At 39.1% G+C, this 112,792-nt stretch overlaps 3 protein-coding genes across 7 annotated transcripts; 2 read left to right on the top strand and 1 right to left on the bottom strand.

Annotated features, from left to right (window-relative positions):
- The first annotated feature begins 9,488 nt into the window (after positions 1-9,488).
- ZBED4 (zinc finger BED-type containing 4) lies at positions 9,489-35,450 on the top strand. Of its 2 annotated transcripts, XM_082759379.1 has the most exons (3): positions 9,489-9,667; positions 15,299-15,368; positions 30,105-35,450. In XM_082759379.1, the coding sequence occupies exon 3, from the start codon at positions 30,510-30,512 to the stop codon at positions 34,026-34,028; it is 3,519 nt and encodes a 1,172-aa protein (XP_082615505.1). In that variant the 5' UTR covers positions 9,489-9,667; positions 15,299-15,368; positions 30,105-30,509; the 3' UTR covers positions 34,029-35,450. The 2 variants fall into 2 exon arrangements, with proteins under 2 accessions (XP_082615505.1, XP_082615504.1); XM_082759378.1 differs by lacking the exon at positions 15,299-15,368.
- A 4,806-nt stretch (positions 35,451-40,256) lies between these two features.
- On the bottom strand, positions 40,257-57,317 carry ALG12 (ALG12 alpha-1,6-mannosyltransferase). Of its 4 annotated transcripts, XR_014317418.1 has the most exons (12): positions 56,879-56,996; positions 56,486-56,602; positions 52,843-53,032; positions 52,559-52,691; positions 51,866-52,039; positions 50,100-50,294; positions 48,730-48,833; positions 48,008-48,231; positions 47,112-47,281; positions 46,848-46,923; positions 42,235-42,568; positions 40,257-41,164 (listed from the first exon to the last, which is right to left on the bottom strand). XR_014317418.1 is itself a non-coding variant. In XM_082759395.1 (11 exons), the coding sequence occupies exons 3-11, from the start codon at positions 53,005-53,007 to the stop codon at positions 42,337-42,339; spliced, it is 1,473 nt and encodes a 490-aa protein (XP_082615521.1). In that variant the 5' UTR covers positions 53,008-53,032; positions 56,486-56,602; positions 57,205-57,317; the 3' UTR covers positions 40,257-42,336. The 4 variants fall into 4 exon arrangements, 3 of the variants coding, with proteins under 3 accessions (XP_082615521.1, XP_082615522.1, XP_082615520.1); XM_082759395.1 differs by lacking the exon at positions 56,879-56,996 and adding an exon at positions 57,205-57,317 and having other exon boundaries at positions 40,257-42,568; XM_082759396.1 differs by lacking the exon at positions 56,879-56,996 and adding an exon at positions 57,103-57,184 and having other exon boundaries at positions 40,257-42,568.
- A 60-nt stretch (positions 57,318-57,377) lies between these two features.
- CRELD2 (cysteine rich with EGF like domains 2) lies at positions 57,378-73,153 on the top strand. The gene is made up of 10 exons (XM_082759431.1): positions 57,378-57,668; positions 58,805-58,887; positions 59,788-59,898; positions 61,936-62,027; positions 63,048-63,224; positions 64,424-64,522; positions 65,840-65,917; positions 66,175-66,270; positions 67,139-67,279; positions 68,698-73,153. The coding sequence occupies exons 1-10, from the start codon at positions 57,525-57,527 to the stop codon at positions 68,754-68,756; spliced, it is 1,080 nt and encodes a 359-aa protein (XP_082615557.1). The 5' UTR covers positions 57,378-57,524; the 3' UTR covers positions 68,757-73,153.
- The last annotated feature ends 39,639 nt before the right edge of the window (positions 73,154-112,792 follow it).

The following is a 112,792-nucleotide window of genomic DNA, read 5'->3' as shown; positions in this document are numbered from 1 at the left end:
AAAGCAGATCTGTAGGATCACATCAGCACAGTAACTTCAACTTCTGACTTCAAAAAAAAAAGCATGTTAACTATACAGGTCATCTGTGTACTGCTTATAAGGAATTACTCTCTGGTTAGATGGTCATACCATCAGTCTCAGAAGCCTTACAAGATGTTGATTTAAATTAATATAGAATTCAGCTTGTGACGGATACCAAAGAGGAAGCAGCGTACTAAATCATATGTTAGTGTACAGTCAAGCAGTAAAAATGACTAGAAATTACAAATATTGTCAAGAAACTAATAATGAATATAATAAAATCCCTTTTATGATAAAAACCATGTTGTTTCATCTTTTAACTGATAATCCACATATGTATCTGTCCTGCAGCTGTGCAAGCACTTTATAACTGGAGACAAGTTTTCCACAGAGCTTGATGGTGTTCATACTCCCCTGTGTCTGATGCGCAAGTAAGTCTGGCACTTTTCCTTTTTTTTTTTTCCTGCCAGGTGGACTGCAGCACATGCCTTCAATAATGCAGCATTCCATACATGTATTTGTACCATTTAACCATCTTTTTGCAGTTTAATCTCATGTTTCATTCTCTGGTAAGCTCTACTTACGTGACTTTGTTGAGATTCATCTTCCAGCTCTGCCTGCCCTGTGCACAAGGCACATTTGGTAAAAACACCCCATCCGTAAAGTGTAATGTCTTAAACTTCACGCTGATAAAAAGAGGAAGTGGTAGTTCAAAAGTCATTTCATTATAAAGACAGTGGCAGCATCATTGATTCCCACGACCTGTTGACCAAGGACTCATAGCACAGCCTGAATCAATCATGACAATGTGTTACAGTGCCAGGATCTGATCTCCCAACTGATTTGAAATGAGAGGCTTCTGATCTATTTTAGCGTAACACAGAAAGGCCTCTGTGCTCCTCAGATTCTCTGCAGAGTTTCAAAGAACTGCTAAGCTTCATTTCCTAGTGCCCATACTAAAGATGGTAAATCCACTTCAAATTACTAACTTAGAGGCAGGGTTCATCAGGGCTCTGGATCCTTGCAATTAACCTCAGGAAGAAGGTATGATTTTTTACTACGGACTGCCCAGGCTCTGGCACAAAATGCATGCAATTCCTTGATACAGTGTTTCACAGCAATGGCACAAAGATCAGAGCAGGCCTGACACACAGTCCAGTAATAGGAGCCTTACACTTTCAAACCTCTTCTCATTGACCTTATGAAAGGCTTCTAGATCAGGATCTTCAATCCTCAATGTTAAATATCTGTAATGTTAGCTCGCATTATTTCAAAATGCAATAATGTATGGTATTACCTGGTATATTTGACCAGACCTGAGCACATGCTTCTATAATCTCAAAGATTTGTTTCCTTGCCTGCTCCATCTCACAACTGAGACCTAGTACCTCAAAATAGTTTTCTTTCCATTTTTGGAAGAGGCGGAAACAATTTTAATGGGATGCCGTTCAGTTTCAAGCAAAAAGATAACTGGCCCTCTGCATGATAGTTTGATGGCAACAGGACTCTCATCACCTTTTTTGGCACTAACTCAATGTGGGGGGGGGGGGGGGTTGGTCCCGCTCCATCACAATCTTCACACTCCTGCTTAGCAGCATAAGGTTTTGATTCAAGTTGCCACTGCTGACTCACTCTCCAAGAAAGATTTTCACAGATGGAATATCTTCTGCTTACCAGCTTTCACCTGCAGTAGTTATCAAATTCTTAAGACAAACATTTCAAGAGGAAAGAATCATGTAAACAAACTCAAATGCTATCCATCTGCTCATTTTCCCTTTCATAATCAACCTTTGAGACATTACTACATTGCTTAAGTATATCACCTGCACAGCAAAACCTTTGTTCCAGATTAATAGAGATCAATTTGGACTTGCTGCAGCCCTTAATTTTTGGCAGTGGTACTGATCTTCTTTGGACAGAACTCTGTATCCCTTTCCTTCTTTGAACAGACAGCTGCTAAAGGGACAAGCAAGAGCCAGATCCCATGCCACATGTTCTTTATAAGTCATAAGAACCTTTCAGTTTCCAGATAGATTTTGAACTGCATGCATGAGTCTTCACGCCAGCATGGTGACAACTCTGCCTAACTTTGCTAAGACATTGAACACCACTACATGATTCCGCAAACCAAACTGTCCCCATAAAATTTCCTAAGTCTCACTTCCCCACTATATGGTTTGCTTCTTCACACTCAATACATAATTATATTCCCCCAAAATATGTCTGATAACATATGTTACTGTGGTTTCTCACATCCTGTAAGGCGGATGCTTTTCCATTTCACTTACCTCATCAGTTGTGGTGCTGGCAATTTACTCAGGGGACCTGACTGTGCAAGGCCAGCTGTTCTTAAAAAAAGGTTGTTCCCAAATATTGCGGAAGCCCGGACAGCATACACTGTGATTAAGATGCTGCAACTCTATCACAAGACATGTTACAGCAACATGCTGACAAAAACACAACTGTTCATTCTCAGTCTGTATGGTGGTGTAGCGTCCCTGCACCTCTTTTGGCTGATCTCCATGAACTGCTATATTTAAGTACAAATCCACGTATCACTGATCCATCTCCTATATAACATCAATACTTTGGCAGAAAGACAACATCTTCATATGAGACTGAAGAGGATATATGGTCCAAAGTCCTAGATGGCAATTCCAGAACCTTTTAGCTTCAAATACAGAAGAAAAGCATTGAGTCTTTTCACGACAAGATTACTGCACATCTTCGTTGTTCTCTGGTTAGTAAGAATCATGCATTTCCTTTTTAATTTCATTCAGTCCTGAAGATTTTGACCACACTGTGACAAAGGCTTAGGTAAGATGAAATAATATAGGTGTTCACCCCTGTTCACTAACTGCTATGGAATCAAAGTATTTTGGTTCTTTTGGCCTCACTAACTCTTACTTTCTGTATGCTCCATCTTTATCATCCTCAGAATGAAAGAGGTTCTCTATAAAATTGATAAGGAGACCCTTTAGATCTCCAGAATAGTTCATGGTGATCCAAAAGAACAGCCTTCTCTGAAACATGTTTTAAAACAGACTGCAGTCTCTCTCAGTGCCTCCTATGGTACTGATAAAGACAGAGTCCTTTTATCATCAGAGCTCCACCAGAATTCAAGCTACATCACTGCGCTTGCTAAGAAATACCTCTGTGACTTGCATCTGCTGAGCAGTCCTGTGGAATGTTATCTATAGATAATACTTACGGACCATTTGAGAGTGGTCATTAGGCTGTACAGCTGCTATGCAAAGGTCCTTACCCTATTTCCATTTAAGCATTTGTATGAACTACTGCTTGGAGTCACCTATTTCAAGAAAAGTTATGTAGCCTTTGTAGTTAAACAGCTCTTTGAGAGGCAGAATTGACAAAGAAACCTACTTCCTGCGTTCCTTACTCTTCCACTGTTCCAAATCCTTTAGCATCACATACCTTTGGGATTTCGCAGTTATAAGGCTCTCTTTGCGGATTGTGCATATAACCTTTGCATAATGGAAGGTGGGGCTTGCAATTACCCCCACAGGCACTGCAAATATTAAAAAAAAAAAAAAAAAAAAAAAAAACCATACAAACAAAAAATATACAGTATTAGAATATATGTTAAAGCATATGTGTTACACTTCACAAAAGAATCATCCCAAATTAACTTCTATTTTTTTAAAACGCTGCACCAAAACCACAGAGATTACCCATCTACTCACCTGTAGGTCTTTTAAACAGCAAAACAGAACTACGCTTAATGAAAAGGATAATACAATGAATGTATCCTTGGTGATTCAATATATATAGCCATAGAACTTATGTCAACCACATTGCTGAAATTTCAGGATTGTTGTGAGGTAAGAAGATTCAAAAGCTCAGAAGCAGGTCAGAAATAAAGCTATATGTCTTAGTATTTCTTCTTAAGCTGATTAAAAAACAAAACAAAAAAAACATTTGAGCAGTTATTTGGACTCATATCTAATGATGTTGTTTACAAAAGAGCAGACAGAGCCTTAAACAAGGAAGTATTATTCCCCTTCTCTCCCGTCATTGCCTCTTTGGCATTAATTATTCAATTCCTAGTGCTTACAGATTGGCACCTTTAATATGTTCTGTATGGTAACTCCACCTGCAGAAGCCTTTATGGGAAGCTATCCCTGCCAAATGGTAATTGCCATTATAATAACCCTTCACTGTTTAGCCTGTTGATTTTCTGTTTAGTCCTCTGAACTGCCTCACTGCACAATCAGACAAACATGATTGCCAGGGCAAGGAAGGCAGCAGGAAAGTAAACCCAGGGTCTGAGTGCCCCTTTAGTGTTCCTAATTATTAGGCATCATTAGCTTAAGCTGACAAAAGAAGCTGCATGTTTAGAATGGGAATGTCTGTGTCAATTCACATAGAATAAGTAACTGAGCCAAGTTATGGGCAAAGAGAAAATGTCAGCGGTAATGGGTGGGAATCAAAGAGCAAAACAATAATTGCTATGTGAAAAGTTCTAAATATATCGTACTTACAGAGCAAAGAACTACAGCCACTGTGGCTAAACAATTTACATTGTATTTTGACTTTCTTTTTTCCCCCCAAGATGTCCTGAGGAACTCAGCAGATGAAGACTATTTATAGAAGGTTAATGAAACAAATTAAATTATTTGAACTGAAAATCTGTGTCAAAAAGCAGCCACAAAGGGGGGGGGAGGAAGAGAGAGGGGGATTGCTCTCCACAAAAGTACTTGTCACACAATGGATTTTTCAAATCAAACATCATTTTCAGTAGTTTATATCTTCTTCCTGTAGTTGTTCTCCTCATCAGGTTTGGGTTTCAGAAGATTTTTCTTTCAACTTGAATTCAGGCAACTGCTTAAGCTGGCATGTAAACAATATTACTAGAAACACATTTTTATTTTCTCTGATAAACTTTATGGAAGGGATCAGGAAAAGGTTAATAACTTATGCACTTTATGTATTAAATCACTTAGGAGACTTCCAAGGAATTTCCAATTTCTTGCTGTCAGTATCAGAACTTGTAACTCTTAATATCTAATAAAACACAAATTTCGAGTTTTTTTTTTTTCCTAGTTAGATCACTCACAAAGGTGCATCTCTGAGAAAGAATCCAGTGTTTACACCTAGTTAATACTTCAGCTCTGGTATAATTAAAATTCAATCAGCGATGAAACAAATCCAGCCTTAATTACTTTACTACCTCTTCCTCATTCATTCTCAAGGACAGACCTGGTCTGCAGATGATTAAGATGGTATATAGCAGAGGAAGCCTTACTGTTGGAATCCCCAGTCATTTACTGCAGAAGTAATCCCAGAATAGATGGGCTCATTTAGAATTAAAACCTTGTCTCCTCATTTACATGAGGAAAGACAACAAAGCAAGGTGACATCACCTTGTGGAAGTGAAAAAATAAATCAGGAGCAAGATTCTGAATGCATGATATCCACCAAAAAAATAAACAAACAGGAAAAACAGATATAGCTCATACCTTCAGAAAGAGTCCAGAGAAAAGATGTCCCCTGATCACAGAAACCCTACTTGTATGTATCAGATAACAAGCAAGCAGTAATGAGCCCTGTGTAGGTTTTCTTTGCCTTATCTCAGACCTGGCGACCTTGGCCAGTGCCTGGTGCTGGATGATAGAGATCTTCCAAAATCACATATATATAAATCAGTTCTAATATATAATATGGCCTCATAAAGCAAAATGAATCTTTAAAAAAAAAAAAGTAGGATCTTCAATGTGATCACTCCTCATAGGACTCCAGATATTCCAGCATCATCCTCATTCCACACAAAGATTAAATATGAATAAATCCTCTGAACTTCCTGTCATATGCACAACTCCACACCAAAATTACCAACATACACTCCTAATGTGCTATAAATCCAGGACAAAAAAACAGAGATTAGACAGTTGTTTGTGACAAATGAGGTAATTAATATAAAAGCACAAAGGCATCATGGCTTTGGCAGCAAACGCTGTTTAAACTTGCTCAGAACCACTGCATAATTGTTCATTCTTTCTTTTCTGAGCATCAAGCTTGACACCTTGGATATGATGAGCAGAGCCAAGTGCCTGCTGAAGTTAATGGGGTATGTATGCTAAATATATAAATACTCTCCTATGTTAAGTGTTCTTAGAAACCATACCCTTGTGATACTAAATTGGACATCCAAATTTAGTACTTCTGACCTTTATTTTAAGGTTTTGATTTTAAGTTGGCACTGTCTACACAGGGTCCTGGAAGAGGCTGGAGTCTATACAAGAAAAATAAATCATTTTATTTAATAAGTTATCGCAGTGCATACAAGAGGCACCGAATCTTTATGCTTGATTTAAGAAGTATTATTTAAGACAGTTTTTGTCTTAACGATTTCATACGGAAAATGCACTAGCAATACACGAGGCATTTGAGGTGAAGCTAAAGGTTTGAGTGATAAGTTTGTTTCTGTTACTGAGTAAGAAGAGGTTTGCTGTTAAATTCTGCTAAAACCAAGTAATAGCAGCAAAATGGTTATTGCTCCCACCACTGGTATTACCAGTATACCATTATAACATTAACTATCTCCAGTAGCATACACATTCAGGAAGACAGAACTACATTAACTTATCATTGCACCATCACTGTTACCATTACTACCAAGAAAAAAATATAAACAGATAAGAAAAATAAATTCAAATTAAGATGAGAAGCTTAGTGGCTGGAGAGGCTCTGAGACCACAGAACACAAAGCTCTATCTGCAGCAACTGCACCTCTGCAATCTTCTCATAGCTTGTAACAGCATATTGACAGAGAAACAGATACATTTAAGGAATATATATGTTCTGTCTGTCACAGTAGGAATGGACACCAGGTTTTCACCTAGTTGCCTGCTGATTTTAGGCTTTTATTATAGCCTGCCCTTGTATTGAGGATGACAGAGAGCTATTGACTTACGGTTAGTGCAGTGATATTTCCTTCTTCTCCAAGTCCATAACACCTGTTCTCCAGAGAATCTGAACAGTTTCTTTGGGACCATGCTCTCTTAGCCTTCTGATACTCCACAAAACACAACAGGGAGCTAGGTACTTTGCAGTTTACTCCAGGGACTGAGAAATGAATTTTTGACATTCATTTAGTATCAGATCACTTTTAATTCATGACAGGTTAAATTAAAAGTACAAATAAAAGTGTTTATTCGCTATACCTGAAACAGACAACAAGTTCATAAAAATATATAAACCGGGGGGGGGGGGGGGGGGGGGAAAGATACTCTTTGAGGTTAAATAAGAAAATTTTTGGTTACTTACTGTCAAGATGCCTTGTGTAAGCTTTCCTAATATCCATCTTTCCAAAGGCTTATGTTCTTTCACATACTTACACCTCAGATTGCATGCTTTATGCAGAATCTATATCTTTAGACTATCACTACACCCAAAACTGTGACATCCACCACAAGCTGGCAGTCTGGAGCCTTCCCCAGGTATTAGTTACTTTCTTTCCTCTGCAGTCACCTTACCAGATCACCCCCATCTCTTTGTTTTATTCTTCATATTAACTGATTGCTTGAGAGAAGTCTTTTTGAGCTGTTGTGTTCAGATTTTTGAGACTGGCTTTCTTACATTTCTGGTGTGTTTTTGTAGAACAGAAGGAAGTTACAGCTATATCACACTCTATGTGTGATATACATCTATACACTGACTGGTTTTCATGTAACTGAGATGATTTAATCAAAGTAGATAATTTCTTTAACCATAGCTGAAATTTTCATACTAGAACATGTGAAAAAAAAAAAGACATTCAGAAAAATGTGTAGAGAATCAGGAATGTGCAGTGGGAGAGTACAAAATGAATTTTCTTTTTCTTTTTTTTTTTTTTTTTTTAAAAAACTTACTGTACAGTTTTCAACTATAAATTGAAAACTCTTGAAAGTCATAACTACTACAAAAAAAAAAAGTTGTCACATATTCTTATGTTGTCATGCCTTTCATTGTGCAGTGAGAGTAACCATATAATTCCAAGTAACATTCAACACATTGTTACAATTTCATAGTTCTCTAAGACATGCTTTTTGAGATGATACATTTCTGTTTGTTATTATTGCATGTTAAATAATCACCATGATTGCTTGATCGCTAGTCAAGAGACTGGTGACAGTGCCTTAGCTAAGCTCCCACATTTGTTACAGAGTCTGAGAGACCTGGCCAAGACCAAACTTTGTTTTTAGGCAGCTGTATCCATATAAATGCATTTTTGTAACAGTGGAAACTGGGCAAGCCGGAGTAACGTTGTCTCAAATTACTCTGGCCTGGAAGTTAGTTGGCCTCAATTTTCTATAGTAGCAGCTCAACTGCAAAAACATAAGTTAAATAGTTACACTGTGGAACCAAGAAGGACTGTCAGCACACACTCTAATACCTACTTTATTTCAAGTCTGAGCAGCATATGAACTTTGCAAGAGATTTCCCAAGGAAGCACTAACTATAACAGACCATTTACTTTATGCTGACCGGCAACATCCACTTGGAAGGCTGAGCAAACAGTACAGAAGTACAGCCATAAAAAACAGTGTAGAAAAATGATTAAGAGCTCCACTATTTCATATTGGAGAAGGGTCAGCTGTTCCCCTTCTCCCCCCCCCCATATGCACACATACATCCACCAAGACATTATGGCCTCAATTTGTTCATTAAAATAAATAAATAAATAAAATCAGTTAACTGATGAAGACGACTCACATCAAGAAGCAGGTACTTGCTTAAATATGATGGTTGAAGAAAATGAACTTCTCTCTCTAAACACTGACTCAATTTAAAACATAGCACTGCTTTAAAAAACAGAACAACAAAAAATGGATTTCACCATCAGTATTGCGACTGCTTTTCTCCTGCCGAAGGCAAGGTGCGAGTTACCGTCACTGATGACACTGAAGTCAAAGTAACGGGTGCCTATGACCGCCACCAGGAATCTGACAACAAACGTCAAAGCCTCACCAGACCATGTTTCCACTCGGCTCTCCATACATTAGAAACCATCACCTACCCCACTTCATCCCCTTCCCCGAACGAAAAGCGTGGGTCAGTCGGTCCACCTGGGGACCCTGACCGATCCTTCCCAAGCACGGAAGGCAGCGAGCCAGCAACAGCCGGACACCAGAACCGGAGAGCGCTGGGATCCCAAGCCAGCAGGAACCGGCACCACGGACACCACCGACCCTGAACGCCTCTCCTTGCGGCGCCCACACAGGAGCTCAGATCCAGGCGCAGGCAGGAGACGCAGCAGCGGCCCCGTCCCCACCGCCTCCACAGCCGCTCCGCCGCCGCCGCCACCGGCGCGGGGGCGGCCATTTTGCGGCGCGGTGACATGTTGTGCGTCGTGCGTGCCGCCGCCGCTGCTGCTGCTGCCCGCCCGCCGAGCGCCGGCGGCTGCTGCTGGTGCGGTGCCGCCCCTCGGAGCCCGGCGCCTGCGCAGCGCGCCCTGTGGCGGCCGAGCCGGGGCAGGCTGCTGAGCGCCGCGGCGGCGGCGGCGGTCGGCGGCGGCTGGAGACAAAGCGCCCGGCTAATGAATGGGACGGGCCCGCCCGGCCCTTCCTTTTAACCCCTTCGGGCCCGGCCGGGCGGCGGCGGCAGCGGCGACCTCCGGCTTCCCCTGCGGCGGCCGCCCGGGGAGGTGAGTGGCCCCGTTCCGGCACCGGGAGGGGGCCGGGCTGGGCCGGCCGGGGCGGGCCGGTTCTCCCCGCCCCGCTCCGCTCCCCGCCGCCGCCCGGTGCCGGTGCCTGCGCGCCGCAGCCCCTCTCCCCGGGCCCGGCGGCGGTGGTGGTGCCGGTGCCCCCCCCTCCCCCGTCCCGTTCCGGCCGGGACAGCGCCGCCAGGCCGGGCAGGGGGCGTGTGGCGGCGGCGGGGCGGCGCAGGAAGCCGGGGACTAGGCCCGCGGTGCGGGCTCCATTGTCTGCGAGGCCCTGGGAGGGGGCTCCGCCGGGCGGGGGCTGCGCCGGGGGGCGCCGCTCCCCGGGGGCTCGGCGGCTGGGGGGGGGGCCGGGGGCGGCCGGCTTTGTGTGCGGGCCGGGCCGGGCCGGTGGGGCTCGGTGCCCGCTCGCACCGGGCCGGGGCCCCGCCATGTGGCCACCGTCCCCATCTCGGAGGGCCCGGGGCGTGTGGGCTGCAGGAGGGCTCCTCCGCCAGGGCTTCGCCCGCGGGGCTGCGGGGCCGAAAGGGCCGGGCAGCCCCAGGAGATGTCCCCCCCCCACACCCCACCCCGGGACCGGGGAGGCGTCCGCCGCTGGTTTCGGTGGCAGTGTAAACAGCGCATCTCTTCCTGCGTGTCCTGTGAAGTTTGCAGCACCGTCCTTCCCCGGCAGAGCCCGGTGTGGGCTCCGGGAAGGTGTGTGTGGAGGGGCTGCAGGGCTGAACTGCTCCGCTCCCCGCTTCCTTTTACTTCGGGGGCCGTGGTTTTGCTTAAAAATGTCTCCTGTAACTCCTAGGGCTGCCCCGAGACAGCTGCTGACAGCAGGCAGTGTTACGGTGCTCACCGGGTGCTGGAGGGTGCTGCACGCGTTAGAGCTGCCTGCTGCACACGCAGTCTGCTCAAAGTGTAAAAACACTTATTAATCCCAGGGAAGTTAAAACAGTCAAAGTCCTGCCTTGCTTTAATGACGATTCCGTACATTATCGTGAAGTTTAAGTGTTTGGCTTTGCAGCGTAGAAGAAAGTCTGCTCTCCCCCATCCTTCTCCCTGGCGCTTCTGTGTGAGAAGCAGCCATGTGCTGTTTCTGGGGTGTATCTTTGAGAGGTTTCAGGAATTCAGCATGAGCTGTCATGCTGCAACTGTAAGCCAAGCAGAGAAAGTCTTTCAAGCCCCTGTAACATAAACATGCTTCTCAGGCTTTCCTTGTGCGCTGTCTTCCGCGTGGCCCATGGTGTATGTGCATGTTTTGCTTTTAAAGAGTTGTTTCCTTCTGAAGGTTACCTTCAGGAATGCAACATTTCCCTTCAAACACAGACAGGCACCCTTTGGGGGGACATTTGTGGAGTATGTGCTGGGGGTAGTGAAGCCTGGAAGACTTTATCAAGCATCCCCAAGATACCAAGCTGCTTTTAAAAGTCCTATGCAAATACTGGGCAGGGGCTTTCTAGTTATTATTTGCTATGGAGGTTGGTTTGGGGGAGGAAAAAAATCTGTCACTTTATTGTCTGTTAAAAGCAGAATAACTCCTTTTGTGGACTCTTAGAAATGTGAGTGCTGCCTGCTACAGACCGACAGTCAAGGATCTGCAAGTTCCTGTATATTTGGATATCTCAGTCCTTTGGGATTTACAGTGTTGCTGGTGTCTTCCTACTTTAACAGATGTCAAGGAATTTATGCTGTAAAAGTTCTCTGGATTAAGAATTGATTGAGAATATGTGAAATGAAGTAACAGAGCATCTCAGAGGAAAGTGTTTCCTAAACATTTGTACTTTCTAACACCTGTCATCATTTACTGGTACTCTGTATCAAGCAAAATTCTTGCGGATGCAGCATCCCCAATGGTAAGGTCAAAGTCCAAGCCTGCAGTGGTGGAAGGCTGGAAGGTGGTGAGCTTAACTACCGGTACCTGGCGTGCTACAGCCTCTGTTTCTGTTTGGCTGTTCTGGCACACCTTAAACCTAGACTGCAAATATCCTGTGTGAGAACTGTGTTTGCAGAACAGCCGGTATCATGGGGTCACGGCTGGTTAGGGAAGGGGGGAGCTACTTTAGTGCACACAGTACATCACTAAAACTTATCATTTGGCAATGTAAGAGGGCAGCTGAATTCCACAGATGTTTATTTAAAATGATCTATGTCTTAACATCTTATACGTAATGTAGAATAAATTATATCATTCTATCCATCAATTCTTAAGAACTAGGTAATTCTGAAGGAAGTTCTGGCAAACTCTTGGGCTGTAAAAAATAGTTGCTATTTTATGTGGTCTTTGAGCCTGCTGTATCTTTTTACCCCTTCCCTTTTTCTTGGAAGTTGATTCTAATTTTCTACAACCCCAACCATAGTGACTTTGTTGAGATTTCTCTGTGTCTCTGAGAAATTTTAAATTAAGGAATGCAAAGGTTTTGGGTCATATCTCTGAACACTTAGCAGCATTTTACCACTATTTACCGTAGAGTCTCTATAAGGGAGCATTTTGTAAATCCTATCTTTTGAGGCTTGCTTTTCATTTACAGGAGTTCTCATCTCCGAAAGGAGTGTATCGTGTTATGAGCTTGCCATTGTAATGTACAATTAAAATTTGCTTTATGCAAATAAATATGATTATACATGTATATTAGCTTACTTTTAGGTAGGAAGCACTATTATAGATAGTTTAGTTGCGGATTTTGCACACTGTAGGCCATAGTGTTTAATCCATCATTGTTTGACTTTCTCTTAAATAAGGAGAGTTTAGGTATTTTTACTAGTATCACCTGTAACAAATGTAATTTGCATAATGTTTGCTGTTCTGGTGCACACTTTCCAAATGGGCTTAACAGAAAGGTGTCCTGTTGCATGTGGCAAAAGGACATTGTTTTCTGTACAGCTTCAGCTGCTTATTTTGCATTTGCTACTGGCATCATCAATTTCTGTCAGCAATTCTCAACTGTGAGATTGTTTAATTTCATCCAATTGCTGAAAAAATGGTGTAGTTTCTGTAGCCTAAAGGTACCTTTTAAGTGAAATATGGATCTTTAAGCACACTGAAGAAGGACTAAGAACAATTAAAACTTTAACCTTTTTTTTTCCAAAGTGTAGGAATGGCTATCCTAAATTATATAGCGATAAATAGTTTAAACATGGTAACAGAGTTGTGTTTCTTTCTTTTGTAATGAGGCAGAGCATAATGTGATGGCCAGTTAAAATAAAAGCAGCGAAGGACCTTGGTTTTTAAGGTCCTAATTTCTGTTCAAGTGTAATCAGAACAAATTACCGAATTTTTGATGTTGAACAACATGTTGGAGAGTGCAACATCAGTCTTTCCTGTAACCTGTGTAATACTAATTTTCAGTGGATGTTGACATTAGTAAGTATTACCATTATCTTTATTTAAACTTGCAAGCTGTGTGCTCTTCAGCCACTACTGCACACTTACCTACTGTCTCTCTCCTCTTTCCCCTCCCACTTTGCTTTGTAATGACAAAGCAGCAAACAATCATCCGTTGAAGGTTTAGAGGTCTGCTATTTCATTTTTATAGCTTTCTGAAAGCTTGTTGAATATTTCATTTTTTCAAGTCATGCCTGGTAGTTCGCAGTCACTCTGTCTATATAACATACCTGCTGTACATGTATATTTTTCCCTCGGTGCGGTGCAGTCATTGTAGCTCCAAGTGCTCTGATTTTCTGTACATCTAATACAAAAGCCAGTTCTGGATTTCAGTAGTCAATAGCCTGAAATTTATTGCTGAAAATAGGCATGTTTTGGCCCATGTGATATATTCTAGCAATACTTCTTTGCAATTCTATACAAAATGTATGGAAAAGGTATTTGAAGTTAATAATATGCTAGTAATTGTCTTGTATGACAGTGATCAAAGAATTTGTACCGGTTTTGCTCCAACTGCTTTCATTTCATTAGCATTTCAATAATTATGCCATTTACCTGTTGCTGTGGTTCTGTATGTGGTTTTCCAAATTCGTGTTCTGTGCACAGAAAAGAAGACCAGAGCCAGCTAAAATGACTTTTTCTTTGTTATTCTTTTTGCTAGAAGAAACAATGAGGAGAACCCAAATATTAATTTGAAGTTAATGAAATGTTTGACCCAGCTTGAAACTGTTTTACAGGCATCTTTAACAAATGAGAGGGGAAAGGGGTGTTGTTTTTTTTTTTTTTTTTTTTTTTTAAAAAAAAAAAAAAAAAAGACGTGAGGAAGGATAAAGGCACGTTATTTGTACCCTTTCTTGCCTGTAGTATGATGGCAGTGGCACTTGTGAGGAATGCGGGAGAGCCAGGTTAGCTTCCCTTCTTTGCCCTGAGGAGCTGAATCCAGGTCTCCGGAGAGTTCCCTAACCCTGTCTGATGAGCCTTGGGAATGGGGTGGGTCCTGATCACCTTGGCTGTCACTTTCCACCTCGTGTACATTATTTAAATGTTTGCTATAGAAGGGACAGCCAAAGTGTCTCATCTTAACAGTCAAATTAGTCAGACACAGGGCTCTGGAGATGTTTTCACTTGCTTAATAGGGAGTATGGACGTATTTTTAAATGGAAAATGTCAGTAAGAGAGGTTACGTGTAATTCATCCACTACTGCACAGTAAGCAAGCAATCAGGACTTTCCTTCCTCTGAGAGGTGTTCTGCTTACCAAGAAATATAAATCTGTAGGCATGTGTTTCTGTCTAACAATCTGAACATGTGCAGTAAGCACTGACTGTTGGGGTTGAAAGTGCTTTGCTGGCTTAACCCCTGTTGATGCTTGGTCCATATGATGTTTAGAAGAAGAGGACAAAACATCTTCATGACCATTAAACTGTAGAATCCAGCTTCTTTTTTTGTGTGTGTGTGTGTGTGTTCAGATTTTGAGTAGAAGTTGCCATACCGGGTTTTTAAAGATAGCAAAAAGATGTCCTGGTGTTTTTTAATGCACTGGGGCAGTGAAACAGACGGGGATACTCTGGCACAAGGATGCTCAGGTCTGTATAGTCAGTGGGGCTAAAGAAGCAAAACTCCAAAAATATGTCCTGTGTTGGATTGTTTTGGTGGGTTTTGGTTGTAAGCCAAAATATCTGACTTAATGTGCTCCACTTTCAGTCATTCCTTTCTTATACATGGGGAATGAGTCTTGTGCTCACCCTGTGTTATTGCATGTTGGTTAATAGACATGCTGTGTGCAGTGTGTAAGCATGTTTCGCTCATTAAAGGAAGGCATAACGAGCTGCCAGATGAATCCTGTAGTGCATTACCAGGTGCCCATAAGCTCCCTTGAAATGTTGTATTGTAGCTCAGACCACTTCAGTGTGTAGTATGTTGCCTTAGTTTCTTTCATTCCCGAGAATGAAATGCCATACAGTCACCCCTAGGCAGGAAAAAAAAATCATGGATCAACACCAAGACATGTACAATAAATGACTTTTAATGTCATTATTTTTTGCTTTTGTGCTCTAGAGTTGAAGATGTCTAACTTTTCTTGACAATTATGAAGACTAGGGATCTTGAAGAAAGGGGAGAGCTATTTGTATAAGTGCGGCTCCTGGAGCTGTGACCTAAACTTGAAACATCCCATGACTTGCCACTGCAACAGTTAACATGACTAAAAAATTCTATTAAAAGGAATTACTTTCTTCTTCTCCTTAGATACAATCATCGTCTTTGAGTAACAGGTATTTAACCTGAAATGAATCCTCCTGCATGCAGTGGAACAGATGTAAGTTTTGTTTTGTTTTTTCCCTCAATGAATAATTGACAGTTTGTTTAGGGTCTTACATGATTGTTGTTATTAGTATTAATTTAGAGTAAGCCAATGGATAAAGCGTATGAATAATTATATATATATGAATTAGCTTGTATGGAATTTAGGAATTTAGCAGCCAGCTTGTGTTAGTGTCTGAGATTTAAAAAACAAGTTTGGAAGCCTGGCTATCTTTACAGTGTTACAATAATAGTAACCAGCTTATGATTTATGGTGTACCTTTTACTCTGTGGTAACAGCTGATACGTTTACATCCTTACCTTCTACACTACCCCTTAAAAAAGGGGGAAGTAACTTGTATGCCCTACATTCATCCTGTACCCCAGTTATACTTGCTTTTTTCATGTTTTTGCATCTTTGTAGATAGAATAAACTGTAGTATTTTCTTTACGGTTTTTGTCACAAATGTTTTTTTCTTTATATATTCAATTTGAGCTGTGAGTAAAGATTTTTGGAAGCATAAGGTTATTTTCATGCATGAAAAAATCGTTTATATGTAGATTAACATTTATATGAAACCTAAGAGTAAGTGTTATTCTTGTACAGTTTTTCATATAATGCTGTTCCCCCCATTTAAACTTTTTTTTTTTTTTTAAAAAAAAAAAAAAAAAAAACAAAACAAAACTTTGAGGCTGTCTGTATTATTGGTTAACATGCCTGTTAGCAACAGGTTGACAGAAGGTTTAAGACAGGTAGAAAGCTGAGCTACAAAGTCTTGTTGGGGTCATCTAAGAAAGGCCTCCATAGGAAGTGAAAAATAAAAGCATGACTCATTCATTTCTTAAAGGAAACTTTTCCTAGGTGACACATGTGGAAGATGTGGGGAATTTTGTTACATACTAAGTCTGCTTGTGGATCTTTCATTGTTGAAGTATAAGCAAAAATTAGTAGTGCTTTCCAAGCCTATAGCATAGCCAAATAACAGGAAAGTGTAGTCACCATTTGCAGCAGCCTCACAAGTCAGTTCTTGACCACTGTAAAGCCATCTGATAAAAGGGGCTATGTCACTTTTGCCAGGACACACAAAAGTTAACTCATGTATTTGATGTTTAGTTCTGGTATGCTCATCTAAGGGTCACTTTATACTCTGCACTGTTTCATTATATGATGTCAAACACTGTAGCTTCTTATAGTTCTACCTAAAGTGTCTTTCTAATGTGGCATTCAAGGTTAAAAGCCTCCACTGAAAATATCCCCTTTAGTACTACCTGTCAACTGAAAACTAGTATCTTGCCTTAGCATCTTCAAGCACTATTTTTTGAACTATAACGCAGTTGAAGTAAGCTGAATTGTTCTGGTAGATAATAAAATCTGTAAGTGGTTACTCTTAAAGAAGTTAAATGCCAACTTGAGCTCCAATAGAAAAGTATATACCTACTTATATACTTATATTACTTACTTTACTTATGGGTAATATACTTATATTACCTACTTATTATCATATTTGTGTAGTTCTTTGAAGTTCAGATTGTGTACACTGTGAAATAGAGTTGTGGTAGTTCTAGTCGGCTTAAAAGAGCATTCATACAGCATAATCTGAGTTCCTTGCAACAAAGCGTGTGTTTGTTTGTTTTTCTTTATTTTGTTAAGGTTTAGTAGAAGGCAGTAATTTTTACATGTTTATTTTGGGGATCATAAAATATGAGGAATATACCAAATATATAATGTGTTAAGTGGTCTCATACTATTTCTTGCTGGGGATTGCTTTTCTGCTTTATCAAATTAGCTTGCAGATAAAAAGATTTCTGCTTCCTGGCATGGTAGTCATAGGCTGACTTTGTTTTTCCTTTGCATTTCAGCATATCAATACGTGATATCTGATGTGATTTACCACTGCAGATTGCCCCATACAGCATATTGAGAATGAATTAGTTATTGCATACTAGTTCCTGGAGCTGAGCATGCATGGCCTGAAGAGCTAGCACTTCGCAAGTGTTCTTTTTGGTGATGTTTCTTCATTAGTGATTCATTAGGCACTCTTACTAGGATGGGTACTTACACAGAGCTGAAGAGTTTCCTGAGAACAAAGATGGAAATATTAATCTGTCCAAACGTTAACATTTTATTTCAGTAGGTTGTAAATATTACAGGTCTTCTGCATCCTTTAACATGCAGTATAAGAATTATAGCCTTTGAGCACATATTCAATGGAGTAGCTTTTATGTGCAGTTTAGATCATAGAAGAAGATCTAGTTCCTGATTAAAGGGATCTCATAGATCCCTTGATGTGTCATGAGAAGGTGGAGAGGAAAAGGGCAGTTCTGAAAACGCTGCCTGTTTAGAGCTCCCACCAAACTTTTGGCTCCTAGCTTCTGGCAGCATTTCTTATTTAAGAAATTTAATTATTGACTGCAAAGACATGCTGAAATAGGTGATGGCAATCATATTTTTTATTTACTGCTCTTATTCTCTTTTTTCTTCTGCATTAGAGGTAGGAATAAGATATGCTGATAACACTGTTGGAGCATATCCAGAGACAGAAAGAGAAAACAGAAGGCAGTGGGATAATCCTCATTACATGGGAGGTTTTCGCTTGTTGTGACTTGCATCAGTAGCCACATAAATGACGTGTGGGCCAACTTTCAGAGAGCCAAGCAGTGGGCAAACCATGCTGTTGGCAGTACGTTTGCATTTGATGCTGGGAAATTGGAGGAATTGAGGCTGCTTTTGTCTTTTCCCTTCCTAGTAACGTGGAGTTGTCCTCTGAGATTTCCTGCGCTGTGGGGAGACCGTAATCTGTTTATGGCAGGAAACACAGTGATGCTCATAAAGAACAAGGAGCTTCCCCATCCTTCTCCTTTCTCTAAATGTTTTTATTAATTTCCTTTTTGCATATCTTACAAAACATTGGGTTTATTGAAATTATTATTTTGGCTTTTGTGTAATGACAGGAATTAAACAAATGGAAACAGTGGGGGCTATCTTTTTCTTTACCTGTTCTTGTAGTAAAAATGTCTTAGACTGTGCTCTGAAAAAACTCACATATCTGTATTCTGTGAAATTTATTTAAATTACAGCTTCCATTACAGAAATTAAAGCTTTGCATTTGTTAGTGTAAGTTCTACAAAAAGCTTTATTTTTAATTAAAATTGCATTTCACATTAGCTCCCTGAGCAAAATCCTGTTTGCTCAAATTAAAATACAAGTCTACAGCAAGGGTATAGCTCTCCAATAAACCATTTCTTTTGGGGGAAGAAGACTAAGCTATTTATTTGCCAGGGACAGGAGTGTCTTTTTGGATTTCCTGCTAATGCTCAATGTGGTGCTAGTGGAAACAATACTGGCTTTCCTGGCTGGTTTGCCTGTGTCGGCTGTGCCTTTTCAGCAAAGTCTCACCTTGTCTGGAAGAAGGCAGAGAGAACTGCGAAGAGACAGAGTGGGAAAAGACCCTTTGTCATGGAGGTTAGGCACGGGCTGGTTGGCAAGTGAACGGGAGACCTCTGTGCATGCTTCTCTCCTTCTCCCCCATGTTATGAATTGGAACGCCTGCTTTAAGAGGGTCAGAGTTGAAGTTACTGGGTTTTTAAACCAGGATATCAGACTGATATGTCAGTTGCTAATGGTGTTCGTACAGTTTCCTTAGAAATACTGAATGACAAAAAATACTTAAAAGTAGCTTTAAAAAGTTCACCCCAATCATGGGTATGGTTGATTATGCCCACGTTACGGGATTTATTCCTGTTCTAGTGCTCATTGGCAAGATAAAACAGTCCTTCTACACTCATCCTGTAAAATTGTCTTGGGTGGTGTTGTGGTTATTATTTTCTGTTTATGCTTAATAAAGTAGATGGGCTTTTCCTTTCATCAAGTGAAAGCTAGATGTATTTCTTCAAATTGTCATTTGAGGAAGAGAAAAAGAGTTTGTACAGAGAATAAATGTTTCTTAGAGAAGCATATGCAATTTAGGGTAACCTGGTTTGAAATAATTTTTTGTAACAAAAGAATGATTAAACATAGCTGTAAAATTCCTTATAAGGTATTTAAAATACTGTTTATCCTCTTGAAAATATTTTCTGTCTTTTCAGGGACTGTGAATTGTGTTCTCTTAACTAACCTGCCTTGATGCGCAGAAGCTATCAGTTCTAGGATATGCCTGTATGTTAAAAAAAGTAGTACTGTGTCTTATTACATGTATACAAATAGGATGTAAGTAAATAATGGAAAACCTCTCCATGAAACTATCACACGTGAAACTATCTGAGGATGTGTAGCTAACTGGCATTAATATGAAGAGAAAGTTACATTAATGGGTAGTTATATATTCTGTTAAACATTGTGTTTACATTTTGTGAGGCTTTTTTTTCTATTAATACTTATAAAGATGTTTTCAGCAAGACTTCCAGGAAGTCTTACCCTACTCTAGGCATGGCATGCATCTCAAAACTCCTCTCTCATTCTCTGCCATTCTGCTTGTTCAGCTTCGTAACCCTCAGTTTTCTGCCTTTCAAATGTCTCATTTTTAACTCTTTGGAATAGTCCTTAAAGTTCTTAAGGTTTCACTCTTGATGGGCTTCAAGATAGACATCTTAAAATATATATATATACATATATATATAAAACAAAAGTATATGTACCTTGCAAAATATGAAGATAGATTCATCAGGAGAAAGGGGGGAAAAAATTAAAAATCCATTCCTAATCCTATCTCATATGTTTTCTCATCTGTACAATGCACAGGAGGAAGAAGAGTAGAGTCCTATGGGCTAGACAGAGGAACTGATCACCTGGGGGGAAAGAAGTGTTGGAGGAGCTTTGCTTTGAGTTTTCTGATGCTTTTCTGAAAGCAGATTGCTGTTCTCTAGCAACACGAATAAATGTTCTGTGTTTTGTCTTTAATTCTTTCGGAACTTATCTTTTATTCCTGTGTTTTTGGTTGTGCTTTGTTTCCTGTTCCACAATAATACTGCTGCATGTTCCCTACTTCTGTTCTTATTTTATCTTCTGCGTTTTAACCTCCAATTTTGTTATTGGAGCCTTCATTCGTTTTCCCTCCCCACAGCCTCAAATTGTACATGAGATACTGAAAGCAGCTTTGATGTCCTACACTACAAAAATACTATAGGCTAAACAGCACATACTTCAGCTGTTTAAAAAAAAACACACAAAACAAAACTTTTTTTTCTTAATAAAACTTTCTTCTAGCATTGTGTAAGAATTACCCCATTTTATTAGCATGTAATACTTTTTTTATCTAAAAATGCAAATGGTAATATCAAAATAAAAGCAAAATCTGTTGTTTTCACTTGAAGCAACATTGAACTGATACGTAAGACTTATGAAAATTCTGTTAAGAAACTATTGAAATCAGTGCTTAAAGCATCAGCACTTTAACAAGTGACAGGCAGATCTGCCATTTGGTAGGTGTGAACAATAGCATAGAAATGGATCCTGAAAACATTGCTTAAGTAGCATCACACCAGATAATGAGAAAGAAGGTTCTTCAACTCTTGAGAGACAGTTTGGATCATAGACAAATATCAACATAATTTACTTACCGTGACAAATCTGTCTCTTTTTTTTTAATGAGCAATCTCATAGTAAAAGCTGTGACAGAAATGATTACTGTATGTACATCCTACTTTTTTCTTATAGTGTGCAACTATGGAAAGTTAGCAAAGGACATGTGAAGGAAAATAGCCCCATTTGAGATCCATTGGTATTTTTAGTGCACTAAGAAAAAAAGATAGCAACAATTATAGGCGTATCAGGTGGATGTGGGTAGAAATACTGTGTGTGGTGATGTGCAATATTATGTATGATGGTAGATACAACATGGTGATGATATTTATTTTTTGTGTAACTTTGGAATGGGATTGAAATTTGATGGGTTTTGTTATTGTTAGTCTTAGTTGTGTGTTCTTATTTTGTTTTTGAAGTAAATGTTTTTTGAAATCGTGGAATATGGATTTCTGTGTTATGGATTATGGACTTTATAGTGTTTAAAACATAGTGTTGCTTAAATCTGGGTAATGAAGGCTGAGTATTCAAATAGATGAATATTTAATAAATTGACAAATACATGACAAAGTCTGATGTTTTCCAGAAGTCAGTTTGATTTTTGTCCTTTATCTGATGCTTGTTTTATCCTAAAACATGCTGAGCCTCATTTGCTGAGGTCAAATGAAATATTTGGGTACTGAGCATGTTTAACAAATCTGGCTGGGCACTTAACAGGGATGCAAGAACTAAACGTCAGATGGAAGTGAGTAATGTGCACGCTAACACAAACACCCTCATTTATATCAGACTTCAAAAACAATGAATAGCAAATATATAGTATTAGAAAAACACACTACCTTTACAAAAGTTAGGAATATCGATTAAGGATATGCTGATACAAAAAGATTAAAAGAAGAACGTTCTTTTAATTTTATTTTTGAGAATGAAACCTTACTTCACTTCTGCTTTATGTGTATTTTGAAATATTTTTAAAAATGGTTGTAACATTGGTCTGTTACCATACTCATACCGTTTGCTCTTTAGCTTTGCTGTTTTAATGAATTATTTTCACATCTTTATTGCATCAGTGTAGAGCAGGTATAGTTCTTTGCAGGGGAAGCTATGGCAGAAACAAAGTTACACTTCTTGAATCTTTCCCGAGGTTTCAGGGAATATCTGAAAATGATGGGTAAAGAGTTCCATGGACTTTCCTATGTTTACAGTAATAGGAGGAAAACACAGGTTTGTTTATTTTAAAGAAAGGAAGAAAAAAAAAACCTGGATTTTCAAAGAGAAGGAAGGTAAATCAGTTTGTGCTGATGAAATGTTACCTGCCTTCTGTGTGCTGGTTAGATTTTAACTTGACGCTGTCCCTTTAGCAAGAGCCTGAGACAAAAAGTGTCAATTCTGAGCTGTGCTGCTGATTATTATCTTCCTGCATTACTTTGCATTTAGTAGTGGCGGGGAAAATAAAGAGAGAGAAGTCTAGAAACTGCTAAACCGAAAAATGTGACTTGATGCTAGCTGGTCTGTCATACAGCTAAATATAAAACAATCCAGATTCCCAGTAAAATTACTTGATATTTTGTGGGGTGGGAGGCAAGGAAAGGGGCAGTATTTACATGTAGCTGATAGTCTCTCTTACTTTTCAGTCTCTGTGCTTTATGTGAATTCTTGCCTTTGTAATTAGGGTTGCATAGCCAGCTCTAATGATGATAGTTATGGCTATAATACTTGTCTCTCCACAACATGTTTTTTCTCTGACAGGGATGAATGACTGCTTTAGGCCTCAGCTTACATCAAGCACTGAGGATTTTATCAATGTGAAGAGTCATGAATGATCTTTATGCATTTAGAAATCAGAAGTCTCTGTTTTGTGTCAGGACAGGTAGCACAGAAGCACTGGAGCTCATGTTCCTTCCTTTGAGAGCTCGCATTCTTTCTGCCTCGTATCCCGAGCCTCTGAGCATGTACCTTTGTCCCATGACTTTCCAGAGCATATTTTCATCTCCCTCCTTGTGCGCTACTCTGGATATATTACTTTCTCTTTGTGAATTGTCCTGGCTTCTCTTCTCTTCAGGGAATGTGGGAGTTAAGGGCATCAGCTGCTTTGCCAGGATGTTACCCTGTTCTGTCCAGCAGGAGCTGCCTGGTTCCTGCCTGGTACAGCTCCTACGTGTGGCATCCTGCTTGGCCACCCACCCAGAAAATCCTCAGTCTTGGGAAGTAATTGGGAGTTAACTGCATTTTTTTTTCCCCAATACCAGCCCCAGTCCGAGAGCTGAAACAGTCTTTTCTTATTTACACAAACATATAAAACTGTTTGTCCCCTAGGATTTTTCTATACCAAAATGTTTGTCTCGATCCAAAATAGCATTTCAAAAATATTTACAAAATATTTTTTTATGTTGTCTTTTTTTTTTTTTAAGAATTGTATCAGGAGTACTTGAGTACTTAGAGGCCCTTAGTGAGAATGAGACTTTGATGGATGAGCCATGTGATGACTTTGTAAAAATTGAAAATCGTAGTGGAATAGAAGAAAAAAATGAAAGATGAAGTATTACAGGCATCCTAAGTAGATTAGGGTCATGTAGGGAAAAATTTAGACTTCTGCAAGACCAAGTAGCTTGTGATTAAACGAGCTAAACCTAGGTACTATTATTTCTCAGCAGGGCTGGAAGGCTGCCTGGTAGAAAGGGACACGGGGATATTGGTCAATAGCTGGCTGAACATGAGCCAGCAGTGTGCCCAGGTGGCCAAGAAGGCCAACGGCATCCTGGCTTGTATCAGGAATAGTGTAGCCAGCAGGACCAGGGAGGTGATGGTACCCCTGTACTCTGCTCTGGTGAGGCTGCTCCTCAGGTATTGTGTTCAGCTTTGGGCCCCTCACTACAAGAAGGACATCGAGGCCCTGGAGCATGTCCAGAGAAGGGCTACAGAGCTGGTGAAGGGCCTGGAGCACAAGTCCTGTGAGGAGCAGCTGAGGGAACTGAGGTTGTTTAGTCTGGGGAAGAGGAGGCTCAGGGCAGACCTTATTGCTCTCTACAACTACCTGAAAGGAAGTTGTGGGGAGCTGGGGGTCGGCCTCTTCTCACACATAACCAGTGATAGGATGAGAGGGAATGGCCTCAAGTTGCTCCAGGGGAGGTTCAGGTTGGAAATTAGGAGAAATTTCTTCACTGAAAGGGTTGTGAGGCATTGGAATAGGCTGCCCAAGGAGAGTAGCTGAGTCACCATCCCTGGAGGTACTCAGTGTGTAGACATAGAGCTTAGTGACACAGCTTAATGGTGGACTTGTCAGTGCTAGGTTAAAGGTCAGACTAGATAATCCTAGAGGTCTTTTCCAAACAAAGTGATTCTGTGATTCTAAGAATATTCAAAAAGGTTATATTTTTCACTACTTCCATATATCAATCTTAAAGATAAATGTAGAGAAAAAAGTATATGTTGCTAAAACTTTCAATAAAAATACTTTCAGTTTTGACCACAGGGTGGTTGTCTTTTCCTCCAGTAAGAGAGCACTTTTAAGGGTAATAGCTTCCGTTATTTTTTTTTTTCCTCTTTACAACTTTTTTTATTTTTTATTGACTTAGATACAATTTTGGTGATTGTTTCCCATTCCATTAACTGGATTTTTTTTTTACATAGTTGCTGTGAAGTACACAAATTTGAAGTACACTTCAAATCTTTGATATGAAGTTAAGAAAAATGTCTAATATTATTTGTCCTAATTGTTATATTCTGTTTCAATATTAGGTTAGGGTGAAGAATATTCCTGTCAACAAGGAACAATATGCAGTATTGATGGTGCTATTTCCACACTTTACTCTTTTGCGTCCAGACGGAGCATTTGGGGTTGCAGACATGAGGGTATTTTGCAAGCTGGAGAGAATACCTTCATAAAACCATAGAAGTTATGGGTTAATGTAATTTGGAGTGCAGCTCATTGACATTCTGGATTAAAGGAAGTAGCTGCAGCTCCAGATTTCAGGTGTCTAGAAAGGTAATGGAATAGTAAAGCTAGCTTTACTTCCTCTTTTTTTCTCTCCCAACAATCCTCTACAAATCATTAGGTCCAGAACAACTTGTTTCTTTCATTAAGTCTAACTTTCTCTACTTTGATCCCAATTATTCAGTTGCATCCACTAGTTCATGCTTGTATATCTGTGCAGGTGCCTGTGAACTTCATTGAGACCTGAGCATAGGACCCACCTCCGGGCAGAGTATAACTAACATGTTAATTTTGCAGTCTGTTCTAATAACACATCTTAATCACTCAGTATTTTGCAAACTGTACGTATGGGTGAGCTGTGACTGATTGTCAGAGTAAGTTGCTATAGAAAAAATCTCTTGCTGTTCTTGTTTTCCTATTCAGGGGGGTTGTAACATGGAAGGCAGTAAGGTTTCTCTAGGCTAGACATTTATAAGGATTTGTTTGCTTATTTTTTTTTTTTTAATCAAATATTCTCTAATTAGCATAGTACCTGGCATTGAAGTGTAAGCTAATAAAAATTTATTAAAATGTCTCCTCCTCATTGCTTTTGTACTTTTAAGGATTTTCTTTTTACTTGACACTCTTAATGATGTTGCCTGTACATTTTCAAAATAAACACAATCAGCACCATTTATTCCAAAACTGACATCAATTTCTTCAAATTGTTTTAAATACATTTTAACTACTTCTGACTCCCAAAATCTATTGCTGCTTTTAATCTTTGAAACGAGTAAATAGTTTTGCTTTCACTTTGTCTCCACTTTTTGCATCTTTCTTGAAACCGCTACCCTTGCATTTTACAGGTGCACACGTGTCTATATTTACATTATGCACTTACATAATAGTTTAAAACTACAAACTTCAAATTATTTTCTCTAGACAACTCCTTTCAGGTAGTTGCATTCTGTAATATAATCAAGTCCATGATTTAGCACCTGAGTACTCTGTCTAAAATTGTTTTAAACTTGCAGGGCATGGTCTGCTTTACAAATAATCTGCTCGTAGTTCAGTGTTCTTGTACGCTTTTCATGCTTCTCTGTATGGTAACATGTAAATATATTAACACAATCCCAAAACACTTTTTTTTTTGCCCCCCCTTCCTTCAGTAGTGATTTCTTCAGGTCACGGCAGTGTGATGTGGCACTCTTTGGATCAGTGACATTCTCCTGACATTTCTTGTCAACCACTGTACACTCAGTAATCCAATTTTGAATGGAAAATCCTATAAAATGTTTCTGCAGGCTTCTGACCACAGCAAGCCACTGACTGTCTACTGCTGTTTAGGAACTAATAGTCTGAGAGCAGATTTGAGTAGGTAATTGTTCTGTAGTTTTTCTTTCCATTTATTTTCTTTGAAGATTTTTGTTGCAAGGCGACACTTAATTTTTATTTTTATTTTTTTTTTTACATTGCTTGCCTATATCTAACTGAGGAGATTTTAAAGACATAAATCCATTCTAATTTTGAGCTGATTGCCTGTAGCCTTCTGTGCCTTTGAAGAAATTTCTGTCTCCTTGAATATCCTGTTTGTTTAACAGCAGTTCTTAATTTTGTGTAGTTTGTGTCCAATGATAATTAAGCTACTTAAGGTGATCATAAGCAAATTCATACTTTATTCTAGAGTACTATAAAATTTTAAAATAGAATGGAGTGTTGTTTGTTTTTAAAACAGATCTATTCTTTCAAGGAATTGGCATAGGAGGCAGAGACTCTTTCTACCCCAGCACATCTTGAGGACTATATTCTAAAGAAAATTTGGTTTGAAGTACCTTCAGGGGTGTCTGCGGGGAGGGAGTTTGGCTTAATTTTACAGTCTGATGTAGTAACACTCAAAGTAACAGAGATCAGACTTAGGTGTTTGAAAGAAGATAGAAGACTTTGCATGTATTTTTTCCAAGGGGCAACCAACTTTGAGGATTTCCTGAGAAGGGATATAGCAGCCCTAACTCATCTCATCTAATAATCTTAGCTCTTCTGCAGATGTGGAAGGCAGCAATCCTTCAGAGACCTGTAACACATACATGAATTAGACCGGATATAACTAATTTCTTTTTGCCTTAAATGTAGATATAACTACACATCAGTAGCATAACCAGCCACAGTACACAAGCACTTTGTAACAGTGCTGATAGCCTAGCCCTCCTAACATCATGAAAGCGTATTACATCACAGATAAGCATAAGTATAGAAATAATACATAGCTGCAAATGGAGAGCCATGTTTAATTGCACAAATGGGACAGAAGAACATGTAAATCAACAATTCAAGAAGTAAAATCTGCAGATAAAACCAAAGGGTACTGAATAAGCAGTAAGGATTTCTGGTGGAACCGGAACAGTTTCTGGTACTAAAGAAAATGAGGTAAGTCATGCCAGGAGCAGATGGGATTGCTTCCCACACCCTTTTTTTTGGTAAAGGAGACGACAAGCATTAGAAACCACGAGCAACAGGAAGGAACATTTGAGAAGAAAGATGTCTACCACCATGATTATGATTCCTGCTTTGAGTCTAAATAGCCGCCTTGCCTGTCCACCTCTGCTTCAGCAAACAATCAGGCCATCAGTGTTTAACTGCCTGGCATCATCTCAGTGGTGTTGTGTACTCAATGCTAATGTAGGATAAGATGATTAGGACCTAACTGTTTGAATGTGTAGTGATAATGATTGCTAGTGATTAAGAACCAACCATTGTCAATGTTTATTGTTAATGAATGTCAATCTAGTAAGGTATTGTTATGAACCTTGCAGTTGGTCTCCTTTATCAGTCTTCCAAATCTTCCCATTACAGTTACCTCATGTTTAGCTGTGTTAAGCAGTAAGTGGTTATCAGGACAAGTGAAGTATCTACATGGATTTATCTGTTAAAAGCCTAGAACTGTGCTTTGTGGTATTTTTTTTTCCTCATACAAAAGAAATTACAAGCTAGAGATACCAGTACCTGTTCTGAGGCAAAGAAATTGTGCTCTACTTCATCAGCATCAGCTTCTAGTGGATACATGTTTTCTGTGAATCTAGTTAAAGATTTGTAATGTGCTTGCTGTAGCTTGGTGCTTGATACATAATTTATGTTTTGTAAGCTCTGCACGGAGTGAATGGTTTGTGAGTATTTCTGTTCTGTGATCCCATGTCACAACAATTTCCTGTATATTCATGATTTTGCATCATTGCAGTACAAGTTCCATATTCAAAACATAGATCCAAATTCAGATGAAAAATATAAAAATCCCGTTTGATCGATTTCTATTCAAAATGTTGACTATTGTATGCTGTCTCCCTCATCCCAGATGCACCTGCTCCATATCATCAACATGTGTGATTTCTAGCTTCAGTTTCAGTCATTATTATATTGAGTGATGTCAATCTAATCTCTGCTGCTGGGACTGTTCTCAAGTGTAATTTTACAAACCTGCGGAGAGTACCAGGTAGTGTGATACTGAGATAGATCTTAGAAATGTAAGATGGTTCTTCTTTAGGTCTCTTCTTTACCTTTCCCAGAATTAGAGTTCCCTTTTGGTATCTGAATATATATTTGTGCTTTTTCTTTCCTCACCTTGAGAAAAGCAGAGCAGAAACACCAAAACTTTCACAGAAAGAAAAAGGCAGAGTGGCTGCTTTTCTCTTTTTCCAAAAGTTTTGATGGCTCCATCTCCCTTTTCTTAAGATAGCTGTAATAAGCTGATTGCTTCTCCTTTTCCCAGCTCCTTCTGCTGCACTGGAAAAGAGAATGTTATTACTACAATAGATTTTACAGAAGTCTGAAATCCATGGAAAAACAGAGTTCCTAGCTGTTCCTTTTGACCTCTCATGCAAACAGACCATAGAGAATTACAAAGCTGATATGACATTGGTCTTGACACAAAGGAAAAAACTGTGCGAGTACAACTTTGAACAACCTCGACCTATGTATCGTGTCTTGTAGTTGTGACTAATCTCATCTTTTGTCTGTTGAAATCCTCCTTGTGTTTGAGTAACACATGAAAATTGTGCAACTGTTTTAAAATATCAAATTTCAATTTGTGTGTTTGATCTTCAGTTTAGGTGAAAGTCCCATAAAATCCATTTTGTACAAACTGGACTGGATAGTGTAGCATCGGCTGTGTGGTGAAAAAAATATTTGCCATCATTAATAAAGATACCAATAACTAAGTTAATGATGCAAGAGAATAAGTGAGGGTTTGGCAAAATTTAGAACCCTGGTAAAACTGTAGTTAAAAAAAAAAAATCAAGAAAAGAAGGGTCTGACAACAGCAGACATCTCTGGGCTTGTGTGGGGCTGGTGGGGGTTGTTTGTTTTTTTGAGCCTCAGTGATTGATTATATACATATATAATATGCATCTTCCAGACCAGCTCTTTGTACTGGAATTGTTAGTGGGGAAAATCCTTGCCCATGAGAGAAATTAGCTGTCCTGGTGTAAATGGGATTTCTCCTATTAGATATGTAAGGAACTTGAGCTGGCAGTGCTGCACTGGACAGCAACATATGCACCTGTATATATCTTTGTGTCTGAGTGATGCTGTTGCTATTGGGTGACCTCAGTGTTTATATATAGCATGTGCATAGCCCAGTTGTCCTGAATTAAACATTTCAGTTTTTAATCCTGAAAGTCAAAAAGTAGCTTGTTTCTATGGTGTGGTGTTGTCTGGGAGCATTATGGCGTGAATATAACCATGAGGACCATGTCAGAGGAACAGAGATGAGTGTAACTAAATGCTGGACACCCTTACAAAGGTTTATTGCAAAAGGTTGTATTTTTTTAGACACAGCTGTCAATACTGAAGGGTTCACATGTACCAGAGAATACTTTTCCATTTGTTCTTAAGTGCATATGTTGCTAACATGACTAAATGCCTGCTTGTCTTTATATGTGTATCTATGGATATAGTTAGCTGTACGGATATATGTGTGTGTACATATGTATTACACAGTGGTTCAATTAGGATGTAGGGTGAGGTGTATGTATGTACAAGCAAACACAGAAGTGATGTTTGGAGTCTAGATTTTGACAAAGTTGGCCCAGTGCTGTGTGTATAGACGTGCATTTGCCCACCATAGATTCATTGAATAAATCGTTTTGTTTTAGAGGGGAGGGGAAGGTGAATAGCATTTTGCTGATTTTTTTTTTTTTTTTTTTTTTTTTTACCTTAAAGTGTGGGGAAAAAAAACACACAGAACATCTAGTGCATGTTTTCAGTTGATGTTTACAATAGTTGTTTAGAATGTGTTAGTCACCTTTGTCTTCTGATTGTTTTATTTCTAGATGGTGCAAAGGAATCACAGTTGTCCAAACAAGATGAACAGAATGGCTTCCTTGACCAAGAAAATAGAACATTCATTTTTTAGGATTATGTCTACAACATGAAGCATTTAACAGTAGCTGTCTTTGAGAACATTCATCTATGACCTGAAATGTCCTGATCCTGGGAAAAAAAATGAGATTCCATTAATTAAGTCTATAATTTCTTAATGCAATCTTATGACTAATCATATTTGCTTGTGTACAACACAGATGCAGAATTCATAAACCAGAGATTATTTTAACACGCACATTTGTGTCTGTGCACTCAGTATACAAAATACATCACTTTAATCAAAGTTTAAATAATCTTTTAAATTATCTATATTTATTAATAAATGAAGACTTGGCAAGAAGAATTTGTCAGCCATGGAAAACAGTAAATCAGGTTGCCCCCAAATAGATGGTAATTTTGTCTTGGGTAAAATCAACAACTTAAAAGTAGAGCAAGAGGAAGACACCATTAACTGTACTCTAGAACGAATGGATATAAAGACAGAACAAGATGATTTCAAACATGCAGACAGCAGTGATGAACAAGAAGACAAAGAAAAGAACTTTATTAGCAACAACCCTAGCAAATATTTATCCACAGAAAATGAAGATGATTATGGATCTCTTTTTTCTCAGTATAGTAGTACGCTGTATGATGTAGCAATGGAAGCTGTGACACAAAGCCTTCTTTCTAGCAGAAGCATAAGCTCCAGAAAAAAGTCACCTGCTTGGAACCATTTTTTTATATCTCCTAGAGATAGCACTAAAGCAATATGTATGTACTGTATGAAAGAATTTAGTCGGGGTAAAAATGAAAAGGACCTAAGTACAAGTTGTCTCATGAGGCACGTGAGGAGAGCCCATCCTACTGTACTAATCCAAGAAAATGGAAGTATGCCAGGTATATCCTCCTTTCCTTCACCCACGTTGTTACTGCCTCCTCAGTCCACAGATGTTGGAGATCTGACCTCTATGTTATCCCCTATAAAGCTGGTCAAGAAAATGGCTTCTAAAATACCATCTCCAGATCGAATAATTGAGGAATCTGTTTCTATTGTTTCTTCTGAAGAAATAGCAGATCTCTCAGTTTCTGAAAAATGCAACAAAGAAGAAGTCATGGTTGGGTCATCTCCACAGCTACCCAACAACCAGTATGATGAAACTGTGGAGAACGTAGCAGAAAAAACTGTTGTAATTCCAAAGAGCACATCGGGTTCTAGAAGGAGATCTGCTGTCTGGAAACACTTTTATTTATCACCTCTAGATAATTCTAAAGCTGTTTGCATCCACTGCATGAATGAATTCAGTAGAGGAAAAAATGGAAAAGACCTGGGAACAAGTTGTTTGATAAGACACATGTGGAGAGCCCATCGTTCCATTGTCCTGCAAGAGAACGGAGGTGGTACCAGCATACCACCTCTCTACACTGCACCTCCAACTCTGTTGCCTTCTTTACTACCCTCAGACAGTGATCTGAATTCTATGTCATCCTCTCCTGGAAAACTAATGAAAGAACCAACTTCTGTTTGTTCTTCTCCAGACACAATCTCTGAGGAGATCCATACTAATCTCTCTTCTGGAGATGCTCTAGTGGAAGATTCAATGCTGTCATCATCTGATGATATAGGTGAAGTCTCCTTTGTTTCCTCACCTGAGAAACAGTGTGAGGGATTAGGTCCGCTAATATTTGAACCTACTGCTGTATTTCAGCAAAATAAAAGGATAATGAAAAGGCTTAAATCAGAAGTCTGGCATCATTTTTCACTGTCACCTGCAGACAGTCTAAAAGCAGTATGTAGATACTGCAGTTGTATGATAAGTCGTGGTAAAAAAGGAGATGTGGGCACAAGCTGCTTGATGAGACATTTATATAGACGCCATCCCGATATAATTGGAAACCAAAAGAGCTGTCTTGATGTTAGTTTGGCAAATTCTCCTTATGCCACTCTGGCTTCTGCAGAATGTTCATCCTCAAAGTTGACTGACTTGCCCACGATGGTTACACATGATAATCAAATTATATTTCCTGTTACTAGCAAGAAGACCTCAAAACTGTGGAATCATTTTTCAATTTGTTCTGCAGATTCAACAAAAGTAATATGTATGCACTGTGGACGTACAATAAGTAGGGGGAAAAAGCCAACAAATCTAGGCACAAGTTGCCTTCTTAGACATTTGCAGCGGTTTCATAACAATGTATTAAAAACTGATGTCTCAGAGACTGTATTATCCTCATCTACGGATAATAACATGCCACTGAGCACAGAATTGTTAGCGTCTTCAACTTTTGATGAAACCAATGACAAATTTTGTGACTCTCACCCAGTTGCCAAAAAAATCACAAGTCTTGTAGCTGAAATGATTGCACTTGACCTTCAGCCATATTCTTTTGTAGACAACATTGGCTTTAACAGGCTGCTTGAATACTTGCAACCTCAGTATTCTTTACCTTCTCCATCTTACTTTTCTAGGACAGCAATTCCCAATATGTATGATAATGTAAAGCAAATAATTATTTCACATCTTAAAGAAGCTGAAAGTGGAGTGATCCATTTTACGTCTGGAATATGGATGAGCAACCAAACACGAGAATATCTAACCCTTACAGCTCATTGGGTAACGTTTGAGTCTTCATTTCGACCGCAGTGTGAGGATTACCATTGTTCAGCACTATTAAATGTATCACAGATTGATTGTGACTACAATGGAATCAGTATTCAAAAGCAGTTAGAGTATTGGTGGGAAACATGGATTACTTCCATTGGTCTTCAGATTGGGATTACTGTTACTGATAATCAGAGTATAGAAAAAACTTTAAATGAAGGTGATCATTCAAGTGTACAATGTTTTAGTCACACTGTTAATGTCATTGTAAATGAGGCTATTAAAAGCCAGAGAATGGTTCAGAATTTGCTTAGTATTGCAAGAAAGATCTGTGAACGTGTTCATCGGTCAGCAAAAGCAAAAGAGAAGTTAGCTGAGCTGCAAAAAGAGTACGAGTTGCCTCAGCATCAGCTTATACAAGATGTTCCATCCAAGTGGAATACATCATTTCATATGCTTGAACGTCTCATCGAACAGAAAAGAGCAATTGATGAAATGTCAATAGAGTGCAGCTTTCGGGAGCTAATAAGCTGTGACCAGTGGGAAGTTATGCAGTCAGTGTGTCATGCTCTTAAACCTTTCGAAGCTGCAAGCAGGGAGATGAGTACCCACATGTCTACTTTAAGCCAGGTGATTCCAATGATTCACATACTTAACAGGAAAATAGAAATGCTATTTGAGGAAACAATGGGCATAGATACCATGCTGAAATCTTTGAAAGAAGCTATGGTGAGTAGATTGTCCTCCACACTTCATGATCCAAGGTACATTTTTGCAACGCTTCTGGATCCCCGCTATAAAACATCCTTATTTACAGAAGAGGAGGCTGAACAATATAAACAAGACTTAATCAGGGAGCTGGAAATAATGAGTTCTACCTCAGAAGATGATAAACCTGTTTCCAATGGATGTGATATAGGTTCACCATCTACAAATTCATATGGGGAAGATAATCTTTGGTCACTCATGGGTGACATGAAGAAAACGAAAGACCTGAAAGAGAGAGCAAAGTTACCAGAAGAAATGGTGCTTTCTTACTTGGAGGAAGAAGTGCTTGAGCATAACTGTGATCCTCTAACTTACTGGAACTTTAAGAAGTCATCTTGGCCAGTACTGTCAAAATTGGCTGTCAGGTTCTTGGGTTGCCCACCAAGCATTGTTCCTTCAGAGAGATTGTTCAATACATCCAATGAAAGCAACAACTTTAGTCAGTCAAGATTAATGATTGAACATTTTGAAAAACTTATCTTTTTGAAAGTAAATCTTCCTTTAATATACTTCCAGTATTGAAAATAATGAACAAACTGATAGACTAAATCTATTGTTGCTCACTGGATATTAACTATCTGTAACTTGGATTGTTAAATTGCTCCAATAGGGGCCATGTATGACATCTAATCAGTGACTATAATTCCAAATTTTAGTTCCTTTTTTTTTTTCAGCTTTCAATATGTCTACATGTGCCTTATTCATAGTACTTCAGGCCAGATATTGTATATATGTTTTTTAAAAGTTCATACTAGAGATAGCCTGTCTTGTCAAATTATACAAAGTTATGTAGGTTTTAATCCATAATTGTAAATGAACTTTAAAAAAGCTCAGTCATTTGTTTTAATAGAATGGCAAAAAAAAAAAAAAAAGATGTAAACAGTTCTATTCTGTAGTTTTTTATTCAATTATTATGTAAACACCATAAACCAGGTACTGTATTTTAGTTGAACATTGCTTTAATTGCAACAAAACAGCTTTTGTAGTTGTCGAAAGAAAGCTGTAGATGAAAGATGGAGTTCGAGCCATCTTTTTATTATGTGATGTTCTTAACTGCAAGCCCGAAAGTACTTATAAGATAAAGAAGCGTTATGGACGAAGGTGTTTTTACAGGAGACTATTGACTTAGTATCTGAAAACAAATCTTAAATTTGAGATGATGTGGAACATCGGTTATCCAGCAGTCTGTAGTAAAGCTTCCCATCCCAGCTTCTCCTGTTCAGGTTTTACATTTTAAATGAACTAAAAAAAAAATATTCTGGTTATTTATAAAAGCTCTTTGGAAGGTTTATCAAAGTTTATGAATCAATGCTTGTTATTTAATGCTGTGTACAAAAAGAAAAAAAAAAGCAAGAAATCTATAATGAAGACTGTAATGTCATTCTAAAACCTTTTCTAATCTGTAGTGCATCGAAACTGTAAGGTTCCTGATTGTAAAAATTGAGCCCTTATTCCCAAAGCAATTTCAGTTGTGTAGAACAGCCCATCTTAAAGCTCCTAGTACAGAAATAACTTATCTTCTGATTTTCAGTAATAGCCTTATGGATATGGTGCACTGCTTAGAATTTTATGTAGTAGGGTTGGTTCTTAACTGTCACAGGCCATCAGGCAAATGGGACATAGAGCCCTCAAAACTTCAAATAAGGTGGGAAAAAGAATAGCCAGCATTTTAATTTGAAAGGAATGTTCTCCAATGTTTTTTTTTTTTTTTTTTTTTTTTTAACTCTAGAAAGATTAATCTCCTCATTTCAGTTTTCATTAAATACTTTTTGGGAAACAAGTCATCATTTGTCTATGACCTTTTAGAAATGTTGTAGCTTTGTTAAAATACTGTACCTATGCCTAATCTAATTTTGCATTTACTATGTTTTAGTGTATTTATAAATGGTGAACTCAGTTTCTGAAATTAAACGTTTTATTTGCAATTTTCTAGTGGTAGTCAACACTGCCTTTTTTTTTTTTTTTTTTTTAGATGGATTAAAGACAACCATTGAATAATTTAATTGTAATCATACATATGTAATCAGAACATGCTATGTGAAAAGACTGGTTTTCCATGTATCTCTTTGGACAGAGATACACATAGATTCAAGTTCTCTTAATTCCACTCAAGGTAATCAACAGATTTATTGAACTCTTTCCCAGGTGACCTTTGGGTTTCCGAGATCTTCCTCTAAGCATTCTGTCCTTTCAAGTATTTGAATTGTTACTCAGTCAGTTACACTTAGACCTGAACTATTTCAGTAAATTATATAGTGCACTTAGGAAGAACTAATACCTTTTAAAATACTGAAGACAAAATGCAGTAATTTGTAATACTATGAATAGCCAGCATTTCTCTGTTCTTGTAGGGTTACATGAGAACAGGTACACGTTTTTTCTGCAGTAATAAAACAACTTGTTCTAGTTCATGTATAGTTTGAACTAGGTGAGTTTGAAGCAGTTTATTGAGAAACACATTTAAATGGCTACTGGTTAATTATTATCTCAAATTTTTTCCCTCTACATTTTAACCGTGAATACAGCCTTGACCTTTGTAAGATGTTTAATCTCTCCAAACCAGGAGAGAGGTAGGTGGAGGGTGAAGGAACTTTTCTTGTTTTTAAACAAGGGATAATTTTCACTCAAGACTTGCATATGACTATGAATACAGCCTTAGGCTTAAAGCATTGTAGAGCCACGCCATACCAGCAGGACCTTACTTGAAAATCCGAGTTCTCTGGAAACAAGGATTGTGGCTCCCATGCTTTAAAGCAGACTATACTGTAGCTCCTGCTACTCTTGTGTGGAAAGCTGTAATGATGGCATTCTGAGATAGATAGCCCTCAATTTGTATCTTCTTAGGGATACTTAATTGTATAGTCATGGGTGTTGTCAAAAATTTTCCTGAGAGCATGAAAACTAGTGACTATTTTAAGAAGCAAAACTACTTCATAAAACTACATTTTAAGAAGCAGCCTACTTCATTTGCAAGTGCAATGTACTTTTTTGAAGGGTATTAGCTCTTAAAAATGTACTGTTGCAGTATCAGCTTGGTTATGAATGAATATTAAGCTTATATTAGAGCTTTTTAAGAGACAGTACACAGGTGTAAAAAAAAAATCAGACATGGAATCTCTTAAATAAAAACAGGAGAGACTGGAAGCACAAAGCCGCTATTTTTTGGATGTAAGTCTTGATTCTTCTATACAAGCTATTTCCATTTCCAGTTCAAGCATTGACTTTGAGAAATGAATGACTTCAAAAGCTGAAAGCTTTCATTGAGGTATTGAGGTAAGTTGTAGTATGCATGGGTTTTGTATTGATTTTTACTTTATAAAGATTATTTTTAATCTTAGTGAATGCTAAGCTTTCATATATTGCAACTTAATATATGTGATGAAATTACTTTATTTGAAAACTCTCTTATTTTTACATTATATTCTCCCAGACTATAAGGAAGTGCAAGCTCTGTTAAGTGGGAGCTTTCAAGTTGAGTTTTTTGCTGGACCAGTCCCTGCAGCAGCATAGTTCCCTAACATGTAATGACTTGGTGCATCCCCAACGGTGATACAAACTTTATTTAAACAGTTAATTTTAGTACATTAGCAACTTCAGAAATAAATTTGGAGCAGATGGTACTAGAGATGTCATAGTAAGGATCCAATAGCTTCTGTGTCTTCTAAGAGTAGGCAGGTGTAACCACTACACATACTGCAGCAAGAAATATTTTGCAGTACTGAATGTAGGAAGGAGAAGAAGTAGATATGTGTAATGGTCTTTTAAAAAAACTCAAGTCTTGCAAAGGTGTATAAGGTATTTATTGATATATATATATATACACATACATATATATATTCTGCAAAAGTAACCTGTGAATAATGCTCCTCCCATACTGCCATTCCCATTTGGCCTCTTTTCCTACCCAAGTAAAAATGAAGTCAACCTGCCTGACTGCAGAATTTGGCTGGTGACCATCTACTAGGAATGTTCATGGCTTCTCCCTACCATCCAAGAATACCTTCTCAATTTACAAAGGATACAAATCTCAATATAGAACAGTTTAATTGTGGCATAAGGATGTGATTAATAAAATGTAGATAGAAATGACAAGCTCAAAGCAGATATGTACAGTTGTTGAAATATCTGTCCATTAAAATAGTATTTATTTTCATAACTATACAGAGCTGACAGTAACAAACTGCATTTAGGTATTTCCAAACCCAGGAAAAATAAACCTGTAATTAGTGAATATCACTTTCTAATTACAGATTTACATTTTTTCTTAAAACCAAATATTATAGTCCTCCCACAAGTACATTCATCCTTTGCTTTATTCTTAGCAACAAGGAAGAGTGATTCTTTACCTTCCTGGCAAAACTGACCCCAAACTGCTTTGTTTCATAAAATGAACATACCAACCAGAAATGGCAACCACAGTGATGTCCCCAACTTAAGTATCAGCTTGGATTCCAAAGACTAGCTATGCCTAAACAGTCCTTACTCCCCACCCCCCGCCCTTTTTTTATTTTCCTCTGTGTGAACCAATACCTTCTTTTAGTCTTTGGATTTAAATTGGCAGTTTTAAAGGAAAAGATGGATTCCATTTCAGAAAGCATTTCTACCTTACACTTAACTTAAATGGACAGAAATCAAGCCTTGCTATGGAACGAAAAGCAATTGCAGCTGAAATAAAGCAGAATTTCTGAAAGACTGTCCATGACAGTAAGATACGGAATTTCAGGAGAAGAAAAAAAAAACACTGACTGTCCTTGCTATCTTAAACTAAGGTCTGAAACAGACAACCAGAAGTAGCTGTATTTGCTCATGGTAATCTAAAGAGTTGATTTAAGTTGCATATAAAATGTGTTATTTACTTAAGCATAAGAATCATATTTGATTTAAAGAAAATCTTTGCTGTGAGGTATTCTTTGTCACCAAACCAGCAACTTTTGCAAACACCATTGTAATCTTCTGTGTTGTATGTTAAGCAGATAGTGACAACTTTCATTTTAAGACATAGCTGAGACTAATTATGTAACCAGCTAACTGAGAAAGCTGTGGCTAAACAGTCTTGCTGACATTGGTGATAAACTCAGTCTGTGGTTTTGTTCTTTTCCTGCAAATAGAAAGTGAAGTCATTGGTAAAAGAAAGACTCTTTGAATACTAAATTACAAGGAAACTTCTCCAGGGGGGAATTTAAGAATGAACATAATAAAGTGAGGAAGGCAGCACTAGTCTTTTGTGTAGCTTCTCTTGTATCTGGAAAAGTGCTTAGATGCAAGGGAAACACATGCTCACTCACATTGAAATTGAGATACAGTAAAGGAGTCCATGAATTTTATTATCAATCAATCAGCTTTCAGGCTCCTTAGCATTACAGAAAGAAGTAGAAGTGCTTAGGAATAGTGGTATAGTCCTAGAGCAGTTAACTATGGCACATTCTCCATCTTGTAATGGAGAATTCTCCAACGTGTAATCTGTTTCACCAAGGGGATGTGTGACAGGACCATGGATGGAGTAGAAAAAGGAACACAATCAAACTGCTTCCAAACATGTTATGTGCCTATGTTGCACTGATGTATTCTAAGGGCTTGAATGACACGGATGGTAAAGGAAAGAACTTGAGTAAGGTTCCAACTGTTCTCAGAGAAATATTTCTCTCATTAACAGAGAAATATATTTTATGTCTGATCCAGGACAACCATTCTCCAGCTCTCCTCACCCCCACATTCTCTTGAGACCCACAGCACATACAGGTATAAGGTAAATGCAGTATGGATAAAAATATAGCTCTGAATGCTTTAACAGAATCTGTGAATTGGAAATTATTCCTTGATCCTTTTTAGTTTGTAATGGAAGAGTGAGCTGTTTAATCCTATTTTGAACTTGCTTTTACTTTCGTCATCCAAATATCTTCTACCAGTAAGTCCTGCAACTTTTTGCATGCAATATGCAACTGCTTTATTTAGTTTTACACAAGCTCTCCTAAGCCTTATGCTACAGGACAGTGGTTATCCACCATCTCTGGGCTACTCCTGGTGCCACAACATTTTGACATTTGTGCCCAAATCTTTTGTTAGCCCTACTATTTACAGGAACAAATGTTGCTTGTAAGAAATTAAGTCAAGCTTCAAATGTGATGTTACACAACCTTCTATGACCTTCAGGGAATTTCATAAGACATGCTAAAATTTTGTTCTATAGCAGCATTATACACGTTCAATGCATTTTATTTACAACTCCATTCTGTGTTTGACTGTCATAGACACAACATAATTTACAGGTGGACCATACCATTTTTTTTTTGCTTTGTTTATTTCAACCTTCAATTACTTGAATATGCTTGCTTCATTCCATTATGAAAAGCTGTAGCCTAAGCCAAGGCTATTTGTAATCAGTCAAGACAAAAGGAGTTTTATGAATGTTAATGACAAATTTATTATGTTGAAGTCCCTTTGTAAGTTCCTAGTAAGTTTTCAGACCATGTCTCTTTCCTGTACCACACCTGTAGTAACTCAAGGCTTCTTCCAACCCTAGCTCCTAAAAGCAAACTGGGTGCTTACGCAAGTTTGTAAAGGGAGTGGGAGATTTCCTTAATGTCCTCTTACAGCTGAGGGGGCTTAAACCCATGCTTTCTTCCATGAAAATATCCTGACATTAATGTATATTAAAAGAGAAAAACTCACTTGTGGAAGGTACTTGCTTTAAAGAAAGGCAACACAAGACATACAAGATGAGAGTATTATTTAAAAGAAAGGTGAGATTGGTTTTATTTTCTCTTCAAATGACTTTTTTATTGAAAGTGGCCTTTGGGGAAAAACTGCAGTGATCTTTGCTGCAGTTTGGCAGGTGCCCCTTTCTTATTCAGTGTGGGTTACAGTAACACTCCCAGCCTGTGTTGTAGGGGGCTATACTTACTGACTGTCATGTCAGCTACACAGCCCCTGGTGCTACAGTGTTGCATGGGTCATGATCTACAATCCCAGCCAGGTTTCAGATCGAAGAACTAAGCGCTTTCCAAGAACCACATATATAGCTCAAGATGTAACAGGACCTAAATAAACTTTAGAGACTGCCCAAAACTGCACTTCAGAATCTTTTCTGCCATTTACATATGCACTTTTATTTTCTTTTCTCTCTCCCCAGCATATAAAAGTTACATATATACACACACATTAAACAGGCCAAATTGAGCTCATAGCTTCTACCTTCAGCAGCACCAAGGCTGCAAGCAGTAGTACACACTGTTACCACCGCCAGATATTTGTCTACACCTTGGGCACGATAAATTTCGCTTCAGGTTCTCAAGTTACAGCTTACACTGTGGGGGAGTTATATAAAGTAAATGATTAGGCTTAACATACAAGGACTTACATCCTTACTCAAAAGTTTTCCTTCATAGTGTTCCAAGTTCTCAGCTATTTGCACATTTACTTCCTTCTGTATCATGTGAATTAGTTGATGTCCAAATTGGCTCTGAAGGAAGCTGAGTTTTCTTCCAAAGACAAGTCAAATAGATAATACTTCAATGATTGCAATTTCAAGAGGAGCCAGGGACTGGACTGACAAGTTCTGCAGGTCGCCTTTGCCAGATCTTGGTGTGAGGAAGCCTGCACAACAGCCACCCACAGTGGAGCAGGCTCCACCCCACCAGATCAGTTCCTTGATACATAATCTAGAGGATAAAAAGAAAACATGATCCTAAAAACTGAAACATAACGCAGGTAAATGTAGTTCCTGAATGAAATATGCTCAGAGTGGAAAAAAAAAAAGTTACTCAATAAGAATTTTTTACTCTTGAGTTCTCAGTCAGCAACAAATAGCTTTCTGCCCATTCTTACTTCACAAATAGTGATTTTTTACACTAGTGCAGTCCCTGTCATGTTACAAGTGGTTCTAACTGAAATGTTAAGTTTTCTTCCTTAGTTTACCCCTTAACTTCTTCCATTCTGCAGTCTAGGCAGACATCCCTAACAAAGACATCTAATAAAGAAGAGATTACAGAACATGCTATGTTACAGCATTTTAATTCCAAAAGGACTATTTAATAAAGAAACAAAACAACACCTATCATCTTCAAGTGTACTTGATTACATATTTTCATAGGTAAACTTTTGTACTGCAAATTAAGATACTGCAGTAGAGGGAAAATACTATTTAAAAAAAAAAAGTTTCCTGTGAAATCCAAGTTGTACTGCTTATTCATGAACTATTGGAATAAATATAACCAATGCTCAAGTCTGTTACAAGACAGTGCTTGCCAAGAGGTCCAACTGCTTTTTAGGTGAACCTTTCCCTTTAATTAGTTTGGTAGCCCACAGGGCACAATTAGGTATTGTGATGAAGCTACAATGAATATGGCTTTCCTATGCTGATAACATCATTCAAGTTTCACACAGGCAATCTGACAACTAAGGGGGTTACAATCCAGCAGATAAATCAAGTAATGCATCTGTGCACATGTAGATTACATATCAAATTATTGCCATAGCACAATCCTGTTCCATAATGTATCTTATATAGGACAATTAGGACATACCTGTGCTGCATTATGAAACAGACAGCTACCCAAACCAAGTAGACAAGTTTTAATTAATAGCACTAAACTTGGAGGTAGCTTCTCTTAAACACACCTAATAATATCTAACTTGGTATTTGAGTATATATGGACTAGGAATGCATTGTACTATTAATGTAAGAAAGAGGACGGAGCTAAATATCGATAAGTACAAAGATTTTCTGTACCTTTTCAGAGAAGCTGAATTGCAGTGCTGGAATGACAATTTTCTGTTGTCATACATTATTCAGTCATCAGCAAAGTTACATCAAAAGACTTAAAATTCACAGTCAGGATGATAAAGGAAGTTTTTCCAACAGTACTAATTTTGGCTTTAAGTTTAAAGTAAAAGGAGGTAGTGCAGTAAGGTTCAGCCCAATTTTACTGATGCCAGGTATATTTGCCAGTGGCCTGTGGGTTGTCTTGTAATGTGATATTTGAAGAGGGTTTGTTTCCATCAGTATGTGTGTGTAAGAAAACATCAGTTGGTCTCCTGGTTTAATATCTTCTCTTTTGTCATACCTGTAAGGAATACAGAAGGCTTGTTTACATTCATACAACTGCAACATTCTCAGTCACATCCCTTTTTAAAATCAATTAGTACTGGGAAAGAAAATGTTATTTTTGAAAAGCTTAGGGAACCAGTTGATCCAGGCAAGTCTTTCTACTGTTACTGTGGTCTACTTCAGGACTCCTAGAAAATTTCTCATCCAGTACTCTGAGTTTTGTGGAAAAAGCAGCAAAACCTAAGACTGCAGAAAACTCCGGACTTATTTCTAAGTTTTGTTCTACAAGAACTCACGTTTGAATGAGACTTTTTTTTTTTTTTTTCCCAAAAGAGTTATGAAACACTTCAGCAGAAACCTCTCTTCTGGTATAGAAACATTAAAGTAGGAGCCCCAGAAAAGAGCAGGGAAGAGGCTTCCCTATACACTGCAGGAAGAACAGCCTGGCAATTATAGTGTTAACCCAGCATTGTTATTTGTTCAATTTCCTGATCTACTAAGTGTTAGTCAGGTCACTTTGCGTCAGCTTTTATAAACCTGTTTGAGTACCTTAACATAGATGTTATTAAATATATACACACACACATATATATGTATTTTATAAAAGCCAACTACTGAGTTTGCAAACTAACATGTCCACTGAGACATTTATTGAAAGGGTTTATATTCAGTCTAGCTGTAGAAAGACTTTAAGTGATGAGAAACCAAGTGACTTAAGCATTTGGCGGGGATGTGAGTAATTCAGGTGTAATTTCAGTCACTGTCTGATCTAAGCTCAGAACTGAGCTGAAGTTTCTTTCTCACAGAGATGTATGAACCTAATTTTCTACATCTTGAGCTTACTGTCCCATGAAGACACTGCACTATTTCGCAACAGTTATTTATTCATTCACTGAAGATAGGAGAGGCGGGTAGAATTTATAGCCCAAAGGCTAGGATGCTCATACTGGACACTTCAGTCCTAATAGAGTCCTCAATCTAACATCGTCAAAACGGGAAAGAGTAAGTTAAATCAAGCCCACAACACTCCATAGACCATTGTTTCCTGTATTTCTGAAAGTGCGAGACCTGGGTTCAAATCTTTGGTCTATATTCCAAAAAGATATTCTATGCTAACAATGGGAAACAGTACAGATGATAGAGGTTAAGTTGCAGGTTACTTACCTTTAGTTTATGACATGACAGTCTCAGGTATCTAACTAACTATACAGAGCGTTCATATTCTGTAAGCCAAGTGAAGAGTGGTGTAGTTCACCCTTCCTGTTGCCCTTTTCTGCAAACTACTCTCCACCAGCTTTTGTAGCTCCTGTTCTTAGGTGCCTGACTCCTCCCACCCATTTCACAAGTAGCTTCTTCAAGTCTGTGGCTTTTGTTACTGCAGTGGACACCAGTAATGAAGTGGTGCAATCCCAACCCTAACCACTCTTAGATGCACCTAGGGATAAATCCTGGTTGCATCTTCTGCCATGTGTAACCTTTTTTTTTTTTTTTTTTTTTTTTTTTTTTATCTGGCTTCCCACTTGCCTGAATTCTCTATGAAAAACTGGAAACAATAACCTCACTATAATTTTACAGCATTCCCTGAGATAGCAAAGTCACTAACATTTAAGGTATTTAAAGCAACAAGCACTGTAGCGAACTGGAGGATTTGTGTGGATTATTAATGAAATGCAGAAGTAGACCTTGCACACCGAGTAGGTGCTTTCTTCTAAAAATCTTGCATACTCATTTAATCTGCTATTTCTAAAAAGGTTGTAATGCCAGTTAGGATAGTACGTGTGTTCAAGCTGGCAGAAAGAATAAAATACTTCATAGCAGCTTAACTAAGTACTAATTTTGCATTTTTTCATCAGCAAATAAAAGGCCTTTCATCTGGCTGCAAGCATTTCTGAATTTTATTATTTTTAAAATACTTTAAGCTTACATAGCATATTTATTCCTGGTTCAAAGAGACTGCACTAATTGAAGACAAGATTGTAACACCTGTTCTGTGTAAGAATCTGCACCAAGCTTCTTTCAGTCACCCTTTGAAGAAAAATAATGGATCCCTTGAATTTTTCTTGAGGCATATAGATCTAATCTAAGCACACCACTGAAAGCTTTTAACTTTTAAGACACTTCTATTTGTGGACTGTAGTTATCCTGATGAATCATCAGTCTTCATAGCCACTCCATCCATAAATCTGTCTATGAAGACGGTAGGTTAGTTTTCACCTATCTGAAAGACTGTCACATCCTTAGTTAACGAGAAAATGGACAGCTGGTGCCACTAACCCCTGCACTATTGTGCTGCCAGACAACATGGTAGTCCTGTGTATGATGCTCTGTTGAAGGTTTTGCCTGACCCTTTTTTGTGAAACTTTATGATAAATCAGCCCTCCCTTGAGGTCTTTTTATGATGGGGAAAAGATAAAACTGATACAAAGTACCCAATAGCTGCAAAGCTATGAACCATCCATCAGTGACGGGGATATTCATTTGCTTTTCAATCCCACTGCACTACAGCCTTGCAAGCAAAAAGTGAAGGAAAAAAGACAAAAACAAGACATCCAAACAAACAAAAACCCTCACCATCTGAAAAAGCCCATTGAAATTAAGCATTGATTTAGGAGCAAAGTTGCATTTATAGTCACATTTAAGAGTAGTACATGTCTAAATATATTCAAAACCAGAATGTAACATTTTAGCTATCATACATGCTCCATCACTTGTACTCTAATAATTTAATGTCTCTTCCTGACTGTTCACATATTAAAACCTTCTCTAGATTGAACATGTAAAAAAAATGAAATAAACACTGGATTGGTAAATATGACAAATTCAGCTTTTAGCTGTCAGTACCATCACAACATTCACAGAATCACAGAATCACAGAATTTTCTAGGTTGGAAGAGACCTCAAGGTCATCAAGTCCAACCTCTGACCTAACGCTAGCAGTCCCCACTAAACCATATCCCTAAGCTCTACATCTAAACGTCTTTTGAAGACTTCCAGGGATGGTGACTCCACCACTTCCCTGGGCAGCCTGTTCCAGTGCCTCACAACCCGTTCAGTGAAGAAGTTCTTCCTAACATCTAACCTAAAACTCCCCTGGCTCAACTTAAGCCCATTCCCCCTCATCCTGTCACCAGGCACGTGGGAGAACAGACCAACCCCCACCTCGCTACAGCCTCCCTTGAGGTACCTATAAAGAGCGATAAGGTCACCCCTGAGCCTCCTCTTCTGAGGCTGAACAAGCCCAGCTCCCTCAGCCGCTCCTCGTAGAGGAAAGCACAAGAAAGCACAACAATAAAGTAAGGCATAGCAAGCTAGATGATTCCTAGTTGTCCCAGAAGCACAGTTTTCCTTCAAGATACTTTTTATCTCAAAACATGCCAATAAATTAACTGTATTTCTTCATTTTATTCTGAACACCTTGGCTGGGAAGAAAACTCCACGTTCTGAATACATCTTAACAATAAACCAAAATCTGTTTGTACTGCTTTTGTTTTGTGCAAGTATAAAGTGAGGCTTCTCGTTTACATTTTAAATTAGAAACTCTGATTTCAGCTGATGAGGTAGGCCTAAGACCAGGAAGTTGTCCTTTTTGGTATACATCCTGAAAAGCAAACAATGCCATTCCACAAAAATCCCCTACTATTCATTTAATAATGATTCTGATTCTTAGTATGGCTTGTACATCACTGCTGCTCATGGTAACAAAGCACTCAACTGCTCTCCCTCAGAGCTAATGAACGTGACCAATAGTTCACATGACAGCAACTTCAGTACCATCTATTTGAAGGATGTTCCACATTAAAATAGACTTTTAATATTAACACATATATAAGCCTCACATTGCAACACATCACTTAAAAACAAATAAAATGAGATCTTCCCACAATTATATATACTGTTCTACAAAGAAAAATGTTCTTCTACTTTTGTTTTTTATAAAATCTAGTGAAATACCAAACATAGCTGTATTAAAGATATTCGGGGGTTTAGTAAGGTACTTTTTTTTTTTTTAAAACACTATTCTGATATCTTTAAAGATTCTATGATATTCAGGCAAAAAATAACCAATACAATTCAAAAACATTGCAGTGATCAATTCCTCAAGTGGCAGCACTGCATATTTCCAAATTCTTTAAAAATCTCTAAAGATTCACATTGTTCTTGACCTGGCTGAATAAATATGCTGTACCAAAAAACTAATTTGTGATGCTTGCCCTGTGTATATTAAAAAAAATAAAAGAAAAAAGGAAAAAAGCAGATGCTAATCTTCAGTTCAAAATACCATGTTCATAACATACCTCCAATCTGAATTGATTTCTAGAAACCGAGAGACTCCTGTTTGTGCTGCAGCCACATCAATATGAACGGAGACCTCTACATAAACAAAAAAAAACATTTTAAAATTATTGTAAGAACACTCAGATTATTAAATAAACAGAGTAGGAACAGAAAATATACACAAAAACAGTACAAAGAAGCAATGTCCAATACATATAAAGATATACTATCACTAAAGTTACATTTGAAATTAGGTGAACATACCTCAGAACGGCTTTACATACCTGCTGTTGAAGGTACCAACTCATGAAGCTTCTGGATTGCTACTCCTCCGGGATAATTGAAATGTGAAACATATAACGATGTCCCTGAATAGGCAGCATTAACTACAAGATGCATTATAACAAAAAAAGATCCAAGTTTATACAGCCAGGACTTCCGATAGTTATTCAGGCTGTTGAGAGGGGAAAAAAAATAAATAAGACTTACTTTTGTTTCATAATGGTCATTGATTATTGTTATAAAACTTTTATGAAAACCCCACTGCTAGGTAATAAAGATCAGTACAAAATTTATTACAATTGTGTATAAGGAATGCATTTATTATTAATTGCTACAAGACTAGCTTCTAGTGACAAACACATTTCAATATTCTCATTAATAAAGCTATTGAAAGCTTATCAGTAAAACTAAGTATTTCTGTGTTTTTAACTTCTAGCTATGAATGTATTCTCCTCCAAATAAGTTCAGAGTTCAACTTAAATTTGTATACTCAATATACCCAAGTTTAACTATTTAATACAAACTCCGTATTTCATAAGCTCCACTAATTAAACTACCTTCTGAGGAAAGTTATGTTAACAGCATACTAGTACCCTGGAGCGTCTTTTTCTCTGGTGAATAAAATAAACTGAATTGCAATAGCATGATAGAAAAACCAGAACTCTGCTCTTGACTCTGCCATAGACTTGCCAAATTATCCTTCCAAATCCTATCGGTTTTCTTTCTTAGTTTCCCTCACTAGTAGCATGGGTACGATGATGCAGACCTCTTTTCTAGAGCATCTCTAGATCTTAAGATAACCCAGACTCCAAGATAGAAAGACATGCATAAAAGTAGTAGTAACAACTTTACTTCTTTTTTACATTTTCAGAAAGAAAAAAAGTAATTTTAAACTTACATTCGTGAGCATACTTTAGCAGCCACTATGTTGAAGACCGGGAAAGTATACATGATAAAACGCAACTCTTTGTGTGGGAGAAATGAATACAAGAAAATAAAGCCCAGTGCTGGCAAAAGTAATATCCGAGTTCTCTTTTCTGCTGCACCTAAAGGTACAAATATAACGCTGCATCCCAACGCACGAGGCAGGGCTGAATAGAAATACCACAAGAAGGGGGAAGTCTTCAAGGTGAAAAGGAGAGTTAAGGATGCTCTCACTAGCAAGTAAAGTACCTATTCTTTACAGTAGCATACATAAATTTTGCAAATATGCAGTAGATTTTTTCTGTATCTTACAAATACCCTTTTTTGTATAACACAAATCACTTGGGATATGGTTTACCCCCTTACTCTTTAAGAAATAAAAGCAGTTGCCTAGTTACTTGCCTATTGTCCAGTGGAGGTATATCAAACAATGCTAATAATAAGGAAATATAGAAAAATTATGGGGAAGAAACCTGGATTTATACTGGTAGAACACGAAGAAGCAAAAAGAAAAAGTAAACAGAATAAAGTTTAAATTTAAGGAAAGGTCTAAGAAATGGACATTGCCTCATACACTTCAAATAAATTCAACTTTTCATTAAGTATTTTGTCAACACCAAAACTGAGTCTCAGGAATAGGTTTTTGCTTTAACTGACAGTGTTAAAGATCTTTCCCCTCAATGTTTCAAAGGATACTCCCCAGTTGGAACTTTTGTTTAAAACTGTATTATACCAGAGCACTTTCCCTTCAGGCCACACAAGTTGTCTCCAGAACAGAGAATCCACAGCCACTGTTAGCCCTGAAAGAATTAAATACAAATCTGGGTGAATTAAAAAACAGAAAACCAAACAAGCACATCCACAGTGCACACTGACTGACAAGAATAACACAAACTGGAACATGTACTGTAAGCCTCACCCAAAGCCACAGAGTAGGTTGAATCTGTCAGTCTTGTAATGGAAATGCAGGAGAGGGAGGCACTTCTTAATGCAAGTCTTAATAGAAGCATGTCAGATAGGAATCTGATTTGAGATTTTCCCCCACTCCAACCCCAGGTGTGAAATACAATGGTTTAATTAAAGTTCGTTTTAAAAAGAATGTTAGAGCATTAAGTATAATGAATGGTAAGAAATACGTTTTAACTTAAATGATACTAAGTGGATTTTTATTGTAAAGCTGATAAGTTAAGAATTCTGTTACTATTTATTAGGTGGGAGGGAAGAATGATAAGGGATTAAAGGCAGACAAAGAGCAGCAAATCCATCAGTCCCATCTCCTCCACTCAGCTCTGTGAGAATTGCTCTGGTATTTGCAAGCTTTGCCAAGGTGAGATTGGGAGTACTAGTCAAAATTCCCATTGGGCTTCTTACACTATGAGGTACCTCCAAACGCACATGCAATGATCATTCATTGTTTCTACTGTCCACACTGTGCAAAGCACAGCACACTACCAGAGTTCATCATCAGCCATCTGATGACAGCATTTTTATTAAGTAGGCTGGCAGAAAAGCTTACTTATGCGCACAACCTTTCTGGGAAAATTTCTCAAATTATTGCAGATAATCACACAAGCTGTTCAAATTAATGTAATAAAGAAACAGCAAAACAAAAGAGAATTTTCTGAAACCTCAAGCACCCACAAAGCTGAACTGTGACTCTCCCCACAACCCTTTTGCTCAGCATCTATGTCTGTCACACTTCTACTTTATCCAGGTTTCAGTTTGTCATCACAGCAATAGATACTACAGCTGATGATGCACCTGTGACTAAAGACAGGTACTAATTATACTGAACTAAACATGCACATCCAAGCCAGGACTTTAGATACTGTAAGCATCTAAAGGCAGAGGTCACAGAATCTTTCTACAGCTCTGTGCACAATTAGTTCCTCACTCACAAACATTCTAAGAAATAATTATGTTTGTTGTGTTACTAGCAAATGGGATCACACACAAAAAAAAACAAAGCCACAAGGGCCAGGTCACCAGAGAAGACAGGCAAATCTCCAGAATTCCGCTAAATTTAGTATGTGGCTTTTTTTTTTTTCCCTTAAGCAAATACTTACCCAAACAAAAAATTCCAGCAGGAACAGCATGGGAAAGCACCTTCAAAATGGAGACTCTTTTAGTTAATAATGTTACCAGAAGCATGAGGCCTAAGAATATGGCGAGCTCTGATCTGAAGATTATAATTGCCAAAGCTGAGAACCAAACAAACTGCCTCTGCTTCTGCTGTATCCAATATGTCAATGCCAGCAGCACTGTAAAAATAAAACAAACCTGTCTGAATTATTTGTTTCCTACAAGGTAACGCTTTTATTAATACAGGCACCTTGTTACTCAAACTTCCCACCCCTTGCCACCTTGGTCTTCCTATTATTTCTGGTCCAGACATTCTCCCTCATCAGAGAAACTAATAAAAGAAATATGTTTTAGAAAAAACAAGCAACATACTATAGCTGGTGATTAAGTAATCAGGAAAAGCATAACCAGTGAAGGAACATCTGGCAACTCTTTCTAAACAGTACATTTAATAGCTTTTGATCCCCATCTCCTTCAAACTTAAGGGAGTACTAAAAGCCTTTCAAACTAAGGCTCATAATTATTATTGCTCAATATCTGCTGAAGAGTTAGGTTTCTCTCCCCAGGGAAGTGGTCATGGCACCGAGCCTGCTGAAGTTCAAGAATCATTTGGACAATGCTCTCAGACACATGGTCTGTTTTTTTTTGGGTGGTCCTTTAGGGGACCCAGGAGTTGGACTCAATGATCCTTGTGGGTCCCTTCCAACTCGGCTATTCTATGATTCTTCTCTTGGATAAGCATATCCTCTATTAATGAGAACTGGAACCCACTTCAAATATGAAAATGAGACTACCAATGATCACTGAGGAAGAAGGAACTCTAAATCCATTTGCATGGTTAGCCAGAGATGCACTCTATCTCCACAGATGAAGTTACCTCTACGTTTTTACAGTTCAAATCACACGATAACACTGACTATACTGTAAAGCAGTCATGAACCCTAAGCAAAATACAAGAGAACAATACCAGTTGATTACTTGTGAAACAGTTAACAGTACAGACACATAAATGAACTTGTATTTTCTAATATCTACAAAAAGGATCTGGAAAGTTTGCTACTATACAATGTTTATTTGACAATTCAATCATTCTTTGTACTGTTTTCAGTTCAGCTCTACACAGGTTCTTATACCAACCTCATGATTTTATTAGCTGAACAGCTTCCACTGAAGCATTAAGTGACTAAGCTAATATCTGTCATACGCAGTTAATTTTTCCTCTTGTCATCTCTGGGAAAAAACTTGTATGTGTAAGGGTAGGGTTTTGATCTTGATTTTTTTTTTTTCCTGTCTCTTTAAGTGTACAAACTGCTACATTTAACTCCAGAAGAGGAAGGTGGAGAGTTTGCTGTGGGAGTCTGTTACAGAGTCTCACGAGAAAGCTGTTTCCTGTGTAGATTAAGTTCACAGATTTTCTTTCTCTCTTTTTTTTTTTTTTTTTTAACTGCAGGTGTACCTACTGCCTTTTCAATGCCTCTGTTTTATGCAGAGATGTGTACTCAAGACTGTCTGACAAACTCCATGTATATTCAGATTCAATACAACTAGATTCAACAGTCATTGTAAGCATGCACAGTAAAAAAGAAAAAAGCCACACTTGCTTAAGTTTTCTCACCTCATTATCACACCATATAACCAAGTATATATATATATAAATTTGGTCTAACCATACTTTTTTCTATATTTTAACTATCCACACCAGGTTTTTTTTTTTTTTATATTTTAAAATTATTTCTATGCAAATACTTACCAAAAGGAAGTGCAAACACATTAGGAAGGGTTCGTGTACAGTAAAACATCAAATGAAACTGAGTAACAGTTATGAGACAAAAGACGGTTGATGTAGTTGCTCCAAACTGCTTTCTAACTTCTTTTTGCAACTTCCATAACGTGTAAATCACACTGAGCCCCAAGCTTCCTCGGACTATTAGAAGAATAAAAGTGGTAAAATATGAGTGATATCAGATTGATCTCTCATGGACAAACATGTACTTAATAGGAAGTTATTAAGAATAATACTCTTATATCTCACAATATAAGCCACTCTAAAGAAGAAGAAGAAAAACACCTACCCGCATTAATTTATTTAGTTTAACCCACTTTTAACTTGCCTGATACTTTTCCACAGAGGTCAATGCTTCTATGCCCAAGTCAAACAATATTTTCTGAAGTCTTCATGCAAGTATACATGAGAATGTATTCTCTGAAGACATTTGCTTCTTCTACACTGTTAGACATCTGTTAGCAAAAAACTTTCTCTGTGCTGCTAATTAGTCCAAAAAACAGAGGTGAAATTTGGCTCTAAGTAACTATAGTTTGCAAAATCCCTCATTACAAAAAAGAGTTTTAATCACTGATCCAAACACTGACCGTTACAACAACGTTAAACATTAAAACAAGTTTGAATATATGTACGTTTACTACTGGACTGAAGTTCTCATACCTATCAGCTGGGAGTAAAACTTGGACATTTTAAACAGAGAGAGTACGTATATTGCAGGGCTGGAAAGAGCAGCGATAAAAATTGGTCCAAGGAACGTTCTTGGGACAACTCCAGGAAATTCATGATGGTCATACTGCAAAAGGGAAAACATAAGTAAGATAGCCAAACCAGAAAGAAAGGAAAATCAGGATAAATCATATTCATGTTGCATTTATCCTACTCATACAGAAGGATGTTGCAGGCTTTAACAGCATCCACAGAAGAACACTTTTTTTTCAACTCACCTTATCCAAGTCCAGCTGGTGGTACACAACATCGTGGATGGCCTGTAGGTTAAAGCTTTCCTCCACTTTTGTGAATGGACAGACAGTTAAATGAACGAAGGCCACAACAATCATCATCAGCAGCAGTGGGAATGACCTTCCACTAGAACTCCTCTTCTGAGCCATCCTGGGACTGAAACTTGCATATATTCTATTATTGTTAAAGATTAAAAGACCATACATTAATAAAACATCATGAAGCAAGCAAACTAACAAATGAGATTGATAAGCTTGGTTCATACAGGAAGAAAAAGTACTACAGTACTATACAAGTCTAAACAAAGAATCATTTGAATCACGTATCACAATTTCTGTATGCATTCAATGAATAACATAGATAGTAAAGACATATTCAGGCTGCGTTTCAGGATTTGTGCCGTCTTCTGCAAGTGCAAAGACTTAATTTTCAATCTACAAGACATCAGACAACACAGACCCTATTTAAGGAGACATTTCCCTTTGTGCCCCATACTGCCACCACTGCCAAGAGCACCATCTCAATTATGTCTGTGTTTTGTGGGAGAGACTGCTGTGTAATTTACTCTCACTTTAATCTCACACTGGAATTACACACGATCTTTAGAACATACTATCTCTCTTGTCTGGGACTCTGAAGTTCGTGGGAGAAGAGGCTTGAGAATGATTAATTGTTCAGAACAGAGTACTTTGAACTTTTGAGTTTGCTAGCTTGCCAGTGGCTAGGTCTAGAATCGGCAAGAAAAGGATGAATCCCCCTTGGCACCCACACCATGACTGGGTCAGCATCATCCGAACCCAGACCTTTACACTCCTACTTGGAAATAAAGGCCATCTGTCCCCTGTGCTTTGTTTCATGACTCTATGGTGACCCATACTTATGGTATTAACTGTGATGTATTTTAGGCAACATCGAGGGCACATGAAGCACAGGTATTTTAATGATTATGCAGCTCATCTTTACTAGTTTCAGTTTACAGAACAGTAAAAAGAAGAAAAAGTTCTGTTGCATGTCCATTTTGAGCAAAAACATAGCAGTCTACTTCCTATTAATTTAAGCTTCCCACTTTTCTGAGTTTACAGTTTACTAAGAGATGAGATTTTGTTTGTTACTTGTTTCTCTGCAAACAGAAGAAGAATAAACTTTTAACCTAACATCTTTAAGGTACAATTGGAATTTTGGTTAGAGATGTTTTCTTCTGTGTTTTGGTAGACCAAACAGATGTAAGATAGCTGGCAAATTTATTAAGATTACTTAGCAACTGCCTCCTAGAGTTACCTTTGATACATCCAATTGATACGTCCTGCTCATTAGTAAAAATAAACAGATAAAGCAACCTAAACATTCCTTTTTTTCCACAGCTAACACCAGTTAATCCTGAGATTTATGTAATCCCTGTAAATTGTATGTATCTACATATTAAACTATACATACACACACGCATTCCTACATTTATCATGTAATAATTTTCTACTTCTTGTAATTCCTACTGCTATGAAGCTCTAATCCCAGGCACAAAGACAGAGTTCTGTGGTAAGTCTTATATTTTTTGGATTGATTTGCGATATTAGGAGCCTAAGTAAACACAACATCCCAGGAAGTAGAACGTCTTTTTATCCTGTGCCTAGTATTTTAAAACATAAACAACAGGAAAAAAAATACAGGGATGGATAAAATTAAGTTATGCTAAGGCAGAATCATTTTTCCACAGCAGCAGTAAAAGAAATATTGGACTACCACCAGCAGCACTTAGAGAAGTGCTTGGTAGGAATTAAGCCTCTGTGCAGTGCATCTCGTGCGCATTCTTGCCTCTGGAAAGCTCTCTTGTTGAATTCTTCCATTAGGTACAGAGACATCTCACATTTCTGGCCAAATCCACCCAAGAGAAAAACGGACACTGAAGGATCAGTCTAGCTCAGGCTATACAGCAAAACAGGCATTTGAACAACTTGACTTTCATGTGAAGCAGATGTAGCACAGCAGCAGGTTGGGTTTTCCTCAATGACAATTCTCAGCTTAACATTTCAGATATTTTGGGTTATTTTACAAGGATTTTTGGGGTCCTAGGTGTCAAACAGCTTTATGTTTTCATTCTTAATTACGTCATCTGCCTAAGAAAAAAGTTACTAGTATAGACTGCTACTGCTATCTTTAACTGATCAGCACATAACCCCTTACTTCTAAATTGCAGTGAAGCTGCATATCCCAAACACAGCTTATCACAACACTCCCCCCGAATCTTGTTGACTCCGGTCCTAGCATACGCCTGAAGTAAGCAAGCTTGCCAGTATACTCTTAGATTTTCAAGATAACTGTATGCATTATACATACTAAATTCCCTGAAGGGAAACACACTAGAAGATTAAAAAACAGAGCATGAAGACAACACCTAGGTTTCTGAGATAAAGTCTAACAAATTTAATGATCATGTCAAGTCTCAAGATAACCAGCTCTGTCAAAAACTGATGTTGGCAAAGCTTAAGATTCAAGTGGAATTTATCAGACAAGTAGACGCCGAATTTGATGTTTAGAATAAATTTGCTACATAAACACAAAATGCATGCAGTTTACAGCTTTTATTTTTAAAATGTCAAAAAGCACAAAAACATAATTTCACTTAATAAAGAATTTTAAATAATGATGGATAGAGGAATATAGTAAGCAAATACAAATATTTTCACGTCATTAACATTCTGACAACTTTTGAAGAATCTTAATCAGAGCTACACAACACAGCAGTACTTATACCTTCCCCCCCCACACCTCGCAAAGGTCTGCCTCAAGATTGAATCTTGAAAGGCTGAGATTTTCAATGTGGGGAATTCACCCCTTCCTGGAATTAAGTTGGTTGTCAATATTTTTTTTTCCTCACAAAAAAGCCTAGAACATTTTTTCCCCAAGCAGACTTTTTCAATACTTTTTCTGCAGAAGTGTCATTAGTTCCAAGAATGGACTTCTCATGAACAATCTATTATATTTGGCTCACTTATGTGTTTTGGACACGCTTTGGGATAATTATGTTAAGAGCTTGGCAGCCAACCCGAATGCTGAACTTATTTGCAGAGACTGCATTTCACCCCCTCACATGCTCTGTCTGGGAGCATCCAGGCAGAACCACCAAGAGCATCCCAACACGAGGTCCTCCCCTTTTGGCTTGTGTAGAATGTACACAGTATTATCAATAATTTTTATGTTATTGCCATGCTTTCATAGCTGTTTCAACTTTGCTTTAAAGCTGACCTCCAAAAGAGGTCAGATTTGAGCCTTGTAGTTGCTGGGATCGCTTTTTCTTCTTTTATAAAAAGGAAGATGACAGTTGCTATTTTATATACGTATCTTCATGAGTCTGGGGACTTAGTAAAAGGAAGAAAAAGCAACGGAGATGAAAAATTTCAGCCAAGAAACAAAGACTGTGACAGTACTAGCTACGAAGGCACTACGCAGTCATGTAGAAGATGTTAACTCTTGGGACTGAGGAAGTGACACAGAATGCTACAAATTCCAAAACCAACCAGCAAAAACCAACCCACCACCCTCCCCCACACCCGCCCGGCCGCTAGGTGACCACCGAGGCCATCCACACAGCCTGCGACCCCCCTCTAGCGGCGGCGGCGGGCACCAGCCTACCTCTGTGTCAGCCGGGGGGGAGCAGCGTGCGGAGCCGGGCCACCTGCAGCCGCCCCGCTCTCTCCTCTTTCCTTCAGCTGTCAGTGACCGAGGTGCAGCGACGTCGCGGCTACTGAGCTGTGAACAGAAGAAACCCTTAATTAAGGGCGCTGCGTGTCACATATGACAGCCCTCATTAGCAATTAACACCTTCGTTCTGTCCTGGAGGCCCTCTGCCTTGCTTAGCAGTCGCACAGCGGACACCTGCAGCCGGTCTGTGCACCCCGCGCGTTAATCGCGAAGCTGAGACCGCAGCCCCCGCGCCCCCAGGCCTCTCTCCGCGGCTTCACCTCCCCCCCCCGCGCCCCGCACAGCCGGGGAACGCCTCGGGGGCCGCCCCCCACCCTGGCCCACCTCAGGGACTCGCTTGCAGGAGCCCGCTCTGAGCCCAGGGCGGGGCGGGGCCGGCCGCTGCCTCTCCTCCCCCCGGTCGCCCCCCCGTGTCCTGGCCCCGGCCCTCGCTCACTGCCGCCGCCTCACAGCGGGCGCCGCCGGAACGGGGATGAGGGACGCCGCGCCCACGTGACCCGCCCCCCCGGCGGCCATGTTAGGTGAGGGCACAGCACGTTCCACCCCACCTCCCAGCCACACACGCATCCCCTCTATTCTGAAGCAGCCGCCGCGGAGAAATGGCGGCCAGCTCTGAAGCCGGCGCGGGGAGCGCGGCTGCCCTCACCCACCATGGCGACGCGGCGCTCAGCCGCTGGGCACCACCCCGCCACCCCCGGCTCCCAGCGCACGCGGGGGACTCCGATTGGCCCGCAGCGTGGCGGGCGCCGGTTGGACCACGTCCCTCCTCTCCGCTTGCCTCCGCCAATGGGCGCCGGCGGGCCGAGCGTGCGGGCGGCTGACGCGGAAATCCGAATGGGGCTCGCGGGCCGCTGCCTCCCCGGTTGCTACGGTGGCCGGGGCGGGGCCAAGCCGCGCCGGGCGGGCCGGGCTGTGGTGCTTGGTGCTCGCTGAGGCGCTGAGGCGGCTGCGGGCTCCCCCCGGCCCCGCCATGGGGTCCGGCCCCGCGCCGCGCCCGGCCCTGCTGCTGCTGCTGCTGGCCCTGGCGGTGCTGCTGCCGCCGCTCCCTGCCGCCGGTGAGCGGCGCCGCCTGGCGTGCTCCACCTGCCGGGGCATCGTGGACAGGTTCAACCAGGTGCGCGGCGGGGGTGGGGGTGGTGCCGAGGTTGGGTTCCAGCGGCGGGGCGGTTTTGGTGTTTTAATGGGGAGAGAGGGGCTCGTTGTGCTGCGCGTGGGGTGTGGGGTAGGTGCTGGTGGAGGGCACCGTGCCCTAAAAGTTGAGCCCCTCGCTGCCAGAGGGACATCGAGGCCCTGGAGTGTGTCCAGAGAAGGGCTACGGAGCTGGTGAGGGGCCTGGGGCACAGGTCCTGTGAGGAGCGGCTGAGGGAGCTGGGGGTGTTTGGTCTGGAGCAGAGGAGGCTCAGGGCAGACCTTATTGCTCTCTGCAGCTACCTGAAAGGAAGCTGTGGGGAGCTGGGGGTCGGTCTCTTCTCACAGGGAACTGGTGACAGGACCAGAGGGAATGGCCTCAAGTTGCTCCAGGGGAGGTTCAGGTTGGCAACGAGGAGCCATTTCTTCTCAGAAAGAGCAGTCAGGCACTGGGACGGGTTGCCCAGGGAGCTGGTAGAGTCACCGTCCTTGGAGGTGTTTAAGAAAAGGTTAGACATGGTGCTTAGTTACATGGTTTAGAGGGCAATAGTGGTGGCTGGGTGATGGTTGGACCAGATGATCTTGGAGGCCTTTTCCAACTCTAATGATTCTACAGTTCTCTGCATGTTGTCACCTGCAACAGTCTTGCATTGTGGCAGAAGCAACAAGGGACCTCTGTAGCTTGTGACAGATACTTAATACTTTTTGTGCTTGTATTTGCTGTTGTATATTTGAACTTCTGGGTTTTTTTACAAGGCATATTTAGAGGAGTATTGACTGTAACTCAGGGAAGGTGTGCAGGTCACACCGAATTATTGTTGCCTTTTTACATATTAAAGTTACAACATGGCAAAGTTTGGGCTAAATACTACCAAAACGGAATGAAGCAGAGGGCCCATTTGACTTTTTAATAAAGTTCCTAAGAAGTTAAGACTCTCCCATAGCCATGTCTATGTGTTATAGCACAAGATGATTTTTTTTTTTTTATTGAACAATTTGATCGTCAGCTTCAGAATTTTACTGAAGTTTCTGCAATGACATAGAATTGTTTAATGCTGCTGTTCACTTTTGTTAGAAACAAACTATATTACTTAGATTCTTTTGGTGCTTTTCGCTTGCCAGGGATTAGCAGATACTGCGAAGAAGAACTTTGGTGGTGGAAATACTGCCTGGGAAGAGAAGACATTGTCGAAGTATGAGTCCAGGTAAACTGTCTCAGCGCTTCAGCTTCAGTAGCGTTTCATGTCTGCTGCATGTAACTTTGCAGAACTGGTGTTCATCTGGTACTTGAATATTGAATGTAGCAGCTAATGTTTCATATGTCCAAATCCTGAATTCATTTTGACTAAAATATAGCAGATTACATTGTATCTGCAGTTTAAAATGAAGATTGACATCCATTGTTAACACTTTGATTTGTATTGCTTCTGAAAACAACAAAAGTGAATACCATTGTTTGTCATGGTATTTTTTATTTACCCAGTGGGGTCCTAAAGTGACAGTTTTAAATAATGGTCCATAGTTAATTATTTGTCTTAAAAGGGATGTACATATCTTGGTGTACTGCAGTACTTGGTTTAGAATTAAAGCAGTAACTGCTCCGTATTCAGTATCTTAGCACTGAATAGGAAACTGTTCAGGCTAAGATTACTGTACTTCTTTGCATATATGTTTGATGACTGAGCAGTGTGATCTGGCATCTTTTTTCCAAATCTCAAATTCAGTTTTTATTCTTAATTGGAATACTGAAACGCAAGGGTGGGATTTCTGAACCTCAGTTACTGTCCAGCTACATGGGCTTTTATTATATATTAGCAATACCTAAATTTTACTGTTGAGCTTGTTAGAAAACTCTTACCAACATACAGTCTGCAAGCATAAGTGCAAGCAAGCTGAAGCTTTTCTTGTGGTTGTCCTAATCTTCTTAGTTACCAGAATAAAGAACTAATGAACTTTACTATATTTGTTTTGTCTTGGAACTAGTTCAGAACACACTCTAAACCGATAAAGTATCCTAGGCTGAAGTCTAGCTTCTGTAACATGTTTTGTGTGGTGCCAAGTAATATTTTAAAATTAAAATCATGACTTTTCTTCTCTGCTTGTAGTGAAATTCGTCTTGTAGAGATCATAGAGAATCTCTGTGACAGCAGTAACTTTGAATGTAACAACATGGTAGAGGAGCATGAGGAACATATAGAGAAATGGTGGTTCAAACTGTAAGTATCAATTTTTCTGTGTAGATCTCTGTGCTGATAAACATCAAAGAGGATGAAATATTAATGGTATATTTGGTGCCTGATCAATAGGAATATATTAGTTGTAGCAGAGATGGAAAGTGTATAATTATAAGTCCACTTTATTCTCCTGTCAATTGCAGAGTACAGGTAGCTGTGGAGGTTCCAAGAGTCATCACGAGGCAACTCGGAGCTGTACATTCCAAATTTAATTCAGTGCTGCTAATTGCAGCCACTTCTGAATGAAAGTAGTGTTCAGCTATACAACAGCAGAAAGTTAAGAGAACATCTATACACATTTTGGATGAAAAAGAAAGCTTGATAGGATATTTTGTTTACTCAAAGTGAGTAATACTCATTCTCTTATTCAGAGATAACAAAATCATTAAGTGGGTGTTCTTTTTATTACCTTGAGTTGATAAGGTAGTAGACAAAGATTTTTCCAGTCCCTGTATTGTTTCCATGGTATAGGAATGCTTTTGGTATTGGAATACGTGACTGTCAGGTAGTGATACTGAGTGGTTTGTGTTGGGGATCATACAATGTGGATGAAGGAGCTGGAAATTCATGTAGAGAGTAGCTCATCTACTGTTTCTGTGTCCCCTGCAGAGGTGGACAACCTCCAGTCAGGTGTAATTCAATAGGGTGAACTATCATGAACTACTTCATCACTGGATAAGGATTTTTGATAATCCATTTTTTTTAACGTTTGCTTTATTGCTTCATACTTCTACCTTGCTGTGCGGTACTGAGTATACATTTAACAGTCAAACTAAGGAAAGGGGAGTTATGCAAGCCAGATCAAACAAGACTGCTTCAGAGAATGCTCTAAAATTTGCAGGACTGAAAGAAACTGATCTTAAATAGAGAATTTGACCAAGTAGACTTCCTAAAATCTAAACAACAACAACAAAAAAATACATTGTTTTTTGGAAAGCTTCCTTATTTAAGAGATCTGTTGAGTGCAGTTGATCAATTTTGCCTTCTGTCCTTTAATCTAAAAATGTCATTCAGATTGCGTGGTAGTTTCCAAAGACTTTGGAAACTTTGCGTGGTAGTTTCTTTGGCTATGGATACCTTTTTTAACAAGGCAATGGATACTTATGGATACTTTTTTAACAAGGTCTCAGTAGGTTTACTTTTCAGGGTCTGGGCCTTGGAGTGAATACAATCAGCTCTAATAGTTTAGAAGGAGAAGGTGTACGTGCCACAGGAGTTGCTGAAGACATAACTTCTTTCAGACTTCATAATTTCTAAACTTTCCTTATGGCTTTCCTTTGTTAAGTTTCTGGAATTTAGTGTCTGTGTGATACTGAGGTCTTTTGTTTGTCATTTGAAACTGCAGCAGTCCTTGTGCTTGCTTGCAAAATAATACTTAGTGATTTTATTATTAATCAGGTGTATACTCTAGTGCTAGAGTATCACATAACTATAACTTCTTAATATAAAAAATCTTTCTGAAATATTACTTGATTCGTGCTTAAAAAAAAAAAAAGGAAGACAAATTTTAATGTGCACCTTACCATGAAGTCAGGTTGGCTATAAGTTGAGCAAATGTTAATATCTGTCCTGGGTTCTCTTCCATGTAGTTGAGGTAAGCACACAACTGTTATCTTTAAGAGGAATATATAAATATGACTGTTTAAACTATATACCAACTTTCCCTTAAAGTAAGGTGCTTAAAAAAAAAAAAAAAAGGAGGGGGGTCTGAAGTCATTTTGTTGGTCATATTTCACTTTTTCATAAATATAAAATTTAGGTAGAGTCTAGTAACAAATAGTAAATTAAAAAACAAAACAAAAAACCTTACATTAAAAAGTCTTCCAGTTACTAGGAGGACTCATAGTAGTTGGTTCCTGAAATAAGGTAGTTGTAATTTCAGAAGAGAAAACATAGGTTTCTAATCTCATGTCATATACAACAGATTTTTTGGACGACAGTGTGCAGGTTCATTTTTGTTAGTTGACTGTTAAAAAATGTAATTCTTTTAATTTGTAAATGAATGTCTTTCATACACAGAAAGAAGAAGTATCCTGATTTGTTTAAGTGGTTTTGCATAGAAACAATAGAAGTTTGTTGCCCAGCTGGAACTTATGGACCAGATTGCCTCGGTAATTTTTCTTTTAAAAAATATAGTCACAGATGTGTTCTTCTTCAACCATTTGTTTGTCTCAGCCTTTCATAACAAGGACATGAAGTATGATATTTTGCTTGAGAGAGTAGCTGCTGTGTAGTATGTACCTGCCTGCTGCATGGTACTTAGCTGCCTTGTGAGCTTCCTCCCTGAAGAAAGGTGTTTAAGGCATGAAGTAACGTATAAAGCTGCATGGTACTCGTGCTGAATCCATCTGATTAACATTTACATCTACTCTTGATCTCTGCTTCAAGTTTCTCTGTGGTGAAGTCAGTTGTTTAGGTGACTTTTCAGAAGGTATACAGGCAACAGTCCTTGGGCGGTTTCAAGACTAAATCAGCCAAAATGCTCTTGGGGATTAAAGGAAGAAATTCACAACTGAGAGTGAGTTAAAAAGAGAGTGGGAGAAATAGGTGAGGGACAGTTGTATAAAAGTAAGGTCTATGATGCAAAAGTGATTTTTTAAAAAAAAAAAAAAAAAAAAAAGGAGTTTTGGCCACTGAGGTTTGTATAATTTATAAATCTGTAAAACCTTGCACCTTGTTACAGGTCAGTTTTGTCCTCTTACACTGACAGTTATTGAAAATGAAGTGCTATTTCCTGACATTGATCCAACAATCCTAAGTTATTGCTTGCTAGTAGATTCTTTCTATAGCAGTGTGACCATTCTTAGATATCTGTAATAAAGACACGAACTTTAGCCAGCAAAAATAGATAAAACTAGAAGTTACAGTCATTAGCCATAATTTTTATAACTAAACTTCCCTGGAGATTGTTTTGAGTGTCCTTATACTTGGATATATTAGCATTTCGTGTTCCATGCCTTCTGGTTGCTCTCAAGAGAAAAAGATTTTGAAAATTGGATACTGTTATGGGTATATACTTTTACATCGTACTGCCTATGCAGAGGGAGGCACTTAGGGTGGTTGTGGCTGAGAATAGGAAGTTATTTCTTGTGACATCTAATTTTTTAAAAAGTGTTTTTCATCCTTTCAAGCTTGTCGTGGTGGATCAGAAAGACCCTGTCATGGAAATGGCCACTGTGATGGGGACGGAACCCGTGGTGGAGATGGCTCCTGTAGCTGCAACAAGGAGTATACAGGAGAATTTTGTTTGGACTGTACTAGTGGTTACTATAGTACCTTGAGAAATGACACACATTCTGTTTGTACAGGTAATAAAATCTTTGATATGTGCAAAGATCTTTGTCTTCTAATTTTAGTTTTTGTAAACAAAAGTAGAAACAATTCTAACAGACAAGTTAACAGAAAGTAGTCACAGGAAAACAATCTGATTGCTCACCTTTGTCCATAAAGTACATGCCAGTCATTTTGGTGAAATTCTAAGAATTTGGTAAGTCACCTTCCCAGACTGCCCTTGATTTTTTTCCTCCATTCCCTCCGCTTCCTTTCTTTAAATTAAGAAGCAGAATTCATCTATATTGTGAGGGAGATGAGAAGGAAGAGCAAGCTTTGTGCTTTTTTTTTTTTTTTTTTTTTTTATAAGGTCCTGTACAGTCACTTCAGTTCTAGATTTCCATATAGTGGACTATTTTAAAGCTAGTTTTACCTCATGTTTCAGATAAATTAACTGGAATAAGTTGGTGTGGGAACAGCAGAGCTGTACTGTAAACTACACAGGTTCTACTTAAAGGTGTATTACAGATTCCAGTTAAGTATATCTAATATCAATTAAGAAACAAAGTCCATCAGGCTCTAGGAATAAATTTCATCTTTTTTCAGTTGTCCAGATTTTTCATCTGTTTGTACATTTTGAATAAGATTCTGTAGCAACTAAATCCTGACTGTAGGATTTAAAGATTTTTTTTCCGATATTATCTTTTTTTTTTTTTTAACCTGGAAGTGTAGTAATTCTTCCATATGATTTGTTTTATATTGCAACATAACAAGCATTCAGTCAGTTAGATTCCTAGTATGTTCCCTTGTTTTCTGAAGACTGGTATCACTTCACACATTTGGTAGGAAGGAGTATTGAATCCTACGGTGCTTAAGCTGTTGTCCCAACCCTGAGAGGCTGAACAGTTTACCTTCTTGCTCTCTTCTTCTCAAATATTTCAGAAACTGGACCTGCCACTTTTAGGCAGTAGAATTTCCCAGCACTCAGTTTTAAGTGATACAGAAGTCTATTAATTGCCAGGTTTGGCTTCCTGTACTTTTGTTAGGACAGAACTGCATTTTTGTAAATGATGTCTCTGTATAGTCAAGATTTAATCCTGTGAATGCAAGGCTCAAAATACTAAAAGGTGATGGTTTCTAGTGAATCCTAAATAAGATTTTCTTTGAGAATTTGTGAGCATTAACTTGTCTTGGAATCTGTCAGCATAGCTCACAGTGTAGCTTTCTCTCGTTTCAGCCTGTCATGCTGCTTGTAAAACTTGTACTGGTTCAAGTAATAAGGACTGCCAAGACTGTAAAGAAGGCTGGATCAAAAATGAAGAAGCAGCTTGTGTGGGTGAGTAATATTTAGTACACTTCAAACAGGTTTTGCAGCAACATTGGATAATAAGATTAGATTACGTCAAGTTTTATAATATTTTATGTAAGTGTTTTATGAAAGAAATCTGCTGAGATTTCTGCAGTCTGCAGTTTCTCTTTTCCAGACTTGTTTCACATTGTAGGAAAGCAGTGTTTCTTCCACACTCATCTATTCTTATCTTCACATTTCAATTGGTTTATGAGGAGATACATATGGACACTTAAGGAAAAATGCTAATAATGAGTACACTCCCAATGCAGAACTGGACTAATCTGAGAGTAACATATTCTACTTAAATTCTGTAACAGGGATCAGTAGATGCAGTATCCCGTATCTAACTGGTCAAATCAAACCAGCAAAAGACCCTTAACATAGTGTCTGGAAACAATATCTTAAAAGTTATGCGAATGTGGCTTCTTGAGAAAAGTGTTAATGAGAATGAAGATTTGAATTACAGCTACTGCGACACCTGCTTAGACAACTGTAAAACATAGTAGGAGGGTTTTTAGATGGTCTAGTATTGTCTTCTGTACAGCTGTTTTTTCCAAATAGTCATTGCAACTGATCAAGTGCAAGTTACTTGAGGAGCTGGTAGGAGTGATAACAGCAACAACAATGACTGAAATAGCTTTTCTTTGTCCAAATATTTTAGTATGAATACTGTTGTGCCCTTTCCTTGAATTCACAGGACTAGAGTATTTTAACTTCCTAGGTAAAACTGTTATTCAACTTGGCTGGTCCTAACCATAACTTGGCTTTTTTCAGTATGCTTTTTGTAGAAAACTATGCAGTTTATGTGTGTGCATTTGAATGGATTTTTTCTTTGTACTATACTTTAGAAAGTTACATAGTTTGGTAATACAGGATAGAAAATCAACAATATCCCAGAAGAGTACTCTGTCTGTCTGTTTTGCATGTATTTATGCTTTTTATGCAAATAGCATAACACTGACTTGGAAATGACAAGAATGGCAGGTATTCTGGAAGCTTTATTTAACTCGATCTCTTCTGATATGTCTGTTATCATCATAGAACAGCTTCTGTGAATCACAGTTTTGGTTTGTTAATATAACCTTATGCTGAACAAAACAGTAAATAAGTTACCATGTTACATGTATTTGCAACATTGCATATCTGAGCATAAACTCATTGTTATGGTTACTCTCAAGGCAGTTTGTTTACAGCTTTTGTGGGCCAGTTCTTATAGATTCTCTAAGTGTAGCATTCAAATATTAATCTGTCTATTTAACCATGACTACTATTTTAGGTAACTTGTCACTTTTTATTTTTCAGATTTAGATGAGTGTGCTTCTTCTCCTTGCAAAGATGAGCAGTATTGTTTGAACACAGAAGGATCTTTCTCATGCAAAGGTTTCTTTTTAATCTGCTTGTATTCTGTATCATCTAGAATCCTAATCTAATGCTAGAGATAACACTAGAGAAGGCATTTAGTACAATGTGTTCTGATCCTGACTGGGCTGGGGAAGGATGAGGCTTTAGACATATGATAATATGAGGAAGGTGAGAAATTTCTGGCTATTTCTTGTGGGTGTAAGCTGGCTGACTTTAAGGGGTAGTATTTTAAACCTAAGGTATTCTTATTCTTATGTTTAAAATATTTTCTTTAGCGTGTCATGCTAGCTGTGTAGGTTGCACAGGGGAAGGTTCCGACAAATGTAAGACCTGCGCATCTGGATACATGAAGGAAGATGAAAAGTGTACAGGTTGGTGGATTTAACTATATATGGCAGAGTGCCAGTTAGCTCACTCAAGATAGCCACACTGAGCAGCTCTTAAAGTGCTTTCACTTTAGTCTGGTTCAGTTTTAAAGCCTATCAAAATAATCCCCGTTGTTGTGGCATTAGCAGTAAAGACTTCATAATATTTTACTTATTTTATTATGTTAATATGCATGACAAAGCTTAACGGTGAAACACTCCAACAAAAGAATCAGAGTATTTTATAGTTGATTTGTGAACCAAATATGCAAGCCTTGTCGGTTACCTATCATTTCATTAGAAGTGTGCATCTGTATTCATTTTGCAGCAAAAAGGAAGGTATGCAGTATGGAGTCTTTCTGTTGATCCATTAATCTCCAAATTCTAATGATACAAATTTGTAGTGAATTTTAACACATAAAACAACAGTAAAAGAGTGAAATCAGAGTTTCTCTGTGTAGGAGAGGTGAAGGTATACAATCTTAAATAGCTCTTAACTGTGATGATGTAGTATTTACAGGCTCTCTTCCCTTTTGTTTTACCTTAGTGGCATCAACAGAAAATGACCATGGGAAATCTTCAGTAGGTTAAGACAAATGACGTAGCTTAATTAATTTCTGCACATTGGACCTGCAAAACAAAAAAATAGCCTTCTATCTGAGCAAGTTTGATACACAATCTGAAAGATGAAGAACTGTAACAGTTTATTTTAACAGAAGTCAAATCTGTTGCAGCAGCATTCTGCTCTTCAGTGCTTTTACTAAGCAATTAATTCCTGCATTGGAAGTGGCTGAGGTAGAATCTCGTTTGACTGAGCATAAGTAAGTTATAGAACAAAATAATAGCAGTGGACTCTTTCTTTTCCTGTCTCTAGATATAGATGAATGTAACCTTCCTGAAAAGGTATGCATTAAAGAGAATGAAGACTGTGTTAATACTTCAGGTAGTTACAAGTGTGTATGTTCAGAAGGGTTTGAAGATAAGGATGGAACATGTGTTCAAACTGTAAAACCAGGTAAGTAGCTTTTTAATGATGTTTTAAAATTATATATATGTACACACACACATATATAAAATCTTCAACTGTATTTCTGCCTAAGGATCTAGTCACTTGTGAATTAATCTGTATAATTTCTCATCTTCCTAAAACTCTAGTCTTTCCAAAGTTTTTGTGGTTGGCCATGTATTCTGGCATGCATGTTTTCTTCTTCAAAGATGAGTATTTGTGTTTTAAATGTTCTCGTGTTGATTTTTTTTTTTTTTTTTTTTTTGCTTAAGGTTGTGTAAGATGTTTGGTTTCATTATGTAATTAAAGTGAACTAGCAGATTACTGCTGTCATAAAAAGGAGGTCATCTTCCTTCCCACTTTTTCTTTATTCTCATGATTTAGGGGTTTATCCAATTGCATTCAAGCTGCTTCAACTTGCTGAAATTTCAGAAGACTAAGCAGAATTCTTTCTTGTTGGCTGAGTGAGCCAAATTTTGTTTATTTTGTGATTACACAAGTGCCAGAACTGGTGAATGAGAAGATGATATATCTTTCAGTAGTAGAGAACTGTTTGGCTTGACTTAAACTGTACAATTCCAAAGTGAAAACAAGGTTATTTTTCAAAAAAAGAGTGTAGGAGGATATATGAGAGAGACTCATTATTATAACTTTACTTTCTTTCTACTTCTTAGTGTTTTTTTTTTTTTTTTTTTTTTTTTTTTTTTTTTCCTTTCCCTAAGCCCTGTGGTCTACTTTTTCATCTTGCATTACTAAGTTGTGATGGTCTATGTAGTATTGCTCATTAAGGTTATTCAATTCAGACCTTTACTTTCAATACGTGGTGTTATTAGTCTATTTAAAAAAAAAAAAAAGCACATGGTAACAGGTCTCCTGCATAACTGCACAGGAAAACTACATAACTGCAGTTTCAGTGTAGTCTGACACTTCATGAGAATAAAAGCAAAATTAACAATTTACAAATTGACCTAACTTTTTTCTTAGATTGCTCTGCTTTTTAAAGGCTCTTTTAACATCTGAAGCAAGCAGTTTGCAATATAGAAAGTAATTCTAAGTAATACTTGCTTTTTGTGTTCAAATAGTTTGAGTGTCTTCTGACAGGTGATATGGAAAAGAGAAAATTCATTGTGAATAGCTGAAAACAAAAACTTGGAATAGAAATAGCCATACTGCTTTTATCTCCAACTACCAGTATCAAACCAATTTATTTGAATTTTATTTTTTTTTTCTGATACAAATTTCATAAGCTTGGACCCTGACACTGAAGCAAGTAGCTCCGGTCTATGATTTTATTCTCTGTGTGGTCTTGCAAAATATGTTGATTTGGGTTTGTCTATTAAAAATTCCTAATGTATTGTTAATTATATCATATAATTTTTGACACATTCATTTTTGCATTCTAATAGTAATGATGCTTAATTTCACAGGAGGGGAAGTCGAGACTGAAACAACTGAGCCTTCACATACTGGACATGAGGACTTATGATGTGCATCCAGAACCAAAAGACATTCCTATCTCAAGTTTTAAATTATTGGACTAAGTCTCTGCTAGCTGACTTACTGTGGGAATGGTATTAAACATGCAGGTTGCCATTAAGATTTTTTTAAATGGTGATAAACTGCTCTTTAAGCTGCATTTCTTTATTCTTAAATACCACTTTTTTATAGTTCTTTAAGAACAACGGTCTAGATGGGTAAGTATAAAATTTGAATTAACATAACATTGTACCCAACAACTGTAAACAAATTGAAGATCTCTCATTCTAGTGCCTACTGGTAATTGTCATCCTTTTTAGGAAGGACTTAGTTGCACTTCATAATTCAAGAAAAAATCTAAACTGAAGCTTGGTGTTTCTTGACATGAGAAATATTTCTGTAACTGAAATACAGCTTTTAGAAATTGTCAAAGGGAATATCTTTGGGGGGGGAAGGAGAAACTGTTCCCTTAAACAAAACAGAATGCCTAACACTGCATTCAATAAAAGTTTATTTTGTTGGAATGTGCCTTAAAATTTTTAAGATGTTAATACCTTGCTGTGTTGTCACGTCTATTTTTCATTTGGACAGTGGGGAAAAAAAAATCCAGACACCTATAAGCACTGTATTTCAGTTCAGCACTGAGCACTTCTTAAGTTGTGCTGCAGTTGTGGGGAGGGAAATATCACTTTTTTCTAAAGGAAGATTTATGTTAAACTTATTTCCAGAGGCTGGCAGACAAATCTTTCTTCCAGATATTTCCCATCACTGTATAAACTAGTTTACACACTTAATACAAGTAAGTTAATAGCCGCACTCAGTCACTCAAAGCTGTTATGAGTGGCCTCTGGAATTGATGAATACTTACTTTTCACTAGAATCTACTGCTGCATGTAATAGTTCCTTGTCTTTTTCAAAGCAAGCATACTACAATCAATTTTGTTGTTTCTTGTGCTGTTTTGGAGGTAAAGCAAATAAGCTTAGCATAGACACCGCTTCCTACATTTGTTCCTAAGCTTAAAGGCAAGTGTAAGAGTTAAAATGGGTATATTCTGCAGGACCGTCACTGTAAATAAGGCAAGGACCATCCTGCTGCAGTGTTTAAAGCTCTTACGGAAGTAAGTGAAGTCTGACATACATTAAGGTGATGGATACAGGGAGCATAACAAAGTAGTAGAGAATATAGGTGAAAAGAACATAGTTTAGGCTTGACTATGAAGAAGCTATAGTCTGGAAGCCATCAACAGTACCCTGTGGTAAGTGGAAATAGAAAGGACCGACTTGTTGAGCAAGGAAGTCCAAACACTTTCTGTATACTTCTGAAGACTTCTGTATTCAAAATGTCTTCATCACAGTTCAGTTTGTGAGCAGTGCATGTAGGATTTATATGTGCAATAGATACTTGCACAAACAAGAGGATTCTGTTGGATTCTTACGTTAAAACCTGTGTAAGCTGATTTTGTGAGATGTAGTTTAAATACCCAATGGTATTAAAATGTGACAGTTTTCTATAAGACAAGTTATTTTCCTTCAGCTAGATGTTTCTTAGTTTGACAGTGAGAAATAAATCTTTTAGTTTAGTGCTTTACCTACTCTAAATGTCAGAGGTAGACCTGTATACTGCATATCTTTAGAGTTATTGTGTAGATGTTTTATTTAATAAGTGCTAAAATAGAGAGAGTAAAAAGTAGACAGTTCTGGGAACACAAGAAATACAACTTGGAGACTTCAAGTTGTTTTTTTTTTTTTTAGTGTTGGCATAGCCAATCATGGTAATAATATCAAACATTAAAGATCATAAAGGAGTATAGCTTGTCTCTGCTGCTCAGTCATTGTCACTTAACTCCCAGGTGTTCTAGATGATGGTATAAATGCTCCTTCTTAACAGTGAAATGAAATGTCAATTCTATCTAGGAACTACTGTAAAGTGCTACTCAATAGAATTCTCTCTCCATTATAAACTTTCATTTATGTTTCGTGCTCCCTCACGAAGAGGAATTTGTTCTGATTTCCCTTCAAGCTGACTTGGCATTTTAGGGGGATATCTGACAAGGTGCTTTACTACAGCACACCTCAATGTGGAAGCATTGCTTTCCTTTTTTTTTTTTCTATTTTTTAGGACAAAAAAATCTGAGCTGAATTGATCCTAGTTAAGCTCGCCTATGGGATGAAAAATCTTCAAGATTTTTTTTTTCTCTGGTGATAGAGAAGAGAAACTCTTCCTATGATGAACCACAAAATGCATCAAACTTTAAATAATGAAAATATAATGATATAATGTATGATATATTCAAATTGTTGTTAGGGTTCTGGAGCATGCTTTCAGCTCTCCATTACCACATTAAAACTCTCACTTTTGCCCTAGGAAGCATAAGAACACTGTACCTGCATATTACAAGTTGCTATTATCTTTCTGCATAATCCTGTCACTCCCTCTACCCCTACTCCAGATGATTAGCTCCTGTTGCTTTCTTAAATTATTGTGGATAATCTTGAACTGTTTAGGATCTGTAAAAGTGAATTTAAGTATTTAGAGCTTTCTGTAAGAGAACTTTACTGAGGTATGTATTTGATACATATTTAACAATAAGTATGCTACTGCCTCAAGCCCTCTGACTGCTAACGTTATAAAGTTGGTCCTCTTTTGTTCTGTATCCTCATTTTACTACTTCAGGCTGTGACTGTAACTGTGCTCTGTTTTAAAGGTCAAGAACTAAAAATTGTTCTGACTGAATTCATTCCTTTTTGGCTCTCTGACCTGCCTAGAATGGGAATAGAATCACAGAATCATTGAGGTTGGAAGAGACCTTCAAGATCATCTGGTCCAACCATCACCTTACTACCAGTATCACCCACTAAACCATGTCCCTAAGCATCAGGTCCAACCTCTCCTTGAACACCCCCAGGGACAGTGACCCCACCACCTCCCTAGGAAACCCATTCTAATGCCTGACTACTCTTCCTAAGAAGAAATGTCTCCTAAAAATAGGACAATCCTCATCAAACTGAGCATTGAATTGGGTGGGAAGGCATTGGCAATTAAGGTCAAGTGCTTTGTGTTAACCAAGCCATTCTAGGGTATGAATGTTATATGTTTTTGTCACCGAAGGGTTAAAATGTAAGAGCAACAGCTTACTTTCTTCCTTTTGCAGGAAGATCTGTTTATATAGTACAAGGCTTTGTTCTTACAGTTGGTTGGAATTACAGGTCTCAAACGAACTTCATATCAAACTATATGAACACGTTGAAGTGATCTGAGATATCCAACAGACAAGATGTCCCTTAGGTGTTGGTTAGGTACCTTTATCAAAAATACTGCAGGCTAAAGTTATTGGTGAACCTTGAACTTCAGATTCTCGGCTATTATCTTAAAAAGTTGATGCTGTGGACTATCAAACTAAAAATTATATCCCTTTTGTTAGTTTGTCTTGCTAGTTCTCTGGGGTTTCTTGGCCAAAGAGTAAGCCCTTTTTTGCAGTGGGAGATAAACCACTCAGTATCATCTTGTCAGTACAGGAAAAGACCTCTGTCAGGTTATAGTTGAACATCACAGAAGGTCCAGCTTGTACTCAAATAGGGGTGTTTTCTAGGAACAAAAACAAAAACCCTACAAACCAGTCTACTTCAATTAAAACTCTAAACAAGGCCAAGAAAGTCATCGTACCTGTGCACCATATATACCATGGTACTTTTGCAGTACCTAAACTTAGGCATCTAAGCATGTACAGTAATGTTTTCATCTGAGTATTAGAACATAATCTCACTACTAAATTTTTTCTTTGATGTGTGTTCCCACCATAACTATTGTAGCCACTGAGTTCTCTGCAAAATGTATCATCCATTCATAAATACAATAAAAGAAGCCTCTTTTGCTGAATAATCTGATAATTTAGTTAGTTCATTTAGTAAGGCAGAGATCTGACACGATTCAAATCACTATCTTATTTCTCTTATCTTATTTCTCTCTTATGCCAAAGCCCATAGGTTATAGATGAGATCAGGATACAGGTTGCTGTAAAATACGTAGGATAAATGGAGAAATAGTACTGGGTTTGTACAATATATTGTTGACAAGGATTGATTATATAACATATAATGACCTAGGAAGAGGTTCTCTTCAGGCAGTTGTCCTTCCAACCTTTCAACTGACATCTGCAAGTTGAAAAAGCACCAAAATTTGTGAAAACCTCCAACTCACACTGGTTATTAAGTGCTCAGCATATACATATAAGACAATTAGCCCTGAGAAACACGGTGCACCCTTCCCTTGAAGTTACATTCAGACCATTCTTTTAATGCAAGCTTTAAAGATGTGTACACCTAATCTTGTGCCGTGTTAACAAGTGACTAGTTGAAAAGAAGGTGTCAAAGGAAAGATATAAAAACCCCAAGCAGTCCTGGATCAGGTGTAGCAATAACATGAATGACAGTGCTCTGTAATGGTCCCAGCTGGCTTGTTAACACCCTTGCTGTTTCTTTCCTCCTTCCATCGGTCTGTCATGGGTTGTTTTCTGAGATTACACTGTATGTGTTCTGAAGTAAAGCTTCTAGAGTTATTCAGAGCAGTTGCCTGTCTCTATTTTTTTTTCCTTCTTTGGATCAAAATGAAATTCTACCCATCTCTTTCAGCTACTTCACACCACGACTAGCTTTCCGGCTTCAGCTCTGTTAATCCAAGTATGATCAGTGGATAGATCTCAAATGTGTCTGCAAAGATACTCTTTTTTCTATGATTTCTATAAGATTTTAGTAAGTGCTACAGTCTTTCCTAGTGTAAACCAGCATACTAGATTTTCTTTCTTACTTGAAAGTAGCTGTGAAATTGTATTAGTTGTATTAGACTTTTTTTTCCCTAGTCTATCTGTTTTGTCTTGATTTGTCTTCTGCACTTACCCTTGCTGCAGCCAGAATTCATTCTGCCACTCAACAAAATTGAACTTTGCCACTGCCAAGAATAGAAGCCAAAAGGATTTCTGAGATGAGAAAATCACGGACTGGTTGAGGGTAGAATGTGCCTTTAGATGCTATCTAGTCCAACAGCCCTGCTCAAAACAGGGTCAGCTAAAGCAGGCTTATCAGGGCTTTGTTTATGTGGGTGTTGAATAAGACCAAAGATGGAGACTTTACAACATGTCTAGGCAATCTATGCCAATTTTTTAACTGCCCTCACAGTGAAAATATTTTTCTTATAAATACAAGAAAGTCCATTTCATCCTGTTTGTACACGTTGTTTTTTGTTCTGTCACTGGGTACCATTGAGAAGGACCTGGCTCTACCTTCTTTACCCTGTTTTTTGTGCACACTGCTAAAATCTACCCTAAGCCTTCTCCAGGCTGAACAATTGTATCTCTTAGTTTCTTGTGTAATAGGTACTCCAATCCCCTACTCATCTTTGTGGACCACAGCTAGACTTGCATGTCTCTTCTCCTGGGGAGTACAGCCCTCCTGATGTGCCTCACCGGTGCTGAGTAGGTAGGAAGGATCACCTCCCTCAGTCAGCTGGCAACACCTCTAATGCAGCCCAAGAGGCTTTTGGTTCCGTGCCTCAAGGGAACATTGCTGTCTCCTGGTCAGCTTAATGTCTGCCAGGACCCCCAGATTCTTGGCAAAACTGCTCTCTTGTCTCACAGCCTGTCCTGGGTTATTTGTCTCCAGGATTTGGTGTTTCCTTTTGTTGAACTGCAGGAGGTTTCTGTTGGCCCATTTCTTCAGCTTTCTGAATGTCCCTCTGAATGGCAGCACAACCACCTGGTCTATCAGCTACTGCTCCTGTGTTTGTATCATGCAATTTTGCTGAGAGTGCATCCTGTCCTATCTTCCATGTCATTAATGAAGATATTAAACAATATTGCCCTCAGGATTGACCCCTAGGGGGGGCCAATACCACCATTGTGGGCCTGTAGCTATGTGTCATGCCTTTGATCACAGCCGCTTGAGCCAGGCAGTTTGGCCAGTTTTCAGTCCACATCACTGTCTACCTAGCTGATAATGATGACATTATCAATGAAGATGTTACGAGAGACAGTGTCAAAGGCCTTACTAAAGTCAAGTGTGTTCTGCCCACATACATCAAGCTTGTCATTTTATTGTAGAAGGCTGTCAGCTTTCTCAAGTGTGCTGTAAACCTGTGTTGACCTGAGCTCAAACAACTTTGTGTTGCTTGTATGTCTGGAAGAGGCTTCCTGGAATATTTTTTCCATCATTTTCTTACCATCACTTTCTTCGGGACTGAGGTGAGGGTGGTTGGTTGTCCTATAGTTTCTTAGATCCTCCTTCTCAAAACAGAAGTGACATTTGCCTTCTGCAGGTCCTTTGGAATCTTTCTCAATCATTTTAACTTTTCAAAGATGACCAAGAATGGCTTTGCAATAACATTGCCTAGCCTACACAGCTCATGCGCATATCCCATCAGACCCTGTGGACTAGTGCCTCACCAGTTTGTTTAAACATTTCCTAATCTGATCCTCCTTCAGACAGATCTTCTTTATACCAGATGTTGATGTGGACCTGGGAATCCTGAAAGCAAATCTTATTAGTAAAGACCAAATCAAAGAAAGCATTGAATACCTTGGCCTTTTCTGTGTCCTTTGCCACCCAGTCCCCTGCCCTTTTCAGCAGTAGGCTATTTTCTGTCATCTTCCACTTACTGTAGACATGCCTGTAGCAACCCTTGTTGCTCTTCAAGTCCCTTTCCAGGTTCTACTCCCAAGTGGGCTTTGGCTTTCTTGACCACATCCCCTCATGCTAAGACAATGCCTCTGTGTTCCTTCTGGGTCACCCAACTCTGTTTCCACATCTAGTATTTATGTTTTGAGTTTAGTCAGGAGCTCTGTATTTGTTCATGTAGGCTTCCTCCTGCTTTGCTTGATTTCCTATACATCAGAATTGGAGAAGGCAATTGGTGAAAATCCTGGACCTATCTGTCTAGGACTGTCTGCCTCAGCTATCCCTTCCAAGCAGATCCTGGAGAAGGCCAATGTCTAATTTCCTGAAGTCGAGTAGTACGATCTGGCTATTTGCCTTGCTGCAAAGTGCTATTTACAGAACTTGGTCTGTTTGAATTACAAATATTATCTTTCTTCTTAATGGTGCTCTTTTATTGTATTTGACCCTTCCAGGTTATCTTTGCTCAGTAGGTAGACTATAGTCTCTCTGGGACTGAGGGTCACATTTTTGGTCTGATTTTGTTAAATAGAATTGCGATTAATTCCCTCATATTGCATCATAGCATTTCATTTGTGGGATCTACATCCACTGCTGCATCCTCTAGTGCAGAAATTTCTTGAATAGTAGCTAGAAGCTGTGCATCTAGGAGAAACATTCTTCTACTGCTCAATTCATCTGTACTCACAGGGCAGAACATATAGGGCAGGAATGGATCATAGTAGCTGTAAGACAAATACTCAAGCTAAGTTTGTTAGTGTTGGGACATTTGTCTTTAAATGCATCTTGGGACTGCTATTTCTAGTTATTACTAAGCATATTTAAGAAACCATTTGGTAGCGATGCTTTATGTTCTGCAAATCAGTGATGTTGGTGCAGTATAGTCTTTCCATTTTGGTGAAGTTTCTATACAATAACTTTAAACTCAATTCTTGGGTTTTGAGAGATCATACCCGAACTAAGCATATTTATCTTGCTTGAGTAGAGAAGAAAAGGAACATTAAATTGCTTCACATTGATTTTTCAGTATCTTCTAGGAATCCAATATGGGTCCTGTTGCCTGCTGTTTGTGCCAGTAAGAAAGAAGTTATTTCCAGTTCCAAAATTATTTGCATTGTTTTTCTTCAGTATTTCTAAGGTAAAAAATAAGAATAATAATAAAAATTAAAGTTAATGATTGTGAGGAGAAGGAACACACACCTTAAAACCAAAAAATAACAAGACCTACATGTATTCTTCTATAGTAAGAAAACAAGGCTCCCCAAAGAAAGGATGTGTGAATAAACAGTTTGGTCTTCTAACAGAAGAGATCTTGTGGGTCATCTTATTCATCCCTAAGATAGAGCCAAGTGGGATTGTTCTTTTTTGTAACACTTGGAAATGCAATATTTAATTCCAGAATTGCTGAGGCAATGTCTTTTCCATCATTCCCTATAATTTGATCTATCAAAACATATTGTCAAGTACGTATTTGATAGTAGTTTTTTAATGAGCAGCAAAATAAGAACCATCTGCATGCAGCTGTGATCCCTGCCTTATTTGTTTAAGGTAGTAATCTTACAGAGGAGATAGTAAGATATTTGCCTCTGTAAGATATTTGCCTTGCGTAAGTGGAAGAGCAAGTGTTTCAGAGAGCTGAAGCTCATCTTTGACATCTAACGTAAATAATGTGAAGTCCTTCCTTCCTTGTTCCTGGACTGGGCAATGTCACATTATCACATTTTCAAGCACTGAAGAAAAGAAGGCTAGAAATTAGCATTTAGAAAATCATAACAGCTGGAATTTTCATATAAAAACGTTTCCTAAATGAAAGGGCTAACCATAAGCCTTGGCAGCGATGAAACGTACAGTTTTGGCTCAGAGGCCCACTTCAACTTGCTCTTGGGAAATTCATTCAGAATTCTTGCTGTGCGAGTGCATCCCCTAGTGTCTTCATAGCATATTTTAATATTATTATTTCATTTCTTTATCATATGATAGGAAGTTTAGCTTTGGCTGCTCAGCTGTCGTAAACAGATCTCACATCACTGAGAATACAGAAGAGGGCAAGTCAGAAGTTACCAGGTGTAACAGCCTCCAAAATGGAATGGTGAGGTATCAATGGCAATATCATCAATGACAGTATCTTGGAACTCTAATTCTGCAGTCCAGGAGTCTGGACTGAAGCAGCAGCTTCTTAGTAATTGGTTAAGAAACACAGAATTATGTCTCAACTCCATTTTCAGTTTTATTTTGAGTCTAAATCTAACTGCTTACATATATGTGTTTAAAGAAGTATTTTCATACGTAGGTATATATAGATATATGCACAAATCGAGCCATATTGTAGATTAATAAGCACCTTTTGATTGCAGTACTTCATAATTATATTTTGTTATCTGTTATAATTAAACATTATAATATATGTAGTTTTCTATTTTTTCTCTAGTGAGATTAGAAATTCTTCCTATCTGATGTCAAAGATACAACAAGAAGTTCAACTGCAGTGCGAGCTGCAGGAGGTAGAATTTCCTGTTAGCTCACATGGGCCTCCAATACCTAAAGGGGGTCTACTGGAAAGCTGGGCACAGAGTCTTTGTCAAAGAGTGTATTGATAGGACAAGGGATAATGGCTTTAAACTAAAAGAGTGTAGATTTAGATTAGATATTAGGAAGAAATTCTTTACTCAGAGGGCAGTGAGACACTGGACCAGGTTGCCCAGAGAAGTTGTGGTTGATTCCTTGTCCCTGGAAGTATTCATGGCCAGGTTGGATGAGACTTTGAGCAATGTGGTCTGGTGGGAGATGTGCATGCCTATGGCAAGGGAGTTGGAACTAGACAATCTTTAAGGTCCCTTCCTCCCTTCCAACCATTCTGTGATTCTAAGGGAGAAAGATGAGTCATTAGGACACAAGCTGTTCTGTCTTTCAGGACATTTTTCTCCTATCAATTCATTACACACTGTTCATGTTCAAAACAAACAGTGTCCCCAGAATAAGTCTTACTTTATATTCAAGCTCTTCACACAGATGGCGTTTGACAGGCTATTTGACAAGACAGGCATCCTAATGGGATGACAGCTCCGGAATTCCTGTTGCTTGGGAAAGAGAACTATACAGCAGGCACAGTTCAATGTTGCTTTAGGCATTCCCTTTGTAGATGATAAATGTTACTGCACAGCTGTTTGCCCCATGCAGAGATGCACAGCTGTGCTGCACCAGGAAAGAAGTATATCTTTACAATGCTATTTCATTAGATCATGCTACAGATTTTTACAATTTTCATGTTAAGCCAGTAGAGGGTACTCTTAAGCTTCCACAATGTTATGCTGCTTCGGGAGGCCAGTATGTCAAAATGATTTGCAGTACTAAGGGGAAAAAACAGAAATGTCTTCCCTTTAATGACAATATATGGGCACGATTGCATTTAAGTAAAACTGATGAATAGTTCATATACTTAGTAAGTTTTCTATACTATGTTCTTTCCATGAGCACGAACAATATATTCTCAGTCTTATTAAAACATGATTTTAAAAACAGGAAACTTCAGCTTGGAGGAGACTTCAGGATGTCTCTTGTTCAACTATCTGCTGAAGTGGGGGCAGCCATGAGGTGTGACCATCAAGAGATGCCTCATCTGCTTTTGAAAGTCTAAGACTGGAGGCTGCACAATCTCTTTTGACAACTGTTTTCATGATCAAAGTGTTTTTCCTCTACATTCAGTCTCAGCCTGTCTTATTCTATCTTATGCTGGGTGTCTCTTACTGTGCTCATGTGCGCTGTTGTGAATCCTTGCACTTGATCTGCTGGCTCTGCTCCTGTTTGTACAGCCCAGGAGGCTTGGCTGGTGGCCGTCTCTGCTGCCAAGACACTGCTGGCTTGTGGTTGTCTTGCTGCCCACCAGGATCCCTAGGGCTTTTTCCACAGGGCTGCTTCCCAGCCTGCTGTCTCCAGCCTGACTTGTTGCAAGGAGCCCTTCCTTATCAAGTGTAGGAATATGAATACAGATTTATACATAAAACTACTACAAATAAAGCTGTAAATCAGGTTATGGATTTATAACCTACTCAGCAAATAAGTGAAGAACAGAGTTTTATCTTTTCTTAAATAAATAAAAAAAAAATAGTCTCATATATTTCTTGTGTGATGTGATAGTCAAGATACAAGGCATAAATGCACAGTTCACTACACCTGACAAGATAATATAAACTGCATAATAAGTACAGTCTTCATTTTTAATGGCTCATGATCTTTCTCTATAAAACATAGATTCATGCCATTATTCACCTGTACAAATACAGTTTATTCAGATAAGAGCATAACTTGCTCCCTTACTGCTTTTCAGTCTTTTCTTCTGCCAGTCAGTTATATCACCAGTTGTTCCTATTGCCTACAGCTGAATATTTTCTGCAGATTAGAAACAGAGCAATGAGGTAGCCAGAAACACCTGGAACCTCTTCAGGATTTTTTTGCCGCCACATCTGGAGCTCCCAGATTCATCAGAGCACTAGGAGTAATGGGACCGCTTTTATGATCAATTTGCAACCTGGCACCCCCTGAACCAGATGTGCTTTAATGAAACCTGATTACTTATTAGGAGCAGAATAGTACTGTTTTGTAGATTCTTGACGCTACAGCCAATTAAATTCTACCTCTTTCTTCCAAAAACTTTGTGGAAACATACTCGGGCAGTAAAAGTACGGCTTTGTAAAGGTCATAGTCTGGTGTACTACCCCTTGTATTTCTTTTTATGATTGGATTTTTAGGGAAAAAAAAAAAAAAAAAAAAGCAAGGAGGGAATTAGGTAGTGGAATATGTATAGACCAGACAGTTAGCATTCTTGTTCCTGAAGAAGGATGAAGGTGAGGTCAGTCTTTTGCACCTTAAAGCTATTTTATTTTTTCAATCATTATCACTTTAAATTTGCAGATTTAAATTTAAATTAAATTTAAAGAATTAAATTCTTTAACTCTTCTTTGTTGCTATGATGAAGACCATTTGAATGGTATAAAAATGCCAAACATTATAATTACAAATGTACTTAAATTCGGGTTGGCATGAGGGATATGCATTGCTTCAAGCATAAAATCCTTGTATATGTATTTTATATACCTATACCTGCATAAGTCTTTATATCTCACCTGGTATAGGTACTATTCAGAAGAATGTAAATCCAAAGAACTATATACATCCATCCTTATCAAGGAACATGTAAAGTTTAAGTAGAAAATACTCAATGCCAAACTTATACATAGACCTCTTCCCGTAAAACCTGTGGTATTTAAGCATAGGTTTAACCAATTTGCTGAATCAAGCACATCAGCATGGATGTGTGCTTAATGCTGTATGAACAATAACATGCATCATTATAAGGTTATGAATAATCTCACTGTCTTCAGTGTGACTAATGCAATTAAAATTTAATACGTTTAAGAGGATTTGTCGTTGGCTTGAAGAGTTCAAGTACATTGCAATATTGAAAACAGAGAGATCTACATGGTGGTTGAATTGTTTCAGTCTATAACAAGGATCAGCAACATATGGCATAAGTGCCAAAGAAGGGGGAGAGCTCACCTGAGTGTTACTCAGGTATAAGGGGCAGGAGTTACTGAGTCCTGACAAGATATTTGGTGGCTCCTCTGACTTCTTTCCGAGTTCAGAGCTTGGAAGTACAAGATTCATGTAGAGGTGAAACAATTGGCTGCATCATTCTTTTCAGAAGCCATATTTCCTAACTCCCAGTGAGTTTCTTCCAGTGCGCTTAGCTTCTTGTTTGGAAAAAAAAGTAGTCTGGCACACTGCACTTGAAAAGATGCTGACCCTTGTTCTACATCTCACACTTCCATGGGAAACATCCATGGTTGTTGAATTTAGCTATATCAGAGCATGTGTTCCAAATCCTGTGAATTTATGTGTCTGTTAACAGCGATTTAAAAACCTGCCAGTTTTCATAGTATTCTATAAACAAGAAAATGTAGTTCTTCTGAAGAGTTATCTGTCTGAGAATAGTATGATATTTACCAGGGAAGTCATCACCAGTTGTAGTACAAGCTCCCTATTGGCTTGCATTCTTTATTGTAATAATATTTGGGCTTCCCATAATATGAAGTAAGAACACAATGTTTACATGAGTTAGAAGCGCAGTACTGGAAAGGAGCAACTATATGAGTTAATGTTCCTTGAATAGCAGTTGAATAAACTTCCACGGGAAATTTGTTTATTTCTGAACTTTAAAATGGTTCCAGGAAATATTCATGCTTTGACAAAGTTTCAGTATTCTCTGGGGTAGAAGGGGGATTTTATCATGGGATCATAGCACTCTTGAGTTTTCCAGTGAAAGAATGGAAATGCTATGTTTTTTATCTTGAGTCCTTTTGTTTACAAATACAAAAAAAAAAAAAAAAGAGAAAAAAAAAATCATAGTTCTGCAAACTAAGCTTGGCAGTTGTATTTAAGATCCCAGGAAAGCCTTTAAAAACCTTACAATTCATACTAGCAGGATTAAGGAGATAATAGAGACTCATAAAAATAAGCAGTTGTGGGAATCTATCAATGTTGAGACTTGCAAATCTAATGCCATTGTCCTCTAAAGACACAGTAAACATAAGATTTTTACCACAGCATCCAAACTATAGATAAGTTTCACTCCAGTATTATTATTTTTAGACCAATGGAAAAAGCAGATGTGATGACATGTAGAATACAACATAGAATCTTATGAAAACTAGAATAATCCTGAATTTACAATGAAGTTAATTGTAAGTGGAATGAGCAGACCCTTGCTACAGAAATTATTTAAATGGCACAGCAACATTTTGCTTTTGGTCTTCTGAAGGAGGAGCTGTGGAACACATCTCCAAAGCTTTTTGTCTTGCGCTGGTATGACAACAGCAAGGACACATGACTTATGAACTAAGATGGTGTAATGGTAGCACACCAAGGCATCAATTAGCTGCATCGTGCAAGATAACAGCAACGATTGCTGTGATTTTTTCCAGGGACACCTTTGAGGCACCTTCCTGAAAGCACAGGATGTTCCGATAGTGGATGTTCCCTCAGACAAATCTGTGGGAAAGGACAGTCTTGAAGTGTGCTGTCAGGGAGGAGATTTCTGAGATGTAGGTCCAGTTTTGCTGTAAATTACCTGTGTGATTTTGGGATCCTTTGCTTCACCGCTGTGTACTTTATTTGTTGGGCAGGCCTGTACATGATAGGCTCAGTAGCCTGGCTAGCTTGGGGAGTGTTATCCTAGTGTGAGATAAGATCTTAATGTATCATCTCTCTTAATACACAGGGAATATGCAGAACCTTCCACTGAATTTTGGAAGCCAGACTCAGAAATTGAAAGCTTTGGCCTTAAGCTGGCACAACAACAAAACTCAGTTGGCAGGGTGGCGCGTAGCCAGTGTTACTGAGAGCATCCTCAGGGCTGCTCTGGAGAACCTGACAGGCCTGTGGCACCCTAGGCCTTAGATGAACACACTGGCATCTGGTGCAAACAGAACACCCCTGGTGAACACAGGGATCAAAAAGTGTATGTGCTTCCTGGTGGTTTTGTGAAGTCCGTAATACCATCAAAGTGTGATATGCACTCAGATGCCCCAATGAGAAGTGGCTAAGATGATGAAATAACTACAAGATTTTGGACTGTGGAGTGTATCTTATAGCAGTTCAAACAAAACTGAGGATTAATGGAGATTTTTTAAGGACAGGCGGCTGCAATTTTTGGCAAGAACTCAAGCAAAATACAAGCATGGAGAAAAAGTTGCTTTTGATTATACAAGGTTTGGTTGTGTGTTCATAACTGGAATTTACACAGCGTCTTGTTCAGGGAATCTCCGCTTTGCTGCGTTCCCACAGCAATAATTAAATAGCTGTACAGAGAAAATGACAAAATGTAATGTGGTGACTACATATCTTCTCTTTTAGAAACGAAAACTTATGAAATCCTCCTCCACCCCCTCCTCCCCCAAGAAAAAAAAAAAAAAGTAGCAGTTCTAATAAAAACAAAGCTTGTTAGAAGATGGCATTAGCAGCAGGACAAATTGTTCTTTCTTCTTAGTAAAATCAACTCTCCCTTAAGAGGAGATGTGTCAAGAAATACTAAACTTCATGAAACTTCTTTAACCTCTCATACTTTTATAGCAAGTGATGGATGTCCTGGTGACAAATGATGAATGGTTTTGTCGAATGCTTGTTTCTGCTAGCAGGAGTCTGGACATACCAGAGGGGGGAAAAAAAACATTCTTAGATACAGCGATTCATGTTTAAAGTAGAAAGTGATTTTCAGAGTCTTTATTGTAGTGAAAATTATTGAAACTGGACAAAAGGAATTCTTATTATTTTCCAGCTGCAAATGCAGCTTAAGTTATTTTACTTGGATGACCTTCTCCAACTTCAAAGTTATGCCAAAGCATTTAGCTGATTAGCAAAGTTGAACTTGCATGCATGCAGGAGAGAAGCTGAAGAATACTTCTGGACACCAAACCGATTTTCAAAATGACTGGTGATAGTGATTAAGCAGTGCTGGAGATCATTCTTTCTGGCTAACCCCTCCCTTCCCCACCTGCTGCATTCCTCCCCACTCTCTCCTAGCTTTTATCTCAGCCTCCCTCCTTCCTCTCAGACCACAGCTGTCCTCTGCTTGCTGCTTACATTTTTTCCATTCTCTGTCTCAGCTTACCTCCCTTCTGTTGGCATCTAAAGAGATGCATCAGCTGCTTTCCCTCCCCAGTAAAACCTTTGATGATTCCTGGGGATTCAACACTGCAGAAGGGAAGAGGCTAATCAGCATGTAACTAGCCTGAATTGTGCAGCCAACCCCATCATTTTAAGATATAGCTGCAAGTAAGGTCTGACCGTAGCTGTGATCAGTGGGAGTTTTGCTCAGAGCTTTGAACAGGACCATGTCTGAGACCGTAGAGCAGTGAAAATGAATGAGAAAATGCAACAACCTTTCTGCCAGTATTTTAGAGGTCTGTCACAAGGAGAATACCTCTGTCACTGGACTCCTCTGTATTGGAGTGAATGAACTTTCAAAAATGGACAAAAACTTAAAAAGGAGAGAAGAAAAATAGATTTTATCTGAATACTCCACTTGGAGTGTTACAAAATAATTGGGAGTGCTTTATTTAGTCTGATCTTCTCACAAAGAAAAATCTTGAGCTCCAAATAAATGCCAGAAACAAAGGAATAGATACCAACTATTGAATAGCAGAAGGTTTCCCTTGCCCATGTGTAAGAAAAAGACCAATAGCTTTGCATACCAAACTTTAACATGGGAAGTTCTTGCAAATAAGAAGGATGATATGTGACCAATGCCAGGAATTTGGATGATACTGGTAGTGGCATCTTGGGGCCTGCAGGTGCCAAACGCCTCAAAACATTCTTCTCCTGAAGGGCAGGGCTGGGGTGGCTGGAGATCTCTTGGGATGGTGCCAGCCCACAGTAGGTGCTCACGGAGATATGGTGAGTTGTTTGTTATGACTGCAGGCTTTCTCCACACAGGTTAAGCAGTAATGAGGAGGATTGGCAGTGTGTCTGTATGCCTTAACCAACAGCCTGATAGTCTGCGGAGTAAAATTGCAAATAAAAATATTTATGAAACTGTCCTCCAAGTAAAGCATAGATAATATTTTTGAACACAAAGACTATTACCCATCAGTGAATAAAATGCTGTTATCTTGATGATTAATTGCTTATTTTGGATGTGTCTGTGGCTTAATATGAAACCTGACTATTATATCCCAATGAAGCTGAGAAAAACAGAGTAAGTAGTACTCAGCAGACAAAATCAGTCCCTCCCTTTTTTAGAAATTTATAGTCTTTTGTCTTGCAGGGAGGCTTAATTTTGTTTGAATTAGCAGAGATGTCATTGTAATGGGTGTACAGTGATGGAAATCCAGCCTGCCTGTGGAGTACTGCGCCACTTTGAATGCATGCTATTGCGCACCAAAGGTACAAACGAGGCTTGGATGCAAAAGCACTAAGACTTCAGCATCAGCATTATTTTTCAAGGTAGATCTGCATTGCAGTTTCACCAAGGAAAAGAACAGAAAGATATGTCCTTTTTTATTGGAAATATTTCTTTTGGCAGATTAAACACCCCTATGTCAACAGATAAATGTATTTTATAGAGTGTATTTTTTCAAATCGGTAACAATTTATGCCTGCAGAAGTGTCATGGGAGAGAGGAATGATAATTAATCCTAAATCCCATTAGTTGTTTAGTAGCTTAAGTGCTACTATATGTTACTATTAAATAGCAAGCTGTTTCTCTGAGGGTGAGGCTTTTCATGCAAGGAGTATATTTGCAATGTAAGGCTACTGTTACGCTGCTTGAGTATGCTTACAAATTCAATAAAATATATTTCTCAACCTAATTACCCTTTATCATTGATGAAATAATTTTCTATTTGATTGTGTCTTTCAGTTGATAACAACTGCCTATGAAAATCTGTTTTCTGTATGAATTTCACAATTTCTCCAGAATTGACTAAAAATTTAATTATATGGAACAGTTTGTGGTAAGTCATCATATGCCTTAGGTAGCATTTAGGACCAGACGTGTGTGTTGTAATTAAATTGTTTGGTATTTGTGATAACACACAAATTTTCTGTGTCCAGCTTTGTGAACATAAAATTCATGGTGACCAATAGTGGCAGCTTTAGGGCTACTTAGGAATTATTTGCTCCTCTGTCAAACTTCTCTTATTTATTTATTTATTTTTTTTCCCCTAACTATGCACATCACATATAGTTTATTCTATAATACCTAGGGTGCACTGTGCCATAGATTGCTTGTATGGAGCCAGCCATACTGCCAGGGCTGTTTAAAAGTCAAGAGATGCTGAACATAAGGTCCTCAGGGGCTCCTTGATGTAGATGTGTTGGCTCTGCATCCGTGTTCATGTCCAGCATTGACCCCCTGTCTCTGGACTCGCTCCAGAGAGGAAGCATGGGGACCCTTGCTCAGCTTTGTCTGCGGGCAGCAGCCAAGTTTAAGAAATCCTCATCCAGATGTCCAAGAGTAGAACAAAACTTCCAGATTCACAGGTTGTAGCCAGGAATTTTTGTGCACACAGCGACAGGTTCTTGTGCACTCCTGTGTTGCACAATGTGTGGTGATTTGCCCAGCTGGCCAGCCAAGGATTCCCTTTGCACAGAAGTTGCCAGAATGGATTTAAAACAACACAGCAGCAGGACAGATTTGTATCCTAATTAGAAACATAGCTCTCAGTAGCAGATCTTAGGCTGCTAACTTTGAGGTAACCTTTGTAAACCCCTGCAGGAACAACTTTGGCCTCACATTGGGCTGAAGGTTGTCAAATAGAAAAGTACATCCCTATTTCCCATGTGCTCCCCAGCGTGGGAAGGCTGCCCCCTCCTTAATTTGTGGCAAGATAGACTTCTCTTTATAAGGCCCCTGATGCTAAACATGTCACACAAACTCCATATAGGGCTGCTATGCACAACCTGCATGAGCACCTTCATTTGGTTGGAGGCCTGTGACTAGCGGTGTTCCCCAGGGGTTGGTGCTGGGTCTGGTCTTGTTCAACATCTTCAACGACGACCTTGATGAGGGAATAGTGTCTGCCCTCAGCAAGTACACCACAAAGCTGGGAGGAGTGGCTGACACACCAGAAGGCTGTACTGCCATTCAGTGAGACCTGGACCAGCTGGAGAGATGGGCAGGAAGAAACCAAATGAGATTTAACAAGAGCAAGTTTAGAGTCCTGCACCTGGGAAGGAACAACACAAAGTATCAGTACAGGCTGGGGGACAACCTGCTGGAAAGGAGCTCTGAGGAGAAGGACCTGGGGGTCCTGGTGGACAACAGGTTGACCATGAGCCAGCACTGTGCCCTTGTGGCCAAGAGGGCTAATGGGATCCTGGCGTGCATTAAGAGGAGTGTGGCCAGCAGGTCAAGGGAGGTGATCTTCCCCGTCTACTCTGCCCTGGTCAGGCCTCACCTGGAGTACTGTGTCCAGTTCTGGTCTCCCCAGCACAAAGACAGGGATCTCCTGGAAAGAGTCCAGCGGAGGGCCACAAAGATGATACGGGGCCTGGAGCATCTTACCTATGAAGAAAGGCTGAGAGACCAGAGTCTGTTCAGCCTGGAGAAAAGAAGACTTAGAGGAGATCTCCTCAGTGTATATAAATATCTGAGAGGTGGGGGACAGAAGGATGTAGCCAACCTCTTCTCAGTGGTTTGTGGGGATAGGACAAGGGGCAATGGCTGCAAGTTAGAGCACAGGAAGTTCCACACTGACATGCGAAAGAATTTCTTCACGGTGAGGGTGATGGAGCACTGGAACAGGCTGCCCAGGGAGGTTGTGGAGTCTCCTTCTCTGGAGATATTCAAGGCCTGTCTGGACGCCTACCTGGGCAGCCTGCTCTGAGGAACCTGCTTTGGCAGGGGGGTTGGACCTGATGATCTTTTGAGGTCCCTTCGAGAACCCCTACAGTTCTCTGATTCTGTGATTCTGAGATAGATCTCTGTGTTTATGGAGCTGTTTTAGAGGTTAAGGTTAGGAATAGGTTAAGGAATGTAAACCATCTGTGAAATACTAGACACTCACTGCTTATACCCAATCAGAACAGGAAATTACTTTCTTCTTAGGATATATTCCTCCCCTCAACTTACAACTAAGCAAAACTATCATCTAAACACCAGGCAGCACTTATGTGCTATGTGGGTGACTAAACCTTGGCACAAGCTGCCCAGGGAGGCTGTGGGGTTTCCCCCTTGTAGACCTTCAGAAGCTGCCTGGACGTGGTCCTGGGCAGCCTGCTCTGGGTGGCCCTGTGTGGGCAGGGGTTGGAGCAGCTGGCCTCCAGAGGGCCCTGCCAGCCTCAGCCACTGAGGCCCTCTCAGTGAGACAAGAATTTGGTGAAATCTGGAAGGAGAAAAATAGATTCTTATTTCTCTTAGACTTTAGAAGAGTTAAACTATGCTGGGAAAGTGCTGTCCATATTCTTATAACCCAGTTTCTGCCAGGTGTTCTTAATAAATAAATAAATAAATAAATAAATAAATAAATAAATAAATAAATAAATTATTGCAGAATATAACAATTTATAAATCTTAAAACATAGGCCACAAAAATAACTGAAACCACCTGTTTCCACTTCCTCCCTAGAAAAGAGTACCACAACATATAAAGCACAGAGCGGTGAATGTCCTGAAGAGGAATCATGGCTAAAAGACCTGCACAGAACTTATTTACCAGGGAAGTGGCATGTCCCCTTCTTTTCCACTTTAAATCCAAGCATTTGTATTCAGTGTCTTTTTTATAGTTTCAGTTTACTTGACCATAAACCTCACCTACTAGAAATTTGGCCTCAAATTGTCTGTGCTGTTGACTTTGAGTAAGATGTAGGATTCTTTCCAGGCTCTATATTAAATGAGTTGTGTTTAGTTTGGAATCTAAGGATGAAAAACATTGCATGTTCTCACTGCAGTGCACAAAATACATTTTATTCTCACTCCAGCTGGAGGTAGTGAAAGCTACCATAACAATAGCTCCCATTTCTTATGGTCTCCTGCTTAGATACAAATCTAATACTGATGTTAAGTGGTGCTTTACCCTGTGAGTGCCCTGCCAGTTCTTGTTGACTTCATCTGTATGCTCACTATGTAATTTGTAACCGTGGCCAGCAGATGATGCATTCCTTCTGTGTGGTCTCTTCTGTTGCTGGCCAGTACTGAGGAAATGTTTTGGGACTTCACTCTCCCTGCATTGCTCAAAACCCCATAAAAGCATTTTTAGGGTATGGAATAGGTAGCTCTCTCTAACACTACTGCCTTTATAAGGACAGTCCAAACACTTGTTCTCAGAAATGCCAGGTGTTCTTATTTCCCATCACATACAGCCTTTGCTTTGTGTACTTTGTACAGTGTGCTCCTAACTGCAACTGATCATTGCACTAATATTTGAAACCACTATGTCTCCAAACATCAGGAACTCATTGCTTAGGCCCTTTATCTTTTATTTCTGTTATTTTACTTAATTTAATGAAATAAGTAAAACAAATAAAAAAAAAGGGGGGGGGGGGGGGGGGGGGGAAGAAAATTTTCCTTAGCTGTCAAAACTGCAAAATTGCATCCGTTTTTGGGGTGAGGCATTCAGACTCTTGAGAAATTGCCTCTGAGATGGCTGTATGCTATACACATTATATATAATGGTTTGCTGCACAATAGCAGCTAATTGATCATCAGAAAGCACTGTTAGTAATTCAGATATCATTAAGTATATTACACATTAGCACTTCTTGTTAGCTGCAATTACAACATTCCTGTGATTGACATTTATGTTGTCAACACTCACTCTGCAGCATGCATGGTTAAATAAGCATTAATGTTACAAAGTCTGGTTTTAATATCTGCTTGAAAAACCGCAGTTATCCAGCCTGCCTCATTGTTGCAGCACTGGCCTGGAGTGAAGATGTAGGAGCTTGTTGTGCTGGATGATGGGATGTCTTTGTGATTCGGTTCCTCAGAACCAGTTTCCCTTCAGCCCTCCAGTGACACAAAGGTGACTTGCCAGTGCTGGGAGCCAGTGCAGCTATGCAAAGCATGTTTGCTTGGTGTCTCTTCGCAGTGCTGTTCAGGTTTCCCAGGGGGGACAAAGTGGTTCAGGAAAAATAGCGAAATGACATATGCTTGAACTAGGAGCACATGGCATCTGTAAAACTTCCATCCTTAATGGCTTGGCAGTGGATCATTTGGGAATTAGGGATGAAAGCAACAGATGTTATGCATTCAAGCACCTGGATAAAGAAATAAAAACCCGAAACTACATATATTATTTTGACAAAGCAAACGGTGAAACTTGTATTTGTCTGTGATGTTCCATCTTATTCAGATAAGGTGCTGTTTGTTTTTAAATGGAAATATGGCTTGGCATAACATGACAAAACCATAAAGGCCCTTGTGTCCATGTTACATCTGGGTCAGATGTATTTGATGTTCTTACTTTGATCTCCTGTGTAATCAGTGTGTTTTCAGCTTAGATCTTGAATCCACATCTCCTGTAAACAAGAACCATTCCCAGACCTTTTGATCTGCAAAATGACTCATTCTTCCACAACTCTACTCCAGGACAGCACAGAGAGGGATTCCTGTTCCTGGGGGTTTCTTTGGCATGCTCCTCTGAGACATATCCAGCTCACTCCTAAGAATTTAAAGAGACAAACTAAGGGGTCTGATGGATCTCTGTGAGCCTTTCCTTTGGCATTCCTTCCATAACTTTTTTTGGGGACTTTAGAAGCTTGGATAAAGTTCCCTATGACAACTGACTATCTTGACCACATTGCCTGAGACTTGTTAGATAAGGAAATTGGGACTGTAAAGGGAGAAAGGAAGCAGTGCATGGTGTAAAGACTGATAGATTGTGAAGGAAGCAAAGAAACCGGAGAAAAGGAACCTACAAGATAAGGTTGGACAGAGGGAGAACAGAGATGGCAGAGCCAGCAAGGAGCTTGGTGATATCTCCCTCCTTGCAGATATTCAAATGCCATCTAGACATGATCCCCAGCAGTGGAACTGAGGTGCCTGGGGCAAGGCCATTGCACTGGCGGAGGAGTTTGAAGGAGAAATTAGAACTCTGAGCTCCTGTGATCAAGACCTCAGGGTAGGGAGATGTGACAGGATGCAAGTGAGATGGGACCCAGGCTGCATGAGTGGTCCAGGGCATGGGAAGCAGGCCTGGCATGGGGAGGAGCAAGCTTGCAGGGACAGGGGTGGGGAAAAGAAAAGACTGAGGTCAGCCTGAAGGGAGAGAGAGTCTTGGAAAATGGGTGAGAAGTAGTGACTAATAAAAACATACTGTTCAGTATATGACCATACTCCTGACCTTCACTTTCATCCACACTTGATACTTTTAATGGAGAAAACTGGCAAAATATCCTGTTCCTTTCTGAGATTGTGGAAGCCTCTCTCTCCTTTCTGTGAAATTAACTGGTTAGGTTCTATAATTAAAACCAAAAACCGAATGAACCACTATGAAAACAATTAGCTTCAATAAAATTTTAGGGTTCAATTCAGTCCAGAAAGATACCTTTTCTTTGAAATATTACAACCACTTTGGAAAACAAAACAAAAAAAAAACCAACACTTTTTCCCACCCATCTCTCCCATTTGACCTGAGAGCACTACATGAGATATGGTTCTTATGGTTCTTACCAAAAATAAGAAGAAATCATGTAAGGAAAGACAATGCTGATGCTTTTACAGAAGTCTGAATCAGACTAATCCTTTATAGGAGTGCATTTTGACATTTCAAATCATCCCTAATTGTGCTCTTCTAAAAGATGCTTTTCCAAGACTAGATGGAAGCATTTCTACTTAATATCCTAAGACGTTATACATGATTTCTATTTCTGTCTGTCTTCTCTATTGTTCCTCTTTTGTGTGATATACTCAGAATGTGGGTTGTAGCTGTGAGCTTTATTTCTGTTGTGTAATGCAATAGATGTGAGCAATGAATCCCATTACAGAGACAGAGAGGAATTCTGCAGAACATATTTCATTTGGTGATATGAAAAGTATAGAACTTACAAATAATGTGAAATGCAGCAACCTCCTAGGTTGTACACAATGAAGCATGAAACCTGTTTAAGTGCAAGCAAACAGAAATGGAAAACACCGACACATTTTTCTCCTAGATGGGTGAAGTCCACCTTCTAAACTCATTATTTTTATGCAAAGTCACGGCACAGGCACAAATCTTATTTTTGACTTCTCAGTTTCCCAGAGAAATTTCCTGATGTTTCTTTTCTTTACTCAGCTATGCAGATAGCGAGTATCTACATGTCCTTACCTTACTCCTTTAAACCTATGTGGTTTTGACTTTAAGACTGCTCACTGAGAGCAGTGCCAGAAAACCTGCTGTCACATATTGTCCCCTGCATGTTTTGGTGGCTGTGTATTAGGGACTGGCGGTGTCCACTAAGGACATGGATTCCAAGCCAATGACTTTCCCTGGCATCACTTTCACATAATGCATAAACACATATTTAAAATACTTGCTGTGGGCCAAGTCCAGCCGTCCTGAGTGCCCTTTTCCTTACTAAAAGTACCACTGGCTCATCAGGTCATTTTTAGCTTTTGGCTAGAAAACTGCTCGGATTTACCGAGAGAAGTTGGGAGTTTCCCTGGTATTTTCCGTTGGAAGAAATCTACATCCTGTTATTGGAATGCTTTTCCTCTTCCCTTCATGAAGTGAAAAATGTCCGGGAATATGTTTTGTTTATGAGCAGCAAGTGTCTAAATAAGAAGAGAAAAGCTATCTATCAAGGTGTTAATTTAAAATCCAACACAAAGTGAACAAGACTACAAAATATGAACAAACATATATGTACATCTAAAGGCATTAAATATGGTGGGTTTGGTCCTAAAAAGCCTGTCTTTCTGGCCTAAAATGTTTACATTCATAACTGAAAATATATTGTGCACATACATCCTAACCTATTTCTGTACAATGTGTATGTGTGTGTTTGCCTGTCTGTTGATTTCACTGAGTTGCATAGACCTGTGTAAACCAACCAGACCTTTGATCCTGTTAGTGTTGGTGGGGTTTCCATGATGTCAGATAGCCACTAGAGGGGACTGTGACTCTGTGCTGGAGAAGCCGGATTTAGGGGCTTTTGAGCACGGACTTTCTGTTCCTAATACGTTTGTTTAATGCTTCGTTGCCAGGTCTGGCCCGTGTCTGTGATAAGTCTAACACAGCAGAGAGGTAGGTTGTGCCTGGAGCTTTCCCTTTCACCCAGTTGGAAGCTGTGGGAGGAGGGATGGTGTTGGCAGCCTCACTGCATGTGCAAGGCTGGATGGAGGGAGGCTACTACAGTCATGTCAACATCTGACCAAGCTTTCAGGAGGGCAACGGTGGCCCCAAATCCTCTATTGACCCCTGTGGACACCTTACTCTAGATATTTACATGTACTCAAGTGATGTATTTGTTATGAGACTACTGGTTTCACCAGGAATCCTGGTAGGAATTCACAGAAGAAAATGAAATCTGGTCAGGGAAAAAATTATTTCCTTAATATCTCTGAGCCCCAATTCAATAACCAAGATAGAAGTGTATGCAAGTTTGGCTGCACAAGAAGCCCATTCAGTAATACTTCTGTAGATCATAAATATATTTAGTTTTCTAATGGGAAGCAGAAAGCTTAAAATATGTGTGAGTACACACATAGGTATACATGGTGTTGGTGATATAGCAATACTTTGTACAGTTATAAGTAACTTCTGATCTTTATTCAGAAACAGTCACATGATGAAGTATGCCGGGACAGTAGATGTCCTGATAGAGTTGAGACACCTAATTCATGTCTACTGTTGTTTCTACATCCCTAAAGTTCATTACATAGCCGTGATGGCTTCAAAGAAGAAACCCATGTGTGTCCTTTGGGACAAAGAGAACGCCGCTGAGCTCAGTGATCCTGTAGTAATGATACTAATACCGTATCCATTTCTATTGAGCATAAAGAATAACATCTTCTCTTGCATCATTCCTTGTCATGTCTGAGTGCTGTGCCAGGTACCATCTTGCTTTACTGCACCTTCATGATATATTGTTCCCTTGAAGCTTCTCAAAACTCTAAAATGCCTTGAAAACTTTTTGGGTAGTCCAGTTTGTGCAGTCAGTGGAGCCATTTAGAAATATTTCACTAACTTCTGTTAATTTGGGTAAAGCTTCCCTCCTGCTCTATAAATTGTGATCTTTATCTTATGCTTTTCAGTACTTGTGAGATGGAGAAGCATGTTAATTAGCTTGGAATAAGCTTCCAGCTGTGTAAACCATCATGTGTTGTCACTAAAGTAGCTTTAATGTATGTAAATGCCTGAGCATGTGGCACTTGATTCTCAAAGTCTCAGCTAGCCAAGAGCTAGCTCCTAAAGCACCCTCTGTACTCTCAGAGCATGCTGAAGATTTGTTTACTTTTAAAAATCAACCTGAAGTCTTCTTCATCTGAGCTTCTGCTGCCTTTGGTCCATGTGATGGACAAAGTGTCAGACAGTGAAGCTTTCAAAGCATCTGGTATACCCATGGGAGGACATGGTGTAATGCAGTGCCAAGTTAGTGATTGCCAGCCTGGAGCTGGACATGCCTGATGGCATACAGGAGCCTCTCAGCAGGGGAAAGGAGCCCACCAGCAGTGATACTCATTTTGCCTGATTTGTGCATCTCCATGGGACTCTGTACTCTGAGATACTCAGAGGAGCAAAGAAGAGAAATGAGAGAAATCATCAAGATTTAGTGGTTTCTCAGAAACCAGATGATATAAGAAAATGAGCTGGAAATCCTTTCAAAAAAAAAAAAAAAAAAAAAAAAAGAAAAAGAAAAAGGCAACTGCAGGTCAAAAGTATACCATCATTACAGGCAGCAGTGTGTCCAGGAAGGGAAAATGAGGACAGCCTGGAAACAGCCCTTTTAAAAGCAATGGGAGAGGGAATCCCCTGAGTTCCAATTTATAAGGAAGTGTCAGGAGGGAGGAAGCAGGCACTGTAGTTCAGCTGCAGTGAGAAATAGGGCTTTTGTGTCTTTCTGTGTTAACCGTGGGGTTCTGAGAAGTCACTTGACATCTTAAACACTGGTTGTGATTTAGGTCAATCACCCCAGGTAGGGAGAGAATGAAAACTCCACAGTCACATAGACTATGTCCAGGGCTCTTGAAGCCAGCTGGAAATGTGTTACTCATTTCAGAGAGTCACAGATATTGCCCTTTTCTCTTCTCCAACAGTGAAAGGCATCAGGTGTGGTGCTGACTTTAAAATTGTAACAACCTATACTACAAAAAGGCTTCTGAGTAACCAGGATATGTTAAAAAAGGTTTCAGCCACTAGCTTTGAACAGGTGATTAAGTGCTTTATAGCCTGTGGTATACATACCAGACCCTATCCGACTCATATCAACACTAAGCAACATGTACTATTTCCCATTTTTCACTTATTTATCTTTGCAAGTTTTTATTGGTGTGTTTTCTCTGCTGCTTGGTTACAGATTTGTTCTGGACTGTGAATAATTGCTTTGAATGGTTTCTTGCTTGTTTGGCCTGACTGATCTCATTGATTTAAAATAAAAGCAAACAAATAAATAAATAAATCCAAATGAATATAAGAAAGAACCAAACTGATTGTGGAGCAAGTTGTTTTTAATGTCCTCATTTTCACTTACTGTTTGACTTCGGTCTGCCATGAAGCGCCAGCCATCATGTGTATCTGCACAGAGACACACATGCACACATAAACACACAATGGACTCTTTCACAGCCAGACTCTACCAGTAAATGGAGATATTGAATGCCTGCTGCTCTCCTGCTCATACAATTAGTTTGGATTTGATTGTGCTCACTTTTGATTGCCACCTGTAAGGTGCTTCATGACCTTGGATGTCACACAACATTCCTCTCCCGTCCGTCAGTCAAATACCAACCTGCTAAAGCATGCCTGGTTGAAGTGGGTTTCAGACTTACTGGGAAGGATGCTTTTTATTCAAACATTCTTCATAAGTATGCTTCAGTAAATGTGCCCTTTGGTTTAGACAAGGGTATGAAAAACTTCACTTAATGGTATTACTGAGGGCACAGAGTAGTGAAAAATGTAGGAGCCCGAGAATTTTTTACAGCAGGGTTTTTAGCAGATTGAAAATCAAAAATATATAAAAAATAAAAATAAAAAATAAGTGTAAATTAATTCTTCTGTATAAACATTTCATAGTGCAATGGTTCAAGAAAGATCAAATTCAACACAAATTTTATTCTTTAGATATAAATGTCAATTTCTGAGCAACATTGCAATGTCGCAGCCAGATCATATCACTGTGGAGACAAAGGATCACTTGGTTCTCATGTCTCTCCAAATGACCTCTGATGAGTTATGCAGACATTGATAATCAAAGCCCAAATTAATAATTTTCTAGGTGAATTTCAAAGCCCTATTACTCTAACTGGTAATTGTGAAGTGCTGGGCTGGGGGATGAGGAATGAACCAGATACAGAGTTAGCTGAGAAAATAAATGTCAGACAATATCATACTAGCAAAATGTGTGTATCGAATAGAGTGATTTGAATTTGCATATTTGGCACTGTTTAATTTTTAGTTCCCTAAAACATTGAGGATAGTTATATCAGCCAAAGCTGATAAAAGTGGCATGCTGTAAAACAAGTATTTTAAATCTTAGTAGCAGTCTCCCTTCTGGTCTGTAAGTACAATGCCAGCTGCCACTGGTCAACCTGATCCTGCACATTTGTAGAGTGATCACCAAGTAGAAGGAAGGCCATAATGATGGAGAGCAGCTGGGATGATCTTGTGCACAGCCCAGAGCCAAGACAACATTGCTGTCCATTTTTCAAAGCATAGTGGCTGATACGAGGACTTGAACATTCACCTCCTATTCTTGTTGAAGGCACATATGGAGTGTGTGCCTGTGGATCTTATGGCTATGATCTTGCACACTGCCTGATCATTTGGGAACAGGGTATCACTGATAGTTAAAAACAGATATGTGTAATGAGTGCAAGTTGAGAAGAAAATGTGGAAAAAACACATATTCATTACATGAACGAAAGTGGTAGGAACAAAGTTCATCTTACGGAAGTTGTTCAAAACCCTAGTTACTTAAACCGAAGAAGTCAAAGTTCCATTTTAATTAATCCTAGGTTAGAATCACATGCATCTGTTTTTTGCTACCTAAATATAGATGCCTAAGTGTCATTTTATATGCTGTGGGACATCCCACCTGGTCTCTAACTGCTGTTCCAAAAATATTTCAAGTCTTTTGCAAATTCACTTTTATATGCTAGCCCTGTGAGGAGGATACCTCGATGGCTTGGAGTGCCTAAGTACTTAAAGTAGCACAAGACACCAAAGCCTCATTGTCTTAATCTACTGCTAAATCCCACTTCTAAAACTCACTGATATCAATTCCAACCAACAGACCTCAGAATATCAGCTTTGCAAAAGTCCAGCAGTATGCTCACATTAGTAATTAGATGATCAGTATCACACAGATTTAGTAATGATATAGGCTTTGGAGAGGATTAACAGATTTAGACTAAGATGAGAGACAGCAGACCTAATTATTATTCTTTGCAAATAGGAAGGAATCTGATCTGTCCTTCCATGCATGGCTCAGGAACAAAAGAGTGTCACAACTTTTCAAATTTGGAAAGTAAAAAATATTGCTTTATGAATAATGATGAATGGAACAACTCTAAGTATTCTCACACATAATAAGCTGTCATCAGTTGCTGAATCCAGTCTGGAGATAGAGATGTTACAGTGGTTCTTTCTGTTTTATTTATGCAATGCAACATTTCATCCATCTATGCTGCAAGGTCTCCTTGAGCCTCAAGTTTGTTCTGAAATACAGCAATTTGCGATTGTTAGTGAAATGAAGTATGAGATTCACCCCTGGGAATGAAGACCGTCTGCTGTTAAGATCTCATAGATAATGACCACACAAGAAGGAATAAAGCCTTTACTGTACAAGAAGTCATCTTCTACTCTGGTATGTCAGTAAAGCACACTAGCATGGGTGTGGCATATTCTGAAAATATAGTTTACTATTCCCTTAAATGACACAAAGTAATCTGATAAAAACTCTCTTCTCTTGTCACAGCTACACTCATGCTAGATTTTTTACCAGCACTTCAAGGATGTGAGAGTGGCATAGACTTTATAATTTCAATAAGCAGAAACTACTGTGGAAATTAAGACTTTCTAGTGTCTGGTGAAGTTGGTGCAAATGGGAGCCCCTTTCTCTACTTCTTGTTTGTGGACATGGGGAAAAAAATTACAAAAAATAGTCTAAACCATACCTTTAAAAATCTGCTGGGTGCTCTCATCTGGTTTGCCATGATGGGAAGCTATTAGTCAAGATATTAAGCATGAAAATCACTAGGCCAAATACCAGGAGACTCTATGGAAGGAAGAAATCACAAAATCTCAGAATGGCTGAGGTTGGATAGTCTCCTAGGAGACTATCTGGCCCAGCCCCTCTGTTCAAAATGGAATCCCCTAGAGAAAAGTGCTTAGGTTAGTGTTCAGATGGATATATTTTGAATACCTCCAAGGATGGAGATGCCACGATCTCTATGGGAAACATTCCAGTGTTTGGCCACCCTCATGGCAGATAAGTTTTTCCTTATATTAATATGGACTTTTCTGTATCCCAGTTTGTTCCCATTGACTCTTGATTCATTGAGCACCACTCAGTAGCATCTGACACCATCTTCTTTGCCTCCCATTTAGTATTTTTACACACTGACTCTTCTCCAGACAAAAAAATCTCAGTTCTCACTGCCTCTCCTTGCATGTCAGGATTGGTTCTAATCTCCTAATCATCTCAGTTGCTCTTTGCTAGGCTTACTTCAATATGTCCCTCTCTCTTTTATAACAGGGAGACCAGAACTGGACACAGCACTCCTGGTATGTCTCATCAGTGCTGAACAGAGAGGAAGGGTTACCTGCTGGAAATTCTATACCTGTTACAGCCCAGGAGGCTGTTCCTTCCCCATTGGCACACTGCTGTCTCATGTTCATTTTGGTGTCCATTAAGACACCCAGGTCTTTCTCTGCAAAGCTGCTTTCTATCTGACTGTCCCCCAGCATGTACTGGTGTATGGGGTTGTTCCTTCCCAGGTACTGGACTTGGCATTTCCCTTTGTTGTACTTCATGAGGTTCCTATCAACCCATGTATCCATTCTGTCAAGGCCTTTTCAAATGACAACACAACCTGGAGTGTAACAGCCACTCCTCTCAGTTTTGCATCACCTGTGAATTTGTAAGGCTGTATCCTGTCTCCATCATCCAGCTAAAAATCCAAAAACATGTTGGTATGGCTCAGGTAACTTTCCTTGATGCATTCTCTCACATGCACACTTGCTTATCCGGGTCACCGATGAAGGTACTAAATACAACTAGTTCCAGCATCCATACCTGGGGAAGATCCAGTATCTTCTACATTCCATAAATGATACTTAAGCATTATTTTTTCCTATTTTTTTCCTTTTTTTTTTTTTCTTTCTATTCTTCCCTTTCTTTCTTTCCTTTAACAAATTTTCAAATTTGGTTCTAGCAACCCTTAGTGTGGAAGAGCATTTGGTTAGTTTTTCTGCACTGCTGTTTGTGTTATTTCATGTTTTCTGCTTCTGACCTTAATCAAGATGATGAGATTTTCATGGCAAACACTATTTCATGATTTTGTGCGAATGTCACGTAGTACAGTCCAATACCCTGCAAGCAGCTACAATATCCTTATTCATCTTACTGTCAGATGATCATTTCCTACTGACATATTTTGTAATGATTTGCTGTAAAATTTAGTATGTCACAGAACCTCTCAGACACAGGGGTCCGGGGCAGGGAAAAGGGCTTGCTTCCCACCAGAAAGTACAAAGGAGAAAAGCACCTAAGCACCTTGTGTTCCCCAAACAGGAATACAGCCGCTGGAGTTCATTTTATTACTTTGCTTACCATAGCAATTTTAAGCTTGAGCCAAATATGATCTAAGTAATTTAATTTGTTCATAAATGTTGTGATACTTCTCACCTGTACATCACCACTGAATGTCATAGAATCTCTTTTGGGCACTGTATGGTACTGCACAAGAAATATGTTTCATGGTATTAGTGAAGCCATAACTAGTTTCTACTGCATCATTTGAACCTTGATACTCAAAGCCTTTGACATGAGAGGAGTTTTCTATCTTTATCACTCTTACCTTCTGTTTTCTTGGGTTTCACCTGGATAGTGTCAGGTAACTGATTGCAGTCTGTGTACAGTGACTGGTTTCTGGAGATGGCTCCCGTCCATGTACACAAGCAGCCACCCAACCTCAACAGAGTAGACCTGTCACCTGGGAGCAGCCACACTTTAACCAAGTTGTTATCCGCTAATCCAATCAGATAAACTGCTGAAGGTGTATTTCGCACCAGTATTTAGACTTATGTAGAACACTTCATAGCTTGATTTTACCATTTTAATTTAGTGTGTAGTAACTGACATAATTGCTTGTATGGAATTAACCCCTTAACTTGGAGAATATGTTTCACACGTGCAAAGTAGAAATAACTATGAAGGATAGGGTATGCATTTTTATTTTGCTTTGTGTGTTTTGTAGGAGGCAGTCTGTTTCTTCCTCTCAAATGTTCCTGATTTATTGTTGTGATGGATAAACTACACCTCTTATTTTTTAAAAGGGAGGGAAAACAAAACAAAACAAAACAGAACTGTTTTTGACCTTGACAGAAGTTAGGGGTGAATGGAATAACTTACTGAAATTTCCTCCAAAATATTTCACCTTGGGACAGACTGTAGACAGGAAAAATCTAGCCTATTAGAAAATGCAAAGGGTTTAACTCCTCTATAGCTTTGTAAATATATAGATGTAGCAATCAGAAAGCAGCAGTTCCTAAAAAACTCACAAGCGCATTATATGATTTCTAGCAATGCATTTAAGGTAGCTGCATGGTTCCATTAAACACGTCTGTGAGCTTCACAACATTTAGTGTTTTCTCTCATAACATCCCTAATAAGGAGAAAATACCTCTGTCCTCATTTAGCAGAGAGAAAACTGGGAGAGAGTTCAAAGCATTGCTTCATAAAGGCCACTGCACTGAACTTGACCATATGAACTTGTTCCTGAATTTATTCCAGCACACAAGCTGTTGTGGCTCAGACCTATGTGCTGTGCTCCTCAGCCCTCCCTGCTGAGGGGACAGGAAATATCCAGTAACAATACATCTATACGACTCTGTAAGCAGTCATACCAATAGCTACGTAGCTGAATAGCTCTGCTAATGTGGGTATCAGTCCTGGCTAATGAGGAGCAATGCCAGTTCATCCAGGAAAACTGCATGGGCTGCAGAACCTGGGACAGGTTGGTCAGAGTATGAATGGATGCCTCCAGGTGACACTGATGTGCTTGGCACCACCACCCTCATTGCACATGCAGAGGTGGCCAAGGCTCTGTGGCTTGTGCCTCAAGGCACTGGAGTCACAGGTAGTGGAGCTGTCTGGTCCAGTGTCTGGATCTGTCTTATACCTAGGTCAATCTAGGAGCAAATTACACCTGCCTAACAGATACTGTGGGTATTGAGTTCACTGCAAAGCAAAACAGTCATTGCCAGACCACAACTAATGAAGAAAGTGTTACGTACTGCACAACATTTTGTATCAAGATTAGAGATGTTAATAAAAAATGGGGAGATCTGGGCTAATATTTTGGTTGTCCCAGGAAGATTCAGATTGTCTTTCCCAGGGGCTGTACTCTTTGGCAGTCTACAAACAAGCATGTGGTGATGGCCATCTACTCTACAGGTAAAATTCAAAATTGATGGGAGCAGAGCAAGAAAAAAATTAATTCTGTGATCTACTATTTATAGGTAGATTCTTGCCAATGAGAAAACCTTGATTTTGTTTCCTGCTTCCATGCCTGTTTGTGTATTTCATCCAATGACTTTTAATGAACTAGATTCAGTACAACATGATAGGGGTTTTATGCTGTATGATGTAGTCATGGCACAGTGTAGAATTTTAAATCAATAGTCGCCATGACTCAATGCTGGCGATTGCTGCTAAAATATTGCCTGTAGTCCCTTTTCACAGAGAAAATGGCAGCAGGTGGAAGTTTAAAGTCTTATGAATGGGTTGAGGGTGATAGGTTCGCAAATTGCTTGGCATGAAAGCAGCTGCTGAGCATGCAGGCAAACAGCCCCATTGCTGCTAGTTGTGGCACAGGACAAATAAGAAATGAAAGCCAGGAAGGAGCTCTGTCATGAAGGGTGTTTGCAGTGAGCTGTGCCAATGTGAGGAACTGCATAATGGAGAATTGGTATCATTTTTCCTTGTTTAAGTGAGAAATGACAATAGCCATCTTTGCAGATTTCTGAACAGAAAAATCTTTTTGCTTTTGTTCAGTGTATATGCCATTTTAAATGACCATTGCTTGCTTCCTAGGCTGGGACATATAATGGTAGTATTTCTGCTCTCATCCCCTAGTGTTAGGTCATGTGAAAAGGGAAGGATCTGGCCATCATGCTGCTACCCCAGCTCTGGAATCTTCTTAGAACTCACCACTGAGGCTTCTGCTTGGCTCTGGGACCCCTTGCCCAGGCATAGCCACTTTGATTTCCAGAGTATGAGAGAAGCTTCATTCTGGTGGCGGTGACTTGCAGGTGACCTCCTTTACAAGTGGGGCAGGTGGTGGGTGAGCACAACTGGAGTGATTTTCAGCAAGTAAAGCCTGATGCTGTGTAGAGCTGTCTGAACTCAAAGACCTTTTCACTTCCAGATAGGAGGAGTTTCCTTGGACCTGTCTGCATCCTAGCATATCTAAAACTTCTTTAAAATGGATGTTAATCCTCAAAATATTTGAAGGTATTTCAGAAATTAAGACAGACTATTTAAATGAGTTGTTTTCATAAAAAATCAAACTCATGGTGCTAGTTGTCTTCTACTCCATGGGCTCTGTTAAGAAACCTGAGGGAATGTGTGATACAGTATGAATTTATTGAGTGTCCTATTCTTTCTTCTTCAGGTTTGTTTTTCTTCATCACTGGGACAGGAGAGGTATTCTAGAACTTTAAAAGTTAATTCTTATTTCTTTTAAGTCAGATTTGAAAACTTCAGAAACCCAGGTCATTCTTTAGAGCTCCAGGCTAGCAGAGAACAGGATGTTTGAGGCACAAAACAAAGCAAATCAGTCTCTCAGTCAGTCAATCAAATAGCTAGGATCCTTCTCTAGTAGAAAAATAATACCTAAAGCATCTTGCCAAATATTTTAAATAAATGTTGTCCCATTACATCAGAGAATAGTGCAGGGTGTGCTGGTGTTTCTCTTTATACAGGATAATATTGCTTGCGAGAATAGGAGACTTCAATGAAGAATTTTGGCAGTGCCTGGAGTTATAATCAGCTATCATTTATTATCTATGATCACAGTGGCATAAAACGCTTTTCTTAGCATTATAGGCACTTTCAGAGGAAAGATATTACAAAGACATTTAAGTTCAGTGAGAGGTATTTTTTTACAATCTACAAATGTGTTGTACAAATGTGTGCAAATGAGGGCAGAATTTTGAAATCTGGAGATTAAGGGAAGGGATGTATATGATGACTAGAATGCTTTTATCTCCAAACTACCACTGACTGGGTAAATAAAATTTAAACCATTTTCTTCCTGGTTGGTGGTCACCAAAGCCTTTCTTTTGGTGGTCACCAAAGCCTGATACAGCAATATGATAATGGGTCATTCTGACAAGCATTGAAAACTCTACTAAATAACAAACTTGAAGCTGAAATGTTATGAAACATTGAGACATGTAATTGGCCAACATTTGCATAAAGAGTAAAGGGGGTTGTTTGTTTAAGAAGGTTATATAAACAAGACTTTCCCTTACCACCACATTTGATACTAGTTACTGTACCTCTGTCAAAATATCAGATCAATCATCCTGAACTGCTGACTTTTAGAACAGACTTGATTTGTACTCATATCAAGTAGCATCCAATGACTGTTTCTTTAGTAGTCAATTCTCAAAAATAATTACATTTCACAATTTGCCAATAGCTCAATGCAAAGAAGCAGCATATTTCCTTCTGGAATGTTACCTCAGTTTTCAAAGCTTCCTACAATGTTGGATTTCAGTGTCTGCATTTTTTCCTCTCTATAAAAAATGTGTCTAAGTGCATAAAAAATACTGCAGAAGTAAAAAAAAATACTGTGGTACTAAAGCAAGTAGTTGTACAGTATATCTGGTGGTGAACAGTGAGTAGATGAAGGAGTAAGTTAAACATAACAGTCAGCATTTCATTTCTGATCTTGTGTTTTAGCCTGCCACCACTGAGGCAAGGCTATATTTTGCCATGGTGCATGCTCAAGAGAGCTCTAAGCTGTCTCTGAGTGAAAGATGTGTCTACAAAGGGTAATGCAACACTAGACACAAAGATGTCTCTGTCATAGGAACAGTATATTGTTGTTAGCATTGCTCTGATCCTAAACTAATTCTGCTTCTAGCTTAGGCCCAGAGATGCTCAACCATCACTACACTACTTGGGCTCTCCTAGCCACTAGGGTCAGCTCTGCACTGAGTGCCCTGATAAACTATTGACGTCCTGTGGGCTCTGCTAGAATCAGGTCTTGCTGCTGCAGGCCTGCACAGCTCCACTTCCTTCTTGGTTATATATTGAAGAATGGAGAAGAAGAAGAGATTTGCTGGGGTTTGTTTTGTTGCTGATGTTTTTTGAAGGCTTTATAGGTAATTCAGTCTCAGCTTATAGTGAACGGTGGTGAAGGACATCTTTGTGTCTCACGATATATGTCAGTAAGGGACACTCCTTTATAATTATGCAGTGGTCACTCACTAGCACACTAGCAGTTTTTCCTTTCTTTACAATTTGACTAGTCAGATATTTTTAAAAATAGATCATCTTCATAACCATAGTGCATCAGAGGAGAGTAACTGCTTTCCTTCTTTCAACTTTGAATGAATCATGGAGATAATCATGGATACTTAAAAAGCTGTATTCCCAAATACCAGGAAGCTATTTAAAACCTGTGATCAGCTGTCATAGTGTCCTGATGGAGGTTGGATGGCTCTGAAATGTTGACAAATGCACTATTTGAAAATAAAAGCAAGTTATAACACACCAGACTGCAAGCATCTGTACTGTGAAGCCTGGATGCAAAGCTCAGAAAAGAACACGGAGTGGGATTGCACGCTGACAGTTCTCAGGCGTTTTTATTCAAATGTTTCATTTAGGTTGATTTAAAGCCTTCATGAGCAATGACAATAAAATAAATAAATAAATAGATGCAGAGAGGCTGCGAGCATGCAGTTATCGTGGGAGAATGACAAACAAATGCCCACATAGCATGCTGTACTGGGGTCCCAGCTTTTTGCCGCTTTGGTGTGACAGGGTCTGTGGGTTTCTGAAGTGGTATCAGAGTCACACACTGGCTCCTAATGGTGTTCAGATGTGACATCCTTAAATGTGCAGGTGTATACCTGTGTGCACACATGCAGACAAGCACATTCCCATGAATCTATGGTTCTGTTTGTGAGGACAACACATTATTAGGGGAATAAACAGCATAGGAGTACTGGGGATAAACACCTGGAGTACTGGGGTGGCAGGAAAGGTGTAAAGTAGAAGATGTAGCCATTACATGATGGTCTCCTGCCCCAGAAACACCTTAGGTCCAGCTTTCTGTGCCCAGTTACCACCCAGTGAGGTCAAGGTCAGCATTACAGCAGCTAAGAGAACTGTGAAGACCCTCATCTTTCTCCCCTTCACAGCATAGCTCAGATGCCTGACTGAGGCTTAACTGATGATCCAAAGATGGTACTAGCTGTCTTTGCCCTAGATTGTTTAATTGATTGTTTAGATTGATCTCTAGACGCACTGATTCTTCTGTAAAAGCACTTGAATATCTTAATCTCATCTCAATAGCATCCTTTCATTTCAGTATGATGTCATAGAAAAACCTAAGAAAAGTATAGGAACAGGATATTACCCTGTGATAAATTTCAGAACATTCTCCCAGCCAGCCAGGGGCTTCTGTAGTTTGATATAGTGTCTTTGTCTTTAGAAATAAATTCTTTCACATATTGCTCCAAAAATTTGTCTAAATGATTTTTGATCCTATGTCAGAGTTGATCATCCGTTTTAAGTTGAGACAAAACAAACAAACAAACAAACAAACAAAAAATCCACCAGAAGAACAAGAGCAATGAAAAGGTGGTTTAACTGCACCGTCTGGAGACATTATTTATTTATTTATTTATTTACTTTTAGACCGCTTTTGCTAATGCTATGTTCTCCACTCGTGACTCTCCATCATACAGCCTTTTTACCTGAGAGCATGACCAGTGTTCTTTGTTCCTAGGGGTGTAGTTTTGTGTATGTCTCTGTTAATACATGTTTTGAAAGGCAATAGAAGAAAGTGTTACACAGCATCTCACAGTGGTATTATAGCAGATTTGAAGGATCCTAAGCCAAGACTGTGGCTACACTGGTCAACACTGTACTTGTATACAAATAAATACACAGACCTTTGGTACAGAGGGTGAGGTTTACTTATAGGAAGGGTTCTTTTCAGGGCCAGGCAAAACCAAGATGCTCTAAAGCTAAGAGGACTTTTTATTTCTGTATAGAGGTTTCCTAATATTTACATCTTATAGTATGACTGAAACATTAGGAAAAGCAGATTAAAAAAAAAAAGTAGAAATAAAAGGATTATTAGTCATGTTTTACAGGTGGAGAAACAAAGCACAGACAAGTGCATGAATTTCCAGGTTGCCCAGAAAAAATTTGTGTTTCTGCTGACCTATGTCTCTTGATGAGCTGAATGTTTGTTGGAGCACTTTCAGCTTGGGCAGTTCCTGGAAAAGTGTCAGGATGCCAGAGAACAGGGGAGAGAAGGCATTCACCACAGGGAACGAGCACTCACTGCTTTTGTCTGGTCTAGCAGGGCTCATCTCTCAGGAGACAACATGAGGGGAGGGAGCTTGCAAGTTTATGCAGAGAGAGAGAAAAATGTCTGAAGCTTGAAGCTGGTAAATACAGTGTGACAAAATCAAGAGAGAGTGGGCAGATGAGCATATCAGTAGAAGGTGCTCATGACAACTCCCCTTTCTTCCTTTTGCAGACCAATGGCATTCCTTGTCCTTCTTCCAAACCAAATTAACCTTCTTTAAACCAAATTTCTGTTTCATGACATTAAACGCTTAGTAAATTTCTTCAATGTGGCTGCAAACATCCAGCACTGGATAAACTTATTTCTTTGTCTCAATCTTTGTCTCATTTATTGTGTAGGAAGTGCTGCACAATTCATTAAAAAGAGGGAAAAAAAGGTTAGAAAAAATCAGAGGTCTAACCCTATGGCCAGATGGGTGAGACACTGTACAGGTAAGAAATTTCTTCTGGTCCTTCCTCTGAGAAGTTTGCAAATACATTATAGCACAAAAGCAACTAAGAGAGGCCCGTGACTTTATGCTGAAGGAAAAATCTGTTGGATGATGGGGATTTAAATACCAAGAACAGACTGGAACTTTCCATGTCCTATGGATGTCACTGTTGAGTATTATTTTTTAGCTTAACCCACCATCATCTTTGTATTCATCTCTCTCTCTCTCTCTTTTTTTTTTTTTTTTTTCCCCATCTAAAAGTAATAAGCAATTCAACAGAATCTGCAATAGCTCCTGTAATGTAGCAGTAAAACTGCTGCCATAGGATGCCATGCAGCACCAGTGTAAGGGGACAAACACAAGCGGACTGGCAATTTAAAGGACAGGCCTTTGGGCTTTACATTTCTTTAATTTTCTTCCTTGTCATTATAATATCCATTTAATTGGTATTAATGTAGACAATAACACTTGAACCAAACTAAGCAGTAGTCTTTTATAATGCAAGTTCTTTCAGTGCTCAGTCCCTCTGAAATAAGTTGTACAGAAACATGAAAACATGACCCCTGCTTGGGTTTATTAACTCATCTGATCCTAAACATTAGTTAAAAACTCCAACAGCCTACATTGTTAGTTCTAATCTTTGATTGACTGATTGATTGATTGATTTTTGATGTTATAATAAAACTGAGATAGAAGTGTTTCTTTGTGACATATTGCTCTAGAATGTTAGCCTTTCTGCTTTGGCTTCTTCTTGTGTGTTCCCACTGATCTAAAATCTAAAACCAGCCTGAAACTTGCTGGGACAGGAAGCACATTTTCCTTTTGGTATGTGGCATAGTGGAGACAAACAATACAAAACATAGCTAAAAATAGTTGACACTCCAGAAACTCAGCAGGAGTCAAACAGATTTATTTTCTAGACATTTCCCTCCTCTTTCCTTCCTTCCTGTTTTGGCCTTTTGAAGTGTTTGAGATAATCCCTGACATGATGCATAAATAATCTTCTCACTTGATAAGAAAAACAATTTATTGATTTTTAAGAAGGCTGTGCAGTAATTTCTAGGAAAACTTTTAGTAAAGATCTCACCATACTAGTTCTTTTTGGCATTGTGAACATAGAATCTGTTTAATTTCTCTACAGTAATCAGGGTTACATGACTGTAATCATTTAAGTCAATACAGCTATATGAAAAAAAAAAGACCACATTTGTCATTCTCACTCCCAGTGTGAAAATAGAGAGGTTTTCAATCAACTTGTAAATTGATTTATATAAACTGGGACTTGCTCCCATTTGTAAGAACTCTTCAATCTGTCTCTGTGCCTAAAATTAATATACATCCAACCAAATACATTTATTTCTTAAAGAAGCAGGTAGGGGTTATGTTGATTTTAATTAAATCAGTTCAAAAGTTTTAGTTAAATCGGCATTATCTCTGCATATAGCTGGCCCTTGTGGCCGCCATCACAGAGCTAATATAGACAACTTTTATAGGAACTTTGTTTCATCTTTTATCTTTCTACTGTGGGTTTATCTTCCTAGTGGTTGCATCGTGAGATGACTCAACGAAAATAAAACAGCCTTAATCAGTGAGATACATCTTCATTTGCATAAATATAAACAAGTTTCCTGAAATAAAGCTAATATAACACAAAAATTCACTAGTCTGTTGCTCCCATATCAACAGGTCATGGCACCCAGGCTTCTCACAGAAGTAATAGTTTTCCCGATGTCTTTTCATACATCCTCATCTCCTCATCTCAGCTTCCTTCAAAAACCTGCATAAGAAAGCAAATAGAAGGTATTAGCATGTAGCCATAAGCAAACTGGAAAGTATTTGTGTCTCTGATTCATGCATGGGGAAATTAGTGCTTTACCAAATGGTGACTGTCCATGTTAGTATGCGTGCTGTAGCTGAGTTAACTACCTGGAGCTTCTCGTGGAATTACACAAATATTCTCTGATGTTCAGGAGACTGATGACAGGTCTCTGATATCAGGATGCCCAATCCAAGTGTAAGTTACAGTGAGAGTTTTAATGGGCATTTGTCGAAGAAAAGTTTCCATGGGAAATGGGAAACACCAGAGATCTACCCCGACATGTTACCTCCCTTTTGACAGTCTTCAGATCCTAACTCTCAAAGCATCCCCTGTCAAAAGCCAAGCAGTAGAAGGCAGGCAGGCAGTAAGGACAGTTCTAATGCAGTTGTGGGAAGGTACATGACAATGGAGAACTTTCCACAGCCAATCAGCAGCTTTTCGTGACCACTTTCTTCTGAAGATCACTCAAATATAGTGATCTGCCATAGAGAGAGGTTTGTATTTTAGGTGACAGAGACAATAGAAAGACCAAATACTATTCTTGGTGAATGTTCTATCAACTTCAGGGGTGTTCCCTGAGAGTGTGCCGAGTCCTGGGATAAACGGGTCTTCTATTTATATTTGAGTTTGTATTTGAACTCACTATTGTGTACACAGGAAATGTAGAAAATAGTAGTAAGGTTGACAATATAAATCATTTCATCATTATTATGATACAGGGCCTTGGACACTGTTGAGACATTGCTTTCCCCTGTTGTAAAGAGTATAATTGAGGAAGATTCAGAATATTTTGGTCTAAGTAATTCAGAGATGAGCTCAGGTTTGGATTTAGTTTCTGTGTTTGAAGGTGGTATTACATTCAGCTGTGCATTCCTATTTCCCTCCTTGTTTAAAGGTGGAACAACAGGGTGCAGGCTGCAAAAATTATCCTGTTTGGCTACAAGAGCAGCAGCTTTTGGGAAAAGGAAGGAGTAGAAAACTTCATGTTACAAACAGCTTAATTCAACTCAGACCTCTTGAACTTTTCTTCCAGAGTCCTAAAATTAAATATTTATGTTTTTAAGAAGATATGCAGATAAAATGTAATGTGTAAGAATACAGATCTAGCCTTGTCTATGGAACTATAGAATTTATAAATCCTGAATATACAGTAATCACTACTTTTATCATTTTGAGTGAATGGTTTAGATTTGTTCCACTCACTGCTTCTGATTCCCAAAAATGCATGTATCTTTGGTAGAGGAGTGATGTAGTAGGGTTTGGATTGTGTGCAGCTGGAGAGTAGACCTTATAAAGTACAGTGCTTATAAAGTACAGCTGGGATTCAGAATTTTCATTTATTCCATAAATGAGTCAGCCAAGTAGAAATAAGGAATCAGACAAAATAAAATATGTTGGTTTTTTTTTTTTTTTTTTTTTTCCTAAGAATCTACTAGAGTTAACATAAGTTTTTTCTGAACACTAAAATCTCATGCATTTTAAAATTTAATTTGTAAAATATAATTTGTTAGAAATTAAAATTACCAATAGCCATGTATGTATTTAAAAACTGATAAGAGATAAAGGGAGACGATCTAAAGCAATAGACTTACAGAAACAGTTTAGGGTCAGAGAAGCCGAAGACTTGCATTTGAGATCCCTGAGCTGCTTCTGCAAAGCCAAGAAACTGCCCAGAGGAAATGCCTTCAAAGAACTCCACCACTGGGGCTGTCTGCTGAAACCAATGCAAGTTATGTCCAGCAGTTGCACTTTATCTCTTTATTTAAGAACAAGCCCCAAAAAGAAGACAGAGGTTCTCAATGGGGAAGGAGATGCATGTCTTGTGTATTGCGTGGAGCAAACTAGTTTGGAGTGAATAGATACCATCCATAACCCTGCAGAAGCAAGGCAATGAAATGCTAGCCTGCCTGGCAGGTTCTGCTCTCTTGCAGGAACCAGGCTAAACCTTGAAGGACCAGCCCTGGATCAGGACAGATAAACCTGGAGAGAACTGTATCAGTTTTATATGTGTCTACTGAAGCATCTCAGCAAAGTGCATGGCAGCATGACTTAGAGGTACTTGAGTAGATATCCTGTAGAGAAAACTGAAGTTCACCGTGGCTTCCTAGCTATCATTCCTTGCCACCTAAAGCCAATTGTGGGCAGAGCTCCTCTTGTGTGCACAAAGCCAGCCTAGTGCCATGCTATGATGCTATTCCCACGTGCCCAAAGACGAGCTGGCGGGGAAGAAGACCAGCCTGGCTCAACAGAGAATTGTGGCTTGATCTTAGGAGAAAAAAGAGGGTTTATAATCTTTGGAAAAGTGGGCAGGCCACTAGGGAGGACTTTAAGGATGTAGCGAGGCTGTGCAGGGACAAAATTAGGAAGGCCAAAGCTCATCTGGAGCTCAATCTGGCTACTGCCATTAAAGATAACAAAAAACGTTTCTATAAATACATCAACACAAAAAGGAGGACTAAGGAGAATCTCCATCCTTTACTGGATGCGGGGGGAAACTTAGTTACAAGAGATGAGGAAAAGGCGGAGGTGCTCAATGCCTTCTTTGCCTCAGTCTTTAGCAGCAATACCGGTTGTTCTCTGGATACTCAGTACCCTGAGCTGGTGGAAGGGGATGGGGAGCAGGATGTGGCCCTCACTATCCATGAAGAATTGGTTGGTGACCTGCTACGGCACTTGGATGTGCACAAGTCGATGGGGCCGGATGGGATCCACCCAAGGGTACTGAGAGAACTGGCAGAGGAGCTGGCCAAGCCACTGTCCATCATTTATCAGCAGTCCTGGCGATTGGGGGAGGTCCCAGTTGAGTGGTGGCTAGCAAATGTGACGCCCATCTACAAGAAGGGCTGGAGGGCAGACCCGGGAAACTACAGGCCTGTCAGTTTGACCTCAGCGCCAGGGAAGCTCATGGAGCAGATCCTCCTGAGAGTCATCACGCAGCACTTGCAGGGCAAGCAGGCGATCAGGCCCAGTCAGCATGGGTTTATGAAAGGCAGATCCTGCTTGACGAACCTGATCTCCTTCTATGACAAAGTGACGCGCTGGGTGGATGAGGGAAAGGCTGTGGATGTGGTCTACTTTGACTTCAGCAAGGCTTTTGACACCGTCTCCCACAGCATTCTCCTCAAGAAACTGGCTGCTCTTGGCTTGGACTGGCGCACGCTTCATTGGGTTAGAAACTGGCTGGATAGCCGGGCCCAAAGAGTCGTGGAGCCAAGTCCAGTTGGAGGCCAGTCACTAGTGGTGTCCCCCAGGGCTCGGTGCTGGGGCTGGTCCTCTTTAATATCTTCATTGATGATCTGGACGAGGGCATCGGGTGCACCCTCAGTAAGTTTGCAGATGACACCAAGTTAGGTGCGTGTGTCGATCTCCTTGAGGGTAGGAAAGCTCTGCAGGAGGATCTGGATAGGCTGCACCGATGGGCTGAGGTCAACTGCATGAAGTTTAACAAGGCCAAGTGCCGGGTCCTGCACCTGGGGCGCAATAACCCCAAGCAGAGCTACAGGCTGGGAGAGGAATGGTTGGAGAGCTGCCAGGCAGAGAAGGACCTGGGAGTGATGGTGGATAGTCGGCTGAATATGAGCCAGCAGTGTGCTCAGGTGGCCAAGAAGGCCAACGGCATCCTGGCTTGTATCAGGAACAGTGTGACCAGCAGGGCTAGGG

The sequence above is a fragment of the Aythya marila genome, assembly GCF_965140915.1.
Source record: "Aythya marila genome assembly, chromosome: 1".
Taxonomy (NCBI): Eukaryota; Metazoa; Chordata; class Aves; order Anseriformes; family Anatidae; genus Aythya; species Aythya marila.
The sequence above is the reverse complement of the archived record's forward strand: the minus strand, read 5'-3'. Positions and strand labels throughout refer to the sequence as shown.

What these genes read in the sequence shown, in the direction of transcription:
- ZBED4 (XM_082759378.1), top strand. Translation starts at nt 30,510, where the DNA reads ATGGAAAACAGTAAATCAGGTTGCCCCCAAATAGATGGTAATTTTGTC.
- ALG12 (XM_082759395.1), bottom strand. Translation starts at nt 53,007, where the DNA reads ATGGCTCAGAAGAGGAGTTCTAGTGGAAGGTCATTCCCACTGCTGCTG. An exon ending in TGTGTTTGCACTTCCTTTTG is followed by an intron (nt 50,295 to 51,865) that starts GTAAGTATTTGC and finishes TTATTTTTACAG; the next exon opens with TGCTGCTGGCATTGACATAT. An exon ending in TGCTGGAATTTTTTGTTTGG is followed by an intron (nt 48,834 to 50,099) that starts GTAAGTATTTGC and finishes TAATTCTTTCAG; the next exon opens with GGCTAACAGTGGCTGTGGAT.
- CRELD2 (XM_082759431.1), top strand. Translation starts at nt 57,525, where the DNA reads ATGGGGTCCGGCCCCGCGCCGCGCCCGGCCCTGCTGCTGCTGCTGCTG. An exon ending in TGAAGAAGCAGCTTGTGTGG is followed by an intron (nt 64,523 to 65,839) that starts GTGAGTAATATT and finishes TTTATTTTTCAG; the next exon opens with ATTTAGATGAGTGTGCTTCT. An exon ending in GGAAGATGAAAAGTGTACAG is followed by an intron (nt 66,271 to 67,138) that starts GTTGGTGGATTT and finishes TCCTGTCTCTAG; the next exon opens with ATATAGATGAATGTAACCTT.